Source organism: Zosterops lateralis (assembly GCF_965231275.1).
Source record: "Zosterops lateralis genome assembly, chromosome: 14".
Lineage (NCBI taxonomy): Eukaryota > Metazoa > Chordata > Aves > Passeriformes > Zosteropidae > Zosterops > Zosterops lateralis.
The window spans coordinates 6,609,215-6,753,393 of record NC_139774.1 but is presented as its reverse complement, the minus strand read 5'-3'; the positions used below and the strand labels follow the sequence as shown (position 1 = coordinate 6,753,393).

General features: G+C 36.9%; 1 protein-coding gene across 2 annotated transcripts; it reads left to right on the top strand.

Moving 5' to 3' along the window:
* The first annotated feature begins 24,622 nt into the window (after positions 1-24,622).
* On the top strand, positions 24,623-91,114 carry GABRG2 (gamma-aminobutyric acid type A receptor subunit gamma2). Of its 2 annotated transcripts, XM_083871740.1 has the most exons (10): positions 24,623-24,734; positions 50,352-50,500; positions 52,099-52,166; positions 52,930-53,150; positions 55,776-55,858; positions 56,482-56,619; positions 83,399-83,551; positions 85,103-85,308; positions 87,135-87,158; positions 88,615-91,114. In XM_083871740.1, exons 1-10 carry the CDS (start codon positions 24,628-24,630, stop codon positions 88,888-88,890), a joined length of 1,425 nt encoding a protein of 474 aa, XP_083727866.1. In that variant the 5' UTR covers positions 24,623-24,627; the 3' UTR covers positions 88,891-91,114. The 2 variants fall into 2 exon arrangements, with proteins under 2 accessions (XP_083727866.1, XP_083727867.1); XM_083871741.1 differs by lacking the exon at positions 87,135-87,158.
* The last annotated feature ends 53,065 nt before the right edge of the window (positions 91,115-144,179 follow it).

The window sequence follows — 144,179 nt, the reverse complement described above, 5'->3', positions numbered from 1 at the left end:
AAAGAAGTCACAGTAGATTACAAACAGTAGAGAGAAGAGAAACAATAGAGAAACAGTAATAGAAAGAAGAGATATTTGAAGGAGTATTTTTTGAATTTTTTTTCACATATCTTCAGCAGATGAAACAAAGCTGGCTTAGCTTTCATATCAGATCAGGTTTAAGTATAAAAAAGCCCCATAATATATGAACCAAGACAGTAAGGACAGAATTGCCTCTAAAAACCAGTAATGAAGTTATTTAATCTTTAAAATGTGAGAATGCACTTATGACTTCTATTAGTTTAGTCAGTGGTTTCTTTCCCTATAATAGTAGCTTCAAGGAAATAATTTTGCCATAATTTAACATTGGACATAGAGTTTTCCTTTTAAAATGTTAGGTATCTCTACTTTCTGCCTATTATCTATATTTAAAAAAAAAAATAGAGAAAAAGCAATTATAAGACTTATTTTTAAGAGCTACAGTCAATCCTCTCATAAAACATAGAAATTATTGGTTTCCACCACCTGCATGAGGTTTTTCCAACCAACACCCTGTGGGATATGGGGTTATAATTGTTAAAGTTGTTCAGGTTTATGTTCACCAGAAGGGCCTGTGGGAAGGCTCAGCTGCAGGCTCTGGGTGGTTGGAGGTCACTGGGGGTGAGGGGCAGTTATGGACAGCAGCTGCAGCTGAGCAGCCAATGGTGCCCTTCTGTTAAATTCTCGTTTTGTCTGGTTGAGATTAAAGATATAAAAGCGGAGTGATTTCTACAACAGCAATCTCCTCTGGATGCATAAGGGGGTCTGTGTCTCTTTGTTTCCCATTGCTACAACACCTAAAGTCCACACAAAGAAGAAAGTTATGCCCAATCTATTTGTGTCCAGAATAAGATTTCTCTCTTCCATGTGACTATCACAGCAATCATAACTGAACAAGTGACTTGTCCTATACCATTCATGACTGGAACTGACCCTGCATTGAAATTGTAGAACATTGAAGAATAAATTTTCAGGACAAATTATTTTCTTCTTACAATACTTAATCATTTACCCCTCCTTAAAGGTCTGTATTATTAAACATTATTTATTATATCAATCTTTTGTCCGTAAAAATATATTTTTTGTTTTCCAGTCTTGCTGAACTTTTCCCTGCCTTTGGATCATTTCCATGATAAGTGACAGGTAAAAATATTTTTCCCTCAAGTCTTTTCATTAAGTTCAGTGAATAATTACATCCAAAGTATCCTAGAGGAGCACTTATGCAACATGTCTTATAAATATGTAATATTAATTAATAATTTTAACTTTATGTTTATTTATTATGAGAATTATCTGGAAAATACAAGAAAAATTCCAAAGCATAAGCCAGTCACTGGAAAAAAAACAATTCATCAGCAAGTGACCTTTAATGTTGATTGATGATGGCCCCCAAAGGAAGCTAAACTTCCATTTAAAAGTTAAAGAAAAATTAATTAAAATTTAAAGAATTGTCTCATGCATGCATGGCTTTATTCTACCAAGAACAACTTTTGCCAAAGGAATGAATGAATCAGGCAGACACAGAAATCAAAATAATCTTTTGGATGTCTATTATTTAATAGCATAGAGTGTTCTCTCATCAAGGTCACCTTAGTGTTGTATATAGTTGCTGAAGGGGAACATTAATCAAAATCACTGATGATGAATACTGCATCTTTATATATTAATAAATGAAGCTAAATGCTTGTTAGATTTTCCAGAATTCAATCACAGCATTAAATTAAATATTACACTAAATATCCCAAACTGGCAGAGTGCTTTTCTAAGACCAGTATTAGAATACAAATTAAGCAAAATGGTACATCAATATATCATTCTGAGCTGATTTTTTAAAACTTATTTTTCTTTATTAATTTAAATAAATTTATTTTAATATTTTTCCCTGTTGTATGATAGACTGATCAGCATTATCATGAATTTCTCATGAATCACATATCTAAAGAATGGTATGTCTCAGTTAACCTTGGGCACAATACTGTCACACGGGATGTGAAATTTCTATGGAACACCCCACAATTTCCATTTATGCCCCCTGCCCTTAGAAAAAATCATTTTAGAGCCAGCACATTTTTCCCTCTTATCTTTTTTATAAAAGTCAAGGTTGCAGTATTCTTCTTCTGGTTACTTGTATTTTTCTACCAAGATATGAAACATTCTGTGGAGCTCATCAAATTCTACCATCCCACTTTTCATTCAGTTCTTGATTGTGCTAAGTAAGGATTTAATTTTCTAGAGCATAAGCAGGTTTCTTACCCTTGCTGCCCTGTGTACAAGCCAAACAGGAGTCTCAGGGAATGACAACCCCACTGAAGCAGGTAACAGTGTTCTAAAATAAATAAATCACCACACTTGAATATTTAGAGGCTGTGTCTGTTCTCTACGCTAACACTGTGTAGCATCTTTCTTTCATGCTGCTTCCCTCCAGTGTTGCTGTTCAGAATTCAGAGGAAGGGGCTGGCAGTCAGAATATCAGTTTACTTCTTGAGGAGCCTGATCTCAGCTTCATCCTCTGCTATTGTCTTGCTGGTGACTGAAGGCAACACATAGGCACAAAAACCCAGTCTGTTGTCCAGCTCCTATTGATTCCAACAGATTAATAGACTACCAGATGATGGGATCTCCATTAATATAGATTTCCACTTAAAAATATCCTGTATTCCCTGTGACAGACAGTACATCTCATCCCGTCACACAATTTATTAGAGTTGTAGTGAATGTTGCAGGTAGTTACTTTTTCAGTTCTTTACTTTTTCCATGTTACATTAGTACTTGGGACCTAGAGTCAAATCTTAATCTCAAATCCAAAGTAGTGCATAACAAAAGACAGGTTCTGCTTTATCAGGAAGATATCATGCTCTAAAATGCTTTTACTAGGCTTTAAGAGCTTTAAGTGCCTCAAATTCTTGGATTTCCTATGTAGATTCCAGTTCATCACTTTGTTCGCTGAGGTTATTTTGTAATGGTATAAAAATAGGGTCTATTTCTAATTTCCCTTCCTCCTCAGCTCTAAATAATGGCTCTAAATCAATCAGGTCCACCTTCCTCATTAATGTAGTTTATCTCTTATCCCTTGACTATTCAGCCTTCCTTTTTATTTTGTTAGCAGCTTTTTTTTTTTTTTTTAATCCTGATAATAGCATTTTAGTATTTTCCTTTTTTCCCCTCTTCCTCTTCTAAATGAGAAAAAAGAATTATTTACCCAGTGCTATCATAAAACAGGCAGTTAATAGAAACTGTCTGCAATTTAAAGACCATTACCAAATGCTACATTTGCCTTCCTTGTACATCACCTCCCAACTTCCAGCAAGATCAAGTGAGTGCAGTACAGCTGGGCAAGTTATTCAGGCAACAAGGACATTGCAGAGAGAGAGAAACTGTGTAGGATATGATGGAATTACACTTTCTGCAGACTGGACTTGCCTTAGAGCATTGTGAAAATAATTCTTGTTTCTGTTTCAAACCCTCCAGGTAAAGAAATGCAATACCTTGGGATATTCAGGTATAATACTTCTCTTGTGTATTACTGTAGAGTGGAATTTTTAAGAAAGATCTCATGAGAAAACTCTGAAGCAATTAAAATTAAGTAATTTTGCCAATTCTGTCACAGCTGTACACAAGTCTTTAAAGCTTATCCATAGTCCAGGATTCTCAGCTATGTAAAATTTCCAATCTGCCACCTTTTACTACACCATTGTGTCAAACCTCTGGCATCTGTAGAATAGTGCTGGCCCCATACATAGGGATTAAAACAAACATCTTCAAGAAGAGCTGTGAAATTAGGGAAAAAAAAGGGGGAGCTGGCAGAAGGCAAAAATAAGTTCAGTTGTCAGATAGACCATCTTTGTCCCCTCCATCCTTCACATGGTCACCTGGACACTGTAACTGTCCTTGCAAATAAGAATGTTTTCCTTATTGAACTGCAAATGTGGGATCTTGTCAATACATGCTGAATGATGTGCTGTTGAATTTTGTACCAGCTTTTTTCCATACTCTCAGTTAGACGTCTAATGACTCAAAACTGGAAAGCCATTGTTCATTTAAAGAATCCTGCATTGCCCTCCAGGAGAAGCTCAAATAAACCCCCATGAATTTCTGCCTGAGCACAGGGCAAAGCAAGAACATCTCAAATTTCTTTATTTCCTCACTCACTCCATAGGAAGAAAAATAGTAAGACAGAAAAACCACAAGTTGTTCCTAAATAAAAATTTGATAGAAATGAATGAATGTCATTGTCGATAAATTATCTGAGTTCTCAGATAAGTCACTGACCATCTGGCAGCTGACAACGCAGTAACTCATGAAACTACTTTGGGGAAGCTGTGGATTGAAATATGACATCCTTGATTTCTTTTGCTTTTAACTGACACATAAAACCGAACATCTTACAAATTCCGTCACAACAAATGTAACAGCTCCTATCTTCTTCACCATCTTAAATTCATTTTTTTAAAGTAGTACTTTTCAGCAATCCACAGTGACATGCTGTAGGTGGGCTAGTGGCTCAGAATAACTTTTACATACCTTCTGATTTCATGAAGCATTTGAAATAGAAGCCTGTAGGAGGGAAAACCCTTTGCTGATACATTAGTTGCAGGTCATGCTGTATGTGGCCCTATATAATTGCAAGATGACAATGTTAACAGTGCTAAAATTAGGTATAACATTTAGAAAAAAAATATGCATAAGAGGTTTAGCAGTTTCAGCTTTCCAGAATATCATGTGCTTGGCAGTTGATACCAAGAATACAGCAGATAATTTTAAACATAATCTAAAATTGAAATTGAGGTACAAAAAGAACAATCAAGTAACAGACTGCTGCAGACATTTGAACAATAATACTGTTTTCAGCCAACAGAACTTTTAATATGTATATGTTTCTCTAATTTTTAAAAGAACTGATGAATTTGGATATTGACTAGTCAGCTCTGAAGACATAGACATAATAAAGCACTTAGCATTGATAGAAATTTTCTTTGATGAGTATGACAGCACTTGTCATTTTAGAAATTCCTTCCATAATTTTTGGAGTTTTCCAAAAGCTTGTGTTGAATTGCATTACTAAAAATAAAATTAAATAGACTTTAAGGCAAAAAACAACAAAGGCTGAATAAGCAACAGAAATACAAACAAATCGTAATTGAAACATAAACACGAGTAAAGACATTCAGACTAATGCATAATTCAGGATTATGTGATGTAAAAGCAAAAATCTCACTGATAAATTGAATACATCACTTGTTTTTTCTTAAATACATCAAATTTTATGTATTTACAGCACGATATACATTTCTTTCACTTAGACTGGCTGCACTGCTGTGTTGTGTGTAAGCCCTTGACTTGATAAAGCTGGAATTCCTGCTGCCTGTAGCTCTGGACTAGGACTGCTCCACTCAGACTGCTGGTCCCTTTGCTCACCCACTCTCCAGTGGGACCACAGACTGACAGGGCAGCATCTCATCCATCCTCCCTGAAGGATGCAGGAGCTGACGTGTGTGGACCTGATATTTTCTGAGCCTGAGAATTGCTGAGCTCTTCCCAAGAGAAACTTTTCCGAAACAGTTTTCTTTTTCCCCGAAACAACCTTGTGTAAACAATATTCCTTTTCCATCACAGCAGGTGTTGTTTGCCATTTCTGTTACTGAGACAATGGAGAGGTGTCAGTGCTATGGACCAATAACGTGCCTTTAGCACAGCGTGTTATAAAAGGGCTGAATAGATTGTAAATAAACCTTCTGATTCCTACTGCCTTCTGACTGGAGTCAGGCATCTCTATTTCGTGTCCTATTGTGACAGATGTGTTGGAAACTCTCTGCCCACCTGCTGCAGGTACTGGGAGTTAGTTCTCTTGTCATAATCACAACTGCCTTTGTAAATGTTCTTGTCAGATGGGACTGGTGTGTCAGGCATCTAGAAACAAGGCAACGAATGTCATTGAAGTCAAACTCCTGCTAGTGCAAACAGGGCCAGAATTTTATTCCATGTGTTCCAGTGTGAGTTTCCTTAGTAGGAATTTGAATTGAGAATTTGAAATAACTTCTTTGTATAAAACCAGAAATTCCAGCCTTTCCAGCAAAGAACAAAATAAACCCATACGAAATATAGAACATAGTGCTCAAGTAACATAAAATAGACACAGATGAAGCTGTTCTCTGTTCTCTGCTAATAAAATAGATGTCTGGCTTTCTTCCCTCTATGATTAAATCTTACCTGTCAAATTAATAAAGAGAATTTATCATTGTAGCAGCTACAGATGTTTATTTGCAGAAAGTAAAATTCAACTCTTTTGCATCAGAGGAAAACAAATTTGTGCTTGAAATGTCCTTCATAGTCTGAGTTGCTGCTATTTCTCACACATGCCTGTTACTAAGAGGATTAATAGACCATATATTTTGTGTTTAATTAAAATTAGTAATATAGTGATTTATTAGAGGTGTCATAATATCAATTGCCTCTTATGTTTTCTTAAGGTCTTCAATCACATTGAACAAGAGGGGTACCATGATGGACTTTTCTTACACTGAATGGCATTTAATTTAGTGTGAGAAACATCTGAGTCTGAAACCTGAGTGAAAAAAAATAATGTTGCTGTTTCCTCACAGGAGGCTTTTAGAATAATTTTTTAAAATTTTAGACACCACCTGATATCACAATGATGGTTGGTAACTCCAAGAGGAACCAATACCACCAACTTTCTCAGCATATTCACCTTCATTTCCTTCTGGTCTGACTTGCAAAAATAATTATTTACAGTTATTGTCAGAACTGCCTCTGGGAGCAAAATAATTCCTCACTGTGAAATAAAACTGCAGAGAAATACACACTACAGGTGATGGAAACATCTTCTTAGCAGGTAAAGAAGGAAGTAAAATTCCAGAGCAATTTTCTTACACCTGGTATAGATGTGCCAAGTACAGAATATTATGTCTTGATTTGAAAGCTTCAGGGAAAAAAGAAAATTACGTGCTTGTTGTGAAGAACAGCTCATTTAATCATCAAAATTAATTTTAAGTATCACTTAATAACACAACCAAACTGATAGAGGAAGTGGTGATTTGATTATAAGTGGCAAATCTGCATACAGTAACTCCTGTCATGATGTCATAGTGTTATTAACAGGATCCAGCTTGATTTTGATCTTAAGGGAGAGCCAGTGTAATCCCATGCAGAGAAGAAAAACTCAAATGGCTAGCAAAGATTTTTGTGGCATTTATTAGTCTAATCTGATTTAAATTCCTGCCATTTAATTTATCTTTATTACAACAGGACTCACGACTGAGAACTGGCACATGTAGTTCACGTGTATATCATGAAGGGAATATTTCTTCTGGGATCTTACAATTAACTGTGCAAAGACAAACATGAGATTATTAATTGTCTTTACAGGAGAGAAGTGAGACATACAAAGTTGGTGGCAGAAGAAGCAACCCAAATTATTTCCCTGTCCCCACAAAATATTCAAAAAGGGGAAAAACTACAGGCCCACCTCGTCACTCACCAGAAAAGGACCAAAACATAAATTGTTGGTCCTCAGAGAAGCAGTCAATCATCTGTCCAGAGGTGGTTTCAGGTCTGTTACCTTCTTTTCTCTGCCTGGGCCATCACACATGGGGTCATCAAGTGTGGACTCTATGTGAGTGTCAAAGTTGTGGGCACTTTTAGTCTTGTGAATTTCATAAAGAAAGAGCTGATTGTTGGCATTGTGATCCTTCAAGGAGCAGTCAGAATAATACACAAATTAAGCAGCTGCTGTGTGGGCATCAATATGGTTTGCCCGAATATCAAGCAAGAATTGGTTTGCCCAAATTTGCAAGAATTATCAAGCAAGCAGTGGCTGGCTATTGCCTCAAAGTAATATTTAGCTTATGCTAGGATTCTTTAGTATTAGTGCTTCCTCCTGTTACTGTTACTTGTCCTGTTAATCAGACAAAAACAAATGTATGGATAACTTTAGCCAATTTAACATGACAAGACACTTTATGCTTGGCTACTCCCTCTTCTGAAAACCCATTTTCTATTTGTCTTATTGGTTTACCTTTAGCTACATTGTAAACGTCACATTATTCATTTCTTATAACAGAAGAATTGTATCTTATAATTTAAACAAGTATATTTTAACAAACTTTAATTTCACTGAAACTTATTGTTACTTAGATATAAAAGGACACCTAAGAGACTTAAAGTTAACATTACTGAATTGACCTTAATAGCACTTAGCAGAACTTAAAATAACAGAACTTAAAATGAATAACACTTACATTTAACTTTGCCTAATCTTACTAATATTTCAGAAATTAATCTTAGCAGAAATTAACTTAACAGTATTTAACCTTGACAGAATCTTAACTTGGCAGAACTTCAAATTTACAAAAGGTAAACCTAACATCACTTAATTCAACAATTCTGATCTCTGACGGGAAACATTTGTGTTATATGAAAATTTGCACTAATTCACATTTCCTTTTCTGTTAGATAGCTGAGCTGAAACCATCATTTTTAATGCAGTATTAATAAAAAACCTGTATACAAAGGAGTTCTCAATTCATTGCTGAAAAAAGGTTTTGTTTAAAAAAGCCATAAGCATAATTTGAAAGTAGGATGGATGAACACAGAAAAAAAGTACTGTAAATTATTTAACAGATGAATGTTTTATATCAACTTACATGTTCCCTCGTATTCATTGTGAATATTTCATGGTAATATTGATTTAGATTTGGATCATAAAATATTATGATGCCTAAAATCCTACCAAGAGGTAGGAATATTTTTTCTTGAAGCATATGACTTGTCCTAAATATTTCTGTAGCAAATCTCTCTTTCCAATCACAAAAAAAAGTTTATTTATTACAAGTGTATTCACATTACAAGTTTATTCACATTACTAATTTTTAAAACTGTGATTAGTGCACTTTGAAATGTTTTGAAACTTTCCATTCTTACCCTTCTGCACAGAATCAGTATATGCAAAGACTCAATACATCAGCCTCACTTTTCTTGCTGATGTGGCCTGATCAACAAATAATAGATAGAGAGCTATGCATATTTGTTGTCACTGTGTTTATAAACCCTTTAACCCATGACTGAAAAGCAGAAAGGGGTTGATTTGGCACAGGAGAGATTCCTGACCCCAGCATCTATTTGATGGATTTGCACACAGCAGAAAGTTTTAAAAGTTTCTAGAACTACAGGAACCAAATACACTCAGTACTGAAAACCTTCATGGCATGCTTTTTACCCATTTTATTTCATCAGTTTTCTTGCCATGCCTATCCAATCTATGGGAATAGACTTAACTAAAATTAAAGAATAAAGTGTATGGTTCCTAAACTATAAGAGAGTTTATAAAAGAACTTTGAACATTATTTTAATAACATGATATGAATGGTCTATGGCAGTGAGGTACTCTCCTCAAAAAGAAAAATACACCTACAATAACTAACACAATTTAGATGGTGACTCTGCAGATGATAACTGGCCATTTAAAGCTCTTTTTCTTAGACCGACTGCTGGATCAATAATAGAATGGTAGATTCTTCACCTTGCCTTAGGGCTTGTTTATTGTATTTCCACAAGTGTTTGTCTCCCTCTGATAGGATTAGCACATATTGCAGGCTCAGCAGAGCCTGAACAAAGTTTATGGGAACATTTAAATCAAAAACAGTTATATTTAACAGATAGTGTTATTTTGTTCAATTGCTATAGGAAAAATATTGATTGTCTCTTGACTTCAGTTTTTCTCCTCTACCACTAGCCTAAATAGGAATTATTTTGCAACAAAATAAAATTGGCCTCCCTGGAAATAAGTATTACCGTTATTATGGCCTCTATGAGGGAAGCACATGTAGATAAATGAATAGTTGAAAAAAATACATATTTGTTTCAATTATATTTCTCCTCTTAGTGTTATAAAATGTATCAACAATAGCATATAATAAATATGGCACACTGCTAATAAAGCAGGCCAGATGTGAAAATATATAAGTTTCTTAGCTAATAAATTAGTGAAGAACATTTGACTTCAATACTAAGTTTACCATCCAAAGATGTAACATATACTGTGTTTTGGGCCTTGATGGATTCACTAAAATGCTCAACCATTGGTTGGTATGTGCTTATTATATAATTATTTCTTTAATTTTACCCTCTCTTTGTCTTCTGTTCCATGTTTATCTTTCTGTGTATTTTGGCGGACTCATAAAAGGATGTAAGGACCGTGAAGGAGTTTTGATTTTTGGTGGAGGCTCCTATGTTTTTGATGTGTGACTGAACAGAAGTCATTCTGCTCCTGTGTGACTGGGATGGGGCCCAGGTGCTGCCAGCAGGAGATTCCTGATGCTTCTGGTTCTGCTTTTGCTCCCAGCTCCTGTTTGAACCATGCTGACCAGGCTGGAGCTGCAGAAGCAGCACATCATGTCCTGCTCCCAGGTCATCCTGGATAATCACACCGGTGAGTTTGGGGCATGAGTGGGGCAGGGTGTTTTGACAAATGTCAGATTTGGCTGGTTTTCTCTCTAACATTAAGATACTCCAGCTTTAACAGTTCAGTTCTGTTATAGGTTCAAGGCCTCTTATACCTAAATAAATTGAATTCTACATTGCATATTTCCAAAGATCAAATCCTAACCTTTTGTCTAAATGCTGAGTACTTCAAAATACCCTAGGGTTTTGGATTTCCACTTTCTCAGCCATGATGGGCTTATTAATCACTCTCCCAGATCACTTTCAGAAACACTGCACTGCATCTCTGGGACTCTCCTATACACTCTCCTAGACACAACCTACATTCTTTAATCTTATATATATCTTATATATATATATATATATATATATATGTTTGTGTTCTAATATGATGCCAATGACAATTTCACAGTCACCTGAGGATGTATCCAGGTTCCAAATACTCACTCACATACAAAAAAAGCTTTTGTCTTGCCCCAGCCAGTATGTTAAACAACATTTCTCTGCAACATGACTCCCCCCCCACCTCACAAATAAACAAACCAAGTGAATGTACTCTGTTTTTCTTTTCAGACAATAAAATAAGAAGTGCTCCCAGAATTCACCTGGAAGTTTCTTGGCAATGTTACAAAAGTTTGGGTAGTAACTGAGCTCCTAAATTAAGAGTCAAGCATTGGAGAAGTCTCGCATGATGTGTGGTAGACAGCTTCGAGCCAGAAACTGCAGACACTCCTTTGAAGACACATTGTGGCAGAGTGTCTCTGAAGAATATTATTGTGCATTTAATTTGCAAATCATCTGTGCAGATCCGATTACATAAAATAATAAATGGTTCCTTTCAAAGAAATGCAAGTCTTAAAAAACACAGAGATACTCATAATTGTTGTAGGTATCCTTACAATTCCAATTTAACCAATTAACCAGTTTAATATTGAAATTGCTATTATTTAGCAGTGTAGTTTTCAGTTTTCATATCCATACAATACAGAGAGAGTATCAACAGAACACTTCTACTATTAAAAAGGTTGGTATTTATCTTTTTAGTTTCCCTCCTACCACTTTATGTAATACAATATCTAAAAATGCTAACTTGGGCCATCTGTTCTTATTCCTATTTCCAGCCCACTCTTTTTTTTTTTTTTTTTTCATCCCCCTAGTTAAACTGATTATAGCTCATTCTGTGACATTTTGCTACAGGGAAAATCCATGTTTATTTCCATACAATTTCATAGACCAAATCAAACAATGAATATGCAAATTCCAAAAATAGTGAGATTTTTGAAAAATAGCTGTGAAAAAAAAGAGAAAATGATCTATTTATAAAAACAGAACCAAAATGCTAGAGAGCAGTTTTAATGGATGTTACAACATAGAACAAGGAGTATAATTAGGCTCTAGACCCTACAAAGGAATTATAAGAGTCACTGCCCAGATCAACAAATAAAATAAAAAAAAAAATTATTGAATTACACTAAAAAAAAAAGTTTGAGAAAAGCACTAGAGCTCTTTGAAGTTTTACATATTAATAGTTTATTCACTGCCAAAAGGAGAACAGAAGTGACGAGATGTATTTGCATATGTGGATGGCATTGAAAGCAAGAAAAGGGAGAATTCTCTCAACATTTTGCTTCCCATGTTGTTGAGAAGGACAAGGAAAAGTGGCAAAAAACATGCCATCACCTTGGCTGGCATTACCTTGGGATCCTGATGCCAAGAATTCCCCAGCTGCTTAAGCAAATTTCTGCCCATACTTTGAAGCAGTGCAAAAGAACCAGGGCTGGGAACATGATCTGACAGAACCCATCTGAAAATTCAGTCCAACCACCCATAAACAAAACGGAAGGAAGTAACTAAGCAAATGTTGTTGTGCATAAATAACTTCGGGTAGTCATTTGCCTGTTTAAAAGAGCCTAATTTATTTGTTTTCCCAGAATTTCTTTTCACAGATGCTGCAGAGACTTTTTCTCCTCCTTCCTTCTGCAGGATTGTGACTGCAATGTCCATTAGGGAGGATTATTTTGAGAAACAGTCTCCCCATCTGTTGTCTCTTTTAAATGCTGTTAAGTAGTATTTTGCCTCCCTGGAAAAAACCTGTCCACATATCCCATTCCTGCTGTTCAGCAGCAGCAGCCTGGAATGAACACCCAGGAAGTGCAACTGAGTGGAGCAGGTTCAGAGAATGTTTAACTGAAGGTAAGAGTGGTCTGACATTATAGAACATGATCCTCATAAACACAAAGGGTGACTGCACCCTGTGCCTTCAGTCCTTTCACACCCCAATGATGCACAAGTGCTGGGGTAGGTGCATCTTCCCCTTCCTGGCTATTTCAAAGCCAAACTCTGCACAGAGGAGTGAGCTCATCTATTTCAAGATGGCCAGTAGGATAATCAGCTTTAAAAGAGGTTAAAGTTTCTGAATTTTTGATTTTCCGTATCTCCTCTGAGGTCTGTGAAATTTCAGTTTTGATTCTAAACATGTAATATTCACTACACCTCTCTGTATTTCTATAACCTGTAACATAGACCCTGATGAGTAACACATAAATAAAGAAATACTTTGGTTGTGATTATGCAAACGTGTTTACTCAGAGGCATAAAAAACTGATTCCATTTTTTCCTATGAAAAAATTGCTACGAAACAATATAAAACTAATTTAAATAGCATCTCTTAAAAACCCAAACAATTTGATCTCCATTTGACTTCTAGCTTAAATGATGGTGCAGGTGCCCACTGCTAAAGTTGCAGGCAGAAAAGCAGCAGGTTAACCTCTGTTGCTAGATTCACCTCGATATTCACTGCTGTTGACATCATCTGACAAAGATCAAAGTGGGCAGTCCATTAGTTTCTTGGCTTGTTCTTTGGGAGAAGTATGAAAGATTAAATCGATATTTGCTGAATGGAAAAAGATCAAAAATTTCAGTAAAATAAATCTTGGTTTACAGCTCCTGAGACACTATTCTAAATAAAGAGGAATGTGTAACATCTCACCAGTAATTAAAAAGCACTTGAAGGCCTCCTTTGAATGGTCTCTTGCTGCATCAATTCACTGGTGGATTCACTGCTTTGCCAGAGGAGAGGACACTTCATTTTCAGGTGGAAAATTTTTGGATTCTCCTAATTTAATTTCTACCCGGTTTTATATATCTGACAGTGACAATAGATAGAGGAATATTCAAAATGAAGTTTTCTTATATTATTTGGTTTAATTAATTTTTTTTTTGAATTTGCTTTGTTATTAATATATACATTAATATTTAGTTTAGTCCAAGCCCCTGGAATGATAGCATACACATCATTTCAAACTAGACAATGCTGCCTCATCATGATTATCATATGATGAACTTTAATAATAGCACAATTGTTTAATAATTACCATTGCAATAATATGTAACTTCACCTGATTATATGTTACACTGTTTTATATGTTTAAACTTCTTTGAACTTTTTTTTCAGATCTTTTTGCTTCAAAATGCAGTTTAATTTACTGAACTGCTAATGGGATTGTGTTGAAACATGAGCATAGAACTGTATGGTCTCATTAGTTGTAATAGCACCTGAGATAATAAGGCCTTAAGTGTAAAAGAATGAGGAAACTAAATGAGAATCCTTTGAAAATAAAGGCATTTAAGATAAATTATTTTAAACAATTTTTCCATGAGGAGATGTACAAACAGGTAGCATTCAAAGCAGGCACAAATAAATAAACAAACTAAAAGATACTCCTGGGAATCTCCCAGTGATGGTACTTTACAGTAATTTCTTTAATTTTAATTTTTTTAATGTAAAAGGAAAATTAACATAGTTCTTATCCATCTAGTTTAACTAGAGCCTTTAGATTTTGCATTTTTCTATTTATAAAATTCTGCACTAAAAGAAACTGGATGCAGCCCTGTCAAGTGTGTGGATGACAGCAGCTAGGGCATGGTGTCAGTGTGCTTGTGAGCAGGGCTGCCATTCAGAGAGGCTTCCTTGGGCTGAAAGAACAACACAAAATTCAGTAAAAATGGCTATAAAGTACTGCTTATGGGATGGACTAGTCTCTCCCCAAACAGAGCTGGAGAAACAGGAGTCATGGCAGGGGTCAAGGCAAACCTGAGGATGTCATCACTCACTTTTACCTGGCCTTCATCAGAGCACATCTGGACCACTGTGTCCTTTTTGGGGGCTTCAAGACAAGAAATTGCACAGTTATTCAACTGATAAACATGAGTGAGCCCCCAGAGGAGCCCCCAGCTGCACATGGAGCAGCTCCCTGGGCTCAGGAGGGGGCTCAGAAGGCAGGGCCAGAGAGATAAGGGTCATTAATCAAAGGGGGAGAACAAATGATCCATTCCCAGCACAATTAAAGATTAGAATGAATTGCACCGAGAGGCTGTGAAATCTCTAACCTTGAAGCTTTTCTAGACCTGAACAGCAAGGTCTGGTCTAAATTCAATCACACTGACACCTCCTATGAGTAGGAGCTGGATGAGGGATATCATGCCGCCCCTTCCCACCTGTCTGATTCCCTGTGTACACCCCAGTAATGTACTCAGGCCTCAGGCTTCAGCCTGGTGATGCTACATTTTTCTATGACAGGTTTTTAGAGAGATTTTGTGTTCTCTGTCCCACTTCTGAGAGCTTTATAGTGCTGAAAAGAGTCAAATACTAAATTCCTACAATTTCTATACTTCCTGTCACTGCATGGTCTCAAAGCAGCTTCTGAAGCTTTATTTTGTCTGAAAAAATAAACTCTGGTAGCCATTTAAGGGCAAAGAAGTGGGTAAGAGCCTTCACAGTTTCTTTAAAATTCAGCTTGACTTATTAAGTGGAATATATGGAACTACATAATTTCAGGACTTTTCCCTTGATGCGTCACTGCTTATATTAGGAAATTCATATTTTGGGGCAATAGGATTCTTGAAAGCTTAAAACCATAGAGAAATATTGAAAGAGAAATCTTTTAACATAGGTAAAAGCCAGGATCTGGTCTGCAACTGAGATCATCACACAATCTACATTTCAGAGGAGAAGGGATGATTCAGATTCATTTTTTTGTCATGAGTATATGGGCCATGTCACTTAGAGATGCAAAAAAAATCCACTATATATGCAAACAGGAAAGAAGAATAAAAGACATGTCTCTTGTAGTCCAAGCAGTTTGAAGAGGTTTTCAATGCAGTTACTGTTCTGAGTATGTTGTAAGTTATACAAGATCAAATAGCATGAAAAGTAACAGGGTTCAAGTTCTTAGGAATATTTTCCTGAAAGTCATTGCTTAGTGGTGAACTTCCATGTCACAAAACTGAACTTAAGAGACAGAGATGGAGAGGGGCTATGAACTCAATAAAGCATCCTTAGAAATCACTTTCTTCCTTCCATTTTCTTTTGATCTTGCAATCAAATAACTTTTTTTTTCCTCACCTAAATCATGAAAATTGCATATCTTTATTTTTGTGGCAACAAAAACATTCCTTGCCCCTTACCCTATTAAATGAATTAATTTCCATTAGTTCTTTCAGATAAAAATATATGTATGAGGCTGCCTTTTTCCTTTTTCTGTTTAAAAGCTTAACTGAACAATTCTCTGTTTAATTTCAGCCCATTATTTAGCTTATACAGAGCACTTACCTACCAGTCATAGAAAGCAACAACTGAGGGCACCTCATATTTGACCTCAGAAAACTGTTTTGGTGCTCTGGGATTCCTACCATAAGGCATTTTTTTGACTTACCCAAAGATAATTAATCTAAGAAGATGTGATAAATCTCTATCATCCTGCAAAGCAGAAACACCAGATATTTATGTATCATTACACCTGCACATATTTGAAAACTTCACATAATTCCTCTCAGACTAAACTGTATTTACACCCTTTTCTCATGTTTCCTTTGATAACAGTTTTCAAGACTTCTGGTCATTCTTTCTGAATGTTCTGATTTTTTTTCAGATCTGCTTTTGTTTTTCAGGTCTAATCCTATTCCCACCACCCTCCTGCCTGTGGCTTGGCATCTTTACTGAATATAGTAAGGAGACTATTCATACTACTGTCCAGATCATTATTTAATATACTTAGTACTAAAAAGAATAATCCTATTCAGTACCCAACAGAAAAGCAAACCACTGAAAATTAAAGAGGAGAAATTTCTAGAACTAGATCAATTATCTTTAGCTTGCCCCTAAGAATGTCATAGCATGAGATCAAAAGTCCAGAGTCAAACAATGTTCTCCTGCTAGTACACGTGGACTGCTATCAGGTATCACTCCCAAAGTGCATTTGCATCCACTGCACAGAAAGTGTCACCATTTTCCCAATGGTGAAAGATCAAAAGAGCTTACTCTGAACAGAAACATGGCCAAACTATGAGATTTCTTCTTCAGCTTTATGGAAAGTTAAAAAGATTTATCCAAAATAACCCAAACTTATAGCTCAAATGCAGACATGAAAAAGAGATGTTGAATATTGTATTGAAAACTATGCTCTTGTGTATCCTTACACTGCAGAATTAGTATAATTTTTTTCAGTTTTTCCTTCTTTTTCAAACAGAGAGAATGGGCTGCCTCCTTCTGCATGAAGAAAACATTCTTTATGGCCTTTTACTTCCATTACTTCCTCTTTTTTGGAGAAAGAATCAAAACCCATTTGCAATGATTATGCAGAATGGACATAACATTCCCTTGGCAGGGCCAGCTGTAAGGCTTTCACAGCACCCTGGATCCATTCCTGATGCTGCTCCACTCACCATATTTATGTCCCAATGTGATCCTACACAAATGGCAGGAAGGTTTCCTCAAAGAGGAAAGATTTCCTTTGGGAGGAGATATTACTTTGCTGCTGGAAATAGACTTTGAATATTGCAATCATAGGAAATAATGACACATCAAAATAGATCTTAAGATTATGTAAACTGTCTAAAGGAAATACCAAATCTGGCCTGGAAATACAGAGCTTTTGGATCAGTGTTAGTGAGCACTAAGCAAAATGCCAGACCTATAACATATGTCAAATCAGATTTTCTATACAAAAGGGATAACAACTACAGAAAATCAGTGATGCTGTGTCTGATAGGAGTGGCATCCCTGAGTGTCTGCTATCACACAGGCTTTGGAGACTGGTGTCTTAAATTATTCACTGCTGAGTAAATTCAGAATTTATATTTCTAAATCTCACCTTTTTTACTTTTAGATCTCACTTTCTTGGTAAGAGAGAAAAATCAAAAAAAGTAAAAATATTTTAACTGAAAATATAGAGATTACAATTGTGAAAAGTGACATTCTGAGGCTTAAATTTTCTGTCAAGTAGTGGTCTTTTCTTGCAATAATGAAAAAGAAGGTTCCACCTCCTAGTGCAAGGCCCTGGGCTCAGACAGCAATTAAATATGCTCTTAATTTGCATCAAGGTTTGTTGCAACTTTCTAAGCATGCATTTCAAACTGCTTCCTTTTGCCTCTTGTCAGGATTTCTAGACTACTCTTCTTAAATATATATATCTATTCATGGAAAAACTGATAAAACACTTCTTTTTGAAAGAAGTAATCATTCTTTTAAGGTAGCCAAGCTATTTTTCTCAAGCAGAAATCAAGCATCTGATTTTGATGTTCTTGCTGCATTATAGATTGGGAAAAACTAATAAATGAATGAACCAAGTTTTCCAATTTCTGTGAGAATTTTCATTCTTCATCTGGGAATAAAAATAATACTGTAGATGTGCACAGTGTAAATAAACAGATTTAGCAGCCTCAAGAGCACTATTTCTTTGTAGTAGTAAATAAGAAAAAATATATATACAATGACTTAGAACAAAAACATCTAATTTATAGAACACATGAATCCTGCCAAATGTGAGTATACACTGATGAAATTATATTTGCCAGCATATTGGTCCATGAAATGTGCTGTTTCACAGCTGATTTGAAAAAGACCTGTTTAATTTCATTCCAATACACATATATTCAAGTACTAGAACACAGTTATGGAAAAATACCCTTTCAAAATTTCTAATGTGTCTTTCCCTTTGGTATTTAGTGTTGACTGTGCACATGGTATTTCTTCCTTTCTTACTGCTAAATAGACAATATATACAATTACAAGTTACATGCAGGTAAATATCCAAAACAAGATGCAAGTAGGTTGAATGGTCATGGGTAATAATCATATTTATGAAGAATAGAATTCAACTTATCCCACTGAAAGTGCGAATTATGCAAAAAGGGTTCCCTTGTCCCTTCATGTAGAGATTCTGTCATCACCCCAGAGAGGAGCCCAGCATTGCCCACCATCTCTCCACCCCAGGAGTGAGAGGGGGACAACTCCAGCATTCTCCTTTCCCCTTTGGCTGGTGCTCTGCTGGAGGCAGAGTCTTGCTTCCTGGGATGGCTTCAAAGTGCTCTTAGAGGTTCAGCACAAGGCAAGTATGGGGAGGAAGCTGTAGTTTGAACACAGGGTTTAGATTTAAGCTCTTAGTGTAAACCGTGTTAAGTACTGCACACAAGGCTGATACATGTGGATGCATATTAATAAATGACTCCTCAAAACTGTGCTTCTTTGAAACTCCTGTGGAGCAGAAACTTCTCCTAGGCATTAATAAAACTGTTCAGAAAGAAACTCCATTAATATATTCCTGAGAAAGTACCTTAGCCTGGTGATTTCTTCATGTAAGAATTCAGTGTGAAAGAACTGGGCCCTCTAGGTAATGTTACAGGGTGAGGAAGCTTAATCAGGTCAGGAGCAGGGAGCTGGGGAATGCAGTCTGCTCCAAGAGCTCTATGATAACGGAATCTTAGATGTTTACAGCACAAAATAGCATTTGGTAAGTCTGTTCCTGGCAGGAGCTTGTAAATCTAAGCACAGTGAGAGAGCTCTTAGCCAACAACTTGTTTTCTTTACTGTTTTAGCACAAGATCAAAGCACATAAGCAAACAGAGTATTTTGGGGTTGTGTTTCAGTTGTATTTAGGCTACCAGAATTTCTTAAGTCAAATACTTGGAAAGTGATTGCTTTGAATAGAAACCTGGTGATACATATTGAATCATATCTGTAAAAATGTTCACTTTGCGTTAAATCCTGAAATACCACTGTATGCCTGTCTTAGGAAACACTCCTCAATTTTAATCACTAAGCTTTAAAATAATTCCTTAAAAATAATTTCCCAAGCAGCACAAGATTTTGGCTTTTTTAATAAATGTGGTAGGTTGAATACTCTAAGAAGGTGGCTTCAGCTTGAAGAGTTTCTTGAAAGAATTACTATTTTCAACCTATATAGTCTTTTTTTTATTATTATTTTATTTTGATAGCTTAAGTGAAACATCTTCCAAATAAACAGGACTGAAACAATGCTTAAACAATACTTTTCCAGTTAAATAATTAAATATACCCTAGAGTCCTATTTCAAAATTCTGTGGCATCCATACTCTACACAATCCTAGGCAATATTTCTGACTCCATCCAATATTTCTGACTCCATCCCTTTACCAGGGAAAAACAGCAATGAGATTAAATATTAAGATGAACTATTTTTTAATGCTATAACAAATAGCTATATTTAGGCTATTTTGGGCAAAATAGACAGAACTATATTGCATATAGTGCATCTGCACTATACTTTTGAGTTCATCTTGGGACTGACATGAGCGCATGTATTTGTGCAGATGCAATAATGGTGACAAAGCTCTTTGAAAGGTCCAGATTTCATGTTGATTCCGTCAATAATCATCTCTAAACTATCATTTTAGTCTAGCACTTATCTAGTGCAGTTTTTGTTCAGCCCACCTCCATTCCACTCCTTCACAGACTCACTGTATTTTGAGCACATGGATTAAAAGAAAACTAGGTGTCTGGGTATTCTAAATGAAATCCTCCCATGCACAACAGTAATAAATGTATAAAACCATGACCTACCTTTCTCCTAGAAGTGTTCCAAGATTAATTTTTAGGTTTTCTATGTTTTAATATATATTTGTACACCTATTTATGACCAGAAAATGTATTAGAAGATAGAACATGGGAAAAAAAAAGAGAGATTATATCAGATCTTGGAATTCCATCAAAGGAATGCTTCGTATTGGATGCTATTTTCCTCAAGAATATCATTATTAAGATATTTACCCAGGGCTAAAATATGCTAGGAGAATCTTAGAAGAAAGCAAATGTTATCAATGTTATAATTACTATAATAAAATATATATTTATATATAGCTTTATACAAGATATTTTTAAAAATATGTGGATTCCTGCAGATAAAAAGTCTTTTTATCTATAACTAGAATATTTTATTTCAGAATGGGAATAATTTGAAACAGCAGTTAATATATTTTTCTAAGTGTCAAAACATTACTTGATATGTAACAAATAGTCTCATAAAGCATAATTATAGAAAATTTAACTACCCAGATGTTTCCTTCTTATGCCTTTAAGAAAGCATCCTCAACATGACCCATATAAAGCAGTTACCTCTACCCAAATCATGTGCCATTGGAGAATGAGTGAAATTAGCATCTTATTTTTGGTGGTTTGCTTGTTTGTTTTTGTCTAAAGCAACACAAGGAACAAGCTGAAACAGAAAGAACTTCCAGATAGGAACATGTGATAAAAAACAATCTGGCAAGATATTGACATTGAGAGTCATTTTTTGCTTTAGACATCTTTTGTAACACCTACTTTTGCATTTGCTTTTTTGCATCTATCTTTTTCTTCTTCCTTTCTCATGTGTGATCTAATATTTGATACACAGAAAATAAATAATTTTAAGGTAAGGAAAAGCCACGTTTTTTTCAGGCTGAAGGATACAGACACATAGGGAAATCATAGGAGCTGAGAACCCCCTTGCAAATGAACAAAGTGTCTGCCAAATTGACTAAAATACTCTTATAATATTCTAGTCTGATACAGAATGCGTCTTTTTGGAACAACGACTTCTGTGTTTAATTATTCTTCATAAGACTTTTTTAAAAAAACTTGAAAGTATTTGTTGTGAAGACACCACATTTGTGCCCAGGGACAAGTTACTATGTGGGATTGGTTTATCACACAAAAGGTGTCGGGAAAACATTTCACACTAGGCAGTGTCCTCATGTAAATTTGATCCTTTGTGATAATTTATTATGATGGAATCCTAAACATCAGTGTCTGATAGAGCTTGTGGGCACAGAAAGAAGAACACTGTGCTTCAAAGACAATGTGTCTTCAGAGAGAAAACAGCCGGGTGCATTTTGGTTTTCTATGGCAGTACTTTCAGCTACAGATAAACAAAGTTTTTCCTAGCAGAGGTTATCAGCATAATATAATAATATTGAAATTCTTTAAGCATAAAATGTGGGTTTACTCTCCCTTCCTTCAGACTAAGATTGCAAAGAACTGCAAGAACAAATTTGCATTTAAAATTGCATGGAGCCAAAATTGGTATTGCTTGATTATTGGTGGATAATTTTTATCTATTGGGGTCAAGTATTTTAACATTGAAATGATCTTATCTAGGACCACTCAAAAACCTGACTTGGCCATTGTGTGATCTGTATCAGAGGCCAAAGATCCTAATTCCCAACACCTAAGTCAATGCCTAAATGTCAATTGCAGGCAGCTGAGATAAAAATTAAAGCTGACATGTCTGGGATGAAAAATTGATCATAATATGGTGATGCAAGTTTTAACATGAAGAAAAATGTACAGAATCTTCAGAGTATGCTTGTCTATCAAAACCCACTGGTCTCCAATTAACAACGTGAATAGAAGGTACAGCTAGTAAGGTACCTTACAGCAATAATATTATCAATGGTCTCTACACCTTAATAACCTCTGAGCAATCAAGCATTAGCATTATAGTATCCAATTTTATTTTTTTTTTTTACGTACCATCAATGTGATGGGAATCCTGGAAAACTCTCTCAAGCTTTGACCCACAGGTTTTTCTTCTAATGCAGACCCCTTGGCTCTCTCAGCAAGAATAGTGAGCTCTATGGAGTATACCTCTGGAATGAAAGTGTATAAGAATTTTAGAGGAAGTCCAGGAGCTCTTTTCAGGCAAGAAGATTTTGCTAATGGAACAAATTTTCAGTAAAAATAGTGTAGAGTAAAGCTGCTGTGCTTGTGCAGACATGGTTTCTGTAGCCAAGACAATAAATCAGTGTTTGCATAGTTCAAACTCTAAGCTATCAACAATTTTGATTCCCTCACCAAAATATACACAAGCATTTTCATCTTTCAAAGGCGTGTTGTGACAACTGATGAGAGAGATTACAGCAATAAAATCACAGAAGCGTCATGTTTACAGGTAATGAATTGAACCATGAGCAAATGTGGATATTTGAACATACATACATATATATACACCTATATATATAGGTGTATATATATAATATATTTTATATTTTATATATATATATATTTATATATGAACACTGAGAGGAAGAGAGATATGAGGAAAGTATTTAAAATGTTTTATAGCTTTCTATCACTGAAGAGGCTGTTTTTCACAAGTTGGTGGAATAACTCAATTAACAATAAGGTCATTGGCTGGAAATATTAAGTAACAGGTTTGCAACTTGTTACTTTGTTTGTAAACACTAATAAAAATGCAGTAACTCTGTTAGATATTGGCTCAAATAATCATCTAACTATCCAGGAACAAAGATGTATTTATTTCAACTAATAATAGTGATCTATTGAATATTGTTAAATGCATTGTGTTTGGAAACACAAAAAATTAACTTGATGGTTGAAGGCTGGATATATGTTTTTAGGGACTCTGAGAAAGCAACTACTGTAGCTTAATTGTGATGGATAAATTTCATTCTGCATTTGGACATTGGGAACTAACAGATTGTCCAGTGTATTAGAAGATTTGAGCGGAATCCAAGTGTCAAATTTGGTTCAGACTAGACTAAGGATAATTATTTATTTCTCTCTTAAGTTTTAGAAAAGTGGGCTTTGGACTGAAAAAAAAATGTTCCTGATGATTAAGTTTGCCCAATCTCCCAGTTCATAAATGTCATTGGGTAGACTTGTTATTGTCTATATTTACTTTGATCAAGACAGAAAAAATAGGGGAGGTAAAAAAAACGTTATCGTAGGCTGTAGTCCAAGTACCTGTTTTAGACCGAAGTCCTCGTACTTTAGGAAAATACGAGATTCCCTGAATTTTTTACTCCACTAGTAGTTGCTAAATTGCATTTTTGGGCAATAGAACTTGAGATTCTTCTTCCAAAATCTGGCAATCTTCATCTTCCATAGTCCTCTAGTGTTTCCTCTCTGGCCAGGAAGTGTTTCCTGTGTCTCTATAGCCTCATTTTATTAGGGGGAGGGGAGATAAAATCCTTGCATATTCCCCCTAATCCTATCACACACTAAATCACCTCATTCATACTGACTCCACCAATGCTGCTTTCCCCATTTCCTGGGTTACTTAGCAACAACCATCCCTCCCTTTTCCACTCCCCCCTCCAACCTTTCATTTTTTTCCTCCTTTGCAATCACGATTTCCACGCTGTTTAGAAAAATGAGGATGCTCAGCAGCATAGGGCAAGCTTTTCCTTCCAACCTCCTTTTTTATGCCTGCCAAATCCTTCCCAGCTCCAAAATGAAAATCCAGACTGCCTGCATATGTGTAATCAAAGGTTAAAAAGCACCCTGGCTGACACCACGCATGTGTTAATCTGTGCTGCAGCAGAGTGCATCATTTCCACTTTGACCTCAGAGTTAATCTGCATTCAGGCAGCAGCTCCATTGCTTTATTCTTTCTTTTTTTTTTCTTCTCATTTACTCTTTGTTGCTTTATTGGATTTTGCTGCATGTGTGTCAGTGGTTCCCTAAATGTGTATGTGCTCCTTTCCTTGACTATTTTTATTCTGTGAGTGTCTGTGATTTTCGCTTTTTGTTTGGGTTTCATTTTTTTCCTTTTCTCCCAATTATATTATTTCCCTAGATTTGGAAGCTGCTGCCTGAGCTGACGTTTTCTGATTATATCTGCAAAGGGCTTGTGTAGATCTAATTTCTCTCCCCCTGCATATTAATTCCCGCAGCTGGGCGCAATGTCTCATCCCACTGACGGGACCTGGTAGGGAGGAGGGAGAACTACTACCGAAAAAAAAAAAAAAATTAAAGAAGGGGACGGATCCATCTGCAACCAAGAGGAAAGGGGGGAAAAAGCTGGGGGGGGGGGGGGGGGGGGGGCTGGAATAGAGATGATTCCTCCAAATCCAACAAGCCCGGGGAGCACTGCATTCTTGAATCCTGCATTTTCTCTCAAAATGATGGTGTGGGCACTTGTGTTCCTCTCTCTCATCCAGCGGTAAGATGTGCTTTCTGATTCTGTTTGGGAGGGTGGGGGGAGAGGGAGGGCTGGGGCGGGGGGGGTGAAGAATCTGCGAATTTGCTGAGCTGTCGTGAGAATGCCAGAGGTTTGGATAGTGGCATCGCATTCATCTGTCTCTAGCAGCTTAGAATGTTTTATTTCTCTTACAAATGTTGTCGCTCTGACATGGGCAGGGAGGGTGAGCGGCGGGTGTGTGTGATGGTGGTACATGCCGGGGTGTCCATAGGATTTGGTGCCATATTAACGAAGCCTTTTATCTCGTAATTAATCGCTTGCGCCGGTGTATGGAGTGGTAGGGCAGCTGTGTTTTGCGGACAGGAATGCCCGTGCAGCTCTGCTTGTTTTCCCGGAGCGGGCAGCCCCATCATGGCTGTGCGGGGCTGCGCGGCGGCGAGCGCGGCAGGGCTGAGCACCAAGGACAGCGATGCGGGTCCCGAGCAGCTCCCCCAGCTCCGTAGAGCTTCCCTCGGCTCCGCACAGCTCCCCCCGGCTCCGCACAGCTCCCCCGGGCCCCTCGCAGCCCTGCCCGGTCCCTCACAGCTCCTCCGGGCCTCTCACGGCCTGCCGGGTCCCTCACAGCTCTGCCCGGTCCCTCAAACCCCCCCGGGTCCCTCACAGTCCCCCGGGCCTGTCACAGCCCTGCCGGGTCCGTCACATCCCTGCCGGGTCCCTCACAGCCCTGCCGGGTCCCTCACAGCCCTGCCGGGTCCCTCATATCCCTGCCGGGTCCCTCACATTCCTGCCGGGTCCCTCACAGCCCTGCCGGGTCCCTCACAGCCCTGCCGGGTCCCTCATATCCCTGCCGGGTCCCTCACATTCCTGCCGGGTCCCTCACAGCCCTGCCGGGTCCCTCACAGCCCTGCCGGGTCCCTCATATCCCTGCCGGGTCCCTCACATCCCTGCCGAGTCCCTCACAGCCCTGCCGGGTCTCTCACATCCCTGCCGGGTCCCCCACAGCCTCCCCGATCTCTCACAGCCCCGGCCCCACATCCCTCCCGTGCGGGCGGCCGCGGCTCCCCGGGGGATGCGATGGTTTTCGGGTTCGCATGAGCCGAATGTTTCCAGCAGCACCTCCCCGCACGCTCTGCTGGCAGACACCCCGTGCAGGCTGCATGTGTGTATCATGCACCTAAATAGAAAGGGGGAACAATCCCGACGGCACAGGAAGCCGGAGTTCATATGTGGAGGGCGGGAGAATTGCTGCAGTGCCAGGGTTTGCGCTGGAGCGGACATTCCTGCGGAAATGTGCGGACTGTGCATTTAACAGTTAGGTGGGGGAATATCTGCACGGCAAAGTGCGTGTGGCCTTTCAGGTGGCAATAGACCGCTCCCCACAGCTGCAGAGGCCGTGTTGTCACTGATACTGTGAGAAGTTAGTGCCCACTCTCTTTGCTGCTGCTAATGCTGGACTCACACGACTCCTCAAATTTACCTTCTTTCTCCTTCCTTCCTTTTACCTGGATACTGCCATACCAAAAAGTGGGTTCCTTCCGCTTGTTGGTTTTTTTTTAATTTATTTTTTTTTTAATTTATTTTTTTTTTTTTCTTTAATTTTTTTAATATTTTTTGTAATTTAAGAAAAATCAGACTTCATACCTGCAATGGTAGGATCTTAGTTCTAAGCCAAATAAAAGGCCAAAATGATTGACTGGGGAAAGGAAAAGTTGCTAGGTTTTCAAGTAACTTTTTTTTTTTCACATAGAAAGAGCTTTGTAAAAAAATCCTGTGAGAAGAAACTAAAAATGGGTGAAAATTCAGTAGAAAATGAGATAAAACTTGATGAGCCTACCATGAGGGTAGTTTGGTGTTGGGAGTAAGACAGGTATGAGGTATTTTTGACCCTCATAGAACCAGTTCTGGTTACTACCTGAATACAGAAATGGAAATTTCAATTTTTACAGGATTTTATGACACAGGCTTTCATATTATTTTGACAAAAAACTTCCACTAAAATAATCCCAGATACTTATTTTAGCACACTTCCCTCTTTTCATTCATCTCTCAGAAAAGCATCACCAGAGAGGAATTTTGCCAAAATTATTTCATAAGCTTTAAAAGAAACTCTTCATAATGCAACTTAAAATTTTATCTCAACAAAAAGTTCTGTATTCTCTTTACAGCTATCTAATAGCCAAGATGGTTTCCTCTGACAGCCTCTTGACCTCATGATTTTAAAGAATAAATCATAGACTGAGAAATAATAGCTACAAGTAAAGGGAAAATTATTCTTAGTGCTTTACAGAAACATTTTAAAAGAGTTAATATGCATATATGATTTTAATTCTAATAATCAGGACATTTTCCTCTTCCCATTGTGGAAGATGCCCTGTAATTAGTTTTGGAAACTCAAGGACCAAGACAGAGGTATAAAAGATGAACTTAGATACCATTTATTTATAGCCAAGATGAAAGGTTTTCTTTATTAAAAAATCATCATATGCTTCAGGAAGGGACTATCATTGTATTGTGCATCACTTTTCTTGGACACTGAAGTTCTGAAGGGCCAACTGAACACTAGCAAAGGTGTTCCATGTTAAACATCTGAATAAATGTGTTGACATCAATCAGAATACAGACAGAAGTTTAAGTATTTGCAGAATGTTATCAAAGTAATTGAACACATTGGATTACCATTACTTTGCAGAAGTTTGAACCCTATTAATACAAAAAATTACTATATAGAGAAAATTATTTCTGCAAAATCATTAATATTTAGAAGATTGAAGAAAAAATAGGAAAGTTAAGACACCACTCAAGCATTAATGGAAGTAGCTAAAATTCTAGCATTTACCTCAGTAAATCGTGACTGAGATCAGCAAAAATGTCATTTTACAACACTGCAGTATTTTACCTTACAGATTTTGTATCAGTTTTATTTAATGCATAAAGTACATCCTTACAGCTGGGCGCACTAAAGTTTTAGGAAGTCTTTTCTTCCAGTTGCTTTCTTTCATAATGGGACTGCAAACTTCTTGTATAAAATTCCCTCCTCCTCTTACCCCTCAGATTAGTGTAACAGGAGTGTGCAGTGCATCACATGGACTTGTACCTGTGTTCAGGTAAAATTAGTCAGATCAGGCTCCCAATTTCTGAAAATTGTACATAAAAATATCTTTGGATCAAGAGACAATTTAAAATTATTAAGAAAAATATATTTGTACACCTGATGTGGTTTAAAATTGGAGCTAATTATTTGATTGTCCTTACTGAACATACAACATGTATTTAAAACATTACATGTAATAGAAATCATAAGCAAAGTTTCAAAATCATTTAGAGCTGTACCTCTGCACACTATTTATAGATGTGGTTTATCAGTTATTTTTGCAGAGCTTTAACAAATTACCAGCAAAAGCTACATAATCCAGTGGAAATTAATGTTCAGATCAGAAATGTGGGACTTTTTTTTCACTTGTTTGTGCCCAAGTAGTTTAATGGCAATGTTTTTATGCTGCAGCTACATGCCTAAAATTGAAGACTGTCAAGACTGATCAAAAAACACCCATAAATAAAGCAATCATTTTAGCATCAAAATAGTCTGGTGCCTAAGAGAGTACATGTATTTTTATTAGTAAATTAATGAACATGGGTGTAAATAAAATTCTTTTGCTCTCGTAAAGTGATGCAATATATAAGAAGGACCAAAAGAATATCCTTCAGGTGGACAGTCATTTAGAATTACTGTAAAAAAACTTGCTAATATCAGTTTGGTGTTAATCCTGCAGCTATAGTTATTCAGACACTTCAATACTTTCACACAGTGTATAACAGTAAGCCAGAGGTCCCATCACTGGAATAAGGAGTTGCTCAGCAAGACACAGTTGGTCACCTCACCTCACCAGGACTGGGCCCCTTTGAAGAAGTGTCGTGATAGAAGATGTGTGTGTGTGTAGGAACATTCATGGACAGCAGGGAGAAGGAACTCTGCAGACCTGAGATATTCTAGAAACAGGTGGTTTTATTGCAAGGGTCGTGGATAAAGAGGGCTTTGCCTTCAGCCACCAGCCTGGGCTGAAGGGAGGCCCCAAAAGAGAAAGGGAGAGAGATAGAGTATGAGGTAAGGGAGGTAGAAAAACTAACAGGGGTAAGAGGGGTAGGAGCAAGAGCAAGAGAGCGAGGACCTTGTTACAATACATTATATCTCCTTTTGTGTTGAATATTCTAATTTACAGTGACCAAACGGCGCGAGACACAAAACTTTCAAACTTTGCATGCAGCCTATGAGAACTACTATATTACCATATCATCCTGTATTCAAACTCTAAAGACTGCTTTCTTATCTACTTTTTCCCTGATGCCTTGGCAGGGTGGAGAGGGGCTACATCCTTGGGTCCTTTTGTTTTCTGTCCTTCAACCTGACTCCAGCTAATCACCGTCTTCCTGCCTGCTATGATCACATCTCAAAGCTGCCCTTCATTTCTATTTCACTCACAGGTTTTACATCTCCAGTATTTCTTACCAGGCAGTCATATTCGCAAGCCCTTCCTGTCCCATCTTTCCCAACAGATGTGGATCTAAGTGCTATTAAAATATGACTTTATCCTTGTTTATGATACCATGAAACTGAATATTTTATATACTCCAGTGTTTGTACCAGCAGAGCTAAAGGTGTGTGGACACGGGGCCTGCCCTGCTTGAGCATGTCAGGGGAACAAGGCCTGCCTATGAGTTTGTCACAGCCATGGTGCACTCCTGGCTGCTGTGAGCTGTAATGCTGGGACACAAACTGTTTTTGTTATAAAAGAGTACCAAAACTACTGACCTAAAGTAGATTTCAAAATTAAGTTAAATTCTATCATTAATAACTTGATGGGGCAAAAACCCCCTACAGTCACTCTTTCCCTGCTTGAAAATATATGATTTAGAAATATAGATGAATCCCTTTAACTAACTTCTGCTGTAGCGACTAAACCACCTAAACATAACCTGCATGCCAAAACTCACATAAAATCTAAAAAGTGAAAGTTGATAATAAAAAACTATAGAAACTAACTACATTAAAAATACCTGAGGAAATTAATCTACTCTTTTAATATATTTCCCATATTATTCATATTATATGTCTTCTTCATGGCCATCCAAATCATGCTTTAGAGTCTTTAGGGTTTAAAACGTTCATGACTAATGGTAATCTGGAAAAAGTTTATTGTTAATTTGGACTGTGTTTGCATTGTTATCTCTTATGCTGCATTCACTCTATTGACATATGTCACTAAATTCTGTTACAGTTGCACAAAAATTTAAAAAGGAAGAATAGGAGTGAATGGATGAAAGGAAGAGAAGCAAATCTCTTGTCAAGGGGAACTCTTTCCAAGTCTCAGTCCCAGTACAATTAAACTCCTATATGCTTAAGTAATGACTACCTCTTTCTCCAATAGAGAATTGAATTGTGAATTGAATAATGAATTATTAAATTATTAGATAAAGCATTAGACACAGGTGACCAGTAACAGATGCACATCCTTATAGGATGGTTGATTTTTTACAGTACCTTGTAGACATACATTCAAATAAGCTCCAAAGCAGAGGCAGTTTTAAGGTCAGTAGCTCTGCCTAGCCCTGTCCTGCAGAGAGAGATGCACTGGCTCATTTGAAGCTGGCTCAGTACCCTGCAGCCTTCCTTCCCCTTGTTACAGTGAGTGCCAGCCACTCCAGCTGGAAAAGTTATATATATACCTACATATACATTCCTACCTTCTGTCAGGGTGATCATTTGATTACTTATTTTTTAGCATTCATCAGGATAACTGGAGTGTACTGGGGTTCTCTGTTGGCGCAGTCTGAACTGCAGCTTTGCAAACCATTGCACCTGCAGCCCCACTCACAGGAAACTTTAATGCAGAAAAAGAGGTGGCTTGTGTGAGACCATCAGTAACTTGTGTAAGACTGCAAATGAAAAACAGAGTGAAGCTGGGGGCTTGATTAATGTGAATGCAAGCTCAGAAAATCACAGACCCACTGAATCATTAGGGTTGGAACAGACCTCTGGAGATCGTCCAGTCCAACCTCCCTGCTAAGGCAGGGTCACCTGGAGCAGGTGACACAGGAACGTGTCCAGGTGGGCTTGGGATGTCTCCAGAAAGGGACACTCCAGGAACCTCCCTGGGCAGCTGTTCCAGGGCTCTGCCACCCTTAACATAAAGAAGTTCTTCCTCATATTGAGGTAGAACATTTTGTGTTTCTGTTTATGGCCATAACTCATATGACACAAACATATAAATACAGAGATTAAAAAAAAACAAACAAACAAAAATCCACAACCTGATACAGGATGTCAGAGCTGAAGAGGGGTTTTTTCATCTTCATGCTCCATAGCCTATTTAGTGCAGTACTTTTTAAAACAGATTTCTATTGCAATACAGATTTCTTTTAATATGAATGATAAGATATAATTGTCCATTTTCCCAGTTTTGCCTACTAAGAAACCGAGATCCTACCCAACACCTAATGCTGAAAATCTCAGCAATTTTGGGAATCTTCTCACATGACAGGCCTCATCCTCTCAGTAATCCCTGTTCCACTGAAGTCAGTCTGTTCCTGAAGGAAAAGCCAGGGCATATCCAGTACAGATTCTTGCAGGTAGTTTTGTGCTCATCTAAGAACTGGGAAATCACCCAAAGTTAAATTATAACTCAGTAAGGATCTTCAAAAAGTGTTTCTTACACTGCATAATGCTATTGCAGAAAGCTCTCAACCTACATTCCAGCTAACTGATTTACAATACCACTAAATATTTTTCCTTCATATCTTCTATTTTATTCTATACAGATGATCAGCTAAAACTTTACACTCCACTTCAGCTGACATACTGGAATGTAAATTGATCTTAAGTGGCACATATTTTTTTTTCCTGGCCCTCTGGACAAAAAGGAATTTCTCCATTCTAGAAAATGAGCTGTTTTCTGTGAATGGAAGTTCTGAACAAGCACCAGGGAGGCTTTTTGACAACATAGGAGAAAGAGATGTATTCATGTTCTTTTCTAAAAAGATATGACAGCTGATGATAGAAATGGACATCCAGATAACTTCACTGGAAGTAGATGTAAACTTATATCTCAAAGCAGGAAGCTGTTTACCTAGAACAAGATACCTTCCTTATACAATCAATAAAAAGACTGCTGAAAGTACCACAAAAGAACCATAAATTACAGAAGAAAAGAGCCCATCACCATAGTCAGGTAACTATAATTATTAGGTAAGGAAGATCCTTTCTCAAAGAATGAGACTAAAACTCGTTGAGCACCAATGAAATTAGGGACTACAGCTGTCCCTAGGGAAAATATCCAATGCACAAAAACCGGGGTGAGGAGATATTTTAGGTGATGGAGAGATGAGAAAGGAACAGTCTAAAGTGTCCATTTGAGATGTACTTATCTTTTTGAACTCGATTTAGTGAGTGACTTTTGATGACTTTAAACTCTTGCATTCACTGCATGCTTCCTTGTGATAATGGATTATGGCCTAAATTGTCATGATGCTGTAAAAAGCAGAGGGTGAGAGTCTGAATTTAACTGGAGTGTATACTTGTGGAGGTGTAATGTCTTTACAGCCACCTAATTTTATTTAGGTGAGCACCTGCCTGAGAATAGCTCTGGTGCAGTAAGTAGGAGCTTTGCTGTTTGAATTTGGTCTGGTTATCTATTTTAATGTCCAGAAATAATCTGCTTACTTGATTCTTCTAAATAAGGAGAAATTTAGCTTTGCATTAAGCCAAAAAGTGAAGAAAACAGCAAAACAGAAAATTGTGAATTAAATAATGAATATTACTTGCTTTTAATTTTTTCATATGAAGTGCTTAGAACTTAATTAATATCAGAATGTGTAATCATCTTTTTTCAATGTGAGACATTTCCAAAGGGACTATATATATTTTTTTCATCCATATGAAAAAAGAGTGGGTAGAGGGAGATACGTATTTTCACAAGTTCCAACACCTGCCAACTGGCTCAGACAAACTGAGGTAAAAGAGGGGTGATGGTGGTAGGTTGAAGAAAACTATTGAGAGAATAGTGAGGATTATGTCTAGTGTGATTCTGGGGTATTTGTATAGTAGTGACAGAAAATTAATATGCAAGCCTTGTCAGACTGAATATTGGATATTCAGTCTGACACACAGTGATATCCTCTTATTTATATAATGGTAATATTTTTAACATAACTGCTGTCAAAAAAGGAGGCTTTAATGCTGATGAAAAACCACCAGTGACTGCATAAGCAGAAGAGAAATGTAACAAATACTTTCCCATGTAAATGACTACCTCAGCTGCATAATGTTTTTTCATGTGATGTCCTAAGCAACGTGGAAAAAGTTGACTACAGCAGCTTTACTTGTTCTCTCTTACGTAAAGGGCATAGAGCATGCAATGATATTATCCCTGACTGAAAACTTATGAAAATGTTTTTCTTTTTAATAAGTGAGGTGATGCAGAGCCCAGATATTTATATAAATTCAAAGAGAAAAAAAATATTTTAAAATCCATTAAACTCAGTGATAGCATTTCATTATAGGAACTCTCTAGCTGTTTCTGGAAGAGGAGAGATTTTACCAGAGATATTTCTGCCTTTATCTTTTGCTCTTATCCTCTGCTATTGGCAGCTGCCAGATGAAAAATACATGGCACAAAACACCAGATTTGACCCAGAGTAATTACTACGTTATGGTTACTGAAAAATGACAGCAGGCAGTGGAAATTCAGTAAATCATACAAGAATCTTAGTGAAACAGTTGATCATCACTAAAAAGGAAAGTCACTATTGTTTAAAACAGACTTTTGAATCTTGAGGATCAATTCTATTTTTTCAGATCTAGTGGAAGGACATTTTCACACATATTCAGTAAAGAACAACACTATGTGTAGGCTTAGCTGTGAAATCTGGCCATTGTGTATGAAACTAAATATTAGTCTTACAAAATAGAACTTTTCTCTGTTTGCCGACAGCCAGCAAAACATTAAAGAAATATCATTTTTACCATACCTAAACCAATATACACATATTATTAGCAGAAATAAAAGATCAATATATGTGAAGTAGCTATTTAAGATAAACGAAGGATGATAAGGATCTTTTGGAACGCATGGAATAAGAAGTTATTTACTTTTTAAGCTTGCATTAGCCTGCATTTAAGCCTGCAAATGATGCAGGTAATCATGTATGAAATTGTTTTTTTTACTGAATGTCATCTTGGACTTTGACGTGAACCCTTGAAATAAAAGGCTACCTTTCCTTCTGAGCTATTTATCATCTTCAACTTTTTGAATGCTCCATGTTCTGCTGAAAAATATGTCTGGTTCTGTACATTGGTGAGAAATGCACTTTAAAGGGGATCTCATACATACCCATAATAATCTTCTGCCAGAATTCCTCCCCTCCAAAAAGTGGATGATATGAGAAAATGAGTGTTTTCCAACACTAGTGGCTCAATGTTATATTGTGTAACACAAATAGCATGTTCTGGTCATATGAAGCTTTTGTTAATCCATAGCAAGATATCTTCAGATCCAAACAGAACTCTGCCTGCTGCAACAGATTGAGGATTATCCACTAAATTCCACTTTCATTTAATTCCCTAAGATTATTTTTCAAGAGAGAGAAAAAGTGATAGGAGGAGAAAGAACGAGAAAGAGAACCATTAAGAGCAACTAATCAGAAAATTCTAGGAAGCCTTACTAAACTAATCAATATATGAGTCAATATTTTATTAAGTGATGCACTTCTGGGACCCACTGAACCACACATATGTGTGCTAAAGGTGGAGAAGTATTGCCAAAGCAGAATGAGAAGTGTCCATGACAATCAGACACAAACATCAATTATCTCTTTGACGTCTTGTGTATATCCCATGGAAGTGTGATAGGTTTTGTACTCTGCTTTTCCTCTCCAAAAACTGATGAAGACACAGAAGTCTTCACACTACAAATTTTAACACTAAAAGGGCTTCAATCAGGTAGACAGCAGATACTGAAGCAGGCAAAGGAAAACAGTTTATCAAGGAGTCTACAATGACTTTTCCCCTCTGCTACCCTGATCAATACCTCTGGTTTCTACTTTTATAGCCCTAAGAGCCACTCTTCCAAAATTTAAGCTTTTGAACTGATTGTCTGTGCAGAAAAATAATCACCTGACCCCCCAAAAAATCAATAACATAATTCTATATGTAAATCATTAGCTCATTCTTATTTTTGGAAATGGACAATATTTTCAAGACAGCTGTGATACCATGGCCCAAACAGATCAAACAGGAAAGGAAAACAGGCACACAAATGTCAGTGAATGAAGAATGCCACCAAATAATTGATATATAATTAAAATTACAGTCAGTTTGACCTTCTTAGATTAATTACTGATAGCCCTTGGAGTTTCTTATTTTAAGGAGTAAGGACTTAAGCTATGAGTCTAGCAAGGTTGTACACTTGCTATGAATAAGAGGCAGAACTGAACCTGGTCTGGAAGTGAATTATGAAGACCAGAATCATGCAACATATTTAACATAGTGACAAGAAGCCTGCTATGCTTCAAATGGAAAACAAGTGCAGGGATTGGGAAGATGAGTTATTATGGTCAAATTAGCAAGGATGAGAAATGCAGAACAATTTGCATGGAGTGAAAACAGCCTGGGTATATGTTTTGGGAGTCAGAGACCAGAGACACTCCACACTTGAAGAAGAACACAAGTGAAAGCTGATAGTGGCTTCAGAAAGAATATGGGGTGTGTGACCCCTGTAGTAATATTTACACTGCCTAGAATTGTCTTAGTAGCTGAGCTTGAATGCTGAAAAGACTTTTTGGCTTCTCTGTATGTAACTTAAAGGATGCATTCTGCTCCTCTAGTCTGTGAGGCTCTAATGTATTTGAGTATTAAAATTTTGTTTTGTGATGGAGTAAAGAAGTCACTATTTTCTGGAAAGGTGAAGGTTTGGAAAAGGGGAAGGTTACCAGCAGTAAAATACTTGGAGGTCCGTAGAATACAATTACAAATATTGCTACTCTTTTACTGGAGCCAAATAATTAATCAGTAACACAGACCACATTGTATTGAATAAACATATTGGATATTTGTGAGCTCTCTGAGGCAAAAACAATCAACAGTACATTAACAATGACTTTTCTCATTTTATTTCCTGGTTTCCAAAGGAAATGCTAAAAAACCCCACTAAGCTGCTTTAAAGACTTACAGCATGCATTTAAAATTACTTAAAACCTTAATAAGGCTCTAATGTAGCACATGAGATTAAAGTAATGACAAATCTTTTGGGCCAAATTTCTTAATTCCATGTCCAGCACCACTAACAAGGCTCCAAAACTCATATTTAAGAATCAATGGTGAACGACATGAAAATATTCTTCTCTGCACTGGTTATTGTGATCTAGATGCAGAGCTCCAAAGGTTGTAAATCTAAGGTTCTGCTATTTTGTCCAGGTGAGGACAGCATATCATTCCTCTCACCACACACCACCAGCATGAACCTCCAGGGACAGTTCATTGCTCTGAAATTAAATTAAGCAATTCCAAATTACCTGCTATTAATAGCTGACTTCAACCACTGTTTTACCCACTTAATGCATTTTAACCACTTAATATCCAACCACTTTTACTCTGGCATACTTCTTAATAAGTATTATTTTTATAATGAGTTCCAAAATTTACTATTCTGTCATCTAGGGATTATATGTGTGAAAACAACTCATATATACATTTGGTATTAAAAGGGAATAGGAATAATTTTAGCCTTACTGATTTCAAAAAGTGGATTTTATTTTAGTCATTGAAATAGAATTAATCTTTGGCCAGAAACCAAGAAATTCAGCTCTTATGGTAACTTTGAAGAAGTTCTGAGTATGTGAAAGCTTATGGAGAATACTAGAAGGGAAAATTGTTAGCAGCTTTAATTATACAATTTGTTAAGGAAGGAAAAAAAAAAAAAAGAGGACAAGTATTATATATGTGAAATAAATTCTTCTGTTCCCATCCCAAGGCTCTATCTTTCTTCATCTCTCTATAGTAGATAAGCACAGATGTGATTAAATTCAATACAACATATATTCACACTAAAAAATGAGACACATTTGTTATCTGTAATCATTACCTGCATATGCAATGTTCTGAGCTCCTCAATAAAATAGTAATGAAAGGATTTAATGAAAAGCCCAGAAGTTTAGTAGTCAAATTACCTCCAATCATAAATAGTGTATATTTTAAATAGGACCTCTCATTCTAGTTAACGAGCAACAATTCCAAATTGTATGTAAACAATGTATTTCTTTAACAAAGATGTCATGGCTGCAGTGACACCTTGGAAAACAGGTTGAGGCAGCTAAGCTGGGCTTCAGTTTTGCAAGGTTTTAAGCATTCAAGCCTTTATCCAGGAAAACACTTTCATTTGTGTTTAAATGTTTACTAACATGGTTTCCTGCACAAGGATTGGAATACTGAGCAGCTGGCAGTATGGAAAGCATAATCCTGGAAAATCTGACAGATATAAGCTAAAAATGCAACATTTGCCAGCAAATGTATTTCATTTATGTCCTCTCTTCTAAATTATTTCTTTGGTAATCTGTCCTGGAAAACTGTAGAGCTTAGAATAGCACCTGCTTTTTATTGAACAAATTATCCTGAGCTGTGTTTGCCAAATTCCCCAGGATCTCAGGAGGATAAATTGCATGCACAGTTTTACTTCAGTGGCTTCCAGTGGAATTTCTTCGTCTCAATACTGTCAGTTATTCTATATAAGTCTGTAGCTCATAAAAAGCTGCTGGATCTGTCACAAGGGAAAACTGAAGATGGATTTATCCATGTGGGACATATGCTACGATTAGTAAAACATCTTCATCCTTACCTTCTGCTCATCTCCCATTAATTTTAGGGGTTTGCAGGTGTCCATCTTCACCTGATGGTCCCATCAGCATCTGCTCAAGTCATGGAAGGACTTGTTTTGAAAGAATTCCTGATTATGCAGTTTGGGTAAGATCCATAAAGGATCAACAAAATCTCTGAAGCCTCATGGTGCCTCCTCAAGGATCATAAAAAGTGGGGTCTGAAATCCTCTACATTTTGCCAATGAGGCTGTTCTGAGTTGCCATGATGCTTTGTACAGCTACCCTAAATTCCTTTATGAACCTTGTTCAGGGCTCACAACAAGCACAATCCCTATAAATGCCAGTAGCTGGTGCTTACATCTCTTCTGAGGAGATCCCACAGCTGGCCATGTACTAATCCAGGATGACCTAGTAATGCCAGATGGAAACATCTGCCTATCCCTGCTTGGTCTTGTATTGATTCACCTCTAAAGCTTCTTTGCTGTCGTGCCATAGCTCTACAAAGCTCTGATGGAGCCAAGGAATCCTGATGAGGAACTGGACATTGTGGCCTGAATGTATGCACATTTAGGTTTTCAACTGAAACAGTCTCTGTTAGTGGATGCTTTGACTTAGCAACAGTACAGAGCTGCAGGAGATGAGGAGACAAGGAGAAAAGAAAATCCTCTTATATAATCGCTTGTACTATATGAAACATTTTCACCACTATATGTCTTTCTGGACTTCGTATCATTATCTGTAGCATCCTCAACATTCTGTATTGTTCCATTGCTAAACATATTTTGAAACTCTAGTTACATCTCTGAGACCTTAATATGGTTTCTTCTCTCCAGAAATTTCAGAAATAAGTTGGTAATAGTGCTGGATAAACTTGGCTCCCAATGCAGTGTTTCAAAATAATGCTTTTGGAATATGTCTATAGTTGCATCCACACTACTTCTGACCCTTGTAGCCAGTTGTGCACATTAATCAAACCCTCTCATAACTTCTGCTTGCACTTGGTTATTGTTCTTATTCTTGCTCTCTTTTCCAGTTATCAGGCATCCAGCTTTCTCTAGCCCTGAACAAAATCTACTTATAAAAGAAGTTTCTAGTATCTACCTCTGTAAAATTTTCATTCCTTTTACAAGGAAAAGCTTCTCTGGCCATAATCAGAGCAATGACAATTTATAAAGCAAAGTTCTGTAATGCTGACGAGAGTACAAAAAGCTATGCCAAAATATTTGTGGAGGAAAAAGAGAATTCTGGGAGATATATATTTGTATGTGTATGGAATAGAAATTGCTCCTACTTTCCTGGTGTTTTGACGAGCCACATTCAAATGCAAGGGATGGGAAGATAGGCTTTGCAGTGATCATTATGCCTAGCCCACTCAAACGTCAAAGAACTTCAGAGCTAGGTAGAATTTGCATGTTATGTGCCTTACATTTTACTTACTGGAGATTGATAGAAAAAGAAAAAAGATAAGACACTAAGTGAGCCCATACACGGTTTCTTCTCACTAAAATAAAGTTACAGAATCATCATAGTATTTATTAGTCAGGATCTTTAAAACAATTGATCATTTTTTCAGAAAAAAGGTTCTGAAATTCTTGCATATAAAATTAAATATGGTGACATAGCTGAACATAGCTGAATAGTGAGATTTTCTTTCTATGGATGACATATCCAAAGTAAGCTTTTTAGAAAATTTTCAGGAGCCCAGGATTTCTTTTTGAAATTGTCTCTGGAAAAGTGGGACATAAATAGGCAAGAAAGATGTAGCAGCTTTGCATCACAATTTATGTGATGATTTTTGGAAGCATCATGTGTGAACTGAAGCTGCAGCCCAGCAACACATCACAGCTTTGCACTGAGCCTGCATGGCCTCAGGACAGAGGCTTGCCAGGGTCTGAACTCCTCTTGACCTGCCCACAGCTTGGTTTTACTTGGTTTGGCTGCCACAGACATTTATCTAATTGACCAGGCATCTATGGCTAATTTATTTGACTTTTTGTATGGTACAACCAGAGTTTTATTTAGACAATAGTAACAAGCCATGACTCCATGGAGAATGAGTTACTGACATCACCGTGCAGTGCAGAGGAAAACAAGGCTGCTACAACTGCAGAGGCATTGGGAAGTGGAATAGAGCATAGCAGGGTAAAGGCACAGAATCATGGAATTAGTAAGGCTGAAAAAGGCTTCTAAAATCATTGAGTCCTGTCATTAACCCCATAATGCCATGTTCATCACTAAGCTATGTCCTGTTGCTAGACAGACACAAAGAACTACACTCACCTGATCAGGTTGTGAGAATGAAAAAGAAGTTTATTTGGGATTTTGACTTATATAGTTTTTGGAGTTTGATCAGTGATTGGAGGACAAGGTTGGCACCTCTTTGACTCCACTGGTCAAACTAGAAGTTCATCAATTTGTCCTTCCCCCAGGAAGGAATGCACAGTTTTCAAAATATTCAGAACAGTTTCTAAAACAAGAAGGGCAGTTGCCACAACATCACTGGAAAGTCTGTGAGGAAACTCTAGTACAACAATGTAAACATCAGAAGGCTGAAAAAATCAGGGCAACAATGTCCCCAAGTATCACACCCATTTCAGGGCTAGTGACTCCAGAACTGTCCTGGGCAGTCTCTTCCAATACCTGACAACCCTTCCAGTGAAGAAATTGTTTCTAACATCCAAACTAAGCCTCCCCTGGTGCAACCTGAGGCTGTTTCCTCTTGTGCTATCCCTTGTTACCTGGCAGAAGAGACTGACCCCCACCTGGCTACTGCCTCCTGTTGGAGCTGTAGGGAGTGATAAGGTTCCCCCTAAGCCTCCTGTTCTCCAGGTTAAACAGGCATGGGATGAGTTGAGAAAGCCTGCCCGGATGCATTTTAGAGCAGAGGTGCTGACAGTCCTTACCTAGAATCTGACATGCTTATATGTCCCATGGGACTAAGGAGACCTGACATGAAGCCATCCTGATAGTACCAACTACCAAAGGAAGTCCATCAAAACAAATAAATTCCATAGGGGAATTGCAGAACACTTGTTGACGGTTTTCCTACTCAGCTGACATAGAGACATTAGTTTGCCACTTACATTCTTAATGTATCACACATCTAGGCTGTTATCAGAACTAAATTCCACATCCACCCCTGCACAGTCTGTTTTACGAGCATGAGTGCAAACAGCGTCTTGCATGATATAAGTTGGTTTATGTGGGAACACATGGGTTACTATTGGTTACCATGCATTAAAAATGGAGTTAAATCAGAAGCATTGTTTAAAAAAGAAACAACAAAAAAGAGTTTAATTTTCACCATTTGCTTACTCTTATTTTGTGAATGAGCTAGCTACATCATGATGTAATTAAAGACGTGCTTGAGCAGCTATTTTCTGTTCATTCAGCTCTTTCTTCAGATGCATTTCTATCTAAAAACATTCCAGTAATGATACTTCCATGATCTGAGAGAAGTAAAATTATTAATACACTCAGAATAAACCTATACTAGATTCACATTTATTTTTGGCTCCCTAAACATTGAGGACTCATCTGACCCACTTGCTTTACCAACAGTATGGGCTTTAATGTTGCTGGCAAGCACAATGCAAAGTCATTCCCTAAGGAATGGTTAGGAATTGTTTCCTGCTCCATCATGAGATGGTTCAGCATCATACCCAGTCTTCATCAAACACAAATAATAAGGGACCTTTATGTGCTTATTAATGTGGTAAAAATGGTTTACACTTACATGCAGAGAAGACATCACTTGGCTTAGCACAGCAAGTAGGACACTCACTAGTCCTTTTGCTGGGGTAAGCATTCCATGTTCCTGGCTCGTAGCCCAACACCAGGAACACTTCATTATAGTGCTCTTCTGTGTACTGAAATGCAGAAGATGAGAATGAAAACATTCCCTGATAGATTTAATTCTAATAAGGATTTATATTCAGCTTGACTTGAATTTATGTTCAGTCTAACTTGAATTTATAGCTCACATTGGTAGACCAATTTAAAAAAAAAAAAAAGGTATTTTAAATTTTAAAAAAAATGCACAGGAGTGTTACTCAATAAGCAAAACTGCTGACATTTCTAGCACCTCACATGTTTGTTTTTAAACATTGAGAGATAGTGATGAGAAGATGACTACATCATGAGTGATTGATTCCAGAAGTGACTTCCTTCTGGGTGAAATTACCATGCAGACAAAATACAGAAAAAAAATTGTGCAAGAATTTTGAAAAACCACAAATATGAGTGTCTCATAGGATATTACAGAACAAGAACCTATTTTTTTTTTCATTTCTCAAGTCTAATTGAGCAATAGGATTGGGAGTTTTGAGTTAATGTTGTTTAAATAGATGGCTGGAGGGCATCCATGTTTTCCTAATCTTACTCACTGAGAAGAGAATTGAGCTTTTTAATTTACAGTGAGATTTTAGAGCAAGCCTTTATAAAAGCAATGTAGATCATTGGGGAAGAGATATCACATGGAATACTAACAGATGACAATTACATACAATAAAACACAGCCAGAAAAAATGAAGTGAGCTCAAGCTAAAACGGATGTAGTCAGATCACATTTCAGTAATGGTCGCTTACCCCTTCTCTTGAGGATTGCCAACTATAGTGGAAATCTGCAAGAGTTGACTAATAGCAACAGGCAAAAGTCATGCTCCAAGTGGCTTAGATTTCACATTCAGAGGTGCATAGGATGGTAAAAAAAACCAAAAAAATAAAATAGGAGAGAAGGAGATGGGAGGGAAGGGAGAGGTGTGGCAAAAAGAAGAATGTAAACCAAAAAAAGAAACCTTCTGAGGTTTGCATAATTCCAAGATTAATCAATTTACACTTAGATATAGCTAGGTACTTTCAAATAAAGTAGATCAACTCAAGCTAACCCTATGATTGATGCAGAATAGCTGTAGCTATTTCTTCCTTTTCTGTTTGTTTCTAATGCTTTTGCTCACTGCTAACACGGGTATCCATAACCACTGTGAAAACAGATACAGAAGTAGATTATATAACCTCCAGTAAATAAAATATTAAAAAAGTCATAAAAATTACAGCTTAAAAAAATTAAAATAATCATCTTAAGTTATGCAGGCTTATCTGAATCATCTGATCACATCTTGGACTCCTCCAGAGCTCTAGTAACTATAAATGCTGCACTTCAAGCTCAGGCTGTTCAAAATGAATGATGTATGCTTGTTTCTATAATTATCGTTTTATTCCTTACTGGCCTAAAGTTTCCTTCATCTCTTTACACTTTGCTATTCTCCCTCAGGGTAACATACAATTCTTCTTCATACCCACAAGTTTTATATTGTGGTGCAATTCAGCTTTGGTTAATAACACCAATCTGTTCTGATAGACCTGGAGATGGGTATCCCTTATCAACTTATTTAACCATATACCTCAGAGTTCTGCTGAAGAAACAGATTCTAGACTGGATGCTACATTTCAGCTTCTGGTTCTTTGCCAGGGCCACTAACACTGGTCTCTGTTTCTGGCAATTTTTGTGACAAGTGGCTGTGAGCCCATGTTGTTGCAACCAGAAATATTTTAAAAGGGACAATAACCCTCATGGTCACTCATGACTTGAATCCAATCAGTTGTGCCATGCAAAAATTGCACTACAATTTTTCAGCACAGTGAACTAGAAAACACTGTAAATACTGCAAACCAGAATTTTTATTGTTAGCACTCTCTATAAATGCACTCCACAGGGCTTTTTAAAAAAGTGTTTTCATGAACTGACAGGAATGAAACAAAACATAAATCAAGTTAAATTTTTCATTCTAAACCTTTCTTTATAAACACTTGCTGTAGCCAAATTCAGCTAATCTGAAAATACGGAAAATAGATGCTTTAACAGTAGTTACAAAGAGCTAAAACTTATTGCAAATTAAATGCAGTAGTGAATGTGAGTGCATGTCTTGGGCAAGAAGTAGAAGGACTGTAAGATGAACCAATCTGCTATGATTGACGGTTTTATAGACACTAATACAAAACCACCACTGCCATATAATACTTTAGAAGTCTGTGAAGAGGTTTAAGACCTGGAGTGCTTTACTCAAAATGGCTGACAAGCAGCAGTGATGTTGCTGGGATTGCTGAATGACTACAAGAAAGCTTGTGAAATCCACAGCATGACCCATGGGTGCTGTGTTGCCAGGTATCATCTCTTCAGGGGAACAGTGTAAATGTTCGCAGGAATCCAGACAGCCTTTAAATCTCAGGGCAGGCACAGTTTTCAGAAATAACTGATTGCTGGCAGTTTGGGGCCTTCGTGTTCAGTAAAGATGAGTGAGAAGTCATTGCTGGGAGCATTCATTTGTGCCTCTCTAGTAATTTCTACCTCTTAAAAAAGCATTTTGAGACTCATGTGCTCGATCCCACAATCTAAGTGTTTCATCTGTACCTATTTCTTTATGAGAACTGTAATATTCTTTCAATAATTATTTTCATATGCACTTCAGTCCCTCTGTGACCTGGGAATGACAGAAAAATTTACCTTTGCTTTGTTTTAAATAATCATTTCATGCCAAGATTTAAACTCCATTACATAATTCTAGTAGTACATGGAATGAGAGCTGCAGCAGAAGCAGTGCCTGGGAAATAAACTATCTTCTACACATGACCTACCTAAAATCCACCCCTCCAAAACCACTGAATAGAGGTCAAAACTACTTTCTTTCCTACTGTGAACTTCCTCAGCCTCCCTTACTACATGACTACAACAAACGGCCAAAATACAGCCTTGTGGCCATGTGAAACAAGCTTTGCTGGAAACTGTGAATCCAGGATTTCAGGCTCTTCTGCAACACTCTAGTTTCATCCAGAATTGTAGTTGCAGCAGCACCACAACTCTAGTTGAAAGGAGTAGGACTACAAGACAGTTTCTCAGTGATTTCTTAGTCCAAATTTTTGAATTTCATTTTCCATTATGGAACTTCTGACAACTGACTGGATCTTCTCCTCTCTAAGGAAAGTATCTAAGTTTCCATCTTTGATATAGGAAGTGATCTGGGAAGAGATAAATTTTTGCATTACATGATTTGCAGTCCTAATAAAATCAGAGGTTGGGTATTTGTGATGAACATTTAGTTGTAAAAGAGAAAATAGGTGCCATTTTTATGGCAAGAGCAGAAACTCAGTCCTGCACATAGCCTTGGGATTTAAAGCACACAAATGGACAGAACAGAAACACAAACACAAACATAAACAGGACAAGAGAATCCGTGGCACAGCTTTGTGAAAACATTTTCTGCTTCAATCAAGAAACCTTTACTTGAAATGTGAGTAAACAAGGGAGAATTTAGACACTGTTAGATTTCCAGAGACACTGCATTCTCTTCATTCTCACATCTGCTGTCTCCACATCCTCACACGTCACATCTGCATACAGCATCTCTATCCGCAGTGGGAACCTGGAATGCATCTTTCCTTCCCACTGACCCTATTATCACCATGAATAATGTATGACCTATAGATTAGGGTCATATTTCGTGCACATCAGAGAATGAATGGAACTTGACTCCTCATTAAATCAAACAGTGCTAGCTAAACAGTTAGGTGAACTGGTGAGCTTTTTTCAGTTCTTCCCTGAGAGGCAGAAAACATTGGTAGTTTGAATAGAAAACTCAGTTCATGTTCAAGTAGTTTATTAAATCTTTGCTGAAAGCTCTATGTTTACAAAGTTTACTTTGTATAAAAGATGAAATAGCCCAGATTTTTTGATAAATAAACTTAAGTTTTTAATTAGATTTTAATTATTTAGTCATTAGCTATTCAGTACTGCTACAGGCCTTTCCCTATAGGCACTTAGTGGGTTCTCTGATTCTGCCTGTAAACAACAATGTAATATTAGCAATTAACTCTTAGATGAAGTTTCATAATAAAATTCTTGGTAATAGTTAAAATTAATTTTGTATATTTACAAAAATTAGAGGACAGACCCACAGCAGGTACAAACTGGCATAACTAATTTAAAATCACTGGAACTACAGAGATTTTGGTGAGTTAATATATGACCTCATATCTGAAGACTGAAAGACTGACCAGCCGTGGAAGGTTTTTTTGCCAGGGAAGAGTATCCTGCCCCTTCTCCTCCTTGTAACAAGTTGTGAAAATTAGATTCTTGTGGATTAGGAAATAATACTTTATTTCAAAGGGATATCCTTTGTGAGTTATTGCTCACTACTTAAATAAGATGTGCCCAATCTGTCGTCCAGTTTAGACTGGAAAATTATTGCTGCTGTCTGTGTTACTAAAAAATGCATGGCCTATCTCTACCAACACATGAATGTGTCTTTCCAAGAAGCATTACATATGATTCTCCTGGAAATCACATTAGAATGTCTTTGAGATAGAGATAACAGCAGGGACCATCCAAAGTTATAGTGTTGACTTTAGGTTAGCAATTAATTAAAACACAGTAGTTTTGAAATGGGCAACCTATGTTTATATTAATTTTTGAACTAAAGAATTTAAGCCAAAAGGCTTGAAAGCATAGTATTGTAAGACAGTTATATATCATTAATATATTTGTTAAGTTTTACTAAAGTGCAGATTAATTTTCTATAGGCATCAAACTTACTTCCAGGGAAATGAAAGCACAAAAGAAAAGAAATCATACTGAATCCATTAAAAGAATAAAATAGATTCCTAAACCATAATGTGGATTTCTGTGGCTTTGGGCTCCTAAGAGAATGGTGTATCAGCACATTAATGAAACATTTAGGTAATGGGTTTGACCATATCTTCTGAAGAAGGATCAATAAAGGAGATGGAAAAAAAATTGTTTTCCTAGTGCATCAGTGATTTCCCAGCAGAGATATCCTTTTCTATAATTTTAATGTATTTCCAGTATAGAAATAATGCCTTCAGTGCTAAGAGGCCATAAAGGAGGCTATAACAATGAGAGTGAGCATCATTTCATTAATCCTTGTTCCCTTGGCTGCTGACCCCAGGTCCAGCTGCAGTGAGTACCTGTGCACACAGGGATTACACTTGCACCAAAAATGATTAAATGTTGCCCAGAGAGTATTGCAAAGAAATGTATGGATCAAATGCACTAGCAAAGATGTGAAGAATAAGCTCCTGAATATTTATTTTGCATCAACCTCAATTTGTGCTGAAGTTATTCCTCATCAATGCACACTCAAAAAAGCTATATAAGTGTTATAAATCAAGCAACAACTTCAATGCAGGATTGAGATTAGTATGTGCTTGTTTTAGGAAGGAAAATAAAAAACATTAGTTCAACCCTGTTTTACCCCTGACATGGCAAAAATCTCATTGGCAGAATGAGGTTTTTATGGAATTGTAAAGTGAAATACCATTTGCCTATATTATTAAGAAAATCAGATCTAAATTAATAAATGCTTATTAGCACCAGTAATTTCTGCCCCCTTCCTGATTTTTGAAGATGTATTTCAAGTAATTTGAGACATACAAAGATTCCCCTGAATGTTAAACACTTGTGGTTACACATATGTAATAGATATATATATGTGATATTACACATATCTATATTTATAAATGATTACCATCAGAGCCACCACGTGCAGACTCAGCTGGCAGACTGAGAAGGGATTGGACCAGATGACCTCCAAAAGTGCCTTCTAACTTTAATTACGCAATGACTTGAAGTTTCAAGCTTGGGTTCTGACCCTCTTAAGTAATCTCTTTTCCAACTAGGGAAATGTATGTATTTATGGATTTATGTAAAGGACTGTTGCAGACATCTTGCAGTGGCATTAATATCACAGTGGGAATATCTCAAATGGTGAGATTTTATATCAGTTTCTGGAAGACGAACCTTCAAAAAATTATAGTTTAATCTGCAAATAGCTAAATATGTGTTTCTTTTCATATATATATTATATCTATATATAATATATGAATAGATAGATATGAATATATATATTCATATATATCTATTATATATTACTAGATTTGAAAATTTCTAGCCATCAGAAAAATAAAAATAGATTTCAATATGCATTTGGATATAATCTAGGCTTTAATAAATTTGGGTTGGACATTAAAAGCACTTGCAAATTTTCAGGACTATAATCAGAAGGATCTGAAAATCTTAAGGAGATGAAAAGAGCTTTGTCATAATTTTCATTGTATTAATGGCATTGCATGGCTAAAGCTCTGCTCGTTTGGATAGAGAAGCACCTCTGATTTTTCTGGCTGGAATGCAGGCTTACACAGACAATTTCATACCCATGTTGACTTGTGGAATTCTTATAAAAGCTGGAATTCAGTAGCATTTTTCCCCAGCTCCATTGGCTGTGTTCTCCCTCCTCTGTCTCCCACTAATTTCATAAAGCATTTGCTGGTTTTGGAGATGTGGAGTGCCAAAATGGCTTGAGATGAGAGATGAGCAAACAAACAGCTATTTTTGTCATGCCAATAATTTCCAAGGAGGAATGGAAGCGTCAGTTACTGCGGGCTGCTGTTCAATACGGCTGTTTTAGATCTAAGAAAACTTCTAGACTAGCATGCTTTTTAATCTTGCACTGACTAGTAAACCAGACTCTACTAATTAGCTGGTTTGAGTTTTGAAGGTTTCTCATTGCACTGATATTCAGTAACATATTGCCTTTGTGAATAAATGCATTTTTTTTCTTTTCTATTCAGAAAAAGATATTCTTTTCAGAGAATGGTTGATAGTAATAAGTTTTTTTATAAATAAAGTTATTTTTCTTCATTTACTTTGCATAGTTTGAAAACATATAATCTAGTGCCTTCTGTTTGCAAAGACTTTATTTAGAAGTATTTCCTTTCCTCCAGGAGAGAGAATTTGGCTTCAATTATGTTTCTTTGAATTACAATTAGATCTTTGAACTCCAGACAACTGAATAAAAAAAATAAAAAAAATTCTCCCAATTTAATTTAATTGTCCTGTTTGTCAGTACTAGCAGAATACTATGGGCCATATTGCCAATTAAAACTTTGTTTTTGATTCCTAGTAAAACACTACAGGTCCAGGCTTGTGCAGCCAGGATGAAGAGGTTGGGTTGCCAATTCTTGACCTGGGAAACTGAAGCTCCCAGGCTGGTGCAAGGTGGATGAGGTGGTTGGAGGCTGCAGTTGGGGGCTGGTACCCAGCACACCTAACAAAGGTGTAGATCACATTCATTACCAGCTTCCAAGCTCAACCCAGAGCAGGTCTAGCTCTCTCTCCATGTTACACATGCCAAGCTCTCTCTCCATGCTCCACATTCCTAGTTGCCACAGCCCTGTGCAATCTCAGGCTGCTTCAAGTGTCCTCGTGCCTTCAGCTCCTCTTGGGAAGCAGCATGAGGCACTGAGAGGCAAAACCAGCTACAGCTCCTTCCTCTTAGGCTCAGGAGAGGAAAGAACTCACAGCCTCTTTCCTAGTGAGATTGTATTGGTGCAGTTGGCTTACAGCTCCTAAACACCCAACATGGGAAAGCCTTTGGGCCATGCTCTCTGAGTGGGTACAAACTGGATGCAGCAGGAGGGGACTGTAGGGGAGAGTGGGCACAACCTTAGCTGAGCAAAGGTGGCTGTTAACAAAATGATGCTCCCAGGCTCTGGGACAGACCCCTTCACTTCTGCATCCATGACCATGACCAGCTGTGCCTCTTCCAATCTTGTGTGCCATACAGATGATCCAGCCCCCATGAGAATCTGCTTCTCTGTGCTCTTTCCCAATCCCTTTCAGATTCTGACTGAAACTGGAAAATAATTAATTTTCCTGCTTTTCACCCATTTGTATCCAAACTCTATCCACTGGCTTACAACATTTTTAGTATCATTAAGATTTTCCATATCTAACCAGCAGCGTTCAAACTTTATCATAGAAGCAGGGCAGGAAAGAAGGCCACGGGCATATTATGCAAAAAAACATACAGTTGCCTAGCACTGTTCAGCTGATTACCACTAACATTCTGAAATGAAAATATCTGATTATGTCATATTCTGAAGCAGTTTCAATGTTCCCCTCTAGAACTGGAGGCACTGATTTTGAGAAAACAAAACATCCATTAAGACCAGTCTACACATTTCTGACTCTGAACTTGCTTTTTTTACTGTGCTGAGCAGGTTGAATTAGATCTGCTGTCATACTTCTGAGTAGCAGAAAAACCCCAGCAGACTTTTTATCCTCTGTGGGTTCTGGTTAGCAAATTGGAAAACCCTTGGCAAAAATTGTGCTCAACTTTCCAAATGCACAATAAACTCAAGTTCATCAGAGTGGAGAAAAGCTGCATGAGAAGTTTGTCTGAATGAATCTAATTATTGGTCTTGTCAGCAATGTGTTTCATCAAATCATTCCCTCCAATACAGGTAAAGCAACAACAATGTGTACATAATAAGTGATATTTAGTTGGAGAATTGCATAAGCTAAGTGACAGATTTGTTTCATAACAGATCCCACCTGAGCTAATGAGAGAAAAAATAGCCATGGCAAGGGTGATAAGCACTGATGTTCCTCTGAACAGACAGAATGTGATCTCAACCATACTAAAGTGAAATGCTGATTAAGTGAACTGTAACCTGAACTGATATTTGGCATCTATACTGGGAGTCTAATTTTGAAAATGGGAAAAATTTTAAAATATATTATTTTATTATTAAAATCTAAAATGTATTATTAAATTATTATTTTTTTTAATGATACATTTTAGATTTTAATATGTGTGTGTGTGTGTGTGTGTGTGTGTGTGTGTGTGTTGTCTTCCAAGGAAGTTACTTCCAAATTTGTATTTTTCAAGGCTTTTCTTATATTCATTTTTGTTTCTTTAATAGCTCCACCCAAAAGGGAGATGATGATTATGAAGATTACACTACAAATAAGACTTGGGTTTTGACTCCCAAAGTCCATGAGAGTGATGTCACTCTTATTTTAAATGGCTTGCTGGAAGGATATGACAACAAATTGAGACCTGACATAGGAGGTATGTTGGTTTTTGTTTTTGACCACTTTTGATTAAGCAGTGAAGAGAAAGAATTTTCATGTCATATTATGCTACTCAGGAAGCAGAATCCATTCAAAGTAGTTACAAAAATGAAATGCAATGCAGAAAAACATCAGAGGTATGTAAAGTAGTCATGATTTTGGAAGTTGACATAAATTAAGATTTCTGAATCTATCCTGAGACATCTAATAAGACTGCTATAATTTGCTGGATCAGGCAGCTTGATGATTTACCTGCATAAGGACGTTGAGAATTTAACTTCTGAGGAATGAAAAAGCAAGATTTTCTTTTTTAAAGTACCTAAGAGATGCTGTTAGAGAGTCACATATAATACATTGGAAAGAAAGGCCTAAAAGAGGCTGATAGAGCCTAATCCTTGTGGTGGATACAGAACCTCCAACAGCAGCAGCTCTGCACAGACTGATGCAGCCTGGGCCCTCACTTGCACAGCAGGGCAGGAGGTGACAGAATAGGGCACAGAGGAAGAGGTTCCCAAAAGATAACTGCAGTCAGGAAAAGCCAATCTGCCCAGATGATTCCCACAGCCAGTGTAAGCATATAGAGCCAAGCCTGGAGTCAGAATGGAAGTCTTATGTGACTGTATCACCTTTTGGAGGAATCTTCCTCTCCACTGATTACTGAGGTAACTCGAAGGAAAAAAAATCTCCCTGAATTGCTGCAAGTCAGTTTGAGAAGCCCCATGAGTGCACAGAGCAGGCAGAAAATACTTCTGCAGAAGAGGATACAGAAGTAAAAAGATTGTACAGAAAGGCACAGATTTCATGGGTGAGACAGAGGAAAGCAGAGAGCAGCAGGGTTAATGAAGGAAGTTTATAGAGGCTTATAAACTAAGGAATTTTTCACAGTGAAGGATAACATGAGTCTTTAACCTTCAGTGTAGGTATAAAGTGTAATTTAGCAGAGTAATTTGTCTTCACTTAAACCAAGACTTTAGAAGCAGAAAGGAAGTAGAGCATTCCCATAATCATCTAGGAAAAAAACCAATCATGCTGTAGCCAAGGTATGTAAGAAGAATAAACCTGAAATGGAGTAATTTCAAAATAAATTAATTTAACAACTATTCTTAATTTCTGCCTTAGAGCCTTAAATATTTTGGCTTTGGGCTCACAAAATTGTTACTTATCTACAGCCACCTTTGCAGGCAACAGCAGTCAAGTTGCATTTGACATTATAATGTAAAACAAATGATGCACAGCATCATAAGAGAAATAAGTTTCCTTTTGTTGATTGTGTTTTGTTTTGATGCGTTGCTGTGACCTGACACAAAATGTAAATCCTCTCAGTCAGATAAGCCTTTCTAAGCTATCAACACTGGTTTCAGTATTTGTTCTCATAGCATAAGGGAATGTGTTTTGATAGAGTAAATGGTGTAAGAATTCGTCTCAAAGTGTCTCCAACTAATTTCAAGATGTTGTAAATTTGTATTTGTTTTATATGCACATTTAAATGTGAGGCAGCCACAGAGAAGAGATGCCATAGCAACATGCTCGTGCTTGACTTTCACATAGTTGATTTTGACCTTCATTGGTTACTGATTCTTGTTGTTTCTCTTGCAGTTAAACCAACAATAATTCACACTGACATGTACGTAAATAGCATCGGCCCCGTGAATGCTATCAATATGGTAGGTAAAGGATTGCTCATTTTCCTTGTTACAAAGTCTCCATCATTTTGACATTAAAAAGCTTCCATTAGTTCTTAATGTTGTGGCATACCTCTATTATTCTTAAAATCTCATTTTAATTATGGATGGGCAGACTCTATGAGCTATAAATCTGTACAAATCAGAATACTGAGCTATAAGCTGAAAAAAATGCAAAAAATAATAGTTTTAACATGTCCTCACATTTTTATGTGCTCTGCTTTCAAATGCTTTGGAACAGTTTAACTCTGGTAAAACCAAGCTTCCAGGTTGCTACAAAATCAGGAAAACCATTCACGAGTGATAGTACCACTCTTGCCACAAAGAAATAATAAGTAAAAGACCTTGAACTTCTCCAGAGACTTCACCATTTCTGAGATTAACCAGGGGCACAGGCAATTAAGTCAGCTCAAGCTTTTCCCATCCTGGATGCAGGAAATAAGTAATTTTTCTCTGACTTGAGCAGCTGCAAGCTGAGATGCGGAGACACAGAATTAGAAAGGTGCATACAACACTCACTTGCACCTTAGTTTTACCCTCAAGAGTAAAATAATAAATTATTTTTATAATGAATGTATGTAAAACATGCCTCAAAACTGCACCGAAAGAGATTGATTTTGTCGTTTCTAGTATCACCTTCTGTAGCTCACAGGTTTTTTTCATATGAAATTAAGGAAAGCATGTCAGGAGTTGTGTGGAATGCTGAATGCTATGTTTTCATCAGTATTTCTGGTTAACACAACAGGAATATACAATTGATATATTTTTCGCCCAAACGTGGTATGACAGACGTCTGAAGTTCAACAGCACTATAAAAGTGCTCAGATTAAACAGCAACATGGTTGGGAAGATCTGGATACCAGACACATTCTTCCGAAATTCCAAGAAGGCTGATGCTCATTGGATAACAACTCCTAACAGGATGCTCAGGATCTGGAATGATGGCAGAGTCTTGTACACATTGAGGTATTTATACCTAACTTTCATTTCTTTTTTTTTTTGAGACAAGCCAAAGAGAAAAATCCTGTGAATTCAGGTCATTTCATGTTACCCTGAAGGAAAAAAATATTAGGTTTTCCTATAGATTTATGCAAACTACTCAGAAAAAGGGAAGAATTTAAAAGATATCAATTGTATGATGTTTACTTTATATTGGCACAATAAGAAGTTCTATTTCTTCTTCCAGATTGTACTGACTTGCTCCGCCTTCTTATATTAACATTAATACTCACCTTCTTATATTAGCATTAATATAGGCATTTTCTATAGTTATTAGCCTTCATTTTCAGGTATTTTTAATTTTTGCCTTTTAATTTGTTATTGTGTTAAACTGATAAATGTGAAATCTCCTTGAATTCAGAAGATGGTACAAAACGAGCTGTTACATACATCAAAGGCCTCTTATTCTGAATTTATTACAATTTAACCAGATGAAACTCCATCCTGAAAAAGCAATTTATTCCTCAAATATCTTAGGCAAATAGGATTTTGCCATCCCAACATTGAATATTTAACTCAAACCTATGGATATGCCCCATTCCACCACGATTTTCGTGAGTGTGAACTTGATATGCTCAACCTGTCCAGGTTCCTCAGTCCCATGCATAGTTTTTCTTTTAAGACAAATCACCTTTTCAATAATTAGGTTATGCATATGCCATATGTAACAACTCAAATATCATACTCCAAATATGATCATAAGGCACTTCCTACATGTGAAAATCCTGTGGGGTTTTTCTTATACTTTTTCTTGCATGTGATATAATATTCAGGTTTATGTAAAATATAGATAAACAGAGATTTTTCAAGAGAATTTATAATTTAAAATGAGAGTATAGAATCAAAGATGATAGACATAAGATTATCTGAGTTTTAGACTGCATTTTGTCAAAATGTTTTTTGCTTTTACTTCATTGGGTGCCAAAAATAGTTTTGGGGAAAAATAACACTCATAATTTTAATGAATAGATGTGAGGCTTTGGTTAAGATAATGTTTTAATGTTGCAACTGTCTGAATTACAAGAAGGAGTCTTATTTCATAGTGATTTCAGATTTATTGCATATTGCATTTCCAGAAGACGTAATAGAATAATCAGAATTGAAATCCAATGCAAATTGAAGTTAGTCTGATAAAGATGAGCCTAGATCCACTTTTCAAATGTTAAATTTGGACTTGGCTACACTACTAGTCTGTTTGGATTTTATTACCATCCTCTTCAAATTCCTCGGTTTCTCTCACTAGAAAGAGATTTATCTGGTGGAACTTGGAAAGAGGTTTCTGCTATGAATGTATATTTAGTTGTGCTGGTGAGTCACAGCAAGCACCAAGGATTCAACCTCAATTAACCCAGAAATAAAATGTGATTGTATCACACAGGCAGGATTCTGTCCTGAACAGGGATCCTGAAGGACTGGTTGATTTTTCTCAGTCACCTCCCCCAGGTTTAAGAACCACCCTGCCCAGCAGGAAATCAAATATCTATGGTACTGAAGATGATGAAAATGAGAAGAGGAAGGGAAATGGGGAAATTAGATTTCTTCCTGAATCCCTAATGCAGAAAGTTGCCTTTGGACTCCATTAACTTGCTGGTCCCAGCATTCCTCTGCATCCCACAGGATGAGACTCAGGGTCATTTGCCCATGACACCTTCATTCAGGAACCTGGAGACAAACCAGGTTAAATACCCCAGAAAAGACCAGAAACCTACAGCTTTCCTAGAGACACCTCGTGGAATAAACATTTTACCTCACCCTCTTCCTTTTTCCATCCCTCACCCCACCTGTTCCCTGTCTTCCAAATTCAAGTATCCTGCAGCTCATGGCTGGGCTGGGAGTGAATGAAAAATGGGAGAGTTTTTAGCAGGAACACCAGAGGGTACATTTCATCTTACCATTCTAAAAGTAATTGTCGTTACTTGAGCTTAACACCTACAGTACCTGAGTTATCATCGAGACTCTCTTCATATTCAGTGGAGACAAACACCTTTTGATACATTTTTCTTCTGATTAAATTTAAATGACTTATTTTGGAGTGAGTGGCAGTGTATCCTCAGAGCACCTCGATACTAACTGTGAAGGGAGTCTAGATGGCTGTCTTGGATGCAGATGTCTAAATCTGGACTCCTATCCATCATTTCTGAAATAGAATTTTTGTCATGTAAAATACATTTTCCTAGTGCATTATGGCATGTTGTGACACAAAGATTTGTCACTGCTCATGAGATGACCTGTATGTCTACTTATGGGTTTGTCAGTCATGAGTAATGCTGCCATTTCAGATGCACAGGAACAGAACTTTAATACCTTCTTCCATTACACAGTCCAGAAAGTAGATGATCAGGGTCTATGGAACCAAAAAAGAAATATTGCTTAGCAGTAACCATGATGTCTTCCTACGCTTGGACTATTCCAATATTTCCAATAAGTCCATAGATAGCAATAGTTTACTCTTTCTATATATATAAGTATAGTGTTTGTATATTTTATAGCCAGTGTCCATATTAGTAAGAATCTTGCTTTGCTTGCCATGATGTAGCTTTCAGGACAAACTTCTGAAGTGCATTCTCTATATCCTGATCTCTTTCTTCTCAGGCTGACAATTGATGCTGAGTGTCAGCTACAGTTACACAACTTCCCAATGGATGTTCACTCCTGCCCACTGGAATTTTCAAGCTGTAAGTAACATGCTTAAAAATATTCCTTTTTCTGACCCACACTGAACTTCTTATTATAAATTTATTTTTACATACTTAGAGTCAGTGAAGGTCATATACCCCACTGGTTTTCACTTTTATTTTGATCTTTTTGTTAGTACATATATTATATATATCATATATGTTCACAAATATTATGCTTTTATCTGAGCATAAACCAAGAAATTTTTACTTTCAGCATCCTGGCCTTCTACTTCTCTCTGTACACAGGTGTTTTACTATTGCACTAGTTGGAGTCAAGAGTTTGACATTTTGTGGTTAGATCAAGATGTGAATTCCTGGTCCAGCTGCAGATGGATCAGGAGGATGGGCAAAATTACATCCTATTAGATCCACAAAAATGGAAAACCTATTTTTGAAAAATTTATCCCAAGTGCTATTATAATTTATAATTAATAAAATGTGACATTAAATAAAAGGAACTAGTTAGAAACTTGAGAAAAAACATATCTATAATTTACTTGCAATATGTTTCTCCAGTTTTTTCCCAGAAATAGATAGTAGTATTTTTACTCCCCAAAGCACCCTAAACCCTGTTTCAGTGACTATGAACCAAAGCATTGTGTGTTTTCCATTGCCATAAGATGGGTACCCCAGAGAGGAGATCATTTACCAGTGGAAGCGCAGCTCGGTGGAGGTGGGGGACACCCGCTCCTGGAGGCTGTACCAGTTTGCCTTCACAGGGCTCAGAAACACAACTGAGGTGGTGAAGACTACTTCAGGTAAGACAACTGAGGGGTTTGCCTCCAGGTTCAGTCAGGATTTTATTAAGACGATTAAGCCAAGAAAGAAATCTCTGGTTAGAACTTAGCTTTTACTCTGCGCTGAACAACTACAGGCTTTTCAATGTCTATGGAACCATCCAGGCTTTGGCATTTCTGAACTCCTCACAGGAAGAAAAACTAGTTGCTGTCCATTGTCCATTCTTGTCCTCCAAAAAAACCCTCTGTCAGGGGAAAGCCACTACTGCAAAGGGTGGATGGGTGAGGGAACTTGCATTGCTTCTGTGCAGAAAACAGCAGAACTGAGTCACTGAAGGATGATCTGACACTGCACTGAGCATTTGACAACCCCCTTCCCACTGGCAGACACAGAAAGTAAGCCTGCACAGAAATGAAACTCAAAGTCCCAACCTCTTTACTACAGAGGCTACAAGTTTATTTTGTTCCTAAAAATAAGGCACATTAAGCTCTCATTAAAGAGAACAGCCTTACAAATCAGAGTCTCAGATGGCTTTCCTTCATATTTCTATCTCCTTGGAAACAAGCAGTGGAATTTAGAATGATAAATGAGGAAGTACTCAGTGTTTAATCAAAATACAATTTTAACCCTACTAACTAAACAGAAAAGTATATTTTTCTAGACATATATATTGTTTTATTTCTCAGTGGAAAGAAAATCAGTGACAATGAGGAGGGATGTAAAGAGGAACTGCATATGAATATTCTTGGGTGTGCATGATATCTCTTGTCTTTCACTTCTTACTTTGAAAAAGAACAATGAAATCTGAGCAGGTTGGGTTTTTTTCAGGCTGCTTTCAATTTTTACCTTACTTTATAGTTCTGGCAAGTATCTAAATCTAAATTCAGACATCTATGTTTATTCTGACTTTATAAATACCCCCACCCATTTTATTTCTAAAAGGCAAGTATTGCTGTTATATTCAAAAAGGAAAGTGAGATATTCCAGAGTTGAGAGGAGCCTGCTGTACATTACAGAGGAGAATAAGCAAAGAGATGGAGAATTAATTCAAGTTCCTACTCCTGAATCTCTGGACATTAAGCACCAATGATGTGCTCAGTCTCAGGAGCAGGGCAAAACCAGAATGCAGCAATGTATGCCTCATGGAGTCTTCTGCCATTTTAGCCAGGGAAAGTATCCAGTCAAGTATTCAAGAAAACATTTAACTTTTCTCATTTTCTCAGGCAAACAAACATAAAGGTGCAAAAGAGGACAGGAGAGCATCATGTTTGTGAGCCATAGCTGCTAATAACCACCATTACACAGGGCTCTCAAAGCAAAAATATAAGCAGTAATAAATACATCTCCCTTCAGACAGCACAAATGGCAGCATTGCACCCAAGTGTGCTTCCAGCCTCATCCTGCCCACGTTGAAAACTAACTATATTTCAGCCTTAATTTGAGTTTCTTCTATTTGCTATTTGCTTTAATTTTCTGCTTGAGCCATTCTCTAATCAACTCTTTTTTTTTTGGGCCAGAGATAGAAAATAATAAAATCTTAACATGCTACAAGCTTCCTACACCCTGATTGAGTGCGCTGGTGACTCAAAAGCATTCTCTAATGTTCTGTTAATGTGAAGAAGGAAAGAAACAGTAAAACACAACAGAGAAAAAACATCCCTTTCTTGTGCAAAGAAAACCTTTCTTTTTTCAGTGTATAGTCATTTAAGCTTTTACTACTCACCTGGAGTACTCCCATAATGTAGCATCCATAGTTTTTAATATGATGAAACACACCAGTCCATTTTATTTGCATTAAAATAACGTAATCAGCAGCTAGCATGCACTTTAAAGCAACAAAAAGTTGTCACTCAATGCCTAAGTAAAAAAAGCACATGAAAGCTACTCAGCCTGCTGCTGCTGCTTTCACAGGCCTGATGTGTATAAAAATTTGGAAAAATCTCCAGTATATGTAGTATTTCTTCTGCTGCAGTTACTCTGTGTTTGATTTTCATTGCTCCTCTTGTTTTTATAACCACAGATAGGCAAAACAAATTTTATTTTGATCTAGGTATACCATCTAAACAATTAGAAGATGTGGAAAAAACACAACAACATAGCGGTTGACATGAATCTGGTCTATTTCCTACAAATATTTTCTTAAAGCCAGCAGAGCCTAAAGGGTCTTCATGGCTTCTTTAAGTGATTTATTAGCCTGCTGGCAACTACATTAAGTCCAGTATTCCTCAGCCAGACCCACATTCTACCTATAATTCCACTCTTAGCATGTGCATATTTTCAATAGTTTCATGAACAGTATAGACAAAAAAGGATTCCAAGTTTATTGGCAAACTAGGTACAACCTGAGTACCCCAGTTAAGTGTTTGAGTACCCATACAGCTAAAATAATCTTGACTCTTTATGCAATTACTTTCAGTGCAGAATTTCAGTACAAACTAATGCCAGTGGAGATAGAATCTAAGGTACAGTGGAGGAGGCAATGGAAAAATTACTGAGATGTTGGAAAGAGGGTTATACTATCCTCCCACAAACTCTTCCCCAAAATTGAATTTAGGTGAAAAAAAAAACCCAGGGAAACCAGAACACAGGAAGGGGTGTTCGAGAATACAAGATTGAGCAAAAGTTAGAGAACAAAAGGATCTTGGGGCTAGTATTAAGGCGTTTCAAACTGGAGTAAACCTTCAGTGTCTCGATTTACTCAGTTTCAAAACAAATTCTTGTTTCCAATACCTTGCAGCAACCAATACTTTCTTGTCCTTGGGGAATAGTTTTGCTTTGTGTCTGGAGAGACAATCAGGATGGCTGAGATTTGGCCATTACAAATCCACTGCTCTCTTTCTGTCGTGTCAAAGCTGAACATCTGAGCTGTGGGCTGGGTTATGGGCAGAGAAGGACAAGGCTTGTTTGAGTGTAAGCTCCCTAAGACCTGATGGTCTTGCTGAAATTAATACATTTATCTGCTGCTCTTCCTTTGCACGCACTGCACAAGATTAACTCAAAGGGCCAGATGTCAGAATTCTGTCCCTTAGTTAGCAAATCCCAGCAACAGCTGAAAAAAGCCAACTGGAATATTACAGACCATCCCTCTGCTTCTCTTATCTGGAGTAAGTCACCCTAAATTACCAGCTTGTTTCTCTCCAAACTGAACACTTTACATGCAACTTTAATTTTCTTCCAAAGTCACTGACCAAGCAGTAAGAAATAACTTAGCAAATGGAATACACTGTTCAGTAATCGTGGAGACTCTTAAATAAGTTAACTGGAAACGTTTTGCCCTATAGACATTTCATTAAAATAACTAAATGGTCCATATATATTACCTGCATATATTTTTTGCTTTTTTGCTAAAATCTACCTTGTGTAAACAGCATTGGTTTAGTTTAGATTATTGCCAGTAGGGTACATGTTGAGACAACATCATCTGAGTTATATAAACTATTACAGTTGACTTCACACACTTAGAAACTGAGATGGGTTTAAGATATTTTGTATTACTGATGTATGTCAATAATCAATGCTCAAAGAGTGTGTATCTTATTAAGAGCCTACCGTTTCTTGTGGGTGACCTTTTTGCTCACAGTGTAAGGCCCCATCCACTGAATGGCAATAAGATTCTCCAATAAAAAAGGGGTGAACTGATGGAAAAGTCTTGAGAACAAAAATTCACCAACTTGCAAAATTTGATTGCACACTGCTATGAGTAGTTCTTACAAAGAAAGCAACAAGTGATACACAAGTATAAGATTTACAAAATATGGATCATATTGGGAAGGACATATTGCACTTTGGGGACAGGAAAATAGGACATTTCAAAATTTTTAATTAGTTTATTTAAAGAGGGAAAGATTATAGAAAGGAAAGAATAGCTGCACAAATATAAAAACATCAGTAGCTTTGCCAAAAAATATATATATATATATATATATATATATATATATATATATATATAAAAGTTAGAGGGCTGTAGTAGTCCACAAAGGACAGAGAATGTGATATTATTGCAAAAAACCCACCTCTGGATTACTCTGCATTGTGTGTAGACTTGGGAGAAATATTCACTCTGCTGCTCTGTAGAAAATGTATGTCAAATGGTTGCTGCATTCTGCTTGATTAATAAAAAAAATCACTTTTAAATGCAATATTTTGAGAAAGAGAGGGTAGTGCAGGTGAATATAGCAAATAAAGAGTTTAGAAAACATGACTTATGGAAATACTTGGAAATATGGAACCAGTCTGGAAGAAAATATTATTGATGATGAAAGGAGTAAAACAACCATACTGTTTTTAGACCATAACAATGATCAACACTGGTAGAGAGTATTTAGGAAAATAATGGAAACTCTAAAATCAGAGAGTTTATGAAATCATACCACAGACCAAGAGAAAAGGAGTAGCATAAATCTTTAAATTCTTTTTATCAATAGATTTCCCTGAATTTTATACAGCTCTTAGATAGATTGCACTTCTACTCACTATTCCAGTTGTTTTGAACATACAAAATATTGTACTATGCAAAACAGTTTGTAAATGTGTAATTATTCGGGACAGATGGAGCTTCTGGTATTCCCAGTTCATTTCTATGACTGGGTAGTTCCTTTTTTTAGACTAGACATTGTCTGCTGCTTATTTACAGAGCCTGCCCTGAATTTTTAATTAGATACAAAGGCCTTGTAAGACTAATAAATAGCAATTCAACAAGCTGCACAGGAGGCATAAGACTGGTCAAGCAATATTTGTAAATAACTTTTATCTTTTTCCTTTTCTATGTTTTAGAGAGCTATGCAATAGAGACAGTGCATTGCTCATAACTGATAAACAAATCAGTAATTAAATATTCATCTTGCTACGCATCTATAAAACCACATAAGTAAATCTTGGTCTGGTTTCTGTTTTATCAGGAAAATATGGTCAGGGCTATTATTTTGTGGAAGAGGATGTATTTTCAGGCTTTTATACTTTATTTCAATGTTGCATCCTAATGAATTGAACTGTTGGCAGATATGCAGTCCCCAGAGGTTTCATAGTGCTCAAAAAACCCCAGGAGTCTTCTTCTGTTTCTTTATTAAGGCAAAATATGACAGCTGCAAATTAGATTTGTAGATCTGCATTGGGAAAGAGTCCTGCCATTAAAATGAATGGATTGCCACTGCACCAAGAACTCCCTGCCAGCCCCATTCACAGCCTCAGGTTCTAGGATGGGGTGACTGTAGCATATGGCATTGCCAGAGAGACCCCTCTGCGAACTCAAAACGTTTCCTGTCTGAAGATTTTGATCTAGTGAATGGGTACAAGGTACTACTACCTGCATCTTGCCTTTGGCAGTATTTAAACACATTTGTGTCCACTTTACAAAGGAGCAAATAATGATGTAAGCTGTAAGTCAGAAAACTCAGATGACTTTTAAAGTGTTCTGTGTGTTGTTATTGTTCTCTCTACAGTATGGGAAGGTGTTTATCTCAATATCCTTATTTCTGAAAAAGCTGTATTAAATTATTACCTTAAACATGCTTGCTAAAAGTGTACTGTCTCTGTAGGACAGTGAAACATTTAAAGTAGAAGGCAGACACAATGGACTGAAAGACCTATTTTCATGTTTGCTGTCTCAATGGAAATCCTCAATTCTAAGCCAATATCCTTAAGATAACTCTAAAACACTTTAATAGCTTCACCTTAAGATTTTGCTCCCATTATGAATAGCCACCTCTCTGAATAAAAGAGTCAACAAGGAATATTTTGCTTATAAATTATTATATTTTTTATTCAAACTCTTTCTTATTTAAACTTGCATGAATCACCACATTACTGCATCCAAATATTATAATTTGAAAGAAAACACAGGAGAAGTCGAATTATTTGACTTTCATATAATACCATTAAAAAAGGTTACAGACAGTTCAGTGAGAAGGAATTCATCTATGATGGCAGCTTACAGCAGCTTGATATTGCTCTTAGGGGATAAAAACCAGTCTAAGGTAACTACATTTGCATATTCTTTTGGAGAATAATGGATGAGACATTTCTAAAATGTGAACAACAAATTTTTCTTAAAATAATCCACATACTCCTGCTGGTCAGTCATGCATCAAACCATATTAATTAATGAACATTTACTAAAATTTAGCTGTTGAATAACTGGTTCACTGAAAATAATCTACATTTCAGGATCATGTCTTCAAAGAGTAAAACTGAAATACAATTCCCTCCATTCCCTACCTTTTGTATATTCTACATTATTTTCAGTTGATTAGTTGTGTGGCAAATAAGAATTTACATAAAAATTTACATAATTGAATAAACAAACTAATTCAGTAAACAGGCATTTTGAATCCTCCCTGTCACGCAGATTTCCAAGATCTATGTATGTGCACTTTTTTAGAACTGCAAAATGAGAACTCCTCAGTCCCATTTATCCTTATATAATCCCTGTAGGGACAGACAGGACTACAGGGACAACCCAAAGGATTCCCAGAACACCAGACAGTGAAGAGCAGACAAGAAGGGCAGAGGCCTGACCTGGAAGGGCTGAGAAGGGCTCAGGGCAGTTTGAGTCTCTCCTGTGCTGGCTGCTTCAGCCCTTGGCTAAAAATCTACACAGTTTGCCTTCCCACTTTCTTTAGTTGTTCAAACACCTCTCTGTTTATCCTCTGCTCTGCAGCTTCTTTTCAAATCACCCATCCTGTGACAGCACAGCAATAGGAAAACCAAGGCCATCTTAACAGCACAGGCTGAGGCCATGGAATTTAACACAAATGCCATATCCAACCAAAAAAAAAAAAAAAAAAGAAAAAAACAAAAACACCCCAACCAACCAAAAAAAAAAAAAAAAAAAAACACCCAAAAAAAACCAAAAAAAAAACAAACAAAAAAAACCCAACAAAACCAAAAAACCTGTGGACCCAAGCAATAGAGATAATTAATAGCCAGGGTTTTCCTGGTGTCAGCTCTGTGCTGTGACCACAATAAAAATGATCTTGCCAGTTTCTGTAGTTGCACGTAGACTCCCATTTCCCTGCTGGCTGCTGTGAGAGTCCTGGGAAAGGTCTGGATGGGAGCAGGGAGAGCCACAGAGCCATCACTGGCACTGCAGGGACATCATCACCCTCTGGAGTCCCTGCAAAAAGCACTTGCAGCACACTGCACTCTGAAATCTCATTCACAGTGATGGGTTAGATCCTTTTTGGTTTAATAGGCAGGGGAAAAACTGAACACTGTTCCTAGGGAATCAATATGTATAAAATCCTCACAGACTGAGAGAATCTGACTTTTCTGTTCAGGTTTGTATCTATAGAGATTCAGGTTTAGGCATTCAAATCCACCTGCTTCTAACTAATCATATAAAGAGTTGAAAGGCTCTTTGATGATTACTTTTCATCTTTTGAGAGAGGTTAAAGACTTTCTTCAAATTCCAGTGACATTATATCAGGCTTTTTTTTTTTCCACTCAGTTTTTCCTAGACTCAATGTCAACTGACTCACCTCAGCAAAACAAAACCATGACTGCCTTGGGGAAAAGGGTTCTTGGGGCCTGAAATCCTCCTCGTAATCACTCCCCAGTTGAACAAAGATTCTTGAGGGTCAAGGTTTTGGTTTTTTTTCTGAGCCTGTCTTTCATAAGGTTTTCCATATCTAAAAGCATCCTTGCTAGACCTTCAACTGAGCTTCAGAAAGGTCAGATAAGGATAAAAAGAATTAATATACAAGTAACCAGAGAATGAGGGATAATGTGGGATCTTACAAGCATCTTCACTGAACTTATTTTTGAGTAATTACAAAAACACAGATGTTGCAAGCAAGATTGGTTTTACATTAAATATACTTCTGTAGATATGATAGAACACAGTCTTTAAATATTATTTGTTCATTTAATAGCAAGAAAATAATTAGATCTTTTAGGATATTTGAATTATTAAAAAGAAAGAGAAACAGAATTTTTAATGTTTCTAATTTTATGATAAAATCAGCAAGTTAAGAGGGTGAGTCTATATCTTAAAACACTTCCTGGAAACAACTAAGCCTAAAAATTCTTGTGATGCCTCTTACACCTCTGTGAATATATTTTCATAAGTACTGATGACTCCTTGAGACAAAGCATATTATCCCAACTCCCTTCTATAATTCCTGTTTGGCAGTGAAATTATCCTGTTCTAACCACTGAGTGACCTTCAAAAACATCAAAAGAGAAAACCATTGCAATGTCACTCTTGCCAGTTGCAGCTAGATCTAATTATAATGAATTGCAGGGAGAAATCTTTGGTTCAAAAGGATCAGACCAGGTAATATAGTAGTGAAAGAATAAAGTATAGTCACAATTACCTCAGAATTAAAATGAGTCTGAATATTAAGCCCTTTTAAAACGGGCAATATCCATGTTTAAGTCACTGATATAAACAAATATTTTTAGTGTGCTGTTCAAATAACTAAAGCTCAAATAATTCTGTGATAAATTGGAAGGTTCCTGAGCACTTCATCCTTTCATCTGCAGAGTACTAGGTAATCTCTGTAGCCTGTAAACTGATCAGTGTAGGACTGACACTCAATTTCTGTATTGATGTTTCACTTCCAGACCCTTTTTATGCCAAAAAAAAGATACTTGTAGTACAATGATTATAAGATAAAGTCTTGGACATTTTCTTCCCTTGGCCTTATTTTATTATTCATCATCTTCCTCCTTTCTCAGTGGAGAAAAATTAATTCATTAGTATGTTTGAAGATGAGGACAGCTTACTGTTCATAATGTGTATAGAGTAGGGATAGTTCATTTGAAATAGGTTCAGTTTTGCCTGGGGCACATATATGTCCTAAATAATAAACATATTCCTCTAAGGCTGTTCTTACACAGTTAAATCCCTTCACTTTGCAAGTGCAATTTCTCATTTCTCAAACCCCTGTCATTACACTGCATTTTCTGTAACCTACTTATCTAAGATGCTGTTTTGTTGTTGTCACTGTATTTGAATAGATATAATTGAAAGGCTGGTTGGAAAGAAGACATACAAGCCTGTGTCACATGTAACAAGATCCAGGCAGCATCCATGGGAGATAATCATACTCAAATCCAGCCATATGTTAAAAAGACATGTAAAAAGAAAATAAAACTGAAATAACATCACTAACTTTGAAGAGACCTTCACATTGAGCTTTAATTTTTAATTATTTTTATCAAATAAAATGGAAGAAACAAAAAGAAGATACACTAGGGTGGTAAATGAAAATGTGTACATGATGTACAAACTACTGAGACTCTCAGCTGAACCTTGTGACTACAAAATATTCTACTTACATTTTTAGATACATGTTACCTACAATTCCAAATTCCATCTTACAGTGCTGACAACACATTCTCACAGAGGAATATAGTAGCCTAACACTAAGCATGGTCATAATGTTCAAATAGCTGTCCTCATCACTGTATATTTCTTAGACATTAACTCCTCATTTTGTATTGTTAAAACAAATTCTGGTTTGTAAATAGTGTGTGTTTTAACACTGCCTTTGAAACAAGGCATAATTGCCCTCATTTCAACGTACATTACAGAAGCTAAAAATATGCCACTTATCTCAAAAAGTGATACAGTCTATTAAGTGAGTTCTTTGCTACACTCAAGAAGATTACATAATTAAGGCTAAAGAGCTGCAGGATAAAATTTATGTAATAATACTTTCTTGTATCATGCCCTACATAGGAGAATTTGAAAATATTTTTCAAGAATTAATGCGTAAAATGCCACGCTTTGTGTGTCTTAATGCTAGAGACTAGAAATGTTTATGAAACTAGTCAGTAATTGCTATTTTTTATTTCTTGTCTATTGTTTCAAGAATTGGGAAAATTATAAAAAATTTTGACTAGTGCAAATAATGTGTTCTTGTTGATTGGAGATCAATTTCTTCTATTTTAATCGGAGAACATGACTCTGAAGAGGAAGTGGAGTCATACTGTGTAGGTACCAACCCACCATACAGAATTGCTTCCATTGGTGCACAGGTTAAAAATACCCCCCGACACCTCACTTCCTCTGCCTCCTCCCAAAAGTCCTACAATGAGTTCACACCCTACCCACTCAAATTACAGAGAGCAATAACTATTTGACCTTCCTTAACACTCCTTCTCTACTTATGCAAAATGCAAAAACATGCAGCCAACAAAGAACAAGCATTGGTTTGATTATCTTCAGCTGCTACCCGGTAATATTTATGCAAAACCTGAAGAAAGCAAGTTTGAATGCTTTCAACAATCCTTGTAGTTCATCAAAATTTCCTTTCTTATCTTATGGTAGCAAATGTCTGGTCTGAAACAGAGCAAGCAGATTGTCCTTGCTACAAAATCCTAAGGTGAAGCAGCAATATCTTGGGACCGCATATGTTGACTTTGGTTATACAGATGCAAAGCAATAACCAGGGCATTCATGACAGCACACTGTCACTGCAGTTCGCTCTAGTGCCAAGGATTTGATCTAAGAAAAAGAGTTCTTTGATTTCATCCTGGAAAAAACAAAAATATTATTGAATATGAAGAAAATTAATTATTTTTCTTCCTATTATTATTTTGAAAAACAAAGATTGTCAATGATGCTATGAAAATAGTTAGAGAAAAGCTAGCAGCCTTGTAAGTATAGGTATAGGAAAATGTTTGGATATCTTTCCATTCTGAGAGAAAAAATGTACCTCTGGTGAAAAGAAAAGTAAAAAAATTAATCAGAAGAATTTATTATTAGAGAATAGTGCAAAGAGTAAAAAGCTAAAATCAAAAATAAACATATGATAATCATTAGTATGCCTATCTGAATGCAGTGCTGCAGATTACCCACAGGAAAAAAAAAAAACAAAAAACAAAAAAACCCAAACAAACAAACAAAAAAACCCCAACCAAACAAACAAAAAAAAACCCCCAAAACCCCAAAAAACTTACAATAAAATATAAAAATAAATTTAAAGGAAAAAGTAGCTTTTCAGGATTCAACGAAGAGTATTAATTTTATGACATTTAATTAATTTACTCTAGAAATGTAAACCTGGGAGATAAAAAGCTCTTTTTTCTTTGAGATAAAATTCCCATGATAGTGGAATTATATTCCACAATCAAGGTTGCTAGCTCAAGGTAATACAAATGAACAGCAATTAAATTGTTTCATGTTGAGAGCTGCTTGAAGAACTTTGTTTACACCTGTATTCATGTTTTCCAACATTCATTTGGCTTAAAAATGTGTTCACATAGAGATGTTAGGATCAAGAAACAAGGAGGAAACTACATCATTAAAACATGTATTTTTTAAAAACTACCATCAGTCATCTTCTTTTGAACTCCTAGAAATAATAAAATGTTTAAAATTGATCTGTCTGGGAGCTGCTGCGATGCAATTTTAAAACGCCACTATCATCGACACATTAAAAACTGAAAGTCATGTTAAAAATTATGCCTCTGGGTTCAGTAGAGTAAAAGAGGGTAAAGCAGTATTTTAAATGTTCTTTTGGCTACTCTTCCTCTCCCACCTGCAGTATGAGCACAGGAACAGCCAAGTGCATCCTTGGGAACCTGGCCAGCAGAGCTGAGCCAGGAGCAGCCCCTGCTGCTGGGCAGGGCACCATGGAGGAGCAGTGCTGCGTTTGCCTGGGGGGAGTCTTGGTACCCTGAAGGAAACTGGATGGCGTTTCCATCCCTGCATCACTTCCAGGAAACTCATGAGCCCCTTCAAAGGAAATATTTTGTTGGGTGTGAGAAGTTGGTGTTTGCAATTTTATTGCTTTGCCTCTTGGGCTTTGAGTATCCTCCTCTCTTTATGGCGTCTGAGGTAACATCACAACTGTCCCAGAGAGAGGGAATAACCACTGCATCATTTCTGCATCCAGCCTGTCAGCCCATCCTGAAGTTTGGCTACCTCTGTAGAGAGACAAATGCAAAACACTTTGAAAGACTCTTTTGAGCATATCAACCTTTTCTGATGCCTGTCACTTGTTGCAGCCTTACCTCTCTTTTACAAACACAGCACTCAAACTTCTAAAAGAATAACACAGGACACCCCAGAGAGATCTGGCTCCCAGTGACATCACTGTACATTGTGATCTGTAGGGTCCACCCCAGCCTACATGGTGCAGCTCAACCCACAGCTCCCTCACCACAGTCCTGTGGGACTCCAAAGACATCAGTGCTTCACATCCAGAATTGCCAGTTCATTTTTAAAAGATTCCCAGGGCATAATATTTTCGAATGTTAAAAGAAAAAAAGCCTTAAAAAAGACATTCCCCATGGGATTCACATTGTTGTAACCTCGCTTTTAAGAAGATATTAAAAGGTTGCATTTTCGGGCCTGAAAACATACAATGTGATGGCAATACACACTGTGACATGGAATGGGGACTCCCAGGGGAACCTGTTTTGTAGTAGCTGTGAACTTTTATCCTGAATGTATCTGTTTGAGAAATAAATAGTTCTTCAAAGGTCTCCTCTTGAAAAGAGCGAGCCATTTAAATACCTTGTAGGATCTGGACTAGGGTGATTACATACACCTAGAAGCTCTGCCTCTACCTGTGAGGCTGGTAACTGAAGCTTCAAGATCCTTATCTGTAGTCTTTAAAGGTTTTTTTTCATGTCCTAAGCTTGATCTATTTGACTTCAAATGGCAATACTGGGTATAAATTATTCATGATGCATAGCTGTCTCTTTTGAGGCATGATCTTCAAACCAAGCATCCTCTTTATCTCTGTTCCTCCCTCCAGGCCTGTTGCATGCAGGCCTGTGCCCTTACCCTTGGTATTAAGTACAATTTAAAACATCATCTCAAAGTTTGCCATTTTTTGTGATTTCTCACTCTTTCTTTCTTTTTTAGTTTCTTGAACATCTCTGTTTTTAAAACTCTACTGTTATTTACTATTTTAGTAATAACCTAGTTCCTTCTACTTCAGTGCCTTTATTTCTTCTCTGACTTGAGAAATCTTTTATTTCCCCCTTCTAATAGCTAGAGATAATAGTTTTAAAGGCTTTTTCCTTCCTTTGACACTTTTACTTTCTACCTGATGTCAATAATATCCTCCTAGAAAGTTCAAGAGGTTAAAAACACACCCAAACACATTTGCCATCTCCTTTCTTAGCATATAAATAACTATTCTATTAGAGCTAGGTTTCTTTCCATTTCATTTCCTCACCAATCACACCTTAGACAATTTTGCAACACCTACTTTTGCCAGCAGATGTTTCTGCTGCTACCTGTTAACTATGATTGTGAACAAGATTAATTTCCACATTGCTGAAGGTTTGCACCTGGCTTCTGCAAGACAAAATACTTAATAAACCAGAAAGAGTTTGGACTCTGCACACAGAGCAGGCTTTGTCCTCAGGCAAACTGATGTAGCAGGAGAATGAAAATCATGTTTACTTCTCAAATACTAGTCCACAATAGTCTCTTCTAAAAGAATGGCTCATATTGAAAAGTAAATATATTTATTATAATTTTATGGAAAATTGTTCTAACTAGTTCTAAACACCAACAATAAGCACATTATATTTTTAATAGTCACATATGTGAGCTCTGGAGCACTCTCTTCCAGGCAATTTGGTAATCTCTCTATATGTTATGGTTTTAAAGTATGGTTTTAACAGATTTTAGATAATTACAAAATGCTGACAATAAATGAGTTACTCTCAAACTAGTCGACCTAAACACAGACCCAGTTGCCTCTATCAAAAATATTTTCCTTTTTTTCTGAGCTTTTGTATGTAGGATTTGTGGTATTTTAAAAGCAGAAGTCATGTGTGTATGGCTGTACAAAATATATGTAATAGATCACTTATTTCTGTAATACATGTGATTTCATAATGTGATTTTAAGCTCAAATTCATGGAAAAATGTAACTGCAGCTCTAAATCCTGTGTGGCAGGCACCCTTCTTGAAACATGCACATTGATGGGAGCATCCTGCTCCTGTACAGTCTTTCATATGTCCAGCAGGAGAAAAGCACAGCTCATGTGGGAGGGAATGCACTTGTGTGAGACAGCATGTTCTGCTCACAAAGGATGTAGGCAACAGCTATGGAATCACTGAGACAGAAGGCTGTTCTTCACATGCCTTGAACAGACCATGCAAGATGAAGCAAATTGTTTTGTTCTTTTGAGCACTGGCGAACTCTGTTAGAGATAAAAACAATCACGCCTATCTCAGCATCAGTTTTAGGCAGCCATATATTAATAATTAGAGGAAAGCAAGTGCACTTTCAACCTTTAAAAAGACTCCAAGATCATCCACACAGACCTGTCACCACTGTCACCATAAAGCATCTGGGGAGGAACTCAAAGCTGGAGCAGCACTGTGGGCTGCAGGCATTGGTGGGAAACTTCCTTGTACCAGTACCTTTGTCAGGGAACTGTTTCTAAGGGCCATTCTACCAGTGTCTGTGTCTCAAGAAAAGCAATCATTCCATTCCTAAACAGTCCCATGTCAATATATATAAGTGATAGAGTGAGAAGTGAGAAGAGAGTGATATATATATATATATATATCAGTGATATAGTGAGGAGAGATAACCCATCCTATAAATGAGCAGTAATGATGCTGGGAGCACTGACAGCAGCTCCACTGGGCTGTGCCCAAGAAAGGTGTCAGGTAACCCCTTTTCTGGTGTACAAAGGGATCATACATTGCTACACACAGGTACTGAGGTTACCACAGTAATGAAAATTATAATTAAAAACTAACAAGCAAAACAACAACACAACACCACCTCAACAAAACTACAAATAGTGAAACCTCACAATAAATGTTTATTGAAGAAAAAATATTTTTCTTCTCCCTTCTTTCCCTTTATATGAAATGCAATATACACGGAAATGTTTAAGACTCATTCAAACAGCAACTTCTCCTGATGTACCCAATTTCCATGTCCACCTGCTAAGGTAGTCACTGGAATTCCTACACAAGAGATTAGCATTAGAACTCAAAGGTGTGTGAACATACTCCCTTCCCACCTGTGTATCTGGGTAAACCACGGGTTTCTGAAGAACTTCATACATCAACAAGTACCATGGAAAGTTAATTGGGAGAATTCCTTGCAGACTTCTGCAAGCTTTTCAACATTGAAAACCCAGGAATTTTTAAGCAACAGAATTATCTTTGCTATGTAATTTCGTTTTAAGTCAAGATTCAAGAGAGGCAAGTAAAAGAAGTTAAAAATGCATTTATGTTTTGTTGCCAGCTGTATCTGTCACTGATAAAAGGAAGAGAAAATTGTGGACTATCTCTCTCAATGGCATAATCACTACCTGGTTTATGCACTTACTCAGATTGTAATTAACTAGTAAATAAAATATTTGGTTATTCTTCAACTACATAAATACCCTGTAAGAATCAAGGGTGTCAGGAAGTTCAGAATTACCACAGTCATTTGAGGAGCCATATCACTGAGCATTTCATCATATTCTGAATATGGAAATATTTTTTAGTGAAAGGTGAAGGGACCCAATCCTACACATCGATGACTTAATAAAACACTAATTCACTTTTCACCTTTTTTTTTTTTTTTTTTTTTTTTTTTTTTTTTTTTTTTTTTGCAAGGCCCAGTGTATGGCAATTTTTATTACTTTAAAAAAATTCCATTTTCTGAAGTGTCTTATGATTTATAGGCATCAACTTGTTTCCATGTTGTCTAAAAACTACTTCAAAACATACAGTCTGGCTTATTTCTGGCGTCCCAGAACCATGACAAGGCATGAACATAAAGCTGAATGAAGATTGGTTTTGCCTTGCTATTATAAGAAAAATGTGTTTGGAAAACAGCAGAAAATTTCAGACCAACTTAATAGTTTAAATAGGAATATTTGTGAATATATCTTACTTTGCATCTTTGGATGAATCTGCCTACATTGTTACTTTTTTGTATAAAAGGAAACAAAGTAATAGTAACCAAATATTTTTGAGTTTTCTTTCGTGTGAGAATCCAAAGAAAAATTATTTTATATAAAAATTAATAAGTTTTGTGTAATTACATAATTTTCTCATTTTCCCTTTTTCAACTATTCATGTTAAATTTTCCCACATAAGTTTAGAGCAGACTCTCCAGATGTTGTTGGACATGGTGTGTGTGTGTTCCCAATGACTTTCACGGGCTAAGGGGAACAGCTGTCCTACAGCTGCTCCATCAGAGAAGTGGGACTAGACCTGGGATCTTTTCCCTGCTGCTTCAGTGTCCTGATCAATAATCCATTCTGATTCCTTGACATGTTTTTGGCTACAGTGTTTTCCAACAGGACAATTTACATTTTACTAATTTAAATTTTATCTTTGTTGGATTCTTTTGCTCAAAGACATTTTCTTTTCTTACTGAGCTCTCTGAAGCCCACAAGGTCTGGTAGGTGACCACACTGCATTGGGTTTGATCTGTGCAACTTTGGCTCTTTGATGTTTTGCCTTCCAGGGACTCATACTCAAGTGAAATTTAGTCTTTTCTTGGTTAGTTGAATTGGTTTCTGAAGGATTTAAATCTAAATATCCAGTGATGAAATATCCTAAAATATTTAATGGAAGCTGAAAATAAATGAAATTGAAACACTAAAAAAAAAAAAAAAAGGAAAAAAAGTCTATCTAAAGCCAGAAGCTGAGCAATAAAGCTGGCTGTATCCCTCCCTCCAGCACCCCTTGGGCTCTTTGTTTATGGCTGTGCCTTCCCAGTCATCTCCCTGTGCACCCACTGGAAGAGGGATGCTGGTGTTTGAGTGGTGCTTCCTTGTATAAATATTTCTTCTGCTGGGGCATTCAGACAGAATGAATCTGTGAAACCTGCAGCTCCTCTGCAGAACATTGCCTCCACACAGTCATGCCTTCTCTCCTCCAGAGAGGAAGTAGAAGGAAACATCACATTTTATTGCAGCCTCAGGTTATGTACTACTGCCTCCTGGCCCTGAAAACAACTGGAAACATCAAACCAAAGATTATATGTACTATATCCTCAAAGTCCTCTTCTCTCCAAATGAAAGGCATTCAGATGAATTCAAGAATTACCTCTGCCATGCAAGACAATGCACAAAGGTATAAAAGCACATCTGAGAAAGGGTGTTTATGAACTACATTAGTCATGTGCAGTTATTTCAGCAACCAGGACTTGTACAAAACCCATGAAACAGTACTAATTTCAAGGGAGTTCTCCAACACATCTTTGAGACTGTAGTTATTTAGGCCAAAATTATTAAATACTTTTTTCTTTCTTCCTGGCATTCACCAAATAGGTCTGTATCTAATTTCTGTTAGAAGCTTTTAACCTAGACCTCAACGATTAATTTATTTAATTCCCATTTTTAGAACTTACATTTCTCTTATTAGCCCTGGACTTGCCCAGACTCTCTTTTCAGACAAATCCTTTGCAGGGCCATCTAGAAAGTCCAAATATGTAGACCCATGCTATGGTATCAATCTTGTGCTTTGCCACCCCATAAAACAAAAACTATCACCTTTTTGTGCTTTCTTCTCAGACACAATCTGCTGAAAATTTCAACATGATAAAATTTACATAGTTTTGACAATCCTTATTCCACGCCATTTCATAATTCTGATAGTGTGTTTGATCTAAAGTACCAGGGATGTGTTGTACTTCATGCTTTGAAGTACAGAAACAGAAGTTATTTCCAGTTCTCCCTGCTGCAGGCAGGTTTGGATGCTGTCAGAAAGTGGTTATACCATCTGGATACCTTGAAATGAATGAAATATATTAAAACATATTTCTTAGTTGCTTACATTGGTGATTGCATTATATCAAAACCTGTATCATTATGGCAATAGGTTAAATAATCAAAATTAAACAAGTCATTATTTTAAACATGAACAGAGCCCTGCTATAGGTGCATAATTTTCTTGAAGCAGACAGCTTTTCTTAAGGTATTCAGATAACAGCAGACATCTGAAAAAGCCAAGGATGTGTCAGGCACAGCAAAATTCCTGACAGAACAGCACCCCAGCTGGTGCTGCTGCCTGGAAATGGTGACTCCCTACCTTCTCTCCTTACTTGAAATTTCCTGTCACCCTCACATTTTCCAATCTCTGAACTGGATGGACTTTTTCTCACAGTGAGTCAAACAGGTTCTTTAGGAGCTGAACGACTCCTGAGCATTCAGGGATGTGACATTGTGCTCTCATCCTTGGCTGCTGCTCCCTGGGCAAGGGGAGAACAGGAAAAAGAGCAGCAAGCACAATTATTTGAAGATTATTTGCACACTGGAGCATAATGGTTCACTCACGGAAGTTGCAACTTCTCACTGCTGTGACATCTGAATACTAATCCTGCACAGTAAAAACCCTCCTTTGTTTGCTAATCCCAGTGGAATAGCTTATTTACCTTCACAGACAAGCAAAAAAAAAATAAAAATAAATCGTTTGCAATTATGTCACAAACTAGGAAAAAAATCATATCTTAGGCAAATATATAGGGTCAGTAATGTTCATTTTCCTTTCAGACTTCTGGTACTCACTGATGAAACCTTAGAAACAAACACGCCTAAATTTACATTCAATCCTTCAGCACATTTCCACACACTGACATTTTTCAGCAACAAAAAATTCTCCAGCTAAATCTTGTCTCCGTGATTTCAAAGAGAAGGTGCAGAGAATAGATAGATTTTAATTACTGCCTACCGTCATTACATTCTTTCCTCCTATAATTAGAAACTAATGAGACATGGAACACATTCTGTCAAATGAACTGAGAAAACAGCACTTCAAGTGGAATGAGTGGCCAAGGACCAAACAAAATCCAGAACTGTTGGGCAGAAAGTCATGTCATACATAAAGAAATTTCATTTGCTTGGATGAGTGTAATGATTCATCTCGTTTTGCAGAAGTTTCATCAGCCGAGATTGTCATTTCACAAACATAAACTAATTGCAGCTCTCTTCTGTCTGCTCCCACAGGAAATCAAGGTGTTTAATGTCAGACATATTAACACACAGACACACACCTTACTTCCTTACTTGTTAAAAATTGCACCAAAAAACTGCCAAAAACCCCCACAGATCTCCTCCCATCCCCTGCCCTCCTTCCAGCTGTGCAGTGCAGTTAGGATTCATCCCTTGGAATGTGAATTGAAAACCAGGCTTGCAGCTATCTGAATCCCAGAGATAATCTTATATAAATGGACTACAGTGCAAGCTTTGTCAAAATCTTAATATTGTTTTACCTCATTACATAATCAAACTATAATCACAGCTTAGAAATGGATATTAAGAATTTCTATTATTGGATTTTTTGAGGAAATCACTCAGTGCGGTTGCTGTGCTGTACCAGGAATGACCATGGCTCACCCCATTGTTTATGTAATGTCAGCAGTCAGGTAGGGAATGGCACTGCTCCCATGTGTAAGTCTGTTAAATCAAATACCTTCAATGCATGGTGTATATTCTTTCTTTGTCCTAAAGGCTAAATATTGACATCATTTTATTTCACATCATGACTTCTCTGTGACACAATTAGTGGTATTTTGCAGCTAAACCTCAGAGGGAAAGAGATTATTGAGCATTTTTGGAAAGGAAGAGACTCAATTTTTTTTTAACTCTGGCCCTTATGCAGTCTAAAAATCTGTCAATGAAAGAACAAAAAGCTGTGAAGGACAGAACCAATGGAAAGGGCATTTGGCAAAGAATGAGATAAGGAGAAGGTCTCATGGAACAGTGTTCCCTCTGGTTTTACCTATTCCTCAGACTTTTCATTTCTGGCTGTGGGAACAAATAAATCTCATACATATCAGCTTATGGTTAGTACTTGTGATCAAATTTCTGTCTTTATGAAAATGAATTTAGTCATGTGCTCAGTGATCCAATACTTCATCCAAAATTATTTTCCTGCCATATATGTAAAAATACTGCACTGTAAGAGGGCATATCATTTTTCCATGTGACAAAAGACCAGTTTTAGAAGTACATTGGTACTGAACTTCACAAACTTATGAACTTTCTGATCTGTTGGAAAATGAAAAAAATTATAGAACATTTTAGGTTTCACGCAAGATAAGTATCGGAATAGGTTGGATCTGAATCCTCATAGAAAACTCTGTGTTTAGAACAGATATCATATTTTCTTTATGCCACTGTAACAGTGTAAGACATCTCAGTGAACCGTATCTGCAGGCTGACTCAGTACGCTCACCAAGACAGTAAATGCCAGAAACACTTCAAATATAGACCCTGTCAAGGCAAGAAAAGAGATGGACACAAAAGCCAAATGAAGATGCATCAGGACAAATACCCCAATCTTAAACTATTTACATGATTTTTCATCCTAGATTAGAGCTGCACTGTACAATGTAATCCACAGTCTGATATTGCTTGATTTGGTGGAGAGGTCTGACTCCTGTCTCCCATTCTCCCTTTTTCCTACCTTTCCTGGGGGCAGGGATCTGTCTCCAGCCACTGCTGAGCACAACATACACCAGAGCTGTGGTACCAACACCTGACATGGAAGAGAAAAGGTTTTGTCTATTTTCTTTCTTTTTCTTTCATTTTCTCTCCACTTGCAGCAGCTTTTGGGTAACCTTGCTGCCCTCCAGCGTGCCAGGAGGGCACCTAGTGGGAAGGAAATCTGCTTTACAGGCAATGCCACACAACTCTACCAATTATTTTCTATTATTGCAGAATATCTGTCTGAAAATGGCACCAAGCCTGACTCTTTCATGAAGAAGAATGAATTTTGAATCCTTTTGCTCCCATTCACTATTATTTTTATACTCTGTACTAATCCAACAACTTTTTAAGAACTAGAGAGTTTTATAAGCTCCTATAGGAGATGCTCATAGACATCATGCACCACTGTTTTAATGGTATTTCCATGTACCATGACTAAACCCAAGAAAACACCTCTATTCCATCAAGCTACCATTTAGCCATTTCTTCTTTTAAAATAAACCAAGAGCAGTGGCTGTATTCTCTGCCTTGCAGAAAAGGAGACTGCTGGCCATGCTAACAGTAAAAGGGAGAGAGAACAAGGATGTATCTATTAGCTATTTATGAGGAAAAGAAGATAAATTCTGCTGCCACTGTTGTTCTTCATTAACAATTGATGCAGTTTATATTCATTACTTGTAGCACAAAGGTGACGCTACTTTGGGGATATTTCTGTCACACAAGGGTTGGTTTAGTCTCTAAAAGTGCTCCTCTAATAACAGACACACAAGTCAGTTGTGCCATTTCAGTGTTTGTATAAACACTCAATGGCAAGAATAATTAGAAATTTTTAAGATTCGGTTTTCCACTGGCAGACTTGCAAGCTTTTCTCATTTCTATTCTGAGGTGACAGTGCCCTCCTGTGGCACGAGGTTTTTTATTTGCTTTTTCCCCTAGGTATACTCCATCCAGAAAGATGAACTGAGTAGGGTTTCCCATGTAGAAGCATGTAATTTATTTATATACTTGTTTACATGAAATAATTTTGAGAAAAGGTTCCATTTCTATCTATGTTTTCACGTGTCTCTTTAAACAAATATTTTTAAAAAATATTTGCTCTTCTCTGTATGGTTTCTGTGTAAATATAGGGAGTATAAGCCCATTGGGGATCTGGACAGCTGGTGCATCTCTGTGTCTGCAGGAACCATGTGGTTGTTATTGCTGCACTAACAAAACTGTGCCTGTTACACACCATATAATCTGTAACCTACATCAATCCTAGTTTTCAGTCTTTTGTGATCTGTCCTTAAGGAGCAAAGGATGGCGAGAAATTCCGGGAGAGTTTGGATAGTGCATTACTCTTCTATCTGACTTTTTTCTGGAAGTTTAACAAATTCATGTAGTAGAGAAAAACTCCCAATTTAAAAAGGATACAATACCTGGGAACTTTTGCTGGCAATTATTGATTCATTATCAACATTCTCCTACATAATATATTTTCTCCACAGATTTTAAAATTTTAAGCACAAAAGGCTCTAGATTATAAAAACTATCAGAATTACTAAAACAGACATTGATTTTTATATTACTAAATATTGACGAAAATATTTAAGGTAACTAAATACTCAAAAAAAATCCTGTTCAGACCTGGGATAGAAGACTTGCAGTACTCAGGGAGAAGAGCTCCACAGTGAAACTCCTGACACCATGGAGCCAGCATGAGGTGATGAGCTCATGTGCTGTAAAATCTCAGCAACAAAGAGAAATTCTGGAGATTTTAGGTAGTGAATATATAAAGGAACAAACACAGTTTGAGAATAAGAGAGCCACTTCTACCCTCCATCTGTTTCTGTGGTGCCACTCAGAGTGGTGTGTGGCTTTGTAAGAAACAGAGAGAGAAATAAAGCCTTCTTAAAAACTCTCAGAAACCTTATTCATCTGGACGTCTAAGCACAAATTCACTGTTTTCCAAAGCTTTTAATTTAGCCATGAATGACTTAATAATGTGAACCCATAACAAGGCCAGTCCTCCACCTAATTGAATTTCCCTGTTCAAAGCTCCACATCCTTAACAGAAATGAAACACTGAATTTTCCCCACTCAAAATCCATCTGAGAATGAACTGAAGTAACACATACAAGTAACTTGACCATGTGGCCAACACATGATTTCTGAAGCTCTTCTGCAGTTCTTTCAATAATTTAAATCCAGCACTGTTTTAAACAACAGAAAGAATCTCATAATACTAAGTGTGAGGCAACCTTAGCTCTAGGTCTTGCTTACCTGAATTATAACTAAGGCACCAATTTTTTGTGGTGTTATAAAGCTGATCTTTTCTCCTGCATTTGCACTAGCTTCCAAATCACTTCTGAGTACAAATTAGAGGCTCTTCCCCCCAGTGCCTTACACTTTGCACAGTCACTTAAACAGGCATAAAGAGAGCACTAATGGCTGTAATTCCCCATTGGCCTCGCACAGGTATAAAGGACTCTTCAAGCAGGAGGCAATGAAGGATCACACCCACTGTGCTGATTAAATCACTTAAGCACAGTGTACATTCCCCCTGGCTGTGCTTCCTGGCACGACTAATTCCTTCTATTGAACCTTTGGGACCTAGGCCAGCACATGTGCACAGATGGTTTCTCCAATCAGGAATTCACTTTCCCTACTGCCTAACAAAGCCTGAATCCTGGTGTTCAAACCCCTGTGTCACACAAGTGTAGGGTAGGAGGAAGACCACAGTTTTCTGAGCCTGTGTAAATTAGGATGGAACAGGACTGTTGGAAATAAACCCTTTGCAAGAGTTTACTAAGGTCACAAACACTGAATACTGATCCAGGAATCTAATTTTCAAATTATCTCCTACTCTGGAAATGAATTAAGGTCCATACACTTCCTCTGTGTGCCCCCAAGAGAAACCTTCAACTTCCCATCCAGTGTGGCAGCACGAAGATGCTGTGTCTGCAGTCAGAACACTGCTCAGAATCTCTTGATCTTCCTCTTGATCTTCCAAACCTAATTAGGAGGAATATTAACTTAGTAGAAAATATGATATGAGCATTTATACATGAGGATAAATATGACCTGGATATCATTTTCCTGAGGGATTGCATTCTGGTTTAAATACATGTCATTGAAGAAACTGGTTAACTTGGTATCTTCAGATGAAGAAGACTATGCCTGCCTATATGCAGATACAAACACAAATGACTACAGAGGAATAGGAGAAATATTCAGAGAAAGACTGGAAGGGTCTAAATACATGAAGGATCAGTTATGCTCCTCAGTGTAATAAGATTTTTTTTCCAGGGAAATTTTGTATTTCTTTATAAATTGAAAATTATTGAGGTGTTATTTTCTAGACATGTGTAATAGAAATATACCTCAGAATGGATGATAGGAATATAAGGTCTCTGATGGAAGGTGAAGTAATCCAAAATCATCTAATTAGGATGCCAAATGTTGAGTACTTAAGTATGTTGTCTTACAAAGATACTGCCAGGTTGCTCTATCATTCATTTCTAGAGAATTCCAAAAGTGTATTAGTGCTCCAAACAGCAACCTGGCAGTCTGAGAAGCTTTCTTGCTGCAGTAGACAATATTGGACAAACAAGAGCCAGAGCTCAGGGAAAGAGGATGAAGTAATAATGAAAAGATTATCAATTTGCCAAGTGAGGACTAATAAATGACATTGTGCTGAGGATCAAGTCTGGCCATTTTTTACTAAACTGATGTCTTAGTTTGACAGCTTCATGCAGGCATCACACCAGGAGTGAAAAATCACCTGAGGCACAGGGATAATCTGAAAATAACAGAGTATTTAAGCTGGTCTCAGCTAAAGAGCTGAGAAGTGCATTAATAGACTCAGAAAATAAACCAAATCTGGATAAAAACAAGGCTGGGGCAAGATTCCATCATGAAAGGTGTGATTAAAGCAAAGCACTGTCAAGTCCATGTTCCACAGGGGACTTAATGCAGTTGACATTTTGGATGTATGTGTTGTGACAACTGAGACTGAGTTCTAAACTTCACATCTTAGGTCTTGCATTATTTCGTATGTTCTGAGTACTTCAGTTAAAAGACTTGGTGCTGTATCATTCCAACATTAAGTAAACTAGGCAATCCCAGCAAGACACTTGTCTGGAGCATTCCACCACTTAGTCCTGTTTTCCTTATCTCATTATTGTCACAGTTTTCCCTGGCTGGCAATTCAGTGCACGTGGCTTTTCACTCACTCCCCACCCTCCGCCCCCAGCAGGGAGGACAATCAGAAAGAAAAGGTTAACCTCATTGGCTGAGATAGGAACAGCTTAATAATTAAACCAAAATATTTCTATTATTAGAAATATGCAAATTACACTAATTATAGCTGTAACAATAAGGGGAGAAAGTGACATTGCCCAAGAGAAGCAGGTGCGGCACAGTGCAGTTTCTGCATTGACTCTTCATGTTGGTCAATTCCAGACTGCCTGGCAAGTTGGAGTTGACACTGAAGTTTTTACTACCCCTGATTTAACTTCTCCATTAGTAGAAACCTTAAAACTCTTATGAAATATATATGGTCTCTTATTTCCTTGAGCTTTCAGTAAAACATTTCCAATTCTACACTGCATGAAAAGTAAGGTCTGCCAGGACACTGCCGTGGACTTTTAAATACCAGAAACTGATAGAGTTTCCTACAAACATAATTTTGGAGTAGTTTGGATTTTTTATGCAAGTATCAATTTTTATTTTTTCATATTATTCATTCCTTATGCTTCACTCTCAGAACCAGTCTCAAAGGTACAGAACAAAACATACAGCACACACAGAACAGACAATTGGTGATACAAGTATCACAGTCACCCTAGGACAATATTTCATCTCTGACTTCTGGAAATTCTTTGTCCCATTAAATTTATATAATAACAATGAGCACAAAATCCTGCTCTTTAAAAATGTTTGCATGGAAATAATACAGCTGCTGCTTAAAGTGATCTCTGCCATACAGCAGAAAAAAAATATTGAAATATCAATGCTATTAATAGCATATATGAAGGTGAATGAATAAAAGGATAATTCCAAAGCCTGAAAAAATAATCACTTATTGAGAAGTTAATATATGATCCAGAGAGATGAAGAATGAGTCATACTGTAATTTTATGGCTTCAGCTTTGCTGTGCTGCTGATGAGTGGTGGTTTTTTGATAGGTTGGTTGGGCACTTTTGGTATATAAATGACATGCACATATAATGCAAAGTTATCTGTGGACTAAGGAAATAATCAGACTGCACTTATTACAATTATTTGCTCATATCCTGCCACCTTATGAACTGCATGTATAAAATTTGGGGGATTTATATGTTTTGTTTAATTATACTATAATATAATTAAATTAAAGCCAGTTAATCCCAGGAATATGGACATTCAAATTGAAAAAAATAACAAAGAAGCACCAGTTGAAAAATATCTCTGAAGTTTCTTTTGTGGTCAGGTTCAAAGGGATTATTCTGGGGTAAATTTAAATTTTAATTATTCCAGAAAAGAGGGAACTCAATGTTAACCAAAGGTACTGATCTAAGCAGAATTTGCATTAGCCACAGAGACTCTTTGATAATGCTGGAAAACTACCTTACTCTATATTTGCAAATCATATCCTGTTTCCATTAGAGATTTCTCTGGGCTGCATTTCACTGAATCGCAATGAGATCTTTGTAGCCTGGGGTTCTGTAGTTCCTTGGCAATCAAGATTTTTCCCAGGAGTGCTGTAAACTGAAGTAAAGATAAGAACTAGGTGTGTTTTTTAGTTTAGAAAAAAAGCCTCAATCAAAACAATGACAAAAAAAATTGTCAACCAACTCCCCAAAAACCACCACCAACAAACAAAACAATCCCCCAAAAACCCAATAACAAAAAATTAACCGCATCAAAAACTGAAGCTTTCCTGTGTCCCTGAACCCAGATGAAATTTATTTATTAATTTGAGAGGGGGAAAAGAACCTGAAAAGACAATCACCAACTACTGAATAAGAATGATGTGTTATGTACACTTGAGTAACTTCTAGCCCAGCTTCTAGCCACTAAGGAAATGTGGGTTCAAATCATTTTGGAGGAGAAAATACAACAGAAGATCTGCAGGCAAATAAAAAATAGCAGGCAGGTCTGATTATGAGGAATGACTTGGGTAGAAGTCGTGCTATGAAGGGCAGGTTACCCTTGAAATCTCATGGCAAAATTACCTGAGTTAATCTGCACGACTGGTAATTTTCCTGGTGTGGAAAATCCACTGGTTCTTGAGCAAGATCTGTGTTGAAGAAGATGTATGAGTGTATTTGTCATCAGAATATCTGGTGAATGAGTTTAGTATTTATGCACACACCCCCCACACGTGGAATAGGAAACACCTAGGTCTTCCATACAAATTTTATATTGGTTTTCTAATATACTATTCTATCTTGTTCTGCTTTTGATTTACAGGAGACTATGTAGTCATGTCGGTGTTCTTTAACCTGAGCAGGAGAATGGGTTATTTCACTATTCAGACCTACATTCCCTGCACACTTATTGTTGTCTTGTCCTGGGTCTCTTTCTGGATTAATAAGGATGCAGTTCCAGCCAGAACATCACTGGGTGAGTTTATCTTTCCTGTTACCTTCAAGCATTATGATGTTTAATTGACAACTCTGCAGACCACCAGTTTATAAATATGAGAACAGACAACTTCACATGAACTCTCCTCATTAGAGGAATGCAGTAATTTCTGAGGAATAACAAGGACTAAGCTATTTTTGCATCTCTTCCTTTTTACAGTGTCAGATTCTGACTATTGTAGACTGTGAACAGTAACAGCTTTCATATTTTTCTGAATACAGCAGTATTTTTTATAAACATGAAGAGGATGGGGACACACAGCTGGGTTAGAGGCAGGATGCATCAGTTTCACTTGTTCTATTTCCATATCACAGTGACTGGCAACACAAATTAAATAGTAACCAAGAAGGAATTCACCTTTCTGGCTGTGTGTCCAAGTGGTAACAAGGAGAGAAGGTACCACCATGACCACTTTAGAGACCAACAATCAAATGCAGACTTCAGGCAAAAAAATCAACTGAATTTGGTGGTATCCAAAACCTTTTCCATGAAAATGTGACATGCAATTAATCAGAATTGGAATTTTCTATACATTTAGCAACTGCTCCACAAATAAACTAAGAGAGACCAAATTAATCTTGCTTGTGCAAAACAGCTGTAACAGTAAGAAATAACAAAGCAGAAACATTCAGCTAAAGAAACTTTAACACTTTTTCTACTTCTACATTAAACCCACAGAAGTGAGAATTATTTCAGTTTTTCCTTTTGCATTTTCAGTTCTTCACAGAACCACAGCACAGAGCACTGGGGTGTAAAATAGGGGACACTATTTTCATTCCAGACTCCTTAGAAAGAACAGAACAACAGAGGACCAGTGGCTTCCATAAGAGAAAGCATTAGCATTTTATTGGTTTTTTACACATCCTCTTTAAAAAGAGGTGACAAAGTCTGCTTTAGAGAAGTACAAATTAAAAAAAGGCTTACAGCTGTTATTTTAAGTTTTACCTGGATACACAAAACAGACTTGGCTCTCTGTTGAGAATTCATCTATTTGCATCACTAAGAAGGTAAAACCAAAGGTGGGAAATTTGCCATATAGAATGTGGTAGATTTTAACTGTTCTAATGCATTTTTGATATTTTTCACATCACAGTACATGCAATAATGTTCTGAAAGGGAAGGAAAGGTGAGGCATGTCACAGTACTTATCCTCTGTAGACCTTTCTCTGGCTCTGTTTAAGCATTTGAACACTTAAACCCTAAATTTCAATTTTCAATAAAAATAAAGACTTTACTCCCCAGAAGTAAACTACAAAACCAAAACCTTAAATTAAATTTCTTAGAATTCATCTAACTGAAGTATTCTACTGAGAGCTCTGGCAGTGACCATGCAAAGATATTGCCTACCCCTGTTAATCCTCTGGGCTCCCATTGAACTGGCATTTCACTGCCAGAATGTGCTACTGAATATCTTTGCAGTGTGTTTGCACTCCAGGCACACTTCAAAACCAATCAGAGAGACATAACTGGCAAAATTCAGTTTGCTACTTGAAGTAATATTATTTCTGTTGTTTTCTATCTGTCTACTAGGAATTACAACTGTCCTGACAATGACCACCCTAAGTACAATTGCTCGTAAATCTCTTCCCAAGGTCTCCTATGTGACAGCAATGGATCTTTTTGTGTCAGTCTGCTTTATTTTTGTGTTCTCTGCACTGGTGGAATATGGAACTTTGCATTACTTTGTCAGCAACAGAAAGCCAAGCAAGGATAAGGACAAAAAGAAGAAGAACCCAGTATGTATCTTTTTACCAGCAAGGCCTAAAATTTAATTAGTTTTTCTGAGAGAGCATTTAAATTCCTCTTTATAACTGTACCTTTTTTCATACTTTTCTATTACATATATACTCATCCTTTGTAACAATAGAAATGCAAACATTCACTTTGAGAATCAAAAGCTCATATATTACAGTTTTCTGCATGCCAGAGAAACTAATTTTTTGGGATAAAGATCTTATTAACCAAAGTGTTCTGCAAACTACAACTACCAAACCCGTTATCTGTGCTATATATAGATCTCTTTATAGAAAAGATCTCGGTTTCTCTTAGTATTAGTAATATTCTTTGCTAATATCTGATGTCCACATTATTGACATGACTGTCTTGCTTATCAGGACTACAGTTAAACTTTTATATTCAGTCTTTAGTGTGTGCTTTTTCCAACTTCCCCTTAAGCATCTGTTTCCTTTCCATTGTTTCCTTAAATTATTTTTCTTATATTTCTTACCTTATTTACCTACTTCTCTGCTTTAGAAAGTGATTTCACAGTAGTTTATAATGATACTTAAAGATATATGCTACCCAATAGTTCAAATAATGTATATAATAGCAACTATAAAAAATCCTGGAAATACCCTCAGTAGTGATTTGGGCTTTTGCCCAGACAGGGAAAGAATTTTTTGTTTATTTTGTCCAGGGCAGATTTTTCCTTGCCTTTGGCAATGGAGCTGACAAATGAGTTGTCTAGAATTGCTAGAACACTTAGCCTAATCATCTACCAAAAATAAAAGCCTAAACCCAAAACACCCCCATGAAGCAAAAAAAAAAAAAAAAAAAAAAAAAAAAAAAAAAAAAAAAAAAAAAAAATCCAAAAAACCCCAAACAACCTACCAAAAAAACCCCAAAAAACCAACAACCACAAAAAAACCCCCACCTTAAACCAATCAAAGAACAACAAAAAAAGAATGTGAAGGAAAAAGGTTTTACATTAAAAAAGAGTATTTTCATCTTCATTTCAGGCATCTAACAAGGAATAAAATAATTTGGATTTGATCTACTTAAATAGTCCAGGATTTTTGAAGATATCCTCTTTTAGTTTTAAAATATATCACAAAAATGGATATAGAAAACCATAGCAATTAAGGAACTTTTCACTACATACTATTCCTATAACTTCAAGTTAAAAAGCTACTGAGGTAGACTGTTAAAAAACAAAGCAAAATGATAAAGTGATATGTCTGTTTTAGATGGAAATAAAAGTGTCTATGTGTATGTGTGTCTTATGCAGTCAGGTAAAAGAGCAAAACTAAATGTACCTCAGATTTAATTGTTTCACTTTAAGGTGTCCATAAAAGGACAAATAACTTGTTCTTTACATTGCTTATCTGTCAGCATCTGGGAAGAAACAGAACTACAAATGTTTGCCTGAATCCTAATCCCAGAGTCTAAAAACCTTAAAAGTAGAGTGTTCAGGGCACAGTCTGCAGGTAAAAAGTCTTCTTTCTAAAAAATGCTTCTATAAACTGTGAATGGTCTCTTTCTAAACAGTTCAGCATAAAAGACTAGAATCCCCTCAGGATATGAAAATCTATCAGAAGTTTGATATCTTATGTCTTCGGCCCAGATGTAAACAAGACAGTGAGAAGTTGAAAATGTGGGGGATTTTGTGTTACAGATACTTGTTTCAATTGCTGTAATCCAACTCTTTCTATAAATTTAGTTCTTTTTGACTTATAGTGTTTTAGAAACATATTTTTAATTTTCATTATTTTTGTCTCTTTCTTTCCTTTCTTTAATTTAAAACAAAACCCTCTGATTCTCTTTTCTGTCTACAAAATGAAAGCTCCTTCGGATGTTTTCCTTCAAGGTATAATGTTTTTTGGAATGGAAATTCACTGCATGCGACTGCTGAATTTAACTATTAGAGCTTAGATGATTGTGGTGTTTTGTTTGGTCTTTTAATTAATGAGACAACTACTCAAGTAGAATGGTTACAAATTTCTAAACAATTTGTAGAGTTGATTCAGCAGCCCAAATACCAATGCACTACAGTTCTGAACTTACTTAAGTTCAAGAGTGACCAACATTATTGGATTGCATGAATTAAGAGAGTTTAATGTTAAAATGTTTCTGCTCCTCTCTCTCAATTTGCCATGGGATCCAATAGCACCAGCTATCCTAAAAACCTGCAATACACCCTTTTAGAACTCAACTCTGACTCTGGATTTTTAATCTTTGTGATTTCACTCCTAATTATAAAACCAAATATATTGTGATGTTGACCTGAAAAAAATTCGAAGTCATCATCAATTACTCAAATGCTGTTCGTTATGAAAAAAAAAAAAAGTCAGAGTTTTGAAAGGGTTTAAGATGCATATAGATTTTTAATGTTGTCACTGGATCAACACACTTAGAAAATAAGAAAACTTGTCTAGCTGTGTTCCACATCTAAACCTTATCTCCATTCAGAAATGCAGAGATTTTATTAAAAAAAAAAAAAAAAAAAAAAAAAAAAAAAAAAAAAAAAGGAGGGCAGGGGGGTAGGGGGGAAGAAACCATATCAAATAAATAACATTGAGTTTGCATACTTCTGGAATGGTATTGTTATGGTATTGGAATGGTATTGTTTCCCTAATAACTATCAGCATGAAATTTCAATGCCTATCATCCCAGCGTTCACCCAGTGCTCAAATGTGTTTTAAATGCTTAACTTGCTCAATTCATTCTAAATATATGTATGCATATATACATGTACAGCTACTATATAAAATTTGGAACATGTTGAACCTTCTAGCTGGTGAACATTAGTAGGTGGTGAGCTGCATATATTCAAATTGGAGAGTCTTACAGAGATTCTCTTGATCTTATTCAAAAAACCTAATTTTTGCCTTTTTCCTGTGTATACATACTTGCTTTTTCCTCAACCCTTTTTAAAATCCTGCATTTCCAATTGGTTCATTTCCTTTCATATGCAATACACAAAGTGCCTTCAGATATCAAGCAGCTATGTGAACTATAAAACAAAAATTCAAAAGGCCATCAATTACATTCCTGGATGTTTCCTTTAGCCTCTCATGTTTAGCTTTGAAGCTAATTGCCCATAGCTGTTAACTTTAGATTGATTTGTGTTGCTTTCCTCTAAAGGTTATGATGCAACTGATTTTAATAAGTTCAAGGTAATATGGCAATTAGAACACCTCAGAAATTTCCCATGTACCCCAAGCATCCTGCACATGTTGATGATCACTCTCCAGCTGGTCTGGTGACAATAGCAAAGTTTCTCCCTCTACCATCTTTTTCTTTTTTTCGCTACTCTACCTCAGGCACCTACCATTGACATCCGCCCGCGATCAGCTACAATTCAAATGAACAATGCCACACACCTCCAAGAAAGGGATGAGGAGTATGGGTATGAGTGTCTGGATGGCAAGGACTGTGCCAGTTTCTTCTGCTGCTTTGAGGATTGCCGGACGGGAGCGTGGCGGCACGGCAGGATACACATCCGCATCGCCAAAATGGACTCCTACGCCCGCATCTTCTTCCCCACCGCCTTCTGCCTCTTCAACCTGGTCTACTGGGTGTCATACCTGTACCTTTAAGAGCAGTAGGAAATCAGTGATATCAGCCTTACTCACTGGATTTCTTAGAGAGATGGTTTCCTAGATCCACTTGAAGTATTTATGATGCGCTTTATAGTGGTCTTTAGTGCCATAACCCCGTAAATATCAGTCGTATCATTTGTCCAGAAAATTGCCATCGGGTTATTGTGAGTTACATGTCAGTTCCACATGCCAAAATAATTTAAAAATAAAATCATGTTGATAGGTAATATACGCCTATACCTGATGGAATAGAGAGAAACAGGGCAGACAGGGCAAGGGGAGCACAGCAACAACACTTAATAGTTGATACTGTGATTCTAAACGGGAGTGAGAGAGAGCAGAATTCCCAGGTAAAGTGCTGTACAGTTTGTTAACATTGGCTATAATTATGCTATAGCTTTATTCTCTGTGGGCTTTTCTTTTTGGAAGAGTCATCTCTCACTTTGAATAGGTAGTATTAAGCTAGGAAAATTAACTTCTACTCCCACCAAGAGGAACACAGACCTTTCCCTTTGCCATCCCTTTAAGAGCACATGTACAATGCTGTAAATATTTCAATACCTTATAGTACATGAAGTCTAGTGCATGCATCTTTTGGGGGCCAAAATAAATGAAAAAAGGTACCATAAAGTTTTGTCTTTTATTTTGTGTCTCTGGATGTGCTATTGTAATTGAAATGTGAACAAACCTAATTTACTTTTTTCTTGAAAAACTGCCCCTCTCCCTCATGCATGGAAGACCCAAGCAGACAGCACTGTCATGCAAGATATTAGAGAAGCCTTAAGGATTCAACTAAATAACATATAGACAAATCTGTATGGCCAATATAATAGCTCATAAAGTGTAATGTATGTGTCCTCTGCACTTGTAGCTTTCATTTCCCATTGATAATGTTGCTATATTTCAACTGAACCTCCAGTAATTATACACTGCAAGATCAGCTTCCGAATTTAATCCGTGTGCTACTATTGTTCTTTTCCCATGTTGAGATCCACTTTTTTCCTTACACAAGTGTTTGTGGAGGTCTTTTATTCTTTAATCCAGTACAGGAAATAGCTTTTATTCTAGATGTTACTTTTACATAAGAGCTTCAAGTTAATTTTGAAACATTAGTCCTTCTATTGTATATACACACAGTTCTCTGCCCATTCATGTCCTTGATCAGCAATAGTTGTTGTCAGTGCTGCTTTCACTCAGTGAGTACCTTTACTAAAACAAACCTTCACCATGGCTAGCACAGAGTTTATAGACAGCCTTGAAAATAAAAGGGAACAGAGGGTGTCTTGGCTACTAAATCACATGTATGCAGTTATGTATGTATTTAAAACCTTCAACCCACCTGGGTGAATCTTGAAAACCACTGGTTTTCAGAACCTGTATGATGTTCAATTATGCAACCTCAAGCACATGTAAATATGACTGATGGTTTGTTTTTTTTTTTTAAATTGTCAAAGATGCAAAATGCCACCTCCAGAAAAGTAGGCTTGCAGCTTGAAAACTAAGACCTATAACTTATCACTAAAGAATTATTATTAATTGAAATGGAGGAAAAGGAAAGTTTTCCAATGTTTGTATAGTTTTGGAAATAAAAATGTATAAAAAAGGAATATCTCTTGATCATCAATTGCTCCTAGTCCAATGTATTTGAAAACATTTTAATAAAGGAATTGCACACACGTGTGGACTTTTTCAATAAAACTGCTGCACTCAACTCCAATTTTTCTGTGATGAGTTTGTTAAAAGCATGCTTTGAGAACTAGCCTGCTTGACCAGTTGGATTCATCAGCTGCCTAAATATAAGTGATTATAATCCTTATAACCCTCTGCATTGTCTCATTTTGTAGTCAAATGGCTCACCCATAACTTTCAAGAATGGAGACTAACTCTTTTGAAGGTTATCTTATTCTAAAAAAAAAAAAAAAAAAGGTAAAAAAATCACTGACTTGGAAGTACTCTAAAGAGAAATAACCTTCTCTTATCTGCTTAGAGTCTCCACTATCTGAATGAGTGTCAATTACCTTTCACATGGGAAGCTGTTTCAACTGGTACCAGACTGATCTCTAATTTTTTTTTCCTCCAGTAGTCAGTGATTTAGGAGCTTTCTATTATTTTCTTGCATTCAATAAGAGTGACTAATGTTATACTTTTAAAATTTCAATTTTTCCCTGCTCCCATCTAGGTTTTATGCATATCACTATGAAACTCAGCCCGAGTGCATTTTGGTTAACATATATAGATTTTTTTTTTCCATAATCTGTGGAATTAATGTGATACTGAGCACTTTACCCTAGTTCAGCCATCAGGTTACCTGTGCCTAAGAAAAGCTGCAGCACTGATGAATCAGATGTAATAATGAGGAACAAATGATCTGATTCCCCCACTTGTGCAAGTTTGTCTTCTCCTTCCACCAAGGCAGGAGTTAAGAATTGATATATCCCCACCTCAATAATGCAAACCACACAAACTGGAGAAGTGTATCACATCTGCCTTAAGGAGATGAGAATGAACTTTTCTCACCATAAATCATGACACAAAATAAAGGAAATAAGACCCCAATCAGTCATTACCCAAAAGCTCCCTCCTGCCACACATCCTGAGGGGATTTGTCATTTCCTCCTGAGGAAAATGGAGTCAATTCAAAATGATGGTTCATGGAGAAACATGTAATTCCCAGCAAGAAACTGACACCAAAGTGCAATCTAGTGCTAACTAAGTGTTCCTCTAACAGGGATTATTTTAGCTATTCCATACAGTAACAGACCTTTGTCTTGTAAAGCCTGTAAAAGAAAACCAGCAGGCAAAATAATACTTGGGTATGATAAGAGTTATTATTATTTAGAAGAAAAACTGCCCAAAAACCTATCTATATAGACAGGTCCATGTATACATATGACAGAAAACACTATGCTAATATATGCATTATACAGACTAACCCTCCCAGTTGTATTCCAGGGAAGAAACTCACTCCTGATGCACCAGGCTTGCTGAGATGTTTTCAAGCTCATCACACTGCAAATAAATATCACTGCTCTGGGATGTGTCTGAGGGTGCTCACATTGGCATTGGAAGTTTTATCAAGTATACTCTAGTGGCACAATTATTTACTTGCTATTTATATTCCAGGAGTATATAATATCCTGACTGAGACAAGACTGTTGTCCCAGGGATTATGCCAAAAGGGGACACCTTCAAAGCCTTTATAAATCTTTATACATTTATAACATTTACAAACCCACATTGTAAATAAAGAGCTGGTGTTCAGGGAGATCATGGGACTCAACAGTAGTTCTACTATTTTTTATGTTAGCCAAACCCAAAAATATATGTTTAGCCAAGCAAATATGGAATAATTTTAGCCTCTGTACAATAAAACAATGCTGAAGATATGCACACACTAAAAAGGGGGACAATAATTATAATCGATAATTTTTTAAAATCCACTCTACCTCCTTTTTCACCTCATTTCCCACAGTTGGATAAATCTAGAACATGGTTGGACTGGCCCAATAACAACGTGTGTCAGTTTCAATGACACAGAAATTGCAACAACTATTGCAGATTCAAATATTTAGATCTCCTGCCACCTGTGCTCCCAAAGCCCTTCAGTATTAAAACATGAATAAAAAGAAAATAAAGTATACTGATAAAATAATTAGGTAAGTAAATAATGTCAGAAAAGGAACAAGAAAGTTCTGTTAACAGCACAAATTTTAGTGGATAGCATTGTTTTATATGGAACAAAAAATATTTTGGGAAATACAGTTTTGGATGATCTACCTTACCACAAAATCTGGGTTTGGTAGGACCATGGTAGAGATGAGCTGCAAAAAAGGATTGGAAGATGATGAGCAAGGACTTTTCCAGGTTTGCTGAAGAGTTTCTCATACTTCAGAGAAAAGGCAGGACAATGTGGAAAAAGAGTTTGTGGGAGAATTTGGTAGTTAAGGAGAGAAACTGAGCCTTGGATATGACACAGAGGCTGAAGCCAATATTAAGCTGATCTGCTCTACCCAGGCTGCAGCTGAGAACTGAATTAGACAAACAAGCAAAAGAATTTGTACATTAATGGACTAAGGTGGCAGCTAAGAAGGCAAATTAGAGGCAAAATGATCTACAGACAATAATTTTCAAGGCTGAAATACTGAAGGTTGCAATTTCTGAAGGTTTGATAGAGTACCTTTGGGATTCGGGCTTCATCTACATGCACAAAGGATCAGATTTTAGTGATGCCATGGTAGAAAGTTAATGTTATTTGGAAATTAATAGCTACAAGATGAGGTCTTAATGAAAAATGAAGTCTGTTTATGGCTTCTGCTGGTGAGGGACTAAAGCCTGTTATTTTAAACTAAAGGATCATCCAAGGCAGAACCAACCAGTAAGAGTGAAGAAAAGAAAAATAAAATATGAAGAATCCATCTAAATGCAACCTAATTACAGCCCAGTGGACAAAATAACATTTTAAAAAGCAAGTGTTGTCTTTTGAACAATATTTCAGTTGCTTTCCTGAGAATTTAATTAAATCTTATTGAAAGCTTCACAGATAAATCAGTTTATTATACCCATGAGAAATCTATTGTTCCATTTATAAAAATGAAAAGCCAGTGCACTTTCCCCTCCTTATTTAGAAGGATTCTGTGGATGAAAAGATTTAGCCTTCCTACTTACACATTACTGTGGGGCTTTTGTTTTTAAAGTCAAGATTTACAATGGAAAGCATACCTGTTGAATATGTAAAAGAAAGCTCATGACCTTTAAAAGATCTTGAATAGCAGACATGAACTAAAAGCTTGCTTACAAGTCAGCAAACACATTTGAATAATTCATTCCAGAATGTCAAATTACTTCACAAAAACATATTAAAAAAGGTTGTCTTTCTTGTGGGAAAAATACCCAAACCACACTATGCTGGACTGGATAAAACATTCTCATTTGGATTCACATAAAATTCATATTGATTACTAAAATGAGAAAAGGGAAAACAAGAAATACGAAAATATTAATGTAGCTTTAATTCAGCCAGTATGAAAAACATTAGAAATATTGATCTTTCCACCAGAATCATGCTTTTCAATAATGGCATATTGAAACCTATCTCTGATGAGATTTAATATGCCATCACTCTTTAGAATTTTCAAGTATATGCTATAAGCCTAACTATAGATTCAGTTATTTTGCTGTGAGAAGCCTAACCTTAATTTACCCATAGGGAAAAAAAAAAAAAAAAAGAAGAATAAAAACCAAAACACCACAAAAACACCACCAACCTTTCCCAAAAAGGCTCCAAATTAAGACTTCTCATTTTATTGCTAAGATGAGACACAAACTCAGAGACATCTACACAGCTAATATATTTACAAGAGGTCTATAAAAATAGCAAATCTGGCTATAAACTGCTTAGAAGTCAGACAGACCTGCTAGAGAGGATTTAACATAGAGGGATACTTTGCTATAATAAAGAATAAATAAACAAAAACAAAATCAAAAAAAACCCCAACAAAACCCAACAAAACAAAACAAACCACATAAATTTACCATTTTACTAAGATAAAAAAATTGAAAATGTTTGCATTGACAAAACTATGCATATCCATAAACTTGCAGAATTCATTTCAGTGCTTCCCTTAGGACTAGAAGGGAAAGACTAGACAGAGTTTTAGCACTTCTACAATCTCACAAACCTATTCTGATTTCAAAAGCTTTTCTGCTTCTCATTCTTGTTCTACTTAGATCACAACTCTTTAATCTGCTGCCACAGTGAGATTTCTTATAGAAGAGAGCACTTTCCTTGTGCTCTTTCCAATTCCTTTGCCCTCAGTTACATTCTCCTGAATTTGACAGCTTCCTGCTGATCTAGCAGTTCTGCATCTTCCTTGCACAAAAGCTTCTGTCCCAAAAATCACCATCCCACAGTTTCACCTAAATTGGTGATTCCATTTCGACCCTGAAAAATTATTGCAATCTGAAAACTACTGCTTCTAAAGAAGCTGTAAGTGAAATCATAAAGTTAATGGACTTGATATCAGGAAACAAAAAAGAGGTAAGACAGAGCAATTGCTAACTTCAAGCTCAGCCTTATTTTACTTGCTTTCAGAAGAGCTGATGCCAGCTCTTGGGAAGGGCCATCCCTCTATGCTGAGCTGCTCAGAGAGTGCCCACATGGCACCATCTGCAGACCGTGAAAACATCCAGGCGTGGGATAAATCTCACCCAAACCATCCCCTGCCCATACAGGACCTGTCCTGCTGGCCTCAAGCACCTGAGGATTCTGCCCACAGCTGCTGAAGCTCCTCGAGTATTTCTGGAAAGCAAAGACAATGGTCATGCCAAAACAGATGTCATTAATTCTTTCAAACCACACTTCCTTACATTTTTAGACCAGTTCCAGTGGCTTTGCAGCTTCTTAGGGGTCGTCAGCAGTTTTGTTGGAGCATTTTACACTGGCCAATCTACCCTGGATGGCCCTTGGGAGATTCTCAGCCTCAAAGAATCACAGGTAGAGACAATGCAGGCATGACAGAAGGTAGTTTACTGTATGTCATGTTGAATGAAGATAAACATTTGTTCTTCAGCTCAAATATTTGGCATATAGATGAAACAAGTCTAAAATATGAAAACACTCCACAAAATGAAACTGCAGCAAAACCTACTTAAGAAATGGTCATGTAGTTATAAAAGGGTTTTTCCCCCCATTTTATTTCTACAGATTGTTTTGCAGATATGCCACAGCAAGAAGAAGAAAAAAAAAGCACAATTGAAATGTACAAGAACAAACTACAAATATTTTTAAGTACACCTCTAATTGTGATTTGTTATAACATTTCTTTAACTTCTAAATTTACTGTAGAAACATCTTAATCAGGCTTTGTTACAAAAGGGAATGAGCACCAGAGAGTGTGACTGTATTTGTTCTGCTCCCCTCCAGGTCCTACAGAGCGTTTGTACAGACAGGTCCAAAACACCTCTTGGGTGGTTACCTGGAGACAATGTCACAGGAGAAACACATTAGTTCAAGCTACAAATCCATCAAAAATCTGTAAAACAGGAAGCAAAATTATGCTAAAAAAGTCACCTTGAAAACTCTCAGCCCACTTGAAGAGATTTGTTTCAAACTACTCTGCGTAATCTGCCTTAACTGATGAAAACTTCCTATATTTGAAGCGTCATCTCATTCTAGTACATTTGGCTGTGCTATAAAAAAAATAACATTTTTAGGCACTGGAAACCTTTTCTGTCCTTTGGAGCACTCACTTTCAAGAAGAGGTAGGGCAGTTCCTCCTTCCAGCTGTTGTTGACCTCATACCCAGCACTTGCGTGCAAAGAAACAAACCTGAGTCCCAAATACATCTGAAAGTAGGTCTGAACAGAACCCAAAAAACTGAGAATTTTTTAAAACTAAATCATGGCCTCCCTCCAAAACCCTCTAAAGAGCCTTCTCACCTGCCCATGAAGGAATTGGTGTGCTAGAGCCCGTGTAAGCTGGCAGGGTTATTATTTGAGTGCTGCTGGTGCCTCCTGCCTCATCCCTTCTGGCCAATGTCCTAAACCAGTGCACTAACACAAGTCCTGAGCAGCATGAGAAAGCACAATGTGGAAAACATAATATGATTTAAAAGGTTCAGCCTCAACAATAAACAGGAAAATTTTAGCTATTATTCAGTGTTATTATTTTCTAATGGTTAACCATAAAGTGATGTTTCTACATATAATTTTTAAGAGCTGTAAGTTTTTTGTTCTTTTCTCTACATCACTTTTGACTGTTTCTTCTAGCACTGGTATCAGCACTTGGGACCAAATATTGCCCAAGTGCAAATGATTCATCTCTTCTGTAATTGCTTAACTTAGAGCAATTGAGAAGGGAACAAAACTACAGGATGCCTGTCTGGTAAAGCAGTGAAGTGGTTCCCTCTGTTCAAAATCTCTAAATTTTGAAAATAATCTGATCCATTTTCTCTTTTTTTTTCCTCTGTTGGCGATTTTATCCTTTACAGGGAATTAAAAGATAAAACAGGTAATTTAAGAATAAAATCCATCCTGAACCTGAAATAAGATTTGCTACGGTAATATTTCCTAGGGGATAAGCTGAATACAAGCTCATTGCATGAACATGCATTTTAGTCTCCAGAGGACGTTTTCCCTACCTGCTACAAAGGGGAAAAGGCAATAATGCTGAGTTAATGCAGACACACGGGTTTTGATTATGTAAACAGGCTGAAGTTCACATCCCATGTACATCTGAGATAATTGTAAAAATTCTTCTGGGGATTTTGCCAAATAAATGCTAAGTACTCTGATATTGTTCCTTCTACCTTCCCTCCCACTCTCCCTGGCATCAAGGCACAGAAGAAATGAGAACTCAGTACTCTTGAATTTGTACATGGTGGAAAGGAAAAGCACAAGGGAAGAAGATGCTTCTTTCCAAAGATGCCATAATTTTATCCTGTCATCCAAAAAAAACCCACAAAAAACAAAAAACAAAAACAAAAACAAACAAACAAACAAACAATCAAACAAACAAACAAACAAAAAAACCAAAAAAACCCATAGAACTAAAAAATAGTATTTGGGAGGATTTTTTTAAAAAATAAAACCTCCAAATTAATTTTGCAATAAACTTTTCTAGGTAATGAAAGAGACAAGTATTGGCAGCTTATTTTCTGTTCTCTATTTGTCTTTCTAAACCTCTGAAAAATTCAGACAGTAGTAATATAGTAAATTAATGTTGGTAGACTAAGACCATCATGGCCATTCCTGTAAGAAGCACTACCAGACCCCTAAACCTTTTTGATTACTAGTATAATTAAATAATTCTATCCTATCTGAATCACTTATCACACTTCCAATAAAAGGACTGACATTCTGATGTTGCCTAGAAAATGTATTCAATGAACATTTTGAAACAGAAAAGGAAACTACCACTTTCTCAGGTTTAGTAATAAAAATCTTACTAATTTGAAAAGTTCTGTTTAATTCATAGGTAGTAGGCAAAATATTAATCAGAATGCTAATCAAAATCATTCAGACCACAGAAGAACAGAATGCATTTTATCCTAAATAGCAGCAGTTTCTAAAGATGTTCTGCGATTATTACCAGTTATGAGGAACATGCTTTTCAAAGACTTAAAATATAAAAGGAGTATCTTATTTATTAAGAAAAAATTTAAATAATTACAAAGGAAATGAAAGTAAAAAGAAAACAGTCAAAAGAACTATATCCCTGAAAATATGGTAAAATAATGGAAAACATAAATTAAAAACTCGTTAGATACATTTTAAGAATTAACATTCTTAAAGTTTGCATTTTTCCACTAATTTGGAATAGATTATTATTCAAAAATCAGCACCATTGGAGAGTTATGTCACAACTAGCAAAGAATACATCCCCACCTGATAGTGAAGTTACCATCTGTATTTAGCTCTGTAGATCTGCATTTTCACTTCCTTTCCTTTTGTTCAGCACAAGATACCAATTTTCTTTCAAGAGCCTTCTCTGCACAATGTTTTTTAAAATATAAATCTCGTGTCACCCGTCCTTAGTATATTAAGACAATCAAAACCTAAGGAGAGAAGTTAGGCCACCTAAAGAAGTAAATTGGCAAGTTTCCACTTAGTCATCTGTGGGAAGTTCAGAATTCATATCTTCATTTTTCTCTGGGTCTCATACACAGAACAAGCTGATATTTCATTGGCGTATGTTGTAAAATTCAGGGGAAATGGCCTTTAAAGTGGCAGGGGACAGAGCTGCTTCCTGTGACACATCCCTGCTCATGGGGAGCCTCCAATCCCACACACCAACCTTGTAGGGTGGGGGAACCAAAGAGGGACCAAAGGAATCCCTGCTGGGATCTCCCACACAGGCTCACAACTGCACAACAATGTTCTGACCTGTGCCAGCAAAAACACCCCAAAACAGCAGAACCATCTCTCAGGTGTGGTTTGTCACATTTTGTCAGGGATTTTGCCCACTCCACCCCATTCACAGAGATGTATAGGTGGCAATTGAGATCCACAGATCACCATAAAAAAGGTTCAAATTAGGAAACAAGTACAAGGTTCTTCACAAGTTAATGAACATTTTCTCCTCAGATTGTTGGACAGATACATACAGAATTTTAAAAAGTTCTCACTTCAGATGATACATCATCTCTTTGTGACATTTTCTATATACAACTAAGTATTAAGGTGCATAAAGAGTCAATAACATTCATTACTGTGTATCTCACTCATACCTTTAATATGTTTGCTCTACCAGTAAATGTTTAAAGTACCAGCTGGGGATACCACCTTCTTACCATGGGTAATCTTTGGTTTAACCATACTGCATGTTTTACAGTAAATATGGAAAACAAGAAAGTGGAGCATTTTTTGATATTCATAAACATTACCCAAATATTCTTTGTGAAACATCATTCTGCCTGGAGTGTAGGTGAAGTGTTGCTTTGCATTTTCAAGCTGTCTACCAAACTGCCCAGCCCCATTAAGGAGGGAAGCACTATGAATGTCACCTCTAGACAGAAGCAGAGTCATTTGTCTCTGGGGATTTTTGGTTTGGGTGTTTTTGCATATTGAGGGATGACATATAAAGATTTACTGCATTATTCCTTCTGTTTTGAATCTAAAATGTCCCTTTACCACAAGTTAACAAAGCCAACATTCAGGCTCTTTCAGCTTATTTATTAACCCTACAAAATTAATCACCTTAGTTCCTTACCAGCAGCAGGGAAATATGATCTCACATGTCAGAACATGACACTCATGGGCAGGGAAAATCCCAGGATTTAGTCTCTCTGTCCCATACTGATTCCCTAATCATTGACTAATAATGTTACATAAAATTAAGATTTTCCAGTTTCAGGAAACCAGAATCCCCCTCTAAGTAATCACCCTACAGTTGTACCTCATATTAACTCAGGCAGGCAATCTTGGAAGAAATTCCATTTGCTACCATAGAAACCAAGGATGTGGACTCTACATCCATCCCTTGAGTTTAATCCATTTAAGACTGAAATACATATTTGGAGGCAATGAGGAACATAAAATGTATTTCTGAAAGCTGTCTTTGAAGAAGAATAAAAGGAGGAAATGAATATAAATCCCCTGGATGGTTTCTGCATTGTCTGGGGCAAAATGACAAAAGTCCCAGGGAGACAGAGACTGCAGCAATCCTGGACACCTGCACAGGACTTTCCACCTCCAGAGCTCTGTAATCTCCATGATCTGCAAGCAAAACCAGGATAAATGGGTTCACACTGCCAAGCAATTATTCCTACCAAGAACTTTTCTGATGATTCTGCACTAGGGAGAAGTGGTAAATGAAAGGGCCATTTGTTCAATTCTCTTCTCCCTTTTCTATTCTTTCAGTTGATTCTTTTCCTCTTCGACTTATTTTACAGATTCTGGAAAAAGTGAGAAAATGCCTAGAGACACAATTCCTGTAAATATTCAAATTGTAGGCAAAGGACATCAGATGGCTCTCAAGGAGCCTTTAAGGTTTTTTAATGTGCAATTAAAAACCAAATTTCTAGTTTCACTAATTGGAAAAAAATGTTTTGCTTGCCAAACTATCACAAATTAATTTCTTTCAATCTTCCCTCGACTAATACTGTAAATCTAAAAGACTGGATATTATACACGGGGTCAAACAGCTTCCCAGTGCACAAAACTTAGCTTAAAATAAAACAAGGCATGTTACTCTCAGGTGAAAAGGAGGCTGATATCATGATGAGATGAACAGCATAAAAGATGAGATATAAACCCACAATAACTAAATGTAAGCATCAAAATATATTGTCTTTGTGTCAGATATTAAATAAAAAATAATAGCTTCCAGTAAGAGTGTTTTTAAAGGTTGATATGCATTTCAAACTCTGCTGAAGTTGCCCTTGAAATATCCATTGCTGTCTGTGCAGCACCAAAAAGATGAATATTCATTTTTGCTTGTAGTGCAGAGTTAGCAATACACTCAAATATAAACATACCCCCAACACTGAAATTTGCTGAACGTTTGTACTATGCAAATTTCATTTTGCTAATAGATGCATTGTTTGGTACATTGAATTTCTCTGATATGTGATGCTTCTTCAGCACCAGGAGGGTGTATGGAGACACAGTGAGTACACTTAGTCTGACTTCCCACAGGGATTAGGCACCTGCACAACTGCATCCTTGAACTGGAGGCCTGAATTTCAGATTACAGTAAAGTTTATTTCCACTGCAAAATACATAATTTTTGATACTATGACATCTAAATAGACAGAGGCTGCTATCCTTACAGAGAAAAGGATAAAAACCCAAAATACAGGCAATGTGAAGTCTAAACTGACACTCATACAAAGTTTATATCAAAAGATGTAAACTGAACTAGAATCCTTTGAGACCCAATCTATGCCTTAATCACAAATCTGTCCTTTCTATGCCATAAAATGGAAAATCTCCCCACCTATCTGTCAGCCAGTGACAGCATTATAAGAGGATTAAAGATGAAAGGTTTACAGAGTTTTTTAAACTGCAGATCTTAGAGGTTCTTTGCTTTCTCTCTCATGAAGATTTTATATTTGTTCTCACTTTGTATTTCAGTTTTCCTAATCTAAAATGAAAGTCATTGAGACTGAAATGTATGTTTTGCTCTTTATGCACTGAAAACACAGCAAAGCAAGCTGTCAGTGAAAATGCAACTGTGAACAACAACAAACTGCTTAGAGCAAAGAGAAGGTGAAAAGGATTCTTGCATAAGAAATAGAAATAATTAAAAAGAGCAAAACCAGTATGCAACCAAGCAAGCAAAGCAGCCTACTATGCAAACATAGAAATTTTCAGTTTAATTAAAAATACGTGAAAAATCTCACTATCCCTCAGAGTGGATCAGTAAATATTTTCTGCAAATGCTCAGGAATAAATGAGGTGCTTTTAACAAATTCTGAAGCCTTTGTAATTTTCCCTGGGACTACTTATAGCATAAAGAATGACACAGTGCAAGTCCTAAAGTTACTCACAATTATATCAACTAGGCAAGTTCATTTCTTGAACTTAAAGTCATACAGAATGCTAACAAATTTTGCAGGAGGGGAGAAGATGTGTTTTATTGTGGATAAGAGTTGCATTAGAGCTGCCATATCTGAATGTGCAAATCTGGAGAGGAAGTATTGTAATGGCAATGTGATACACAGTCTTGCACCCCAACTGCTGCACTCACAGACTGAGAACATTTCCATATTTCTTAGACCCCACCAGAAGTCTGTCACAGCATGGACACCTGAGGGTCCCCACTGCCACCAGCACCAAACCTGCTGCCAGGGCACTGCAGCCCTGCATGTCCCCAGGTCAGAACAGAGCCAGGAGAGGGTCTCACCAACAGTGGAGATCAGATCGGGTTATACCATGTACACTATCCTGTGCATGATTGTCCTGGGTTGTAGTGTAGGATGTACACAAAGTATTTATTCTCTCACCATCTCCATGAGCTGTTGGAACCAGGTGGGGCAGTGTTTTCCCAAGCCCCTGCCTTTGGGCTCTTCTGTTAATGGCCCATCAATGCCTTGCCCAGGACTCACAGGGAACTCCCTCCAGGAGCTCTCTCTGTTTAATGGGCCATCAAGGACCCACTGCACGACTCATCATCTCATTGGGAGATGCTCCACCAAGAGGGAGGAGCCAAGCATTCCCACCTGGATAGAATCTGGGATTTGGGACAGGACAAGCAGCCCTGACCCACTGGATTCTCAGAGGAGCAGAGCTACCAGATCTTTCTACAGGATCACTGCTTCAGGAAGAGCACCTCACCTGGACTGCTTCCACCACCCTGCTCAGGTTGTATTCTGACTCTGGCAGTGCTCTTTTGTATTATTGCATTTATTTTATTTTATTTTACCTTTTTACTTTTCTTCTTATTAAATTGTATTTCTGACTTGGAGCCTCTCACTCATTTTGCTTTCAAACCATGACAATGATATATCATGTCTCACCAACAGTGGAAATCAGATCAGGTTATATCATGTGCACCAGCCAAAAACCCTTGACCTGTTTTCTTCTCCAAATCATTTTGAAACTTGGAAGATGCAGCAGAACATTGGCACTTGCGTGCTGTGGCCACACAATATAAAAGGTGAATTTTTGCAAGCCAACATTTTCTGTCTACAGTGAATTTAATTGATCAGTTCCCAAGCTGTGGGTCTTGTAGGTTGTTTCTTCACTTTAAAACAAAACTCCAGTTTTAGACTTCCAGTAAGTGTGACTATTAAACATTTTGTATATATATTTTTATCTGTTCTGAAGCTCTATAATACTAACAAAAAACCTGAAATCTAAAAGTACAATTCAATTTTCCTCTGAAGGAAACTTGGTAATGTTTCATTTTGAAACTGTTGATTTTTTTCCTATTTTCTCTTTAAGTTTCCTTAAGACAGAAAAATAGGGCATAATTTTCTTTCTTTTGAAAAAAATTATCTCAAATTTATTTGTGAATTAATTTAGGAAAAGCATCTGATCTCATTTGTGGGCTTTCTGTAATCCATTATGCTCCTAGAGCCTCCTGATTATGAATTAATTGGGAAAAAATGAAATATCAGGGCCTGATTTAGAGTGGAGAAGTTCAAGACATAGATCTCCTGAGAATTCATAATTCATAGCTTGATAGCAGCAGCAGTGACTTACACTGAGATCATGAGGTTATTCAAGGATTACACTCATCAGTGGGGAAGTTTATCCTGGGAAAATCTGTATTCTGGCTCTCTCTGCAAATTGCTTGTTCCCACTGCAGAGATTTTCAGGTGTTTATGAAACACCTGGTGGTCTGGGAATAGCCAGTTTGGTCTTCTCTCTCCAAAACAGTGTCATATTATGAAATTAAATACAATTGAATATGATTTGATTATTATTCTCTTCTCCATTTTCAAGCAAAAAAAATTATTTAAAAGTGCTTTAACCATGTACTCTTCTTGATTCATTCTACAGTGTTTTGCTGACACAACACACCTCTATAGTATTATCTCTGCCTGACAAAAGTTGCCTCACATAGTGGGAATATTTCAAACTTTTCACTGGAAAACTGGAAAAAAATAGATGTAGCTGAATTGCAGAGTCTGAGTCCTGAATGTCTGAAAGATAATGCAGGGAGATACTTGGCAAATGCTGCTGCAGGCAGCAGCTTTATTTGAATTTGCACTGAGACTAAATCAGTAACATCATTAGGAAAAGTAGGACTCCAAAGCATAAGACATTTAATTAACATTTCACTCCAAATAGCTGATCTTCCACACCAGGGTTCACGTAAGCTGCTCCTACAGAAATTGGCACTGCCACCATCTGCTCTGTGGATGAACAGAAAACTCCACAGTCCTCACCTTTGGGGAGCAAGAAGTTCAGATACTTGCAGAAAAGTGGTTTTCAGAAAGCTTCACACTCTGGCTGTAATCCAGGAAAATGGCCCTTTGTAATTAACTGTGTATGAATCCATTAGAGAGGGACTGAAAATCACAAGTTCCTGGGCTGTCAGTGACCTAGAAAAGGCAGGAGAGTATTGACAGCTCTGCTGGTCCTGCCTGGAACCTGCCCTGCAAAACAGACCTTGGCCAGAAAGATCAGTCACTGAAATGTTCTTCAGGGAGGAAACTGAAATTCTTTTTGCAACTGAAAGACCAAGACAATAATATCCAAGTTACCTAATTTTGTCTTAATTTTTAATTTTTAATTTTTTTTTTTTTTCATAGCTTATGAGTACTACAGCTTCTGCTACCTTCAGATTTGAAATTCACGTCATTAGAAGTGACCAAAACCAGTTTTGGGCCAAGTTCCCAGTACCAATTAGGTATCAAATATTATTACTGAGGCAGGACAGAAGAAAGGGACATGCTGGAGAAATTTTGACTAATAAGCACTGCCAAATAAACCCAAAAGCCCTCTGGCAAGTTGCCTAAAATACTTTTAAGATGTAATGGATATAGTTTAAAAAAATGTATTAAAAGAATAGGGTGTGATTTTGGGGGGGAAGAAAAGAAGCAATGAGGATATTTATTGAAAAAAGTTTTTAAATGTCAGGCGATTGGGTTAAAATTATGTTGCCTAAAGTAAAGTACAATGCCCTTAAACGTCAGCACAAACAAACTAAACACTACACACTGCTGACAAAAAAGGGCTTGTAGATCTAAATGGAAGCTGAAAAAACCATTCTGGACTAGCTAAGAGAGTTTTCCTGTTTGCTTCTTCACAGTCAGAACAACTGCAGGAAACATATCAAGTCAATTTTCTAACTCGTTTTTCAAACTCTCCAGAGCTAGCACAAGCTAATGAAACAGAATTAAAAGCAGGTCATGTGGAGTACAGTTCCTAAAGGTTGACTTTGAGGAGGGAGGCATGTTTAGATGTCTTCCTCATTGCACTGCTATAGTTGGAGTATTTTCCTTTCAAGCATTGCTTCTTATTTCTGCTTCCATAGACAAAAATGCTGTGATGTTACTTGAAAAATCATGCTAAATTCAACTCAACCAAACCTCTGATTATTTTACTAGAGCTACCTCCTCAAAAAGTACAGTTTGCTGCTCCAGCCCTCTTCCTACTTGCTTCCTTGTCCACTCATATCTGCTCTGGTTTTTAACTCTCCTAAGAAAACAAATAAATAAATAAAAATGCCACTCTTCCAATTCCAACCCTTCATCCTTTATTACTTTTCTTGACACAAGAAAAGGTTTTATTCTCTTGAAGGTGACAAACTATACAACCCAATCTAATTCTCAAAAAGTATTTTTTAAGAGAGCCATTCAAACCAGAAATAATTCAAGTGGCAGTTGTGTAGGAGGAATGGTTGACAGGAAATATCTGAATGGTTGACTGAAACCCCTCAGTGAAACATTCAGTAAAGTGATACCAGAGCTCTAGAAAGAGGTGTCCATTCTCAAACATTTTTTTGGACATTATCCTATGGGCTAGTCCTAAGGGACTTCCATTCCCTTCTGTGTCTGCCAGGTTCCTGTTCCTCTGTGTGCCCAGACCTATTTTTCAAGCCCCTTGTCAGGGATTTAGGTCCTTTGATGTGCCTGGCTTGTTTTCAGTCCAGACAACTCCTCAGAAAGGCATTTTCCCAAGCTGTTCCACTTCATTACTGTGAGAGAGAGCTCTGAGCCAGGGCACTCACACATCTCCCACCTCGTGCCAAGGTGACTGCAGCTGGCACAGGGACAGACAGACAGAGCCAGCTGCCACTGCAGAGCTTTGTGTTTGCACTGAATGCACTGACTGGAAACACACAGATCACTGAGAAAGCCTAAGCACCTTTTATCCCACTGTCTCAAAAATATCATTATCCATTTCATAGAAAGAGGGTGTTGGGGAATGCTCTTTGTCTCCTTTCAAACCATCTACATCTTCATACAACACAGAACCTGTTCAATGGCATTTGAAAACTTTGTTGTTTGAACAAACATGTATTTTCATGCCTCTTTTTGTAAAGTTATAGTTTGATATTAGAGCACTTCTACTGACAGATACTAAGCCTCTGTTAAACTTGAATAGAAATATGCCTCTGCTCACAAACACAAAAAGTATTTCATTGTTTAGATTAAGCACAAAGCAGAGCAAAGTAGAAAATCTTCCAGTGTCTCCCCTCTCATTTGGGCTGACCAAAACAAAGCAAAAATGAATAAATCAACGTTAGACTTCATAAAAATTAAAAAAAAAAAAGTTAGGGAAGAAGGTATTCCTTAAGTCAAATGATCTATTCTCCTGCCCCAAAGCAGGTTCAAATATGCCTAGCTACATACTCTCACAATTTTTTTATCTAAATTTTCTTAAAGATTGGCAATGATGCAGAATCTGCATCCATTGATGCAGAGCTGTTTTGAACCATACAGTCAGTTACTTTTTCCTCTTTTTGTTCTCAGGTTGCCTGTGGTTCCCTTTATCAATTGAAATGTTCAATCCTATCCCTCAGCAGACAATTCTGAATCCATGAATATAATTTGGAGAAGTTATCACAAGTGCTTCATGTTCAAAATATGTATGAGGTGTTAATAAACTAAGTAATGTAATGTAATTATTTTAAATTTCTGATTAGGTTATTCAAATAAATAACCAATACTACTTCAAGTGAGAGCATTCTCTTTGCTGCAAATTACATTTCAATTGCAAATGGGTTTCTGTGGACTTTGGCTTAGCCTTTTAATCTAACAAGAACACAGTAAGTAAGTTTCTTACCTTGAATATTAGAGAAAAGTCAACAGAAAAAAAAGAAACAGCATGTAAAAATTTAAAATATGAGAAAGTATTCCTGGGTTTGTTTTTCTTTCAAGGTAAGTTTTCAGTTGTTCTTGTTCAACGATACAAAATGATTAAAATCCAGTGGTTTGTTGCTTAATATTTATTTAGTTTATTGACAGGGCTAGGGTGGGTTACTCTGTTCTTCCTTCCCATCCCCTGCTCTCCTACCTTCAGCTTAAAGATAAAAACAAGTTTTCCAGTTGGTTTTCATCTCCAAATATTGCACTACAATGGAGGTTCCTAACCTGGGCATTTGAAGAGTTTGAGGAAATTACTACCTTAGCTTGCAGAATCAGCTTGCTGTTACGTCTAAATAATAACATTTCTTATTTCTTCTATCAATATATGCCAGTAAGAGATTCCAATCCCTCTCAGCACCCTCTTTAGGATGCAGTTTGGGGTTGTGGTTTTTTGTTTGTTTTCTCCATTTGAGCTCCAGCTGTACAGCTGCCCCACAGCCTCTCACTGCAGACCATTATGTCCCATTTATTGTCTTCACTTGACTGCTTTCCTTATGCTCTGTAGTTTATGACTCAGCTCAAGTTTTGAAAATGAGGAAGAAATGAGTCTCTGTGTGTGCTTGGGAATAATCAGTGCTGTGATATGAAAGTTCTGGCCTTTGCCACTGTCACTGATACCCATTATGAAAATAATCCAGGCAACTTCTTCACTCACCAAATATTTACTCTGATGTGAAGTTGTTACATTTCTAATTCCCTTTGTACACAGGAGGGTCCTGGTAGAGCAACATTAGCATAAACCTTACAAGATCATAAAATTATCAAATAATATTTTATGACAACATTAAAGTATCTGGCATGTCTAGATATTATTATTTTCATAAAATGCATGTTCTCTAGAACTGTTTTGCAGTTAAATAGATTTGTGCTGGTATTAAGGACTTACAGGAAAAACTGCCCTAAATAATGTCTGCAGGATCCAAAATACAATAAACCTTTAGTTACAAGATATGGAATGCAAAAATTAGGATATAAAAATATTTTTCTGTAACTTTTTCTGACATTTTGATCAGATCAAACCATAATACTGTGGTGTTTTCATGTATTTAATGAATTTCCTATTTAATGAAAATTAGGATAGAAAACTTATAATGGATTAGTGCTTCTTATATATAAGTAGATTTTGTCCAAATCTACTTAATATTATGCATTCACTTCACATGAAGACTCCTGGGATATTCTTTGTATGTGTGTTTGCTTCTGAGCTGCCCTGCAATGATAGCCCATGTAACTCAATAAGCTCCATTGCTCAAAATCCTTTTTTTTTGTTTGTTTATTTGTTTTTGTTTGTTTGTTTTTGTTGTTGTTTTTTGGTTTTGGTTTTGTTTTGTTTTTTTCATTTTCTGTGTCATTTAGGAAAATATTAGAAAAGTATTTATCTAATTTTATTTTTATTGTTGTAGTCTATGAAACTTTATCCTTCCTCAGGACCATCGCTTCTCGTTCACTATTTCTACCCAAGTTTCTTCCTCTCTGCTTTGTTGAAGGGTGGAAAAAAATGTTTGCTGAATACTGGGAAAAAGCACAGTTCTTTCAAAAATATAAATGTATAATTATTCCTGCTTTAACAACTAGGAGAGATGGAACTCTACTTGTACAAATAATCTTCTGCTTTTTTTCCCTTTTTCCTCAACTTCATTACTGAGCTGTAGCTTTTATCACATGACAAATCAAGTCTCCTGATCCATAACCAAAACAGCAACTCAGGCTGTAATTGTGAATAGAAGCAGATTTTTCATATTGCTAACTAGGAACAAACAAACATTCTGTTACACAAAGAAATATTGTGCTTGGAAAACAGATCAGTAAAATCCAAATTACAATTGTCTTGCAGTTTATGGATCACAAGCCTTAAATATTGCATTTTGTTGAACCTATGTGGTACCAATCTCACATAATATAAGAAAATAGGGAATAAAAAGTTGCGTTAAGAGATATCTACCCTATATTGGGCAGGATCCAATGTGGGGTTTTTTTGAGAACGCCATTAAATTGTTAACATTGTTAAAAGTGGCACATAGCTCCAACCATTCCAATTTTCATTATTCTCTGTAAATTTCCACACAGTTCACACCTAAGCCAGATAAAAAGTCTGCAGTTTGTTTTCTTGATGTAAGAGTAAACACTAAAATCCCTTCAACCTTTGAGACAACAGGCAACCTCTCTCTGAAACACACTTCTTACAAATATTGTTCTACTATTTAGTCCTTGAAGCTGCCTTTGACCATTTTAGGAGCAGAGTAGAGTCAGAAAAGGAGCCAGAGATGAGCTAAGCCTCACGTGGCACCAGCAGCCCTGCTGGTTCCAGGTGATGACTTGATTCTTACTTTACACTAGTGCTGTGAGGGTGTTTCTGAGCTGCTGTGCAAGAGCACCCTTTGTGAAGCTGCATCATTTGCTTCGTTTTGTGCTGCTCATTTAACATGGTTTATTTAATAAAATATTGATCTGTATAACTAGCTGAATATCCGGAGTCTTTTTCTAAATGAATCTATTTCCAGAGTTTATAAAGGCAATACCAAGTACAAATACAAGTACAAAAGTCCTTGCTTTTTTTTAATTTAAATGATACATAATAAGAAGCAGCTCTGTTGCCAATCCAGTGCCATAACTGAGTCACTATCAGACACTGAGCAATTACTAGATCTAGCAGAATAACACATGATGTGGTATTTTAATATCTCCCTTATTTGTCCTGTTTGTAAAAAATATTGGAGAGGATACAGGAGGACCATCACTTTTGCTGTATGACCTGATATTAAGCTTCAATACTTTTCACAACCAAAAAACCATTCTGTCTTTAAACTCATTCTCTTCTATGTTCCAAATGGAAAAAGAAGGTCACTGTGTTCTGTGCTCACCAGACTGCTAGGCTACACCTGAGAAGTTTGGATTCTGTTTTCAGGTGTCTAATTTAGGTACAGTGGGACTCCCTGGAAGTCCAAGCAGGTCTGGCTGCCAAGAGCTGCAGCATGACGTGCCTGTTGCCAGGCTGAATGTCACCAGAGCCCCTCGGGTCACTGCCAGCAGAAGGACACTCAGGAAGCTCTCAGGATTCCAAGGAAAACCTGCACACTGCAGCTCCCTGCATAATTACAATTAACCCCAGCCAGCAAGCAAAGACCACACAGTTATTCGTTCACCCTCCTGCAGTGGGACAGGAGGGACAACTGGGAGCGTAAAAGTGAAAAACCTCAGTGGGTGAAGAGGAGAAAAAGCCCTGATGCTGTGCAAGCACTGCTCAGCAGTATCTAAAGCATCCCTGTGCAAGCAACACAGTTCTCAGCAGAAACCCTAATGTAGCTAAAATTAACTCAATCCTAGCCAAAGCCAGTACAACAATCCACACCCTTTCTGATCCATAAGGGGCTGTGGTGCCAAAACAGTTTCAGCAGACGAAGTAATTTGCCAAAGGAAGCAAAGCAGAGCATCCCACACTTCCTTAGCTGCTCTCTGAGGGTGCATAATGAAGTCACTGTGAAGATCAGCAGATAATATCTGGACATGCCAGATTAATTTGATGGGGTTGGAAAATATCTCATGATTTAACAATTTGCAAATTAGTTGCCATTCTCAGATACAGTGATGCCCTGGGCTAGAATATCTGGGTGCTGTTTGCTGTTAGAAAACACCACTTGCAGGTTCTTTTAGCAGCATATGCAAATTCATATTTTGATCAATCAGTCAGATAAGTTATCTGATGTTGGTTTTCTTTAACTAAACTGCTTAGGGCAACTGAACTAGAGGCTGTGGTTGCCTGGGAGAAACCTGGCTGCCAACAAGGCTGTCAATTGCAAACACATTATAAAACACTCTAAAATAAAGCAATGCATGTTTTGTCCTCTTGGTCTGTAAAAAGAGTAACTTCTTAATCTGTATTGGGACTGATGAGGAAATAAATTCTAGAATCTTCAATACTGATCTTGTAACAGCTTTACATCTCTATTAACAACACTAAAATAACTTAAGAGGTAACGTGCACTAACATTTGTGAGAACATCTGTACACAACCATTTATAACCCATGTGGAAGTCAGAGCAATCTAGATAAGCACAATAAACTTCAAATGAGAAAGAAACTATTACAACATTTGCTGACCTTCACAGCCATAAATCCTGCTTGGTCAGGACCATGCCTGTTTTGCAATATATCTGTCACATGAAAACTCTACTGTGCCATTAGCAGCCAGTTCTGTCCCAGATCATCACTTCTGTAAAGAAATTTTAGAATTTTATTCTAGACAAATATAAGATAATGATATTTAAAAAATAAAATACAGTTCTTCCTCTTTGTTAGAGTAAGGATTTGTCTATTCATGTATATAATTAACTCCCTAACAGAACTGCTCTCACTGCCAGATCACATCTACCTTTTCTGACTCAGCTGCCTTATTGAGTGGTGAAGTTTATTTTTGACATCACAATCTCTTAAGGCTTTATTTTTCTTTTAATCTTCTATAAGGAAACAAAAGATTCACTCTTCTCTAGCACCTTACATGAACACAACTTAAAAGGTTATGTTTATGTCATTTCTCATTTAGCTTATCCATCCATCATTCTTTATTCTGTGATGGTACAATGGAGCTGGTCTAAATCTCTGCCTCGTGCAGTGTCCACAGACATCACAAATTGGAAAGACTGTAAGTCTCACTTGAAAGACTCATCTGTGTTATAGGCAGGTTAAATTCACACACTTCACAATCAAATTAAAATTAAAAACCATTCACTCTTGAGAAATAAAATGGAATAGTCTGATTTGAAATGTGTAAATATTCCTGGTAATACCTTATAGTAGCACACAATAAAACTATTAAAAAACTTATTTAAACTTACTTTCTTTAAAAGCCCTTCACTAAATCTGGGGGCCAGAGCTACAGTCAGCACATTTTTATTTGATTGCAGGGCCAAGTTCTCATTTTCTCAGTAATGGAACTGAACTTTGTCACTATAAAAATCTCACTCTGGAGCTTACAGTTTGTCTGCTTAACGGAATATTCCTTGTAGTAAGTTTGTGTCCAAGATGATTATTAAGAGGAAATGTTTTATAAAAATGTTGAAGGTTTTCTGCCCACTGTATTTCATCTTGAGTTCAAAAAAGTCTCCTTGTTTAAAACTGTTAGATGCTTTAGAATATTTTGATTATATTTTTTTTTACCTCATCTACCCATATGTATCTGTGAAGCATGAACAAACAAGCTGTGGGACTCCTTACAAGGTATTTCATGATGTGCACAGGAGAAAGCAGAGATGTGTCACTCACAGATTATTCTGTCCATGCCAGGACAGCACAGTTCCTGCTGGTACATTTTCTCATCAATACAAAATTTACATTTTCAAAAGTATTATCAATGTTGCATCTCAGCATTTGACATTTGATTATTTAGGTGAGTCAGTGGCCATTCCAACTTGTGTTCCTCCTTATTTGCAAGCAGACTTCGTCCTATTCTCTGTCAAGAGCTTCCAGACGAAAAAAACAAAAAACAAAAAACAAAACAAAACAAAACAAAAAAAAAAAACCAAACAAAAAAAAACCCTGTCTACCAAAAAATGATAGCATATAAACAAAAAAACCCCACAGTCAATCTCTTAATTGGGAATACAATTTCCCACAGATGTCATGTTGGCATCTGTATACTACTTATTAATTTATAAGGTCAAACTCATTCTGTTTTGGGCTGCCCTTTATGTCAAATGTCTTACTCCACCTCATGTAACAAAAAACCATAAAGGTTACAGACCAGCAAACAAAATTTGACAGGACATGGTATAGTCTTTCTCAAATCAAACAACTATGAGTTTTTTGTAACACTGCAAATGTAAATTGGCTACACAGTATTCCTTTAAAAACAGAAAAAAAGAAAAGCATAAAACATTATAAAGAAAACATTGCCAACTGAGGGCCTGCAGAGGCTTTCTAAAATGCCTTTTACAGTGATGAAATAAACATTTTAGTTCAGTAGTTAAGCTCTGCTATTCATCATCATATAAATGTGTGATCTTAACATTCTTCTGGCGTTGTATCACAAGTAAGATTGATTGCTCAACCACTGCATCCAGTGATGCCAATGCAGGCTTGGCCAGGCCCCACATACAAATGGACATTTGGATTCCAACAGAAAATTTCTCCAGTCATTGTGAATGCATGGTGTGTTTTTCATGCCCACCAGAACTGTGGTTTTGTGGGGGTTTTCTATTAATTCAACATGAAAAAAACCCCCAAAATTTTAAAAAAATTCCATGGGCAAAAATTTTTAGCAACTAAGACAGGAATAAAAGGCAATGAAAGACAAAGTGTACAAAAAAGTCATAAACACATCCCAGGAATTACCTGAAAGCAAAGCTAATTCTGTGGCTATACTGGAAGCCAGGAACAGCTGTCTATATTGTAGAAAGGGATTTTGGGCACCTAATTTCTTTTCATTCCCTTATTCAAATATTCAGTATTGTCAGGCAGATATGAGTATTCGTGGTTCAGGTGCACATGGCCCTCGCACATTGGGAGCCAGTGAATGTCCATTTTTCAGTCATTGCATCGTAAAACAGCTGAAATATTTGCAAATATCACAGGCATTAAAAGCAAACAAAGATTGCAACACTTGGACATTTTCAAAAGAGAAAATCCAGTTGGTCCTCACAAACCAAATAATTTTTAAAAATCTCTATTCCTAAATGCACTTTCTTGCCTAAGATAACAAAGTTTTCAGTGCATTATTGGCTGTTTGAGGAGCCTCCAGTGAAATAAACACACAACTGTAAAGTGAAGCCACCAGTCCTCCAGCTGAAAATCTGAATTTCTTTGGGAGCAAGCACAGCCAAAGGAGTCGAAAGGTCTAGTTGAAAATTTGTTCAGTAGAGGGGAATTGTCACAGAATATCAGTTCTTCCTTGAAAAACAAACTGCAGGCTCCTGCACAGAGCACTATGTGTTCAGAAAGCCTTAAGTCAATTTTCTCAAAGTTGTGTAACAAACTGTACAAAAAGGTCATAAATTGCGAACATAGCGAGATTATTAATATCCTGAATTAAATACTTAGTTGAAAAGGTCAAGGTTGGAGTGAAAGAAGAGGAACAAATACGTAATGAAGTTTTGCCTCACAGGAAAGAAATTATGGCTTAGACACAGGAGCTGTCCCTCCTCTCTTCTCCATTCTTAGAATTCTTCAGAATTAACCAAGACATCAGAAGTTTGCATTTTTCAATGAGATGTGAGAAATGAAGTCAATACTGATTCAAAGCTGTTACAGCACATCTCAAGAGTAGAAACTGAGCTGCCTGATTTAACTTTGCAATATACCCTACAGTATTTCTGAAGTGAAAAATGCAGTTCATGGATATCTGTTAAAAGAATATGCTAAAAAATTCTAGGAAGGAAAGAATTCTGGACAATTATTTAAGTCCTTTTTCAGCAGTTCAAAGACAAGGACGTACCATTACCTATTTTGTAGTATCTTATTGTACAATGTGCACAGAATAATAGGCCAGAAGGTATTTAAATTTGCCAATTTAAAGGCATTTTCAAGGGGCTAATATTTTTTCTTTATGAAAGACGAAGATGTTTTCAAATACATATTGATTGAAATACTATTACTTAAGACAGTGAATCACAAAGTATAATGAATCTCCAACCAGCAGGTGCTGATGTGTGATCTCAAACTGCCACTTAAACACTCATCAGAAGATGACTGCTTTCAGGAGCTGATTTTTTTAATAAAAAAACACCCATTTATAGACACTGAGCTACATTTGCCAGTGTAGAAGGCACCAACCAACCAGAGGTAAACACAACAGCAGTAATAGAAGTGAAAACAATAAATGCTGGAAGAAGTGTCAGTCATTGTTACAGCAAAGTAAAGGCAGTTACAATCCCCCAAAACTTCAATGTGAGAGTGTGGCTCCCTTGTGAAAGGCACAGGTATCCAAGCTCCAGAAAACACCTTTCCTGACAGAGTCATCCATTGAGCCAAGAATCTTTGGCCTCATGCATTTGAATTTGAATACTTTAATAAAAGTATCAGGATCTGCACAATCCTTACTCTGGGCATGATTTACTTTTGTGTGTATTGTTTTAGTTCCTGTCTCTGAGGCATTACAAACATGATGTTTTGCCTTCAGGATGCAAAAAAGTTTCTACCTGTAGTTGACTCTACAAAGCAAAGTGTTGCAGTGTTCACTCTGACTCTGTCCTCATTTCCATTCTGTAGCTCTTTTCCTCAGCACTTGCCTGTAAACTTGGGACGTACTCAGCATATCAATTGCTGGGCTCAAAACCTATTGAAGAGCACACCAGTATAGGCTGCATTAGGAGTTTCTATAACTGCTAGGATAAAAAAAAAAAGGGTTGTTTCTGGTGGCCTAAAATTAAATCTGAATAGCTGGCAAGTATCCTTTTGGAAAAAGACATAGTGTACAAAAATTAATACATTTTGTACATTCACAAAGGCCTTTGAACCATCACCTTTTTCTCTAGGTATTGTACCTGGTTTTGAGCTGGCACTGATGACAGCTAAAAGCCTTCTCATTCTTGTAGAGCTTCAGAAAGGAGCTATATACATTAACATGTTCTTTAAAAGCACATTCATTGTATTGATAAAAAAAAGAAAGCTTTTTGGCTGGAAAATAATTTTAAGTTCAAATAAAGTAAACCTCTTTTATGACAAAACCCAGGAAATTAAGATGGAAATAGAAGTGAAACCAACAGCTGTAACAGGGATAATTTTATTTTGTAAGAAGGTCAAATGAGCATGTACACTGAGACTTTTTGTGTATGCCATTAAACAGTTATTTTCTTGCAGAGTTCAAAGGAATAATTATACCACTCAGAGGAAATGGTAAATCCTCAAATTTGACAGAGTCTTGTCAGACCAAATCATATAATGAAGTTCTTATGTATTCCATTATTAAAGATTTCCTGCATTATTCTCTCCTATCTTACCACCTGCAAGCCTGAAATAATCTTTCAAGTACACTCCTGTTCCAAGCAGTCTACCTGCAGCTCTTCCCAGGGCTCTGCAGAGCTGAGGATGTCCATCACAGCCTGCTCAGAGACAGCTGGGGAAGCAGGACCTGGACTGTGAATGGTCACAGATCAGGAGCAGTGCACTCTCCTTGTTCCTCCTGCAGCTGAGCAGAATCCCACTGCTCCTGACACCACATGGGCAGCTGCTGGCAGCTCCAGCCCTCCAGCTCTGGGGAGCAGCTCTGGCTCTGTCCTGCAGCCCCAGGACACCACAGGGGCAGTACCTTCTGTTTGGGCAGGTGACACTGATGGAAAAGTCAGGTTTTTCTGCGCAGAAAACCATCCTCCCCCTCTGGCAGACTGCCACTCTCAATAACCACTGCCCTTGTCCAACCTTTCCTTTCCTTAAATCCTGCACTGGAAGCTAAGCTCAAGGTGCACATTTTGAGAGGCCAGAATTCAGTTTGCAAAGGACTGTGTGTTCTACCCCTGTGATTAAAGCTGAAAGGGCCACATGATTCCATCTTGTGTGTCCACCGCAATCTTTAAAAGTCACCATTCCCAACAAATGAGACAACACAAAGTGACTGTCTGGCTTCATGGTAGTATGATTTCATTTATTGTTTTCAATTTTTTTTGTTAGAAGTAGGCCACCATTCTATGACCATGAGACCTACACTTTCCCTAAATTCACAGCAGCTTTTGAAAGAAAGATTTTCTGTGAAAGGAGTTAAATGGACTGGATTTGTTTCCTCAGTTATGTTCAGTAAGTTCCTGCTGTTCCAACATTAAATAAAACTCTATATTAATGAATTCTGTCTGTAGGTGGCCAATTGAATTTGGTATTACATTCAAAAATTCACAAGCAAACATGTCTCTAACCTCTCACCATCTTTTGCTCCTCTAATCAACATATAAGTGATAGCAGCTTTATAATACAGTCTAGAGCATGGAATGTTTATCAGGCTGCTGAACTTAATAAAGCTTTTTCCCTATGCCAAACCTTAAACACAGACTTATATTTTCCCCCCTTCACTCCCCAAGAAAAATAGAAATCTCATATTCTGATAATTCTTCTGGAAGACTGAATGGAGGATTTTGGAAGGCTCTTCAACTCTAAGCAGTAACTCTGAACCAGAGCAGCTGAAGAGCTTGCAGTCTAGCTGTGTCTTGGCAGTAATCATTTATTCCAGCTGAATGCTAACAGCAATCATTTACTCTAACTGACTGCTAACAATCCTTCCTTGAGTCACGGTGCTGTTATCCTGCTACCTATTGCCTGCAGCAAAGTCAATACAGTGTTTCTAAAAATAATAATAATAATAATAGCCATAAAACTTTCTTTTTAAAAAAGATTTCATGCTGCAAGCTAGTTTAAATTTGGGCATCTTGAGAGGTCAAGGAATTCAGTGTGTGAATGAAGGGCCATGTACTCCCACTCACAAACCCAGACCTTCACTGCATCACTACTTGGTGGATAAAGTGGGCTTCTGACCTGACCATGCCAGTGCCTTTCTCTGCCTCCTCTGGCTTTTTAGGAAGATCTGCTCTCAGGGAGAACACTGCTCTAAGCTGCATCAAGCTCTGGTATCTTGTTGGTTGAAACTGAGATCCTTGGAAGTTTCCATGGACAGGGCTTGGAGCAAGCTTATCTAGTGGAAGGAGTCGCAACTATACAAACTCATCAAATTTGATTATTTTTAAATTTCTTTTACTTTTTTTTTTTCCTCTTCCCAAAAATTCTTTAGATGGAAATTTTATATTAATTTATTTAAAGCAATAAGTTGATCAGGACAAACACAGGAAATTCCTATGACTTACCACCTCAGAGGATGTTATGAGTTTAAATGATGTACTTCATTACCCATTTTTAGTCCCAGGTACTTCTGAAAATTCATGAAGTGAATCTATTAATGAAATATTTCTTAGTCCTCATCACTACCCAGCAAAATAAAAATTAGAGCTGCAACTTAAAAACAGAAACCAGTGAAGCAAAGAAATACTTTCACATGAGTAAAGAAGAAGTATTTAAATAAATAGTTAAGCAGCAATTTACCCCATTTCCAGGTTGAGTCATGGGGGATGTAGGACAGGTAAAATACCTATAACAAGACTCCCTATGTATTCTGGTGCATTATCAATGAGGCTTAACTGACTGATTAATTTATGGGGTGCAAATAGAGTTTTCTGACAGAAAAGAAGTCACTGTGTTCTGCTCTGCCCCTGCCCAAAGCTCAAGCAAAATGTAGCTTGTATTTGCCATACCAATTAATTTAGTTCGACTATTGCCAGCTAAAAAACCTCATTCATGTTCTGGAATACCTGAAAGAGAAATACATTTGTTCTTACCCCCTTCAGAAATCCAGTATGTTCTACACAGGGTGGTGCATGGCTCATTGCTCTGTTGACCACCCATGGACACTGATATTTGTCAGCAGTCCAGGCAGGCAGCCAACTATCTTTAGAGAAGATCTGAAATAACATTAAACAAATAAATGCAGCACTTCATAGAGCATCAACGATTGTCATAAACAATAGAAAATATTAGCACATGGAACAAAATAAGGGGTTTAAAATTTCCAGGGAGAGAAATTCAATGTCAGTTTCCTTTGCAAACTAAATATGCTTTGAAGATATATCTTAAAATGGTTGATAAAGCAAGAGGTTTGACCGGGGGCCAAGTTAAGGCAGCCTTTTTTCAAGTTGTGTCTGAGTGTGAGCCAGGTAGGAAGTAGCCTGCTTCATGGACAACTGCTCCCTTGCAGGGGTTTGCCCTAGAAATTTGAGTTAATGGTCAGTAACAGGAATAAGATTTTCATAGTCATGGGTTGAGGTAAGTGGAGGCATATACTCTGATTCTATAAAAAATAATTTCATTTTTGCTTCCTTCTTACTGGTTAAAGTTAAATTTGTTGAGCTATATCTTGTTTAGCAGAATCTGTTTCAAATTTCAAATCAGTTTCCTGAGAAGGGAAAAAAAAGAGGATCAGTAAGAAAAGAGGATGATTTAGGGAAAAAAGAACTGTATCAGGTTACTGCAAACACTGCTAGTGTTAGTATTAGCAAGCATAATTTTAATTGTAACTGGGGGAAAAACACTCAAACTCCAAAAGCTACACAGCTGCCCTTTTATTTCATGACAGATTTCTCACTGTTCCCCATTCCCCAATGGTTGATAGACACATTTTGTCATAAATCACAAGAAAATACAGTGTCTTTCACTGGTGACAGTATTTGTATCAGAAAGAGAGGTTGGGGTTTCTGTGTAAAGATGGTTCTGACATGGAGAGCTTGTTCACCACCTGCTGTGTTCAGGTTGCAGAAAGGATTTCTACACAACTTGCTTTTAAAGCAACTGTAAGGAAAGCACTTCTGTTTTTAAATTGAAGTACCATGTTTAATTCTTCTACTTTATTTTCTTTAAGCAGAAGTTGTGCAAAGCTGAAAAACAGATAACTGGAAAAAACTAAATTTCAGGGTTTAGACTTTAGTTAAAATACAGGGAGAAAGCCACTAGAAGCTCTCAAGAGTGGGTGGTGGTTTTCCTCTGTGTCTAAGAGGTTTAGCATCAGGAATTCCATGGCATAGGGTTGTGTAATACCTTTATGAAATCAGGCACCCTCCTCTATGCTCTTTATCATAAATTGTTAAAAACCATGAGTCATTTCCTCATCAATATTCATTTGTCAAGCACAAATTTGCTTCATTATATCTGGTAGCTAAGGATCTAAATAGTAAAAGGGTGACAAAGAGATGGTGAGTTGATAAACTAGGTCCTGTCCTCCTCATTTGCATATCACCAGGCTGACAGGCTACATCTCAAACACATTTCTCTTTTTTTAGGTCCTTATGTTTATTTATCACAAGGTTAATTCAGCATGTATTCAAATTAATAAGCATAATTTTGTCAAGGTCAGTAGATTTCAGACTGCAGCCTAAATGCTCAACTTCTTGTCATTGTTTTCCCCATTAAAATCAGAGCTTAGATAGAAGCTCAGTGTATCAGACACTTGAGTCATAAGTAATTCCATTCCCTTCTGGGGTGGATCCTCCAATTTTCCCATTGGCTAGCTCTGACTCATTCTGTACTTTTCTCATTCTATCATTTTTTGTCTCCTTAAAAACATCACCTTAATGTGAATATTGTTTAGGTGGAGGCTTTTAACTTCAAGAATAGCCACATGAAACTACATGTCCCACTTTTATGTGGACCTTTTTTCTTTTGCTTTCATTTATTGTATTTGCTTTCATGGTTTAAATTGAAGTCACCGAGTACTCTGAGGTTATTCCTAAAGCTCATTTCACCAGTAACATCAACTCACCAGCTATTCTGTTCACTAACACAATAAAGCTTTTGGTTAACACAGACAAAATTTGGTCCATTTTTAAATGGAAAGAGAGTGGAAATTCCAAGCTAACAACTTTCTTCAAATTAATCTGTTTTCTCACCTTAATACAAAGAGTTAGTTGAATATAACTCATAAGACAATGAGCAGTAACCTACCCTGCGATGTGGTACCAGGCAGGAAGGAGAGCCCACGTTCTTTGTGCAAAGCAGCACAAACTGATAAGGAATTTTTAACCCCAAGAAATCCCAACCAAGTAATGAAAAAATGTCCTTTTAACTGGTTCCAAGCAACAATCATTACTGTGGCTTTTGTGGAAAACATAGTTCTCAGAAACTCTTTGGAGAAAATTCAAACTACAGTTTGTAAAATTTGCCTTCCATTTTTTATAGATGCAACTTCTCTTCACCATTCTAAATATTTTTCTGGTTCTACCCACAGGTCCCCCTGGAACTAAGAAATGTTACCCACCAAAGCTGAATCTTAATCTGACTCTACTTATTCTGAGTGAGAGACACAACATCGCAAATTTTAATAGATTGTTTGTCAGTTCAAATTTACATCCACAAAACATCACAAGATATGATGGAAAGTTCCAATTTTTACAAAATCTCAGTAGGTTCTGTCACAGGCCTCTGGCACTAACTTTTTTTTTTCCATCCACATATTTTAGTCCATGAGATGTTTTTTGGGTCAAAACTTTTAAACGAGATTTGTTGAATAGATTTTTTATTTCTAAGCTTCTCCCCAGACCATCTGGTGGTGATCTCTTTATTTCAAAGAAATTAGCTGAGCATTTGTAAGTTTTTTGACCTCTCTGAGGTTTCTTGAGAGGTAGAGAGATGTCAGAAAACAGTGATGTCTCTCTCAGTGGTGATGTTTAGCCACCCACTATGTGACTACCTGCCTCTGCTCCTGTTCAAAACTGAGAACTTCCATTTTTTTGCTCCTGTATTGTTTGTTCCCTCCTGTCTGGGGCACACTCATCACTCTGGTGGGACACATAGACAGAAGGGCAGCTGTCTAAATATTATTCAGGCATTAGAAAGCAAAGTGTGGAACCTGTAGCAGTGTAGGAGCTACTGCTGGAGCACAGGAAAACAGAGCAGATATCCTGAGGATGAAGTGGAAGAGAACATGCAGTTACTTGTAAATGCAAGGAAATATACATTCAAAAACAAAGTTACAGCAGCTTGAACTACTTATTACTTGTTCTTGAAACAGGTAAAGCTAGAAGGGAAATTGCCAATAGTGCTACAATGCATCACTGCTATCAAACACCTCTAAGTGCTCAGACTTCTGTGTGTATTGTCCTGTAAGCATTGACATGAAAAATTCTGGGCTTCTGCCAGTTCTCTCTTCAGAGTAACTGCCTGAACTGATTTGTACCATTGCTGCAGTGGCAGTGCACCCTTGGATCACACATCAAAAAGTCCACACATACTGAAAATACTCCCAGTCACAGCAGTGTGGCCAATGTTCATGGCAAGGTTTATCAGGCAGCATTTCTCATATATAGGTATTCACAAACAAACTCATTCAGGTGGGAATTAGCTGATTGCTTCACAGGGTCTTTGATACAGAGATATGAATATACATGATATAAGGCATTACTTGCTTCAGAAGCAAGAGTGAAAAAGGGATCATAGAACACAAACAGCTGACAAAGCCCCTGAGGACTCCTGGTGCTGGCCTCACTCTAAGGGATTTACTCTGTCAACTACTGCTAAATTTATGTTATCATCACCACCCTTTTAATGGATCACTTCTTTGCCTCTAAATTAGCTGACAAGCTTCATTTTTGGTCAGGGCAATACTTAAAGTTTAATTTTGGATCTTATCAGTGTACATTTTATATGTTATTTTCCTGGTCATACAACTTGAGTTTCCCAAGTTTTTATGCAAGTTGTGATAGATATCACCTTGAATCTCATTACAAAAGTACTGAATTATTCTTTTTTTAAAGCAATAATTAAAAAACTATAGCTTTATAAGTAATTAATTGCAATTACAGCTTAGGATCAAAGACTCCCCAAGCAGAAGTCTTAGAAGTCACAGAACATACTAATTTTCTTAAGATCATATTGCCACTTATAGTATGCAAGCTTGATGACAGCTGCCATCACTCCAATCCTGCCTCCACAGATATGAAAAGGAAGTGCTAGAAATTAAGTTTTCTAACTTAAAGTTTCTCCACCCTCCAGATATTAATATTTTTCTCTGATATCTGTCATTTTTCTGAAAGGTCTTAAAATTTATTCTGCTCCTGCCATTTTTATCACAACAAGACGGATTTTAGAGGGGGAATTTTTAATAGCTATCTAGGGATCATTTTCATTGCTCATTTTACAGTCCTGCTATACTTTCATTTATGGTTGACCAGTTATATTGGAAAAAAGACTATAGAAAAGAAGTGCTAGGTCCTTTCCTCCTGTGCAGTATCAGCAAAATAGAGCAAGTCCAATTCATTATTTTATAACTAAAGATCTTCTAATGACATAGATTTCCTATTCACAACCTCAGTTCCACGAAAAACATATATTTTTTAGCTTTTGTTATTAAAAGAAAAGAAAAAAGGTGGACTATTTTTGTCAGCAACTAAAACACTACCTAAAATGTAAAAAAGCCTCAAACTTCTCATTTTCAGGTGATGAGGAATCTCCAGAAATAAAATTTGTACATTTGTAAATAAAAATTATGTTGCCCAAACCAGAAGCACACAGAAATGTGGCCCTAAAACCAGAGAGCATTGTTTAAATGTTTGGCTCAATTCTTTCAGGCTAAATTCTTTCAACAGATTTATTAAAAACAAAAGACTTTTCTCTAAAGGAGCTAGACCTCATTTTACAGAAATCATTGAAGTACCATTTAAAATGTAAAAGGTTTTTAGGAGAATTATCCTGTATTGAATTTGACATTTAAAAACATTTCACTTTTAAATCCCAGTGATTTATAGTTTTTGTTGATGTAGTGGAAGAGACACCACAAAGCTACATATGAGTAAGGTTTTCCTTCTTCCTCTTTGACTCTTATTTTCTGACTCAAGCTCTACTACTTTATCAAAAACCCACCATTTTTGTAAAAGCACTGTCAAACTATTTACAATAACAGGTAGACTGAAAATCTCTTCTTCTTAATCTATCCTTATTTGCCCTATAAAAATAATGGCACAGTGCATACAGTCTGATATAATTACCTAAATCAGACTTTAGAAAGTTTCTCCTGATAAATAAATAGAATTAATTGCTTCATAATTAAGCTTAACCTTCCCAATCTCCAGACGAAGTAATTTCAATAAGTTAATAACCAAATTAAAACAATTTTAGTATATATGATCATGAAAATTTTACATACATAGATATTGAAACTTTACAAAGAGAAGCCTGAATAAACAAATTTAATTTATCTTCATCAAGTGCTTTTCCTTGAATATAAATTTGGTCTTTATTAAAAACCTGTCATTTCTTATTGGGATGAATGGCACTTTGCTTTTGAATTTAATTTTTGAAATATCTTCCCAATTATTCTTTCATCCACTGGATGATTTAGTTACACCTTATTAGCAGATAATTTTGCACAGGAGTTTGATGCACCTTATAACTTGTATTTATTACTTGGATTGTCTCTGAGAAGGTGACACTTTTATTAAGTTTGCAATTAGTGCAGTATATTATACAGGCTTGTGAGCTACTGAATTCTTGGTACCCTGCACTCTCTGTGAGGGTCTGATTTCCTTTGCAGCCTTTACCTTTTACCCCTCACAGATTACTTTTCTGTTAGTCCACCAGCCTTTTCCATGCTTTTATTCCTGCTTCCATGACCTCTGCTGGTATTTGCCTCATACTGCAGCACGTTTATCTGGATCCACTGGCCTCCCACAGGACATGGCAAACACATGTTGGTCTTCTGTTATGGAATTCCTGTTAAAGGCTCCCCTCACCACACATCTCTGTCATTCAAATTTCCATTTATCAAGTGAAAAAATCAATGGCAGCTCTCTGTTCTTGGGGAGGGTTCTGTATTATCAGTTTCCATCTAATTCTTATGGCATGTTAACCATGTAAAGTACACATGTAACTGACCACAAACCCTTCCATTCACACCATCCTTGCTTTTCTTAGACTGGCAGAAAGATTCTGATTTTGGCTTCCTGCAGGTTCTGAGAGCACAGTGATTGTGTTCTGAGCTCTCACTCGGTACCCTCAGACTCACCAAGCAAACACTCCTGTGCCTCACTCAGGGAAAGCCCTGAGCATTGCCACAGTGGGGGGCAGGTAATCCTCCATGGGGCTTCACCAGTGGTGAAGCAAACCACTGATAAAAAAAGACAAAAAAAGACCTCAGAGAAAGAACAGAATAGACAGACATATTGCATGACCTTAAAGAGCCAAAACCCCTAAAGATTCAGGTTCTAACACCTTACCAGAAAATAAAATAAGAAAAAGAAACCATTGTGTGATTTCTGGTTTTAAGAAGGGCTAAAACCCCCCTATAATCCTTTAAATTGTCTATATGCCAGATCAATCATCTTTTTACATAGACTTAAATACTGGTGTTTATGCAAGAAGTTTTTTTCAGTGTAACTGACTAGAAAAGGAACTGAGGGTGTACAAGGAGCTGAAGGACACATCTAGAAGAAAAAGGAATGGCCAGGTTGGGACAAGACATTCACTGCACAATGGTAAGATATCATGACAACACCAGGAATAGACATACAACCATAATTTTCCTAAAGATCAGTTCAGATGGCATAACTCTCTCTTGTAAAGCACAGGAAATTCTTGTAAGGCTTCTTTCAATTTTGAAAATGAAATGCTAATCACATAGCTCAAATATATTTTTCTGTTGCTTATTTAAATTTATAAAATCTACTAAATATAAAAGCATCTAGTATATCAAAATCTATTGAATAAGATTTGTGGAATACTGAATAGGATTTCAGGAACATGAATAACAGTTCTGTTATTAATATTCTTTAAATGAGCCACTTCCTTTCTTGTACATTGTCCCTGTTTCAATCCTGCTCTTGTGATTTCCAGTTGCTAGGTTTTTACATAAATTGCAATACTTGTGGGAACTGCATCTTCATTTGTGGGGCTGCATCTCACCCTAAAACACAGTAAAATTTTCCAGGAGAACTAAAAATCTGACTTCTAAGGAAATAAAAATAAAATAAAATAAAATAAAATAAAATAAAATAAAATAAAATAATTAAAAAAATTATTGCGAAGCTACCAATTAGCTCCATGCACAAGCTGTAATTATTGATTCACCCTATCGATCTCTTAAAACTCACTTCATGCAGACTGTTTCTAAAATAGAATGATAGTGATATTGCCTTTTATTATCTAAACTTGATCTTGGTGCTGGATCTGCCTTGGCAGTGGGTGACTTCTATCTCAACCAGTTGGATTTGGCAGTATTTGAGGTGATATGACATAATTATAACCAGTAGTTCGAGAATCAATCAGGTTTAAAGGAACATACTAACCATCATTTACTACAACAAGAAAAACACAATCTCATTTGAATTAAGGGTTTAGCAATACTGTAAGAGTAAAGCATATTTTAGTGCTTTAGTGCTTAGGTTACAGAGAATTTACATTCTTAATATGAGACAAACACACCTGGAACAATTGCTGTGTGGCACAAAGGCTTTGGCACCTGTGCCTCCAGTCAGTGCAAATTTAAAAGGATGTCTGAGTTTTCATGTAACAAGAGAAGATTAGAAGTCACACAAATAGAAGCAACCTAACAATAACCGCAGTAAAAACAAACATTTTAAGCAGCCAGAAAGCTGCTTGAAAACAAATCAAAGTTGCTATTCTTAGATTCTGCCTTATATTAGTCTTTTCTCTTGCTTCAACTCCAACTGCAGAATTTTCTACTCTGTTCTGCCATGTACACACACACATCTGCTGTGTGTCTGCTAACATATGGTGTTGCACTAATTAATTGCTAGAAATCAGCCAGGCTCCTATTGCTCATATCAAAGTGAGTACCCTCCAGAATATTTCACAATAATGATCATTTCACAGGTTCATTGCAGTAGCCACTGCAAAGCAGCTTTCCATAAGAGAAATGATGAATTATGTCATCATTTAAACCTGGGTATGTTGTTTTAATATTGCTGGTTCACTGTTACATAAAAGGAAAACATCAGAATAAATAAATGTCAATAAACACCTGGGAATGTAAAAAAATAACTCTAGTAGTTTAGGAGCCTGGGCCTCCTGATGAAGGCAGAAGTGTGGAAAGTATTGGAATAATTCAAGTCCAATAAACTTTCAACACAATATTTTAAAAGAGACATGATTTAGTGCTTATGTTCTGTATTTTCCCTAGTAAAGAAGCTATTGAAATGTTCATTTTTTATCTCTGGCTACAAAAGTTATTTCTGCATGTCTTTTAGGTATTGTGCAATGCGATGTGGCTCCCCCAGTTCTCAGTGTGAAGTAGATTTGGTGGTGACAGAGTGACTCCCTTCAGCTTTTGGTCACCTTCTGCTGGTGGGTTCATCCTGCTGAGCAGCACTTCCAGAGCCAAGACATGAGCTGGGAACCCCTGTGGCATGGCACAGATCTCATCCCAGCCCAACGTGAAGTTAAAGCTCTGGAGGCAGCAGGGCCCCTTCACACTCTCCATCCATGGATTTTCCAGATCAAAGCACAGACACAGTAACAGCCTGGAACCCTCCAGAGGGGAAGAAAGCACTTGTGGACTCCACTCCATGGACTCAGAAGTATGAGTTCTGGCTCCTAATATATTTTTTTTGGAGAACATCTCACATATGACTCCTGCTTATGTATTCAGGTATTCATGGCATGTGAGGAAAATTTACCTTGTCTGAATTGACCTTACAGGCAATTCTGTGTCTGTACAAGCAGACTAAAAATGAGTCCATGCACATGCCCAGGGATCTGCAGGCAGCCAACTACTTCATTGTATTCTGATTTGTTTCAACATGGGACACCAAATAAAATCACAGCTTATCCAGATTTAACTTGCATATGAGATTTTTCAGCTCTGTCTAATGTGTGGAAGGACTCAGATGTCACAGAGACCTGTGTGAGACTGAGCAGGCAGCACAGGATGAATCATTCCATATGCAAACATTTCAAACCTTTGACAAAGTAGCCACTGACAAAGAAACAGAAAAACAAATAGTAGTTATCAGAATTAAATCAAGAAATACATGGTACTAAGGTCTGTCAAGCCATTATTTGATCAAATACCACAGACTGGGATGAAATAAAGGAAATTATTCAGAAGCACTTCAAAGGAAAACAGAGTTTTAATAAGAAAAAGCCCAACTTGATAAGAAAGATTCTTCCTGGCCATATAATGTATCTATTCCTTGGTCATACAAAGTGTGGTATCCTAGACCTGAAGGGTGAGATAGTCAAGACCACTGTAGTGACATGTCACAGAACTGTGAGAGTTTGTGTTGGTGTAACCCAATCCAGAAACAACTTCTGCAGATAAGAACATGACATTTGGTAAAGCAATTATCTGTAGATTTCAGAGTCCAGAACTGCATGAAACTTCCCACCCCAGGGTCTAAACAGAAAGACTTTCCAAGATAAGAATGAATTCCAAGATTAAGTCTCTGAAATAATGTTTTCAAAGGAAAACACAATATTCTTTTAATAAGAAAAGCTACTTAGTTCTACTGTCTGCTCCTCAATATCTCACTGACATGGTTATAGGATACAGTTAAATCATAAAAAAAAATTGGCAGCATCTCTATTATAAAATATTTTTCATTGTGCAAAATAGTCTTTGTGTCTGCATCTCATTATAACAAATTCTAGCTAAATATAAACTTTACCACTTGCAGTTGAAGGTTTTATTAATAGAAGCATTAACATGACTTTAATCATAGCACCAACTTATAATTATGAATATTTTATGACTAAACAATTTTCAGAAGAATGATATGATAAGCAAAACTATTAATAATGGAAAGCAGTGAATTACAGACAAGTAGGAGAACTGCCTTCAGAATTAGAACCCAGTTACTGAACATAATTGATAAGACACAATATTCTTAAAGAAGCTTTGAGTTTTGTATTGTTTTTCTTTTAAATGATGCAAATCCCTTGGCAGCTAAGTAATGGAATACATAGATAAGAAGTATGACACAAAGAACTGTTGCCATAGGGCTTAAGAATTGAATGGAGGTGCTGCTCAGACTGCAGGAAGGTGAGCTAGTGCTTTCCCAAAGATCACATTTGCCTTGAGCCTGACTGAATCAAAGACAGCACCTTCAGAAGCTTGAAGAAAAAGAAGAAAAAAGAGAAACACCAGTCTGTGAACTGTTCACTGCAGTAAAACATGGAGTGATTACACAAGGAAAGGAAAATGTCTACAATCGCAAGACCAAATTCAGGCAAAACAATAAGTACCAGAGGGCTGCAGCTCTGTCCACACCTGCTGCTTAAAGCCAAAGCCTTGGCATTGTACAGTGCAGTGCAAGCTCCTGTTGTAAAGCCCTTTTAGGTAAGCCCACAGCCCTCATTTATCTCCATATTTTGGCATTGGTGTCCTGAATAGCCTGATTGTTTCATCTTAGCCTGAGCTGGAGGATTAACACTCACACCTATTTTACCTGAATCTGCAAACTGCCCAACAATTAATAGGATTCATTAAGGCTACAGGACTAAATGGGAATTCAACCCTTCCAGTTTTAGAAACTTCTTACACACTGCGTCTAAAGCCTGTTTCCCAGGACTTCAAGGCAGCCATCTCTAAAAAAGTCTGTTTGATTTTGAAAACTTAGTGTTTGTTCCTAATCCCTAGCTCCACCTATGGCCATCCTATGGAAACCTCTGTCCTTTCTAGCCTCTGACAAAGAGTGCTACCTTAGTATGGGATGGGAAGCTGATCTGAAATAGATGAGAGCCAAACCTGAACCTTCACTGGAGGCTTGAATTACTGGTTTTCCCATGCAATGTCCCTTCATTACACTAAATCCCCTTCTATTCAAAACACCAAGGCTTACACTTTTTCCACCACCAACTCCCACCTAATAATTACTTTTCTCTCCTTCCTTGCCTCAGTCTCTCTGAGAAAAGGAAGACAATGAAGCCTGCAAGGTAACAGGAAACAATATATCCAGCAGATTCAATAAGAAATATGCTTATTCTTCATTCTCTCTCTGCCCAGCTCTCTCATTCATCTCACATTCTTTATTTTTTACGCACTGTACAGAATAGACTTGTTTTTAAAAGAACTTACTGCTATTTGCTCATTGACAGAATATAATCAACATCTGCTGTATGACTCAAGGCTGCCCTGCAGAAATTAGTGCATTTCCATTTGTATGTGTGGGCTCTATTGATCAGAGCTGTGTTTTGTTACTTGTATTTGCTCTTCTCATTCTCACTGTCTTGTCTTAGTAAATGGAAAAAAAAATTACAAACACATTACCTATTGTAAAAAGAATTGAACCAAATGTCATGGATGTGGGACCTTCAATATATTTGCTGCTACATTAAAAAAAAAAACAAACAAGTTTCTCATGAAGAAAAAAGATGCAACACTTCCTTGTGACAGAAAATGTAGTGAATGGTGCCATGAGGTGTCTTACACTTGCCTAAGCTGAGTTTGTTTAATTTACCATCCAACATCAGAGCAGTGTAAAATGCACTTAACATATCCAAGTATGTCTGGGGTTGGAATTAATTTTTGTTATTGTTGGGGTTTTTTTGTTTTATTTTTTTTTAATAATTTTTAAAATATAGATTTTTGCATTTTTAGTAGCAAAATGTGATGATCATGACATAGATAATAATATAGAACTAGATCCAAATATACACATCAAATAATATGGAACTAGATCCAAATATACACATCATTGTAATTTCTTTCTACAAAAAACAAACCTCTCCAAAATAGTTATTATATTAGCATTAAACAAAAAATTATTACAAAGTCTTTCAGAATTAGGTCACTTTTAAGTGAACTGTGTGTGATATTCCAAGACAGCACATTTTTTGGAATTTAAACTGCTGTCGACTTATCTCAGTAAGTATAAATTAAGGAAGACAAGCTGGCAGAGGGTGAGAACTTAATCATATTTTTTAGCTACTGTCAATTGCCAATAAAAACTCATAGCTGAAGTCAAACTTTTAAAAGTTAAGCTTGCAGCTGCTATGTCAAGGAAGTGACCTGAATATGCCATCATGATCTTTCCTCGTCCCAGGAGGCCAATAAATGGTATGCTGAAACAAGGAGGGAGACTTTCTTTTCACAGAGTACTTCCCCATAATTAACTTCAGTGGACCCAGAGACACTGAAGGCTTGAACTAAGCTTTCAAAAGTGCCATCACAGCAGCAGTAGGGGTCAAAAGTTCTTGGCTAGAAGCTCTGCCTGAAGACTATAGCAGAGCCAAAGGAAAATGTGTCTGTGAATGATCTTTCTAAAATTGTTTTAAGAGACTTTTACCAATCTACAGAAAAACCTTCAATATAGTGGAAGTGCTGGTTGGAGTCATGAGTTTATCCATTGCCATAGTTATGGTTCTGGTTCCCGTAATTGGTCATTCTGTACAATTCATACTGCTCCACTAATGGGGTTGAGTTTGACAAGAACTCAACATAGCACTTATACTACACCATTAGCATTTTGTATGTGGTAACTCTGAGATAAAGTCAAGGTTACTGAAGGGAAAGCAAACAGATTAGAAGACCTGGTTCTCAAGATTTGTTTTTAATATGATTCTCCCAATGAAAGAAGAGGTTATACAGGTAGCTCCTGTGCTTGTATGCTTGGGAATTAATGATTTACAAGGACTTGTCAGAGGCATATATGACTGCCTGAACAGTTTCTTGTTCCACACATGAAGGGGGTTTAATTACTATGTGTTCCTCAGTTAAACACGTGAGAGGACGAACATCACCTGGTTATCTACTTCCTTCTTTCTCATATTCACAACCTAGGGGAAGCATCCCACCAGCATCCTTCCACTTCCTGACCTTGAAGTTGTGATTCTAACATCCCTGTAACTGCAAATATTCCTTTCCTGCCTGACCCATGCCACCATTTTAAGTTCAGTGCAAATCTATTGACAGTCACAGTTAAGTCAATCTTTTACTGACAATGACATGAGATCCTTGTAGTACAGGGCTTTGCCTTCAAATTTGGTTCTGTCAACCACCAAAACCTGGATGCAAACTTTGTACTTAAACAGAAATAATTTTGTTTGGCAAATCCAACTCTGAGAAAGGAAAACAAGGAGAATTTTCCCCACCATGTTGCATATTCTGGACAACATGAAATAAACCTCTTTAAAACTGTTGTTTTGGTATGAACTAGAATACTAAGGATCTTAAGTGTTTGGGGAACTGGTTACATAAACTAATATAAAATTTGGGTTGAATTGACCTTAAGCTTCATATAATCTGTTTTCAGTCCTAGACTCAGAAAACAGTATCCCAAACCACCTACAAGCTCAAGGTCAAATTCGGTGAGAGCCAGAGCAAAGCAATAAAACTAATCATGTCTCTTCCAAGTGTCAGCCTGCCAAAGATTATTTATTCATATGGTCCTGATATCTAGTGGATTTATGAGCATCAAAGTTGTCTGAGCACAAAGACACCAGAATAGAAGCAGAAAGAGGAGCTGAAGTTTCACAAAGCTCTGAGGGCCACCCAGTGATGGGAAGTGTGGGTCTGAAGAGCAAGTGCCATCCTCTAGGGAGACCCCGCTGTGTGCAGGTGTGGGAATTCCACTGAAGGTCAGGTTAATGTAACACTGAGTAGGATCAGGAATATCCAGGAAAAGGGTGTTCCTATGGACCCAGGATTAGGCTACAATGCAGTGTGTTAATGCAGATACCTTTTGTGTGTGTCCAGCTGTATTTTGATGGTGTGTCCTTGTGTGCAAACCTATTGAACACAAATGTTGAGCCTTGCGTCTGTCTGGGCCTGGGCACACCAAAACCTCAGCAGCCAACCTGGGACCAGGTGCAGAGTCTGACAAACTCAGCTCTACAGGAGTTGGAAGGAAGAATCCCCGGGTGATAGGTGCCCTGGATTCTCTGGCAGCAAGGATGGATGGAAACTACTTTAATCAGAGAAACTGAATTGTTACATGAGATTTTACTGGTATGACTCACCCATAACAATTTAAACGGATTTCTACAGAGAACAGTAACCCCAATGGGATGATGTTATCAGGTGGACATCATACAGAAGTAACACCTTAGGAAGCAGGCTAAAAGCAGTCTCTGCTTCTGAAGCCTCTGAAGATTTTTGCATCTGGGTGCTCAATGGACTGCATTGACCTGCAGCTGCTCCATGACATTTCCAGAGAAAATCTGAATTACAGATTTTCTTCTGAGAAAATCTGAAGTATCTGGGTACAGCACTAGTTCTCCATGTGGCTTAACAAATGTCAAAGTTTCCAGTTACTGCTTGGGCAAACCCCACTGGGAAAGAGCAAGCATCGGGAAGAACCAAGTCAACCTAATTGTCCTCACTAAATGAAGAGAAACTGAAAAAGCCTCTCTGATGTCCGAGCCATTATACTTGTTCATCAATCCTTTCAGATTTTAAGTTAGCCATGTAAGGCACAGTAAAACAGGAAGTTATATAGCACAGGCAATTAACCTTCAGTAAAGATCTTTACATGGCCCACTTGACAATTCCATCTTCATTTTGCCAAAGGTTAAATATGTAGTTAGAAATTAATCCATCTCCTTCTTAGTTCAGATCTAGGCAGAAAAGTCAGATTGACACAGCTGGACAGAATATTCTGTGTTCAGCCTATGCTGCAAGGATTGTGCTTTGCTGGCAAAATTGTCCAGTTATTGCTACAGGATGAGAAGACAAGTAAAAATAATTCCTCTTGGGACTCATGCTGGTTGAATCCTACAGAATTCATCTAATCTGAAATATTCCTTGCCCAGTATTCCTGGGAAACCATTTGGTCATCCTGTCACAACTGTACGTTTTAGTTCAAAACATTTTGGATTCCCTTTCCCTCAAAAACCAAAACACTCCAGATTGCCAACCCCATGCTTTAACGCACAAAGAAAATTTAGTACATGATTGCCCAGAGTCACAGAAATAAAATCCTCATGGACTTTTTCCATACACACGAGCTAGAGGTTGAGTTGAAAGACTGGAATATTTTATATTAACACTATGCTTATGTTTCCCACTTCTGAATTTTAACATCCCCTAAGACCTTTATTTTCTCTTTCCTCATGTCAATTATAGCTCTTAAAAGAAACGTCTAGCCAGCAAAACCAGAATGAAATGTCAGAAGTCTGATAATACCGAAATATTGTATCAGTGTTCTGTATTCTGTATTCTATTCTGTGTTCTGTATTCTAGTACACAATGAAGCTTCCCTGAACAGAAAAGGCACTCGGAGCCTGTGAGCATTTTACAGCAAGATCATTTCTATCTTAAGAGAAGGTGCCTTTCACACTTTTAAATGAAATATTTTATGTGGAAAATTAACAAAAGTTAAGACCTATCAGACAAGTACTTTCTTAAAAAAACTTATTTCTGACTATTCTGATAGTTCTGACAACCTGAGTCCTGTATTTGGCAAATGGTTTGGGATGAGGTGGAATTGTGAGGAGGAGGCAAGAGGGACACAGAAAATGTCATCCCCATTTTCAAAAGGAGAATTGTGATTTTTCCATTTAGACAAGACAGATGTCTCTATTCTTTCATAAGACATATGACTTACATAAAATCTTTTAATGTAATATAGTGGGGGGGAAAAAGCCCAAAAGATTGAAACATTCCCTCAGAGAGAAGACTCAAATTAAATAATGAAATCACAATTCTCCCTGAATCAAAGATACCTTGAGTCAGGATAGGTCTAGCCACAGTAGAAAGGTAAGATCATTAAGGAAAAGAAAAAGCAGGCACAGGAAAATAGTTTAATTTGCTTTCAACTGCCTGCTTTGCTACAGAAGCCTTTATCCAAAAAATCCAGCATGTTGTTTGGGCCAGTGTGGTGATAAACCAACATCAGATCCTTAGTTCAGTAAGGCCAAAAAAGGGCAGTGGAGAAGCAGGGCAAGGCCACCTTTGCTACTTGCAGTAATGCAGTACAGAGCAGACTTAAAATTCAAGTTATCAATATTAAACCAATTTTCATCTAAAGACAAGGAAAGAGATTATGGTCATTAAATTTTAATAGCTGAGGCTTCACTCTACTCAGTGAGGACTTGATTTCATTGTCAGTGGAGATTCAGGAGCAGCAGTGTAATTAAATCCCCATCATAATCAATTCTGTATCCTCTGGGAGGGGTCATCTCAGTTTCCCACACTTCATGAGAGAGTCAACTGCTCTTTGGGAGGACTTTTCAAACAAAAATGCTTTCAAGGTGTGTCATGAAAACATCAACAGTATTTGCAGCAGTTTAGAAATGTACCCTGTTAACAGCACACCAAGTTTTAACTGATGATGTTTATCAAACACAGGGTACTTTAGCAGGGGCTTGGACTGCAGGAAAGGAGTAGGAGAGGAAAAAGTTTAGCTAGGGAAAAATGGGAAGGAAGATGAAAATCTTGGGTTTTGCTGGAGAAGCTCAGAAGTTCATCAAGATGTTTTAGTTGCAAGCTAAGGACAGTTGTTTCTTATCCTCAAGGTTTTATGCACTTGAATTTTATACTTTTTTCAAAGCACTAAAATAAAACAGTTTCTGGTTTAACTTCAATGTTATTCTAATGAAAGGAAGGCCCATGGCCCTGTCATTGGTGACCTTTAGCAGCCATCAGATGATAATGGCTTCTGCCTCTTGCCTTGGCTAAATTCACTTTCAGGCCTGTAATAAGAAGTCAGAACTACAATAATGCTTCATTATGCCACATAGCATGCAATTTTCTTATGCTTTGCGAAGAAAGCTGAATTCAAAATGGAATTTGCCAAAAGAAATATCAAGAACTTAAAAGTCAACAGACATCAGAAAAGGGCATTTGGTTTTTGGCAGTGGATGGAATGTGACCTTTGAATTTATTCACATTTGAAAGCTCTCTTCCCTCTATTTTTTTAATATCACAAATGTAAAAATATTTTTAAAAAGAGACAGTGGTACTTTCTCAATTTCATTACTGTTAGCATAATTCCAGAGTCTGGTAAATTTCATATTCCCACAAGGCTGTGTAAGAGTCTGAGCTTCCAGAATCCTTCCAAGAAGGGAAGGACAAATCTCATAGTTCCAACCATAGTAACCACTTCATGAGGATTATTTATTGCACATTATAAGATTTGTCTGATGAATACATGTTTCCATTTGTCAAAGGTACATCTAGACCTTACTAGAGAGATTCTTTTCTAAAAACTTCCAAAACTAGTGTCAATGTTTGAAAACTGTCTGAGAAATTTTCTGGTAAATTCTTTCTAAAATCTTTTAAAAATCTTTCTTAAACAGCAGTTAAAGGCTTCAGTTCTTTCCTGCTTTAGGGATAAAAGAATAAGCAAGAGACTACACATGATAAATAATTTCCTATCTGTTATAAGGTTATTTTGTGGTGTCCAGTGCTGCATAATGTAAAAAAGAAAGTTAAAGAGAACATCCTTGGAGAGTATCAACTGAGACAATTAAACCCTGGAAACATCTTTAAGACAAGGTACAAATAAGGATGTAGGCCATTTTTCCTGCCTCTCCTCCTTTCAGGTAAAAAAAAAAAATTAAAAATTGTAATTAAAGTAACTGAAAAATTTCCACATGCACAAGGTAGACTTCAGATCCTGCTCCAAATGAAATAAATGTTAAGCAATTCTAATAAATTATTCAACTTATGTTTTCCTTAAAATATATCCCCTGTAGACTTTAATGAATAGATTAAAAATTCTATGACATGATGCTTTCTCCTAATTGCTTTGAGAACTAGGTCAAACTAATTTGAGGAGTGGGGAGGAGGAGAAATTTTTAAAGCTTTGCTAAAGATTTTGGTCTCATTTATAACATTTACTGTTATCTACCTGACTACCCAATATAATTTGATATATAGCAGAAAAAAAAATCCTCCGTGAAATACGTGATCCCAGAAAACTCATATAAGAACTGTTCTACTAAAAATGTCCAAAATTTCTGCTATATTAATTTAAATTAGCCTTCTCTGATTTTATTTCTATATGCTGAGCACTTTTTTTGAATCTTTGCTATATTGAAATTTTCAGTTTCTTCTAGCAGAGCAATTTTTACTCTTCGTAGCTGGTAGCATTGGAGTTGCCAGAAAGCTCCTAGTGACACGTGGCATCCTTTAAAGATAAATTACTTTGTGTTATAACAATAAATGTTATACTCTCTAAATGGAAATTGACTTTCTGAATAAAAGCATATAACCTCAATAACCTCCTAGATATCACCATGATTTGTAGAAAAGAAATGGGTCTGGTCAGAGGTAATAGATATTCATAGGCAGGGCACGGGTTAGTGTGATAGAGGTAATGAAAGAGGTTAATATTTAGCAATGGCTTTGTGACCTAGGTAATGACTCCTGGTGTAATAAATGCAGTAAAATAAAGCAGTGTATCAGTAGAGTCTTCTTTGAGATCATACAGCTGGATTCTGTTCTGATTTCAAAATATCTCTTTACAGATTATGCACAAAAAAAGGAAAATTTACATTGATTGGTCCTGCTGCGCTAACTCTGAAATACTTACTGCAATAGTAATTCGTACCAAAATAATTGTTTTTTAACTATCTTGAGAACTCTCTGGAAGAAAGAAATATTGTCCTCTTATGAAAACTGGAACACAAGTAATACAATGATAGTAATTTTTGTAATTGTTTGTGTTCCAACTGTGATCAGGTTGTTCCATTGAGCTGCACTGGATCACATTCATCTTTTGCTCACTGAATCTTACCATGCCTCATTTGCCAGTCAGACACACAATTTTCCAAGCTCTGAAAGAAGCAGTGCAAAGCAGAAGACAGAGTATATTAGTATTCTGTGTGTACATCTTTCTAGTCCAAAGGAGGGGCTGCCTTAGTCCTTCCACTTTTTAGTGGCTAATAAAATGTTCTGTCATATGAAACTGAATTTCTTTAAAATACCAGGCTTCCTAATGAAAGGAAAGCGTTGAAGGATCATCCCAATTTAAGGTATTTTCCTTCCTTGGTCAATGCAGCCAAATAGGCCAGTTCTTTCACAACCATTATCACATTGTGGAACCAGTGGAAACCAGCATATGTTCATTCTGTTCCCTTTGCAACTTCCAATCAAACATGACCCCATGCTTGCAAAGATTAGTTATTCTTGCTAATACTATGTGACAAAACATCATTATTTTTCTTGACTCATTTCACATATAATGAAAGAGCACCAGCTCTTTTGTTTTAGTGACAAAACTATCAAAATTATGCAACACTAATTCCTTACGACGGCGCTGGACTCAGCAAGCAATATAGATAATACTTGGTCAACCACATCTTTAAATGAACTAGTCTGTTAATATGACTAGAGCCTGTGAATATCTTGAAGTTACCTGCATGCATCATGCTTAATTTTTCTTGTTACAATAAAACAGTTTTAACATCAACCTTTTCCTAAATCCCATATGTACATGAACTGTCATACACTCAGATGTGACACAAATGGCATCCTAGTCAACCTTTCCATGCAAAGATATATATTTTCATTCAGTTTTGTTTATAGATTAATCCAATATGAACCCAATATGTGAGAGCAGGGAAGCTGTACCAGGCAGAACCCAACAAGCAGGACGCAAATTCAGGGTGCCATTGAATCAGCTGCAATCAGTAGGGACCTAAGAGTGCGTTTGTATTGAACAGAAAGACAGCTAAGAAAAAGGAATGCAAAAGAGATTATTTCATCACAAGTTGGTATCTATTTTGTAGGTAACAAGCTCAAGAATGGGGCTTTAGAAGTAAGTGGATCCAACCCCAGAAGAGCTGTGTGAAATATCTTTATAGTTAGCTTAATTTGAAAATCAGGGAATGGAAGAGAACTGAGAAAAAAAAATCTTAAAGTAAAACCTACAAACTGCCACAAAGCTCTAAGTGTTTGATTATTCCTCTGCATCACAGGCTCTACACACAACTGTTTTAGTAAGTTTTCACTGGAGTAAAATAAATCCATTTTCACTTTTACTTAAAAGGCTGCTTTGACTTAGATGTTATTCACAGCAGTTAAACTGTAGTCATTCTGTTCTCTAGAGGGCAATACTAAACAGAGGCATCAGATAATCTTCATGGGGTACCAAACACCAGCCACAAAACTGAGGATCTTGGAAAGTCCCACGTCAAATAAATCTGACTTTTAGGTATTGCTAACAGAGAAGGGGTTTGTAACATATATTACTCCATCAGGAGATTATTTTTGGTTTGTGGCAAGAAATTCACAAGCTGGCCCTGTACCTCTGGAGACCCCTGAAATTTTTCCCAGTTTCTCTCAATTATTCCACTGTGAGATCATTCCATTGTCTCATTCTACACCACTGCTGGCATTACACTGAAATATCCATTGTTTGACACAGCACAGCTTTCTAGAATTTTTTACCATCAGCCTGTAACAGAAGATAGGAAAAAGGCCCCATCCACCTTGTAGATAGACACAAAACTAAGAGCACATTCCCATATCAATCCCACTGGCCAGAAAAGTTCTATATCACCAGATCCTGCTTTCTCTCAAATATTTAAATTATAATCTTCCTCAATGAATCTTTTTTTATTACATCATTAACCTCCTTGTCTGAATTATGTGTTTACTTTAGTTTGCTTCCTAGGGTTTTAGTTCATTACATAATTCTATCCAGTTAGTTTACTTTCCAGGCAAGGAGTGTTCTTGATTCTATATTTAAATCCCTATTGAATTTAAAGGGTGACTTTTCATGCAGATGCATTAAGTCCTTTAACTTAATTGGTTGGTTGAAACATCCTTTGCTTTACTTTCACACCACACTAGTCACATTTTCATTTCTCATTTTAGTAAATTTAAATACACAAGGGCAAAACACAAATGAGAGTTCTTTGTATTCAACTGACTTCAGCAAAAGATCTCCGCATTTTCCATGTGAGTTGTTCACTAATCTCTATCAAACTGTACACAGAATAAATAGCAGACAGTAATGTGCATTTTGCACATAATAAAATACATGAAGATGGAAATGTCTTTAGAAAAATCAAGAATCAAAGATAAAAATGCCACTCTAGAATAAAAATATTCAATGAGAATATTTATAGAGTTACAAAGAATATTACAGTAAATTAGACTAATCCCATTATAAAAGGGCCTTAAAGTTTCCTGTTGCAATTTCTATGTAAACTAGAGGGGGTTTTAGATAAAAGCAAAGTTCTCATTTGAAAATATCCAAGGAGATATTTTATCTAGCAGAGCTCAGGTGAGGTTACTGGGGCTTTACTGTTATTTGACTGCCTTCGATAGGAACAAACATCTTCTTATAACCTGGTCAGAACGTTGTGTTATACACATCACTAGATGTGCTAATTCCATTAGTGAAATTCAAATTTGTCAAAACAAAATCTCTCTACTCCTGTCACCCCAAAATTATCATGGCTTTAAAACTGAGTTGTGGACATGTCCCCCTCTGTGGATAAGATATCCTGAGTTATTTGGCTTCAGAAAAGCTTTGGTGGAACAAAAACCAAAGCACTAGTGGGGAAGACCTTCTATTCTAAAACCAAGAGATCTTGAAATCTTAGTGCCTTCCTATAAATATGTGCAGGCACACACTATGATCTGTGCAATGCTTCTACTGCATTTTGCCCTGTTTGGATATTAATTTTAGAAGTCTCAAATGTCTCTTCTGCACTTGGCCTTCACAGTTGAAAACAGGCATTTCTTTCTCCTTCCATTCTCTGTCCAGCCCAGATAAGCAAAGAGCTTTTTTCAATCTTCTCCTTTTCTCATGTTACCTTTCCTTTTCTAGGAGCAATTTGTTTTCTGCTAAGTAACTTGACTGTGAAGACTTCCCTACCTGTTTCTCAGGAGTGTCACAAGTTCCTTCTTTGATGATAATTTACAACCCATAAGAAGCTACTTTTAGTTATTTACGAGTAGGTTATAAAATCATAAGGCATGAAGTCTGGTCACTGTCAAGGGTCTATATGACAATTTGTAATAACCTGCAGCTTCCCTGTACAGCAGCAACACAGTGAACATCAACCCATTTTGCCTGTAGCTAAGAACTGACCCAGTTGAAGAATAAATTGAAATTCTATTTACTGCCGAATATCTCTTTTCTCAGATGAAAGCTCACTAAATGGATAGGCCTACACTGTTAACAGTGAATCATGTGGAGTGAGGACACTTAAAATTTATTTCAAGCAGGTCCTGACCATCATTTCCACCAGTTTATTCATTACATGAGCTTTATAGCAGATATGACATGCAGGGAGACATATAGATGTGTGACAGATTCACTCACCCTTCTAACCCAATGAGTTATTTTGTTAGAGGCTCCAAAGGAGGTAAAGGCCTGAGCCATAGGCAGACCAAGATCTCCTCTAGGTTCAATTTGTTCTCTGAAAACCCACAAATGAGCAGTGACACAGTGAGCATCAACACATATTAGCTTGGAACATGATCATGCAATTTACACATGAATGGCATGTGGCTTCTGCAAGACTCATTTATAAAAGGACAAAGAAAGTTTTGGTTACGAGGAGTCCCAAGAACACCTTTCCCATGCAATTTGACTAAGAGCCAACACTTTGTTCCATGAATAGAACAGCCTCAGTGAGTCCTTTTTGACCCCTCCCCACTGGGCATCTCCCCTGGAGCTGGGACACCTCCCAGGGTCACTCCTCCAGACAGAAACCTGGTACCAACAACACATCTTTGCTGACCACTGTCACACAGCCTGGTAGTGCAACTTGTTCCTGGGTAGCTTTAAATCACTTTGCAAATGACTGTGCTGTACAGTAAGAGAGTGAACCATTCCATCAAACTTGGTTAAGCTGCACTTTTAGAACACCATGTTAAGCCCACTTCTGCTAATACTTTCTGACAGTGCTTCTTTAAGTGATCTAAATCACCAATTCAAAACAAATGTGCCATCAGTAAGATCCTAAATCAGGATTCACAACAGGACTATGCCTTCTTGTAAGGTTTCTTTTGTGCTTCAGCACAGTCAGGATGTGCTAACAACAACTACTCTTCTACTCCACGCTAAATGTGAAAAAAAAAAAAAAGTTCTTATATTGTACAGCAATAAAAAGTATATTTTCAAACCACCTGTGGAGGTGATTTGTTCATTATCCAGAATATCTCCGATGAATTCTACTCTCACACTTTCTGGATCAAAGATACAGGGTGTCAGAGTGGAGCTTGCAGGGAATAAGGTGATAGAATATTGCACAAGAGAATTATGAGACAATGATTATACGGCAATCAGCAGCTAAGTGCAGACTAACTCTAGACTGACGTCGGGTTTAAATTTCAGTGTTTATTCATACCAAATATCAAATGCTGAGAGAAGACCAGAAAGATTCAAATCGCATTAGTTTTGTAAATCAAGGATAAAACACCTAACCTATGCAGCTGTCTTATGTATACCACACTAAATTGTTCTGTGTAATAGCTTCACAAATTAAAGGAGCAATTGGGCATATCAAATCAAATAAGAACTGTTAACAAATTAATTTTTCTATCTTGATAAGAGAAATGTTGAATTTTTAATAACATTTCAAATAATTTTTCCCAATGCAGATGACGATCTGGATCAAACAGAACTTACATGTTCCATAGTTATTTATAAACAGTGCTCATCTAAAGGAGAAAGGTAATAAAAGGCAACATCATCAGAACCTTCCAGCACATGAATGTACTTTCTGTGGACTCATCACTTCCACTTCAAGTGACAATGTGATTACTGCATATAACATTGCAGGTGGAATCACACCACACACACACTGACTGCTCATGACCTGAGAAGTCTCCGTGTTCTGCTTTGACAATACTTATAATTAAAAAATGAATGAACAATTCAAGGAATTCTACATGGACACCACAGAATTGCAAAGATTGGCCCCAGAGTGAGAGTCACAGATCTGTTTGCATCAATGACATTCTATCAGGCTTTGGCCAGTACATAAAATACTCAACCCACTATGACTTTTTCCCTCTCAGGTCTGCTCTCCTTCAGAAGTCTTTAACTCTTCATCAGAAAACCCAATATTTTGGTTTTTTGGTCAGAAGTGTGGATCAGGTTCCACTAATGAAACATGAAACAAAATATTGGAGGTTACCTGGCTTGGCTTTGGAGCTACTGAGAATTATTGAAGCAGCTACAGGACCAACTTCAGCTTATAGTTTCCCTTTCAGCTTTCACAGTGACCAGGTCAGGCAAAATCTAGACAACCTATTTACACACAGAATTAGGGGCATTACAAATACCACAAATAAACAGGAAACTCTTAAATAAAAAACTGGTAATAAAGGATGAAGTCATAAAAATACAACGTTCTTGAATACTGTAATGGAAAAGCCTGTTAACTCAAACTATGACCTGAAATTTCTTCTACCAGGTAGAAAGAAGCAAAGAGAGCTGGAGGCTGGCAGTTCAGTACCACTCTTAAATAAAACTGTGATAAAAAAAATGGAGAGAGCATATAAAAGAGAGAAGATCATTCAAGCTAAAAAAAAAGAAATTAATACAGATAGGCTATGAGATTAATAGAAGGTTTTGAAGCAGTCGAAAAGTGACAGACATTTTGGAATACCATTCACACAGATAAAATAAGGAGAAAACTAATTTATATGAGCTTATATAAAGTATTAAGGAGGTGATATAAATTAACTAGGAAATCCTTTCTGAGTTCTGACCTGAAATGGCTAAAATAGTTGCAGTAAAAACTGAAACTACTGCCTACAAAGGATTCAGCAAATGTGAAAGTACTGTACTGGCAAACTGCAATTTGCTACAATCAGTAATTCTTTCTAGTCATTATTAAATAAAGTGAACTGGATTAAGGGAAACAATTTTAAAATTAATTGCTCTTAAATCTTAGGTGCCTGCATTTTTACCGACTTTTAAAATGAATGTAAACTTTAACTCAAATGTATTTTTGCACTTCTTTTAGTTGCCAGAAAGTGAATTTGTGTTTAAAAGCACTGCTATCCATAAAATCTCTTTGCCTGTCCAGAGCCTGGCGTGCTGCTACTGCTTTCCCTGCTAAACCAACAGGATCAAAGAAATCTCAAAGTAGCCTTGAAATTTACAAGTACCATGTAAAGCTTTGCCTTTCTCTAAGCACTCAGTTCATGCTGGTCTCTCTATAAAATAAGTTTTGTTACTTTCTAGAGGTGGAGAATATAGTAATAATGTCTTTTTAAAAAATCTTAATTTATACTTGCTTTGATTTTTCCAGGTATCTCTGTGTACCACACTATCCTTAGTCATAAACTTGGTCAAGACACTTTTAATACATTTGATTTCAGAGAAAACCTTGGAGAAATACTACAGTAACAGAAAGCAAGAGTATCCATATCAAAGTGGGATACCTCTGATAAAATAATGGAATCAGTTTTCACTAAATTCCACTGTGCATTAAAAAAATGACAGACAGGTAAGGCAGTTACACTGAAAAAAGAACTAGACCAGAATTTCAGATTTGAATGGCTGTCAAATTTTAATTGAGCTTATAAGAACTTTGAAAGGTTCAAACCCCAGTTTTACATATTTTATCAGTCTCTAATTAAAAAAATAAAACCTCTCATATACTCTTAAAATTTCTGCTGCTTCCAGCTGAGTGTGTAAGAGC

Excerpts from the sequence above, each read along its gene's own strand:
- GABRG2 (XM_083871740.1), top strand. The coding sequence starts at position 24,628 with ATGATTCCTCCAAATCCAACAAGCCCGGGGAGCACTGCATTCTTGAAT. Across the intron at positions 55,859-56,481 it reads CCCACTGGAATTTTCAAGCT|ATGGGTACCCCAGAGAGGAG; the intron begins GTAAGTAACATG and ends CATTGCCATAAG. Across the intron at positions 85,309-87,134 it reads ACAAAAAGAAGAAGAACCCA|CTCCTTCGGATGTTTTCCTT; the intron begins GTATGTATCTTT and ends ACAAAATGAAAG.